This window comes from Panthera tigris, chromosome A2, assembly GCF_018350195.1.
Source record: "Panthera tigris isolate Pti1 chromosome A2, P.tigris_Pti1_mat1.1, whole genome shotgun sequence".
NCBI lineage: Eukaryota > Metazoa > Chordata > Mammalia > Carnivora > Felidae > Panthera > Panthera tigris.
Genome location: NC_056661.1, coordinates 83,952,587 through 84,096,765, shown reverse-complemented (window position 1 = coordinate 84,096,765; position 144,179 = coordinate 83,952,587). Strand labels below are relative to the sequence as shown.

General features: G+C 35.7%; 1 protein-coding gene across 1 annotated transcript; it reads left to right on the top strand.

Annotated features, from left to right (window-relative positions):
- The first annotated feature begins 54,452 nt into the window (after nt 1-54,452).
- Nucleotides 54,453-113,728, top strand: GNAT3 (G protein subunit alpha transducin 3). Its single transcript, XM_007076783.3, has 8 exons — nt 54,453-54,570; nt 78,320-78,362; nt 84,325-84,466; nt 92,607-92,764; nt 97,880-98,008; nt 110,010-110,139; nt 110,349-110,502; nt 113,538-113,728. Exons 1-8 carry the CDS (start codon nt 54,453-54,455, stop codon nt 113,726-113,728), a joined length of 1,065 nt encoding a protein of 354 aa, XP_007076845.1.
- Nucleotides 113,729-144,179: the final 30,451 nt, after the last annotated feature.

Genomic DNA, 144,179 nt, shown 5'->3' with positions numbered 1-144,179 from the left:
GTCTCATTTATCTTAATCACCGAGAAACACTTAGATATCCTCTTAACCCGTACGACACAGTTAGATAGCGCACATAAGAGCCAGGAAAGATATTTATATCCCTACATTCTGTGAGATACCTCTGATACCTTTGAATAGGTTCATTGGATTAATGAACATTATAGTCCTCTAACTTTCTGAGAATAATTGTATGAATTCACAAACTTCCTTTTGAAGTCCTTTGAATAATGACCTGAAAAACAGCATGCCACATATGCTTTTCTATCAGTTTCTCTCAGAAAGGGGTATTTAGGTTAACTATTTTGGTGGCTCCATGAAAATGTATTTCACATTTATAATCATGCTATAGAAACTTCTGGTAATTTTGCACCATGCTTTAAAAATACATGTTTTTAAAAGACATAAATTAACTATGTTTGGAGACCATTGCTAATGTCTCTGTTTAAATTTGTTGCTGTTTCCAGTCATGTTATAAAATAGAAATAAAGAATAAGTTGTACATGGCAATAATCAAGCCAAAAGGATTCACTATAAACACCAGCTGGTTCTCCTTGGAGAAGAATGTAAATTTAGTTGAATGTTTGGTTTCACATGAAAGATGGACAGATTAATGTCAGGGAGCAAAGAGGCTTTATGAGCCTCTCTGTTGAGAAAGATGGTTTCCTGGAGAATTTACTGTCAATGACACTCATTTGAAAATTAACAAATGCTGCCTTGTGTTATTAACTATCATTATCCACTAAATTGGAAGCTCACGGAGGGAAGTGATTTGCAGTCATCACTGTGTCTAGAACATAGTGGGTAGTCAATACTTTTTAATGCATGGATTCATCAAAGCATTGTATAATGTAATAATTATCAATCAAAAGTTTGATGGAATTCTGATCATCTGTAGTATCAGAATCATGAACAGTGAGCCTCCATCATGCACAGGGATTTGCTATTTCACAATCAAACAATTTTGAAGCTTAGCTTTCAAGTCAAGTTAACCTATCTTTCCCCTTGGGTCTCAGAATTCTCTCCAATATCAGGCCATCCTTAAGGACCTCTATGTTTGCATTCTCTCAAGCAAGGCTGACTTTTGAGAGCAACTATTCCGATGACTTGTAATTATAAAAACCAGACGAGCTGACACATACACATGAACTAATTTATTCAAAATGAATTCAAACCGTAAGTGCTAACTCAAGTCACACAGATGGCAGATGAGAAAAGGTAAATGCCTTCTTCCGGGTGCAATTCTATACTGCTATTAGTGGATAACTCCACTGCAAACTCCTCATCTTTACACTACACTGAATTTATGTCTCCGAGGGGTAACTCAGGGTTTATGTTCCCTCAAGGTATAGCTTATACGTACTCTTTGACTACTCTGGTTCCTGCTATGACACCCCACCTTACAGTTATTTACCTTACCCGTTTCAGTTAAGCCTTATGAGTGCCTCATGTAAAGAACACTATAGTGCGGATAAACTACTAGAAAAAGAAACTGTCATTTATCAGCCAGGCTTTATTATTTATCCTTGCTGTTAGAATCACTCCTTATCAAGTGTCAAAATGTAGTTTGATTGTAACATCCTTTCTTATCCTCGTAATCAGTTGTCATGTTTTTACTCTTACAACTATAGTTCTTAATAGGAAATGGATATCTAATGGATTACCCATAACTCTGTATTTTCCAAACACCTGGATGATTTCCCAATACTCAGCTGCCTCAACTAAGACTGCCTTTTGAAAGACTGAGGACTTAATAAAACCTAAATAAAACCTTTTTTCAGCTATGAACAAGAGATATCAGAATCCTGGGCCTTTGAAAGTTAGATTATGGGTTATATGGATTCTAAAATTCTCCTTGATTTATCACTATATAAATTTGAAATTGAAATATACAAAGGCTATTTGGACTCTTTCTACATTTGACTCTTGTTGATAGTGCTGCTATAAACATTGGGGTGCATGTGCCCCTTCAAATCAATATTTTTGTACCCTTTGGGCAAATACCTAGTAGTGCCATTGCTGGGTCATAGGTTAAAACTCGAATGAGTTTTAGCTTTTTGAGGAAACTCCATAGTGTTCTCCAGAGTGACTGTGCCAGTTTGCATTCCCAACAATACAGTAAGAGGATTTCCCTTTTCACCTATCCTCGCCAGCATCTTTTGTTTCCTGTGTTGTTCATTTCAGCCATTCTTACAGGTGGGAGGTGGTATCTAATTGTGGTTTTGATTTAGTTTCCCTGATGATGAGTGATGTTGAGCATCTTTTCATGTGTCTGTTAGCCATTTGTATGTCTTTGTGGAGAAATATCTGTTCATGTCTTCTTCCCATTTGTTAACCAGATTATTTATTTTTTGGGTGTTGAGTTTGTTAAGTTCTTTATAGATTTTTGGATACTAGCCCTTTATCCAATATGCTGTTTGCAAGTATCTTCTCCCATGCTGTAGGCTGCCTTTCAGCTTTGTTGATTGTTTACTTTGTTGTGCAGAAGCTTTTTATCTTGATGAGGCCCCAGTAGTTCATTTTTGCTTTGGTTTCTCTTTTCTCTGGACACATGTCTAGTAAGAAGTTGCTGAGGCCAAGGTCAATGTTGCTGCCTGTGTTCTCATCTAGGATTTTGATGGTTTCCTGTCTCACATTTAGGTGTTTCATCCATTTTGAATTTATTTTTGTGTCTGGTGTAAGAAAGTGGTCCAGTTTCTAACAGCCTCTTATGCTTTGGCTCTCTCCCACTCTAACCGCTTTTTTTTTTTTTTTTTCCTTCCCCTCCCCCATGGGTTTCTGTTAAGTTTCTCAGGATCCACATAAGAATGAAACCATATGGTATCTGTCTTTCTCTGTATGGCTTATTTCACTTAGCATCACACTCTCTAGTTCCATCCACGTTGCTACAAAGGGCCATATTTCATTCTTTCTCATTGCCACGTAGTATTCCATTGTGTATATAAACCACAATTTCTTTATCCATTCATCAGTTGATGGACATTTAGGCTCTTTCCATAATTTGGCTATTGTTGAGAGTGCTGCTATAAACATTGGGGTACAAGTGCCCCTATGCATCAGTAGTCCTGTATCCCTTGAGTTAATTCCTAGCAGTGCTATTGCTGGGTCATAGGGTAGGTCTATTTTTAATTTTCTGAGGAACCTCCACACTGCTTTCCAGAGCAGCTGCACCAATTTGCATTCCCACCAACAGTGCAAGAGGGTTCCCGTTTCTCCACATCCTCTCCAGCATCTATAGTCTCCTGATTTGTTCATTGTGGCCACTCTGACTGGCGTGAGGTGATATCTGAGTGTAGTTTTGATTTGTATTTCCCTGATAAGGAGCGACGTTGAACATCTTTTCATGTGCCTGTTGGCCATCCGGATGTCTTCTTTAGAGAAGTGTCTATTCATGTTTTCTGCCCATTTCTTCACTGGGTTATTTGTTTCTCGGCTGTTAAAAACTGAGAACAAACTGAGGGTTGATGGGGGGTGGGAGGGAGGGGAGGGTGGGTGATGGGTATTGAGGAGGGCACCTTTTGGGATGAGCACTGGGTGTTGTATGGAAACCAATTTGACAATAAATTTCATATATTAAAAAAAAAAAAAAAAGAAAGTGGTCCAGTTTCATTCTTCTGCATGTCACTGTACAATTTTCCCAACACTATTTACTGAAGAGACTGTCTGTGGATAAAGAAGATTGTGGTGTGTGTGTGTGTGTGTGTGTGTGTGCGTGCGTATTACTCAGCCATCAAAAAGAATAAAATTTTGACATTTGCAATGATGTGGATACAACTAGAGTGTATTATTCTTAACGAAATAAGTCAGTCAGAAAAAGATAAATACTTTGTGATTTCATTCATATTTGAAATTTAAGAAACAAAACAGATGAACATAGGAGAATGGAAGGGAAAATAAAATAAGATAAAACAGAGAGGGAGGCAAACCCTGAGAGACTCTTAACTATAGAGAGCACACTGAGAGTTGTTGGAGGGGATATGGGGTGGATGTTTTAAATGGGTGATGGGCATTAAGGAGGGTACTGAGTGTTGTATATAAGTGATGAATCACTAAATTCTACTCCTGAAACCAATACTACACTATATGTTAATGAACTTGAATTTAAATAAAATCTTAGAAGAAAAAAAAAGATAATTAAACATATGTCTTGACTTTAAAAGACATAAAAAATGCACAAAAAAGCTTGCCATCATAATCAAAGTTATTTGTCTTTTTACTATGCTCTGTAGATATCTGTTGTCATAATATCTAGGAATAATAGTCAAATGAACTATAATAAGATGTATTTAGAACATCAGAAAAATATCCCAACCAAAAAAAAATACATATATATAAATAGTGGAAAAGCCTAAACGAATGAGAACTAAGTTGTCATGATGAATGTAATATGTCCATCTTAGTTCTAATCATTCCTTTTAAGTCCTAATTAATGACATTGAATTTCTTAATATTTTGATGTTATACAACAGTCAGTCTTGAATCACTCTTAGGCAATTAGAAATAGGGTTTTCAAAACAAAAAAAGAAAAGAGAAGAAAAGAAATAGCATTTTCATTGGAAGAAAATAAATGAAACCTTTAAAGTGCTCACATTTACTTAGTGGAATAAATAATATATATATATATATATATATATATATATATATATATATATATATTTCATTTTTAAGTATTTCTCTATTTACATTTGAAGAACATTCTCATCTTTAAGCAGAAAAAAATCAATTAAAAAATTAAAAATTATATCAAGAAAGACAATATGAAAACCATGGTTTGAATAGTTTTCCAAGGAAATATTAGTTTGTGCAGCCTGCCAGTTATACTTATATTTTTAACATAAGAGTATAAGAAATAAAATATGTTCATTTTCTTATAGTAGAATAGGAAATAGAACTAGCATTGCCTTATAAACAATATACTTGCTATTGTTTTTTACAACTGCTTTATGATGTTAATTCAATTTAAAAGTGGTATTCATTCAGTTGGGAGGAGTTGATCACATAGTTGAAGATTCCTTAAGGACTTACAAGAAATAGCATGTCAACCCACTGCCTTCATAGCTTGTACTTCTTTTTTTCCATCTTGTACCTTCTCTAAAATCATCCTGCCAACACCAAGACTTATATAGCCTTGAAGAAAAATCAATCTCAAGCCCAAGACCTTTGATTGAAAAGACAAACAGGAGGACTTAAGAACAATTGTCTTCCACGTAGGAGATCCTGTAAGTGAAAAGGGAGTACATTTCCTCCCAAGAGAATCCAAGCTGTAAATAAACAGAATGAGCTCATATCCTAAATTCTCTGACATCCAGATATCTCTTGTATACCCACTCCCAGAACATTTCTTTTTGTAATATCCAGACATCTCTTATACACTCACTCCCAGAATGTTTCTAAAAACTATTTAGAAAATCTTGGATACTGATAAGTGGTGACATCAAGGTGTGTGACAGCAGGAGTTGAATAAGCTGATTTGAAAAACTATCGTCTCTAGACTTTTCTATAAGGGAAAGGTAGAGATGTTAACACCTTCCCCAGGCATCCTTACCGGAGTTGTTTTCCAACCTTTGCTAAAGTTAGAGTGTACAGATCACCCATTTTTTTGCTAAACATGCAAAGATAGTACAAAACAATCATTTGAGGGTGAGCAGAAAATGGTTCCTAAAATGAGAAAATACCATGTGAAGTGAATACCTTTCCTTTACATTTTGAAAACATGGCATTTCAGAGACTGCATAAAAGAATATTCTAAGACTTTCCCCAATTCTATGATCTTTTGTAAAAAACTGCAACACACTTCAGAGAGAAAAAAAAAACAAACAAACTACAAACAACATTAGTGAGCAAATCAGACATCCATGTCGCTTTGTATATCCCAGCACCCATAGGGAGATCACATACTCTGTGCTGCAGGGGAAATGTCTACTTCTTGTCTTTGATCATGGATCAAGTGGCCTAATAACTTTTCATGTAATTAGATTCTGGATTTTATTTAGACTTCCTTCTGTCAGTAAACTCTCCAACAGTGTGGTTACAGAAGAATCCTAGCCTATTCTGCTTCTAGTACATTGTAGTAACAGTCCGGTGGTTTTCTCCCCTTTGCTTTTATTCCGCCTTATTCTTTGTTTCCCTTGGTCACTTTGTCCGTGTCACACTATCCGATTACATGTTCATGGCACTTATGCAATGTATTGACACACTTCCTGCCTCCCTCGCACCTTGACCAATGTGCTTACAGCAGAGATTATCATGTGAATCTTTGACTGGGTCTATTTAAGATAATGGAGCAATGCATACAATCTCAAGGCCAAAGTGCAAAACGTTCTTGGGAAATAGAGGAAAAGACAGAGAAAAATGGAGAATGATACTCCAATAAGTGAAGAACAGATGGGTGCAGGAAGTAAGAAACTGTGACAAGGTTTATTAGAATCCTGTATCTAAAGTCTGATTTGTAGTTCTGGTCTACTAAGAACAATGAGGAGACTCGAGTTCTTGATGCAGTTCTTTGACTGTCTCCAAGAACCTCAGGAAAATCACTCAGTCAAGTTCTCTGGGCCTCAGTTTTATTGTCTGTTAAATTGAAATAAAAGTATTTGCTTTGCTAATCCGGTAGCCTTGTTGTTTACTGCAGAATGGTCCAGTGTCTACAGCAAAGCCTGGTGACAAGCAGGGGCTCAGTACAGCTGTGTCTACCCAGATAGGAACTCTTGCAAGACAGAAACTCCTAGAGCTCCTTTTTAGGCAAAAATCTGGAGTAGAAGTTTTATTTTGATTCCTTGGATTCCCATCCTTGTGAAACTCTTCTATTTTAGATTTGGTATTTCCCTTCTCCCATCAAAAACTCTTGTGTTGAGGCATCGGGGTGGCTCAGTCCGGTAAGCAACTGGCTCTTGACTTCAGCTCAAGTCATGATCTCATGGTTCGTGAGTTCAAGCCCCGCATTGGGCTCTGTGCACTGTTTCTCAAAATAAATAAATTATTTTTTAAACAATGCTCTTGTGTCATTTTTACTTGTATCCTCTTTTGAAAATTTACACTTATACTGCTTAATATTTAAAATAGGCAGGGCACCTGGGTGACTCAGTTGGTTAAGGGTCTGACTCTTGATTTAGGCTCAGGTCATTATCTCACAGTTTGTGAAATCAAGCTCTGCATCTGACAGTCAGAGCCTACTTGGGATTCTCTCTCCCTCTCTCTCTGTCCCTTTCCCATTCTCTCTCTCTCCTCCTCTCTCAAAATAAATTAATAAACTTTAAAAAGTAAAATAGGCAAATCGTAATCATGTGTCTTCAGGATATTAGTATCTTAAGACTTGGTTTTAACTGCAGAATGGGCTCTTTTTATTTCATAAGTAGACCCATGTTTTATCACTATGCTGCTCAATTCAAAATAAGGTAAAAGGACAGATAGAAGTGTAATCTCAGCTCAGCTATTGATAGCCAAGGAAAGTGGTCAGAGAGGACTGTGTGAAGAGATGATGGGAACATAAGATATGCAAGTAGGAAGGTCTGCAGAGCTGAGATTATAGCACAGAGAAGGGAAATACAGAAGATAAAATGCTACTATATACTCTGTCTGCAGTCAGGTTTTCTTGGGTTGCTCAATGTTCAAAACTGGGAGCATCCCAGGCTTAAAATCAGTAAACTTTTTTAAAGGTATGTATGAGTAGGAATGGAGGAAGAAGTCAAACTCTCACTATATTCAGATGATATGGTATTACATATAGAAGACCCTAAAAACTTCATCAAAAATCTGTTAGGACTAATAAACAAATACAGTAAAGTTGCAGGATATGCAATCAATACACAAAAATCTGTTGTATTTCTATACATTGATAACAAAATATTGAAAAGAAATATTTAAAATTGGGGGGGGTGGCACCTGGGTGGCTTAGTCGGTTGAGCGTCTGACTTTGGCTCAGGTCATGATCCCACGGTTTGTGGGTTCGAGCCCCTTGTCAGGCTTTGAGCTGACAGCTTGGAGCCTGGACCCTGCTTCAGATTCCTTGTCTCCCTTTCTCTCTCTGCCCCTCCCCTGCTCATGCTCTGTCTGTCTCTCTCTCTCAAAAATAAATAAACATTAAAAAAAAGAAAGAAATAAAGAACAAAACTGGAGGCATCATGCTCACTCACTCAGACGATATTACAAAGCTATAGTAATTAAATAGTATGGTATTGGCATTAAAACAGAAGCACAGATCAATGGAACAGAATGAAAAGCCCATAAATAAACTCTTGTACTCACGGTCAATTAATTCACAACAAAGGAGCCAAGATTATACAATGGGGAAAGGACAGACTCTCAATAAATTGTGTTGGAAAAACTGTACAGCTGCATGCAAAAGAATGAAACTCAACCCCTACTTATCCCATACACAAAATATTAACCTCAAATGGACTAAAGATTTGAACATAAGACCTGGAACCATAAAACTCCTAGAAGAAACATAGGTGGTAAGCTCTTTGACATTGGTCTTAGTGATGAGTTTGTTTGTTTTTTTTTAATTTTTTAAAGTTTATTTATTTTGAGAGAGAGTGAGTGAGCAGAAGTGGGGTAGGGGTACAGGGGGAGGGAGAAAGAACTCCAAGCCGGCTCCTCACTGTCAGTGCAGAGCCCAACATGAGGCTCAAACTCACAAACTGTGAGATCATGACTGTAGCCGAGATGGAGTCAGACGCCTAACTCATGAGCTACCCAGGTGCCCCAGTGGTGAGTTTTTGAATCTTATATCAAAAGCACAAGCGGAGCACCTAGGTGGCTCAGTCAGTTGAGCATCCAACTTCATCTCAGGTCATGATCTCGAGGTTTGTGAGTTGGAGCCCCGCGTCGGGCTCTAGCTCGGAGCCTGAAGCCTGCTTCAGATTCTATGTCTCCTTCTTTCCCTCTGCCCCTCCTCCACTTGTGCTCTGTCTCTGTCTCTCAAAAATGAATAAGTGTAAAAAATTTTAAAAAAGCACAAGCAACAAAAGCAAAAATAAACAAGTGGAACTATATCAAGCTACAAAGATTCTGCACAGCAAAGGAAACAATCAACAAGTTGACAAGGCAAACTATTTGCAAAAATATTTGCAAATCCTGTATCTGATAAGGGGATAATATTCATAATAATTGAAGAACATAAGACTCAATGGCCATTAAAACCCCAAATAATCCAATTCAGAAATGGACAAGAGGACCTGAATGGACAATTATCTAAAAAAAAATACATGCACATGATAGACACATGAAAATATGTTCAACACCATTAATCATCAGGGAAATGTAAGTAAAAACCACAATGAGAAATGAATCAAAACCACACCTGTTATAATGGTTATTATCACAAAGACAAGAAATAAGAAGTCTTGACAAGGATGTGGAAAAAAGGGAACACTTTGCACATTTAGAATGCAAATTGGTGGATCTACTATGGAAAACAGTATGGCAGTTCCTTAAACAATTAAAAATGGAACAACCATATGATCCAGCAATTCCACTTTGAATATTTACCTGAATAAAACAAAAACACAACTTGAAAAGGTTGTATGCATTATTTATAATAGCTGAGATATGGAAGCAACCTGAGAGACTATTGATTGATGAACAGATAAAAATTTGTTATATATATACAGATTTATTAGAGTATATATTATATATAGAGAGTGTATGTGTCTATATTACTGTATATCTAGTATACATATTACAGTATGCACACACACAATGGGATATTATTCAGCATAAAAAAGAACGAAATCTTGCCATTTGCAACAAGGGCATTATGCTAAGTGAAATCAGACAGACAGAGAAAAACAAATACCATATAATGTCTCTTGTATGTAGACACTTAAAAACAAAATAATAACTCACAGATACAAAGAAAAGACTGGTGGTTGCCAGAAGTGGGAGAAATGGTGGAAGTCTAAAGGTAAAAGGACAATAATAGCATCAGAATGAAAAAAAAAAAAAAAAGAGAGAGAGAGAGAAGGAAAAATAAGAGAACCAGTGGGTTTTAAGGAGAAATGATAAGATCAGCTTTGGCGATTTTGAGTCTGGGGTGCCAGTGGTACATAGAGACATCTGATAGGTACTAGAATATATACCTCTGGCCTTAGGGGATGTGTTTGAATTATAAGTAGATTGAGAAGCATCAGCATATAACTGAAGCCAAAGGAGAAGGTGAGATGTGCCAGGGAAAATGGAGAGCAAGAGGAAGTACAAGGCCAGAGCTCTTGGGTATATTAATACCTAGTACATTTAATGTCTTGGCAAAGAAGGAGGGACCTGCAGAGGAGACTGAGATGGAACATCCTCAGGGGGAGGAAGAAGAAAAAAAAATGGATGCTGAGGTCACAAAAGCTGATGGAAGTGTATTTCTCAACAAAGGGAGAGCAAGTACAGTAAGAATTGAGAAATGTGAGATTAGCAAGTAGGACGATGGCTGACCTCAATCAGAGGCATTTATGGGGGTGGAAGTCAGACTGGAGAGGGATAAGAATTGGAAAGGGATGGCCAAGCACAAGGAACTTTCCTAGGAAATTTGGCTGCCAGAGGGAGATCAAGCAGTGGAGAAGAACATAAGGATTTGAGGAAATGAAGTAGAGGGCTGGCGAGACAGTATGGTGAACTGCTACTGGGAAGGAGTCCATAGAAAGGCAGAGACTGAAGCTACAGGAGTATAAGGAAAATAACCCATTCAACAATTAGTTGAGAGCCTCCTATGTGCCAGATCAATCCAGCCACCCTCTATTGAGAACACAGGTGCAGACTACACATATGATATTATATGAATTATTCTCCATAAATTCCCATTCTTCTCTTGCCCTTGAAAACCTGGACCTTTGGAAAAAAAAAAAAAAAAAAGGGGGCGCCTGGGTGGCGCAGTCGGTTAAGCGTCCGACTTCAGCCAGGTCACGATCTCGCGGTCCGTGAGTTCGAGCCCCGCGTCAGGCTCTGGGCTGATGGCTCGGAGCCTGGAGCCTGTTTCCGATTCTGTGTCTCCCTCTCTCTCTGCCCCTCCCCCGTTCATGCTATGTCTCTCTCTGTCCCAAAAATAAGTTAAAAAAAAAAAAAAACAACGTTGGAAAAAAAAGAAAACCTGGACCTCATACAGGTCAGATAAAAATACCCAGCTGGCTTAATCTAGGAAGATATCATCAGGAGGTCTTGATATAGGTGTGGTAAAAGTAAGGAAATGGTTAGGAAGATGATACAGTATTGATGGAGAATAGGATTCAGTGGCTGCTGTAATTACCAGTAGCAAATAGAAACTTTATACAGCTGCCGTTAGGTCAGCCTTGCTCATGTTTAGTTCACCTATCTCTGAGGACAAGTGGGGCCCCGGAGCCTAAGACTGAGAACCTGGGTAGGGTAAAGTTACTTTGGAAGGAAAATTAAGAAAAATGGGCTCCTAAAAGGGGTTGTCAAACATTATCTTGGTGCTCAAGCTCATCATTTTAGTTCTTGAGGTGTTGACAGGCACCACTTTGCACATGTGTCACACTATGCTGGGGGTAACATCCCCCTATGGGATAAGATGCACATGTTTCAGCTTTCTAGTGGTGGTGGAGATGTTGACTGTGGTGATAGTACGTGGCCACACAGGAATGGGAAACATATGTTGTTTGAAAAGACATAGAGGTTTACTAGTGGGGGGAAGTAACTAGATAAAATATTGAGGTATATATATGTCACTGATCTCCATTTTTCCTTCCCTTATTTCTAAACATTTTGCTATGCCATTTGAATGCTCTTACCATGAATATTCTTGCAGAGCATCAAATAGAGGTCCTTTGAAGTTGACTCCACATTAGGACTTTTTAAAGGGGTAGGATCTCAATGGCTGTGAGCTGTGCCTAGCGAAGTATCTCCAAGAATCTCCAGGACTTTTACCTTCTACAAAGGTTTTGGTATCCAAAATTTCAAAAAGAAGCCTAGAAACTCAGGGCACTATGAGACTTGGTCATTAGATATTTTAGTGATAATCAGAACAGGAGAAAAGCGCAGCCTATGGGGCTTTAGTATAGATTAAGCCTCTAGGACTTAACCATGACTTGGACAAGAAGGAGGGGAACATAATAACAGAGATTGAATTACTTCCCAGTGGACTGGATACTCAGAATCTGAGTTGATAAAAAGAACCATATTAATATGACATACTTCTCACTCTTTGATTTATGGCTATAAAGCCATATCCACTGCAAGACATACCTACAAATGCTGAAGGTCACTACCATGAACCCTATTTCTGCTAACTCCTACCAAGTGATAAGGTGATAAGGACACAGTAAGTGAACTTCCCAGTGAGTAATGAAATGTTCATCCGTTACTCCTAACTCAAGGGCTTCTGCTATATTACCCCTTTGAACTCAATATTCTTTCCTCAGTGAAATAAAGACTCCCCATCACATATGATCATTGGTCCTGTCTCTTGATTATCGGGTCTCAGCTCCTCAATTTCATGTTTCTAATGTCTACTCCCGTCTTTATGCTTTCCTGAATTTTACTATTTTCTTAAGTCTTTATGCTTTTCTGTCTTTGTAGTCTAAGCTAATCTTCCAGGATTTCACTTCCATATTTTACTTTATATCTACCAAGAGTACTAATCCTGATCTGCAATTTCTCTAGCCTTTTCTGTTGTTTTGCTCTTGATTTAGTCTTACCTTGATATTGATACAGCACAATGCCTGTCTAGTACTCAAAACCTTGAAACTAAAACTAAATACCCATTTTTCCTAACATTCAAATACTCCATAATTTAATACAAGGATGTTTTTAACTTAAAGGTAACTTTATAAAACCAAAACACTTTAAAGTTATAAAGGAAACAGTAATGGTGGCATAGATTTTTTAGTTGATTTTTTTCCTTTTTTTTTTTTTTTGGTTTATTTTACTTGTTTTGAAGCAAAGTGCATTCCCGTAATCATTATGTGTAGCCTACCACATCTATTTCTGCCTACTAATAGGCTCTTGGTAAAGCTCTAATTTGTATCACCAATGTTTGGGCATTTCTAAAAAAATAGGATAATATTGAAATGTTAGTGAGCCTTGAAAATTAATGCCTTGTAAAGGAGTTCCTTTATGGTCTCTATTAACCATATTTGTTGCCCTATCTTTGTAGTTTGGGTTCTACATTAAATAAAATTTTAAGAACTTTAGATCAAGAAAAAGAACCAAAACGTGACTAACAAGCAGAATATAGTGGCATTTAGAGAAGTAAACAAAATTTCTTGTTTACTTCTCTAAATGCCACTATTCTGCTTGCAAGTCATGTTTTAGTTCTTTCTCTTGATCTACTCTCAAGTTCATCAAAAATAAAGAATGTGTACATAGTAAATAATATATTTGAGTGGAAGCCATCACTGGACATGTGATTTGTTAATCTAAAGAATAAATTTGTTTTACCTGTAAACATTGCGAAACAATAAAGCACTGAACATGGTTTTTACATCTTTTTTTAATTCAAAGAAAGTCATCTGCCTTCATAAGACATGATAATCCAACAGGGAAATAGATTCAAGGGTCAGAAATCTTGCCTAACTGAACTGAAGAGGCTCTGTTTATATTTTCCATGCAGACAGCACAGCAGATGCTAATGTACTCAGCTCATGAGTAGTTCACTATTGCCCACATGCCAGAACAATGTTCCTGAAACAGTTATGCAGAACTAAGCCCATCTCCAAGTAGTACTCAAGTGTGCCTGTATGATTAATGATGACTCACTACTTTTTTATAAAAAGCCAATATTATTATGACATAGCACATGTGGTATGACAAGAATAACAGCATTTTGCATGTCATGTATAGGATTCTTTTCAACTTACAAATGAAGCAAATGGGATACCCTGGGATTCAGGGACTTGCCCAAATTCGTATGGTTATTTAAAATGTCCTCATTTCTAATACAGTGTGTCCAATTGCAATGTAGGACATTGATAAATGCAAGATACTTGTATATAATAGAAAACCACAGATATTTGAAAAGTGATCATCACAAAATCTGAATGGATTTTGAATTTCAAAAGTTGACTGTCATTTTTTAAAAAATTATTCAAAAAGTGCTCATAAGCCTAGAAATTTTATGAAGCCAGTGATTTATTATAATTTTTAGAATGCTTCATATAAATGTCATAATAGGTGGTTTCCAAATAAGACTCATTGTTGAATTCAGAACTTTTATTCCTTCTGTCTTTAACACAGTGTTATTTTTGCCAAGCACTCTAGTCAGTATTAGGAATCAAATGGTAAGATAGACATGGTTCCTACTTTGTAATTGCTTCCAGACTAGCAATTTAGAAGCAATTAAATAGCCAGTGAGAATTCAATATAAAAATATTTTAAATGCTTAGTATTTTTCAGGCACTATCCTAGGTGCTATAAGCAGCAGTACAGCAGAGAAGGAGGCTGACCACACACCTACCTTACCCTTCCTTGGGTTGGGAGAAGTAGAAAGAGAAAGAGAAAAATACAGAGACAGAAAGATAGACAAAGAGATGAAGAGACAGAAAGACAGAGACAGAAGTAAAATGTAGATAAATGTGTATCTATAAGTATCAATAGTTATATATGATGTCACAAAATGGTAAGTGCTTATCCTAAGTTATCATAAGCTAGGATAAAGGGAACAGAAGAGCATGGCTGCTTTGGAAGGCTGCTCTGAGGTGTTGCATTGAAGCAAAGATCTGGGAGACCATTCCAGATGGTCCACATTCCAGAGCTACCACAAGCATAAAGGCCCAAAGGATGGAAAGGGTTTGGTGTATTAGAGGAAAAACAAAGCCAATGTTGTGGGAATGGAGTAAAGGAAAAGGAGAGAATTGATAGAAGAGAAGGTAGGAGGAGGCCAGGTCAGATTAAGCAAGGTTTATAGGTTATGGTAGGAGTTTTGATTGTATTCTATGTGTGTTGGGAAGCCATTTCAAAATAGGGAAATATAGGGAAAAGAGTAGAAGCAAAGGGATTAGTTAGGAGACCAGTGTAGGAGGCACTGGGTATAGGGTTGACCTGACAGAAGGTGGTCTTAGTGAAGTTGTTGAGAAAAGGCTGGATTTTATATATATATATATATATATATATATATATATATACACACACACACGTGATTACACACATACAATAATACACATACATACATACAATATGGGTTTGACCTACACGGGTCCACTCACACGTGGATTTTTTTCAATAAATACAATATAGTATAAATATAGTAAATGTTTTTCCCTATGACCTTACTAATAACACTTTTTCTCTAACTTATTTATTGTAAGAATACAGTATATAACACATACAACATGCAAAATATATGTTAATTGACCAGTTATGTTATCAGTAAGGCCTCTGGTCAATAGTAGGCTATTAGTAATTATGTTCTTGGGAAGCCAAAAGGTATCCATGCATTTTCAATTGGGCAAGGGTTTGTGCCCTTAACCCTGCATTGTTCAAGGGTCAACTTCTTACACGTGTATATGAGGTAAAGCGTAGTTGCTGATGATCTGACTGGATGTAGGATGTGAAGAAACAGGAAAAATCATGATGAATCCTGGATATTTGTCTTTGAAGGGCTATTTAACTCAACCTTGGTGAACAAGCTTTCTTGAAGAGAGTCATGTTCTACCAGCTTTATTAGGTCAAAACATGCAGAAGCCTCTAATAGATATATCCCCCAAACACATAACTAAATACTGCCCAATTACACTAAAATGGCTTTTTGAGCTTATTTCTTCAACAGCAATCGGAAAAAAAGCTTATAAAGTATTTCTGTTGATTTACTAATCTTGAAAGAAGTTGATTATTTATGAAGGGTGGCAGAATGTTTCTGTGTTATCTTTCAAATTTCATGTATAGACATGAACATAGTTAGGAAACAAAGGAGAAGGGCAGTTTGTGTAGATTACATTTCATTGAAACTAACTAGGCCAGAATAGTTAAGTGTGAAGGAGGGTAGAGATTTATAACAGAGAGGGGGGGAAAAAAAACAAACAAATATAATAATAAAATGTTCAAGTTGAAAGGAACTTAGAAGTCATTTTGCTCACTTTATTTCACAGATGAGAAATTAAGTATCAGAAATACTAGGTAACATAAAGTAATTTTGTAAGAAATTTTTTATCTTCCCTGTTCACATACAAGTATATATCATTTTGCCTTCTATCTCACTCTTGATTTTTAAAGAAAATACACCATGAAACTCATATTTTTTACCTCCTTTCCTCCCAAACTTCACTCAAATAACAGTAAGAACCTAACAAATATATAAACCTAGTAAGATGAATGGGAGAAGAACTTTCAGGGTACAGGATTCCAACAGTTTTCTGGAAAAGGGTAAAGGGATCAGAAATTACTAAAAAGATAAAGTAAAAACCCAGAAGCCATGGCCTAAAATACATACAGAAATGGCCGCAGTGGACCAGACAGATGAGCCAATATATGTGAGTTAAATCTTCATCTCATCAATAGAAAATATTTTAAATTGATAATTTAAAAAGTAGCAGTATAGCGATTAGCTAGTTAATATTTAGAAATTTGGAGTTCCTAAGAATGGCTAACATTCTACATGTCAAACAGTATTCTAAAATATTTTACTGTAGGGGCGCCTGGGTGGCTCAGTCGGTTAAGCGGCTGACTTCGGCTCAGGTCATGATCTCGCGGTCCGTGAGTTCGAGCCCCGCGTCAGGCTCTGTGCTGACAGCTCAGAGCCTGGAGCCTGTTTCAGATTCTGTGTCTCCCTCTCTCTGACCCTCCCCGTTCATGCTCTGTCTCTCTCTGTCTCAAAAATAAATAAACGTTAAAAAAAATGTAAAAAAAAAAGATACTTTACTGTATTGCAACTTATAAACCTCATACCTGCATCTCCATTTTATAGATAAGAAAATGGAGGCACAGAAAGTCAAGCCCAAGGTTGTCCAGCTAGTAAGCGGTAAAGCCAGAATTTGAACCCAGTAGTCTAGCTCCAGCCTCCACACTTGAAGCCACTATGTTATGCTAACCGTACATACAACTGCAGAAGGAACTACTACAAGAATTAAAACTAGAAATAGTTAAAACAGGTTATTTCAGAGAAATGGGCCTGGGGGTAGGCAGAAATGGGGCACAGATTGTACCTTTTCTTTTTAGAGGTTCTATATTGTCTATTTTTAAAAAAATTTTCAAATATTATTTAAAATTAAACCAACAAATACAGTTTTGAAAAAGATAAAAACAAAAGGGTTGAATGGTATTGCATGATATCAGTTGATGACAGTGAATAATGTGAATATATTTGGATTAGCCTAACAGACCACATGAAGCATTTCTTCTGTTCTTCAGTTTCTATGCTAGAATTAAAAACAAAACTAAGCAAAACAAAAAGACCAAAAAACTTTTACATAAATATAAAATGATTCTTCATGTATCAAGAGACTCATTTTCGAACTTCAAGTACTTCCATGACCACCCTCTGTAATACTTAGAATTGTGCTTAGAAGGAAAAGCCTGGAGCTAAAGAACCATAACTTAAAAATCACAGAATACAGTTCAAGCCCTCAGTAACATTTATCTCTTTTCCCATATGGACTTAAATTCTAAGAAAGAAATTTAGGAAGAAGTCCATTATATAAGAAAACCAATGCCAGGAATTGAGGATTTTACTGTGTGAAGGCCACAGAGTCCTGTAAAGAGAGACCATAATTACATAATAATAAGAGTAATTAATTGAGATGTATATTATTAGTCTGTAGGCTATTATCTCAAATTGTTATCTCATGATGGTTAATAAACTGGGAAAATAAAATCAAAACAGAAATTTTTTATTTTAAACATTTTTTAATTTATATTTATTTTTGCGAAAGAGAGAGACAAGTTGGGGAGGGGCAGAGAGAGAGGGAGACACAGAATCTGAAGCAGGCTCCAGGCTCTGAGCTCTCAGCACAGAGCCTAACACGAGGCTCAATCCCACAAACCATGAGATCATGACCAGGAACCCGAAAGCAGAACTTTGAAAGTGATCATTTAAAACAAAGAGAAGCTGGGGTTCCTGGGTGGCTTAGTCAGTTCAGCGTCCAACTTTGGCTTAGGTCATGATCTCACAGCTCTTGAGTTTGAGCATCGTGTCGGGCTCTGTGCTGACAGCTCAGAGCCTGTAGCCTGCTTCAGATTCTGTGTCTATCTCTCTCTCTGCCTCACCCCTGCTTGTGCTCTGTCTCTCTCTGTCTTTCAAAAATGAACAAACGTTAAAAAAAAAAAGAATTTAAAATAAAGAGAAGCTTAATTGACGCTAGCAGTTTTTAACCCAATAGAGCAAAAGTCAGCTGTGGAGTTTGTTAAAAATTCAGATGGTTGGACATACTGCATGGAAATTCTGTTTACTTGGCTAAATATGTAGCAGAGATATTGGCAAAAAATAAACAAACAAATAAACAAAAGCAACAATTGAACACGTGTCCACAACCAGATTTTAAAAAACACTGACCTAGTTAAGAGTATCTATGTTTAGGATAGATTATTTCCATTTGAAATAATCTGGTGATTCAGCTGGAAGTAATCTATCCTAAACATAGGAAAAATGCAATATCTAGCCAAAGAATGTTAAGGATAGTCAGGGTCAGGAAGTCATTTTGTTTTTGTGGTTCCCATCAATTTTAAGAGAAATAAAGCACCAAACAGGATAAATGGATTATAGATTAAGGAGTATTTTAGGAATATTTTCTGAAACAAAATGTAGTTAACATGGGCTCACTACCATCACAATGTAGCCAGATTAAAATATCCTCACAAAGTATTTGATACTCTTCATTTCAAGAAATAAATATATATGAAATCTGACATTGATATCAGGGCCATGAAAGCAAGCATGGCTTCCCAATTAAAGTGTGGGTTAAAATAGACCATGTAATGAAAAGGGTCTAGGGCCTAAACCAAAGACCCACTCTGTGGTTATTTCCTTAACACCCCAGTGCCTAACTGGGATAGATACATTTTATAGAGGGAAAAACCCTATACTGATTGATTCCTTGACTTGAGAGTAAGAGTCATTAATGTAGTGTAAAAAAAACAAAAAACAAAAAACAAAAAACAAACTAAGTGAAAGCCATTGAAATTTCTTATTCATGTAACATCAAAAGTAATACCATATTCTGGGTAGAATTTCAAGGATTGGTGCCATCCTTAAAGATTTAAGGATATAGGTATAGTGGTTCCCATTATATTTCCATTTATTTCTTTTTTTTAAAAAATTTTAACGTTTATTTTTGAGACAGAGAGAGACAGAATATGAAGGGGGGAGGGACAGAGAGAGAGGGAGACACAGAATGGGAAGCAGGCTCCAGGCTCTGAGCCATCAGCCCAGAGCCTGACGCGGGGCTCAAACTCACGGACCGCGAGATCGTGACCTGAGCTGAAGTTGGATGCTTAACCGACAGAGCCACCCAGGCGCCCCCATTTATTTCTTTTGAATGGCTCTTGCAAAAACTATACAGCTGGCAATAGAATACCATAAACTTAACCAAGTGGCTCTAATTGCAGCTGCAGTGTAGGTGTGTATTCTTATTTGAACATATCAATATATCAACACAACAATATGTATCTATTGATCTGGTGATGTGTCTGTTGATCTGGAAAACATATTTTTCAATTCCATCAATAAAGATAATTGAAAAAAAAATTCAGCTTGCCTTTACACAGGAAGGACAACAATGAACTTTTACAGTCACGGTCCAAAGTCATGTTAAATCTGTCTGCTGTCTCTGTCATAATAGTACACAGGATGCTTGTTCATCTTCATAGGCTGCAGAATGTCACTCTTGTTTCATAGAGAAAGAATATGCAAATTGGAACTGGTGTATAAAGCACAAGTACTCTGTGTGGCCTAGTTAGACACATTTGAGTTAGAGAATGGAAGATAAACCCACAAAGATAAATGGGTTCATCAGAGAGGGTCTTAGGAGTCTAGTGGTATTGATTTTTAGGATATCTCCTTTAAGGTAAAGAGCAGGTTATTAGACCTTGAACTTGCTACCTCTAAGAAAGAGGTACCCAATTTGGTTAGTCTATTTGGATTTTGGAAGCAGCCTACATGACATTTGAGAATACTGCCTTAACGAATTTATCAGGTGACTCACAGGCTGCCACTTTTGAGTAGAGTCCAGAACATGAGAGAACTCTGGAGGATGTCCAGGCTACGAGCTGGGAAACCTGTTAAGAGTTTTCACAGACTAAGGACTTAACTGGAGGTCAATTCTATGACTCCAAACCAACAAAACAGTGGTCAAAATAATTCCGATTTCATATTTCATAAATGATACATTTTTATTCTACATAATACTTGGTTTTGTCCTTGTATAGGTGTTGGTAATAAAATACCACTAGGGATCAAATTCCTGCTTTACTCAAAAAAAAAAGTTATAATTTACTCTGAACACATTCAAAGTGAACTACTTCATTGGTGCACTCTCTACCACTTTTAGAGCAACATGCTTAAGACAGGAGATGATATAACTGTGATAGGGAGAAAGACACATCATTTTCTTTATTCTGTGCATGTATATGTGGCTGAATACAGAAGTAAAACATTTTTAAACATTTTATTATACATGAACCATACTTTGGTTCATGAAAAAAAGGCAGTACATTATAGTTGTTCATTTCATCTTTTAGACATCCTTATAAAGATGTCGTTTACATATATATGAACTCTCGCTCATTGTTTTTATTAACATATATGTAAAACTGAAAAGGAGATATTTTAGCATAATGTGGGATGACCATTTAAATTCACCATTTGTACTTTTATTCATTTAATAAATAATTGCATAATATACCTACATGCTAAATTCTAGTCTAAGCCTAAGAATAAATGAAACCTGATTTCTAACTAGAGGGATCCTACATTGCCATTTAGAGCAAGAACAAGGTCTATATCTACAAACATCCTCATATTTTCCTTTCTAAGTCCTTTTACTTTCCTCTCTTAAAGGATACTAGGAATGAATATAAAACCTAGATGCAGCAGTTTGAGGTTAGTTACCAAGAATTCAATCATCTTTTTCTGCCTGGCTCCAGAGTTCGTGCGTCTAATACAACAACAATGCATGTCTCTATATTGTTTCAGATGCGTATTTGAGCAAAAGAATTCACTAGTCTCAGTATTGCTTTACATATAGTTAAAATCGACTTTTATTAGGAAATAATAATTGAATACCTTTCCATGGTTAAAACCACCATGCAACTTAAATAAAATGCCAAGCAGTACCTAGCCCACCAAGTGTTCAGTGCCACATTCAAGTGAACATATTCCAGTAAATAAAATAATTTAAAGCATTGTCAATCTTAACTGCCCTCCCAAGACATCAAGAGAAGATTGTGTTCCTGGAACTGAGGTGACATTCCTTAGTAAGTCATTTTCCTTTTTGTTTATGCTCTTCTTCCTTCCATATCAAAATTCTTCCCAACATCCAACATCTAATACTAGCTCAAATTTAGCTCAAAATGTCCACTGTCTTTTAAATCTGATAGAGTATTACAAATTTATAGGAGCAGTCCAATGGAGTTCAACTAAGAATCAGAATTGAGATATTATATAAGAGTCAAGTGTTTATGTTACTTTGTATTATCCAAAAGTATACTCTATAAATTTTGAGGAATTTACATAGGAATTTAAGTCCTTTACCCAGGAGCTGATTTTTCTGTGCAGCCTTTTCATTCATAAAAACTTAAATCAAAAGATACATAAAGCATTTAGTTATAGCCAAGTCTTAGAAAAAAGAATGGTGAAGGCTCTTCAGCCTCTCTTGACCAGAGTTTTCACAATATGGTCTTGAGTTTAATTCTTGAACTCCATTTATTTTGGGGTTCCAATCTGTAGAACTGGAGTTCACTCAACAAATACCACATTTTGTGTTCCAGGCACTGTTCATGAGCTAGAAGATAACTAAAATTTATTTAGTATTTTCTACACTTACTCTATATTTACTCCCTATTTGCTTATTTACTCTACACAACAATTTTTGAGGCAGATATTCATGTCTTTTTTCATAGATGAGAAAAATGATTTTCAGAGAGATGGGGGAATTTTCCATGGATATACAGCTAGGTATATGACAAATGGATTAAATTCTTTTTTTTTTTTTAATTTTTTATTTTTCATTTTTTTAAATTTATTTATTTTTTCAATATATGAAGTTTATTGTCAAATTGGTTTCCATACAACACCCAGTGCTCATCCCAAAAGGTGCCCCCCTCAATACCCATCACCCACCCTCCCCTCCCTCCCACCCCCCATCAACCCTCAGTTTGTTCTCAGTTTTTAAGAGTCTCTTATGCTTTGGCTCTCTCCCACTCTAACCGCTTTTTTTTTTCCTTCCCCTTCCCCATGGGTTTCTGTTAAGTTTCTCAGGATCCACATAAGAGTGAAACCATATGGTATCTGTCTTTCTCTGTATGGCTTATTTCACTTAGCATCACACTCTCCAGTTCCATCCACGTTGCTACAAAAGGCCATATTTCATTCTTTCTCATTGCCACGTAGTATTCCATTGTGTATATAAACCACAATTTCTTTATCCATTCATCAGTTGATGGACATTTAGGCTCTTTCCATAATTTGGCTATTGTTGAGAGTGCTGCTATAAACATTGGGCTACAAGTGCCCCTATGCATCAGTACTCCTGTATCCCTTGGGTCAATTCCTAGCAGTGCTATTGCTGGGTCATAGGGTAGGTCTATTTTTAATTTTCTGAGGAACCTCCACACTGCTTTCCAGAGCGGCTGCACCAATTTGCATTCCCACCAACAGTGCAAGAGGGTTCCCGTTTCTCCACCTCCTCTCCAGCATCTATAGTCTCCTGATTTGTTCATTGTGCCACTCTGACTGGCGTGAGGTGATATCTGAGTGTGGTTTTGATTTGTATTTCCCTGATAAGGAGCGACGTTGAACATCTTTTCATGTGCCTGTTGGCCAGACAGATGGATTAAATTCTAAATTACCTCTGATTTTCAAGCTTTTCTCAAGTACACAAAATACTTTCACAGAAGGACAGAATGTTAACAATAACCATATGTCTAAAAATAATAATTCAACATATCTAAGATGTTGAATAGCAGGTAAAGTACAGGTGTTTGCACATTGACGGTACTTATTACTTTTATACAGTAGGAAAAAGGAATGAGGAAGCAATATAAGAAGAATCATAATCAGTATGTTAATATGTGGTAGGACAGGACTAGGCTCTACATGGCAGAAATTCTAGAGTAATCATAATTTAAACACGTTTATTCTCTCTTTCACTTCACAATGGCAGGGATCCAAGCTGCTTCTCTCACTATTCTCTGTTGTGGCTTCCGGTCTCACGGCCCAAAAGATAAATCTTCCAGAATTCCTGATGAGGCCACAGCCTCTGCATTCCCTCTATGAGGCAGAAGGTATAGAAGTAGAGCCTAACTTTGTTCCTTAATAGCATTCCCTGGACACCGAATTTAGCATTTCGCCTACTTCCTACTGGCCAGATTTTGTCACATGTCAGTGCCTGTTTGCAAGAGAAGCTGGAAAAATGTACTCTTCCTTCTAGACAGCCAGGTACCAGTTAAAAATTGGAAAGTAATTTATTATGGAAGGAGAGTGGGTATGACAACCAGAGTTTCTGCTACAGTATCCAAGCCAAACTCATTATTTTTCTCCGTGGCTACTTTTTCCTCTTGTCATCATTAATAGTGTCATTTTTTTCTTTCACTAAGACTCAAAATGTTTCACTGTTAAATGCAGTTTAGGGAAGTAATGTAGAAAAAGGAGAGACTGTGAAATCAAATAGGACTGGAGTTGTAACATAGTCTTCTACTTGTAAGTTCTATTTATTAATAAAAATGTTCTAATGTCTTTGTGTCTCAACTTCCTCTTTTTAAAAATAGGAAACCCAATAGCATTGGGTCTTGAGGTTCACAAACATTGTATGCAAGCAAACATCTAAAACATTAAGCAACACACTTTACAGAGATTATTATTCTCTTCATTTTGCCTCTTCCTTTCTCTTCAGGATCCAAAGTCAGTTGCCATGTCTTGAAAGTTAACCCAAAAATGTATTTGTAACTTCTTTTCCTTCTCCACAGAAGGAAAAGCCCTATGGAAAGCCCTGTGCTCAGCTTTATTTTATCAGCACTCACACAGGTATCATACCTAGCCTCCTAAAAGGACCTCTATGCTTTCATTCTTTCTTTCATGAAAACGTTCAACCCAGAATGCTAGAATTTCTTTCCAAGTAGAAACTCTAAAGGAAAAGATCTCTGTTACCTATAGAAAAAGTTCGGAATGTCTTATATAAAATGTGTAGTACAGATGACAGCATGCAGAGTAATTCTGTGCCCACCTAGATAGAAGATGCCTTCTATCCCCACCATCCCTTTACATACACGTGTTCTTGAACTTAGTCTTCATATGATCCAAACATCCCTTATAAGATAAACTTAGTTTCCTTCTTGTCCCTATGCCCTATCTCTAAACAACCCCTGAATGACTTTACCCAATGCCTTTCCCTATCAAGTTTAACTAAAAAGTACACTCCAGCTTTTCCACCATCAATTTCTAAATCTTTGAAGCAAACTTGACAAAATGTTAAAAATAGTCGAATATAAAGGATTGGATCTATGCGTTTCACTGTACTGTTCTTGCTGATTTCTGTATTTTTGAAATTTTGATTATAAATATTTAAAAAAAAACTTTTAAAGAAATCCAACTGGTTTTCCTGAAGAATTAAACAAGCCTCCAAGCTGGAAATATATTTTCTTTCTTTTTTTTTTCTTTTCTTTTTACACAGCAGGTGGGATGTGGCTGTCATGCTACCTTTTAATTTTTAGCTTGTATTGTAGGCAAATGGAATATATATATGATTTCTGCTTAATAGATTGTAAGCTCCATGGGGGCTTAGAGCGTGCCTCACTCATCTATGCATATAATATAAACAATTCAAAAACAGGACACTCAGACAGTAAATCCTAATATCACAGTCAGTTCAGAACACTATAACAAAAATGTCATAAGCTGGGTGGCTTAAACAACACACATTTATTTCTCACATTTCTGGAGGCTAGAAGTCTGATATCATGGTGCCAGCCTGGTCAAGTTCCTGGTGTAGCCCTATCTTCCTGGTTTATAGATGGTTCCCTTTTTGCAGAGAGCAAGCTCTAGTCTCTGCATCTTCTCATAGGTGCACTAATCCCATCATGGGGCCTATGCCCCTATGACCTCATCTAAACCTAATTACCTCCTCCAGGTTTCATCTCCAAATACTATCATATTGGAAATTAAGGCTTCAACATACCAATTTTGGGAGGACACAAACATTCAGTCCATAACACCTCATATCTGGAATATTTAATTAAGTTAAAAAGAGAGATACCTACTTACAGCACATGTTGTCTGTGAGTTGAACTGGCATCATTAAGAATTAGCGAAGGAAAGTAAAACATAGACAACAGCAAAAGCAAACATAAGACACTATAAAGATATACTTCTCAAAATGAGAAGCTAGTGAAACATTTAGAAAATTTAAAATTTCCCACACATTATTGACAATTTTTTAGACAATTGAAGACATTCCGGAGATTAGCATCATTCCCTGATACATCATTTTTTACATTTCAAAAGTATCTATTGAGACTTGAATCAGAGTTTTCAGCCACGTAAAATCAGAACCAATTTTCCCCCAAACTCTAGAGCCACACATATCACATATTCAAACATGTGCATGTCTTAAAACTCTGAGTCATGAGAGCAGAATTAAAGAGCATAAAATTTGGTAAGTTGAGCAAAACTAAAAAAAAATGTTTATTAGAGAAGTAGAAATTGGCTAAAATGAGGAGACATAGATGCATAGAAAAATGACTTAATTTTCTAAATATGTAAGAATATATTTGGTCTCATAAATAAAAGTATCACTGAGAGATGAGCACCTGGAAGGTGAATCAGAACCTTCGACATAGTTTTTCAGTGTGCATAAAAAAGTCTTCCTAAGTCACTTCTATAAATGTACACTAAATATTTAGTCATTCTCAACAGTCTTAGCTCCTTCAGTTATTCCCAAATTAGATATGCTGGGTCAGCTAACTGATCAATCCACTGAAGGATTTGTGGCCCAAAGCAAGAACAAAAGAAACCTTACTGTATATGGAGAAGTGTCAATTTTTGGAAATCTCATAAATTATAAATGTAAGTTCTATGTCCCAATAGATTATTTAGCACATTTAAAGCATGAAATTATTCAATGTAGTCATTTTAGAGCAGTATCTTTAGAAATGTTAGTATAGGTAGCCCCTGTTTCCACAGAAACTCTGAAGGAAAAATTATAGTTGATTTATTCTTGCTGGTAAATTTTATTATCAGGAAAGGTTACCTCTGGGTCATTAGAATGAAGGCTAATGTTGAGAGACAGGAAGAGTCACGGAAGGTCTGCCTATATTCCTGATTGAAAAGCAGGAAGTAGCCAGGGGACTTTTCCTCTTGATTTTTATCCCAGTAATTACATGTTTACAAGTTGTTAATTAAAGAGGCAGAAGTGTCTCTTCACCTAGCTAAGTAGCTATATCTATACTATCAAAGATGAAAATTAATTCTCAAATTGCCCTTCCCCAATTTCTTCCCAATTTGTGGGTCTGGCCTAAAACATTTACTTCTTTCTGTCTGGTTTTACTTTTATGAAGATCGTGTGATGCATTAAGTGAAATAAAATACTTTTCTGTCAGTCGTTTTATGGAAGGATAAACTTTTCCTCCTCACAGCAATCATGTTGTTTGATTCTGAGTACCACGTTCACCCAAAATGCATCGGTGTTTCATTTCTCCAACGTAAATTCACACCGTTGCTTAAGGGAACCTATCTCAACCTTTTGAGAGTCACCCGAGGTATTCCTAACCACTTTTAAAAATTGCAAACTAAAATTAAAAAAAAAAAAAAAAGGTTTTGGGGCAACTGAGGCAAGTGTTGTGCCGTGCCTACCAGTGACTGAGATGCTGTGGGAGAGAAACTTTTTGGTTTGCACTGTGAGACATTGGATAGGATAGCCTTCCTCCTCTGAGCTTAGAGATGGAATAGGAGGAGAATGAGCAGGAGAGCCAGGAAGCAACAAGACTTGAAGAAAGGAGTAGCATTTAATAAATGCAAAATGGAAAGAAGGATCTCGTGTGTGGAGCACATCTCAGGCAAGTGCTTCTCCCGTAAGTGGGACAGGCACCTCCATAACTGAGCACGTGCCTGCGCTGCAGTCTTCCCTCATATTTACGTTGTATGTTCTGGGAGACCGGGTGTGGGGTGGGGGGGTACTGGAGCCACACGAGAGGCAGCTTACAAACCTGGGCGTTGGATTTGAGACTTTGACTTCTCTACTTAATGAACTTGGGCCAGTTACTTAACCTCGTAACCTTTAATTTTCTCAACATTTAAATACTAACCTCACGGGACAATTCTATTAAGTAATTTGGTAATACAAATGTATTAGGTATTATATTATGTAAACCTAATGCACACAGAGTTACTATCTGGCCAGCACTGTCCTAAGTGCTTTCATTCATGAGTCTTTATTCTGCACACCACCACAAGAGGTAATACTCCCTTTTATACATAAGAAAGCTTTAATAAGTTATAGTGTGTGCAAAGGTCTTGCCATGGTCCCTCATATACAAGCAGAGCTCAGAAAACAAGATCATGGCTACTTAAAATATTGTCTGTGTATTTTCTACTGTTGAAAAAAGTTTTTAAATGATGAACTGATCTAGTTGCTAAACTATTTAATAAGAGAATGTAGCACAAAAATATTTAGATAGAAAATATCTTAACAAATAATTAGGGAAAACCCTAATGATATTTACTTGATTATTCTTATTGAACTAGAAGGTGATAAAATTTGTCAAGTATTTATTTTTTTTAAAGACACTCAATTATTCATCAAAATAGTGTAATCATTGAAACAAAAACTTGCTTCTCTTAGATTTAGAATATTTTTTCCCTTCTAAGGTTTAAGGATGAGAATTTTGGTTTTTAAATCTGATATTAATGAACTGCATTACCACCATTAAATCTGAACACTATAGAGAATAAATATCTATCTAGAAAATTCCATTTCATGCATAACCAGAATGAAGCAATTAATATTTAATGAATTTTGGTTTTCCTTTTATAAAAAACAAAAATGTGTAAAAATTTTAAGATCTATGGATTTTTACAACTTTCTGCCCCTTCCCTCTGTCCCTACCCCAGGAAGCAGAAGATATGGCTCAGAAAAAGCAGTGAGTTTTCGATAATTCTGTTTGTTTCCCTTTTAAATTTTACATCTCACTTATTGTTCAAAAGATAATCTGTAGTACAAGTCCCAGTTTTTTTGACAGCTACATAATGCTCTGTGAATCCTGACTTCTTCTCTTTATTACTTTTCCTTTTAGGTCTCAGGTGAAAGGTAAAATAGTTCTTCAACACATGCTACCCTATTACAAAATTGAATTGTAAGTCCTGTGAATAGTTTTGGACTAGTATTTAGCCCTTTGGCACCATTTAAGAAACAAACAGTTGGCTTCCACTTGGCAAAAATACTGGCCAAGTTGCTCTTAGGAGTCAACCTGATTTAAAATGTGCAGTTTAAGGCAGCTATCTGGAACCTGACTATCACTGGGGAAATGGAGGAGGATGTCACTCCCATTGTACAATGGGGGCAAAAAGTGTTTATTTCCTCTCATGCTGATTAAATATTAAAGGGAAAGGTTAAAATGGAGAATATGAAAACCAGAGCTTTGGTCCCATATGTCCTCAATGCTTTCTCATGTAAATTTGAAAGCATTATGGGAACTGGCTTCTAGACCTGCCAAGAGCAGGAACTGAAACAATCTAAAATTAGATGTTGATGGGGAAAGTCTCTAGGGACATCCAAAAACGTTCTTTTGTTTGTTTTCTTTTGTGTTATTAAGTAAATGCTGTAAATCATAGGTCACAGATTCTAGAATGCTTCCAAAAGCCAACTCCCTTTTATACTGTGCATAAATACCAAGAGAATTAGAAAGAGCCAATAGAAATTTACTATAAAAGAGAAAAATACTCATCATATAATAAAATGGTTATATTAAACAAATATATAAAAGGCATAACTACCAATTAAGGTAACTATGAGCTATCAAACTCTGATAGGGGGTAGATAGTAACTGTTGAGAAATTAATTTAAAAAAAACCTGTATTTATGAAATTTTTCCTGTTGAGAGAGAGAAAGAATTATAGCAGGAGCTAGAGACAGAGAGAAAGAGAGAGAGAGAGAGAACTAAAACTAAGAATCTTGGTTAGTCCTTGCCCATAGAGAATCCCTAGCCTTCGATTATGAACTCAACTTTGACTTGGCGCCAATTAATGGAGCTTTTCTTAATAGCCACTCTCTACCCCAGGGGAACTAATAGACCCACCCTGTGCAGTTCTACTGCATAAAATCTGCATTTGTATTTCATATTTATGTAATTATGCTTCATACCATAGTCAAGTAGGCACACGTCATTTAATTATGGATATCATGGGTATTTATTGATCACATTTTATTTACCAGAAAAATTTACTAGGATCATGGAAAATGTTGGTGAATGGTCTTGCCACTGGGAAATTTTACTACCTACTGAGGATATAGATAATAAACAATTAAATAAATCTGTAAAGAAGTGACTTGGAAATTATTTAATTTGACAAACTGGTACAGAATTTGAGTTAGAGATAGCAAAGACAGGGAGACTTAAGGATATATAATGAATAATTGGGAGTGAAAGGGGTAGAATGAGACTGGTGATGGTGCCATACCAAAGCTATAACCTGGTACCACAAAGGGCCTTGAATGCCAGGACAAGGAGGTTAGATTCGATTTTCTAGTCCATAATTGTAGCTGGCAAGGATTTAGAATTGTACATTTTATCAGGCTTCTGGGATGATTCTAATGTTTAATCACCCAGCTTAATAAGATAAAATAACCTTTTTGAAATTGGCAGAGATCACCAGCAGAGGTGATATGTTATTTTCCAACATTATATCGCATTATTATTTTTTCATATTCTTGGAATTATACATGATTGAATTTATGTCAGTGATTTCTCAACTGAAACATGGAATTGGCCATTTTTATAGGTCAAAATGTTCAAATATCAGTAGTTACATATAATCTAACTCTACTAAAAATTCATAAGTATTTAAAATAATTTCAAATATTTTAGGGCTTTCATATCTTGGGCATTATCATTTTACATAGAAACTTTGTTGCAAGCCCTTCAAAAGTTAAGTCTTAATGAATCAATATATTGATTCAGTACATATTTACATATCCCATAAATATCCCATAAATAGTAGTTGAGTGCCTAATATGGTCAGGCATTGTTTTAGACACTAGGGGTACCACAGTGGAGAAGGCAAAAATCCTCCGTCTCAGAGAGCATGTATTAATAATATGAACAATCTTTTATTTTTTATTTTTATTTTTACTTGAGAGAAAGAGTATGTGTGCATGCACATAAGCAGGGGAGGGTCAGAGGCAGAAGGAGAGGGAGAGTCTTAAGCAGGCTCCATGACCAACATGGGAGCCCAGCACTGCCATCACACGACCTTGATATCACGTCCTGACCTGAAATCAAGAGTCTTGGCTTAACCTACTGAGCCACCCAGGAACCCCAACATGAACAATATTTTAAAAGTCCCCCTAGAACTAGGATTAATGTAGGAAAACCTGGATTTTATTTCTGTTTTGGCTCTGAACTTACTGAATTACATTGAAAAACAAACAAAACAAAACAAAACACCTCAGGTCTCTAATCTATGACATAAAACCTTTCATTATGTAATCTCTCATATCATCTAGCCATAAAATTCCAAGCTCCTGTTTTCCTCCAGATTTCATAAACTTGCCAGCTTGTCTCATATTTTTATGTCAACAATTTATTAATATCTTCCTGCATAGTACTCTATTTGCATTTTGCTCATTTGCTCATTCCATTCAGAGTAAAAGTTCCATTTTTTATTGCATTCTTTTTATTTGCAACCCCAATAGGAGAGTTTTCACACCTTTAAAAAACATTTTTTCTAAAGTTTATTTATTTTTGAGAGAGAGAGAGAGAGAGGGAGAAAAAGAGAGAAAGACACAGCACCAGCGGGGGAGGGGCAGAGAGAGAGAGAGAGAGAAAGAGAGAGAGAGATAGACGCAGAATCCAAAGCAGGCTCTAAACTGTCAGCACAGAGGCTGAAGGGGCTTGAACTCGGAACCCCAAGATCATGACCTGAACTGAAGTCAGAGGCTTAACAGAGCCACCCAGGTGCCCCAAGTTTTCACTTTCTAAACTTCGTTTTATTACCTACAGAGCCATAGACCTGGTATGAGACAACAGGTAAAAATAAAGCATCGCCCAATTGCCTTTAAGGATAACAGATTCTGGACATTACTTCCTGAAAGACTTATAGGAAAGGATAAAGAACCACAAGAAAGCAGACTATATTCCCTCTGAGAAATGCCTCCTTCACCTGAAGAAGTTGGGCTTTCTTTGGGCGTACTGTTTCTGAAATACAAAGGAAAGCAAAGAAAACAAGAGAAAGAAAATAATGCTAGTATCAAATATTTATAAGGGCATACTAGTCTTCAATGTTTACTCTTAAAATTGAGGCGTTCAAAATAACTAGTAGTAGGTTATAAACCATAATGATATTAAGAATTATTATATTTCAAAATATAATGAATAATAAGCTAATTACATTGACTTGTCTTAAAAGAACTTGAAAGAATAAGGGGAGAGGGAAAATAGGAGATTATCTATAATAAAAACTATGATTACTCATTTATTTACTCTCTTATTTATGTGGACACCTAGCAGTAAAGCAGTCAGAAAAATCAATAAGTACATTTTAAAGGTTTTCTATACCTCAGGGACTCTAAGGGAGACAAAATAAAAAAAGATACATAATCATGCTTCCTGCTTAGAAGGATCTTCCAGTTCCCAACTTCCACAGTTGATTCTCCAGGAAATTGAGGATGAAGCAGTAAAGAAGCTACTGGGGTCTGATGGGAAAGGTAGGTGGAGGTGAGGGAGAAGGTGTTTCAAATAAAGATTAGAGCCTCAGGATGACATACAAGTTTTCAAAAGTTTCAAACCCCAAACCCCAAATTTTCTACTCCATAAGTTTTGACAGATGGGACTTTTAACTAAAAGAAATGAAGAATAGCTTTGTGATCAGGAGTGAAGAAAAAGCTGAATGCGCCTTTTCACTGTGTTTGCCTTTAAATTCCTTTTGGCTGGTTGTCAAGAGGAGTCAATAGGAAGAAAGCCTTAAGGAAATCAGGTTATAGGCAAATAGCAGATGTAGTCAAGGAAAACAAAAATAGAGATTCTTATTGGTCCAGTGGTGTCCCAGTATCCTTCTCTGTACTTACAATGCCTCTAAGAGAGTAAAACCCAAGAAAGTTTATTTCAAGGTGTACATTAAAGGATATAAATGAACTACGTAGGATTTCTTTGCCAAACTTTTAAAACTACTTATATTATTATAGAATAGCACAGCATACAAATGATAGCAAAACCAAAAACGTTTTAATTCTCATCTGTCTATGACAGTTTGGAGAGTAATGAGAGCATGAGTGATTAAAAATAAATTAGCATAAGGTATTACATTCCTTTGATTTCCTAAATTCTAATTTCATATTCTCTTTCATGTGATTCCTTTGCATTTCTCTCAGATGGGTCTGATAGTAATCCACACAGTAAGAATTTTTTAGTCTTCTTTTGAATTTGCACAGAAATGGTTATTCTTTTGAAGAAAGTATATCCAACAATTTATTTATTCATTCATTCCTCTAAACAAGATTTATTGAAGGCCTTGATGTTCCAGGTACTATGGAAATTAAAAGAAAAAAAATGGAAGTATTCTACCCAGGAAGTTCTCAGTCCACTTCAGGAGACATAATCCCACCTATGCAAGATTAGGTGGAAATAATTATAGTGGAACTGAGTCCCTTCCACTGTCATTTACCTTTTGGATTAGAGAAATACTGTATTGGAAGATATTGAAATAAGTGAATAAATATATATAAGATTAAGAAATGCATGCATACACGTACACACACACACACACACACACACACACATATATCCTCCTTCATAGATGAAAAGATGTATTCCAAAGGCATGCAACAAGGATAGCTTTCCTTGACCCTTTCTAATCTTCCCTTGATCAGTGTTTTTATAGAACAAGAAAGAGAGTGGTTGACTTGATCTGTGCTTTTTGGCCTATAACTAAAGCTTCTCTCTTCCTTTCCTTTTTATGTATAGTTCTAACATAACTCAACAATTTACCATTGCTCTTTAATATTCTGGGAAATAAAATGTGACAACAGAGCAACAACACAGAGAAAACAGATAAAAACATTTGTGTGAGTTCACATTATATATGTGCCAAAATAACTGTTCTTTAAAAGCCTGGCCTGTGGGAACATGAGACATTGGAACTGGTTGGTGGAGAAATTCAGAACTACTCAAATGATATGGTATGTTTATCTATTTACTTATTCTACTCATGAGCAGAGTGGATCCTTTCTTGTGAATATTGGCGACAGAAAGAAGCAATAAGCTACTAGAAATTGAGCAAGAATAGGAGGGAACGCATACTTTCATTTAACAGAAGTGTTATAATCTGCCTTCTCAGTAGTAATAGACATAAAAAATAAAATTCCTGAAGTATGACATTCTCTCCACTTCTGGGAAACAAGTCAGAGAATGTTAGCACACCAATTAGAAAACCAACAATCATGGGGCGCCTGGATGGCTCAGTTGGTTAGGTGTCCGACTTTGGCCTAGGTCATGATCTTGTTCCCAAATTCAAGCCTTGTGTCAGGCTCTATGCTAACAGCTCAGAGCCTAGAGCCTGTTTCAGATTCTGTGTCTCTCTCTCTTTCTGCCCCTCCCCCACTCATGGTGTCTCTCTCTCTCTCTCTCTCTCTCTCTCTCTCTCTCTCTCTTTTCTCTCAAAAATAAAATATTTTAAAATTTAAAAAAACCAACAATCCTTTCAATAACTGGAATAATTGCTACAACCAAATACTTTAAACAAAAAACTTTAAAAATAATAAGATCTTAGAATTTGATTAGTACTAATCTAAAACATAAAACCTGGAAAAATATGCATATAATTCACAAACTATCACTAAAGTCTTCTGTGAGAAAGTTTCATTCTTGCTAATTCATGTGAAAAGAAAACACCCTTCAGGTATGTTCATTCTGGAATATTATTAGGAAAAAAAACTAGATAATCACTCTTTTAGAGTGATTTAGAGAAAATAGTCATATAACTCAAAATACAAATGTCTCACTCTAGAAAAATGTAATTAATGACTGGCTATTAAATATCTAAATATTCTTAAACATTCCATTATAAGCTTTATTTATATGTATGAGTTTATTCATAAACCCATATAGGTGAATATAAATGTATTTCTGTGCAGTAGAAAATAATAGAAATAGTTATCTTCATGTAATTATACTAGAATAGAGAAAAAGTTTCATCTTTATTTTACTTGCTAAACATTCCCCAGTACCCTGTACTTAGAATTCTAGTCTTTTCATTCCATGAATGTTGTCTCCATGTAATGACTATGAAATTATTGTTGTTTCAAGTACGTGAAACTTTGTAATTTTTTGTTAATGCATTATTTCTTGTTCTATTTTGATTGATGCAGAGTCCTAAAATTATATCAATAACTTTAAGAGAAAAAAAAACTTTCTAAATGATTTGATTATATCAAGTTAGCAACCCCCCACCAAAGTACTCATTTCAACATAGAAATCACTTATTTTTTCCAAGTTTTTATTTAAATTCCTGTTAGTTAACATACAGTGTAATATTAGTTTCAGGTGTAGAATTTAGTGATTCATCACATGCAATACCCAGTGCACATGATAACAAGTACCCTCCTTAATACCCATCACTCATTTAACCCATCCCCCTGTCCACCGCCCCTCCAGCAACCCTCAGTTTGTTCTCTATAGTTAAGAGTCTCTTTTCTGGTTTGCCTCTCTTTATTTTCCTCCTCTGTTCATCTGTTTTGTTTCTTAAATAACATAGATGAGTGAAATCATATGGTATTTCTCTTTTTGTGACTCACTCATTTCACTTAGTATAATACCGTCTAGCTCCATCCATGTCATTTTAAATGGAAAAATCACTTTAAATTTTTTTAATGTTTATTTATTTTTGAGAGAGAGAAAGAGAGAGAGAGAGACTGAGTGTGAGCGGGGGAGGGGCAGAGAGAGAGGGAGACACAATCTGAAGTGGGCTCCAGGCTATGCCAAGCTGTCAGCACAGAGCTGAATGTGGGGCTCGAACCCATGAATGGTGAGATCATGACCTGAGCTGACACTTAACTGACTGACCTACCCAGGTGCCCTGAGAAATCCCTTATTAAAAAAAAAAAAAAATGAATGTATATCATGTCAGGCATTACGTCAAGATTAGAGACTAAAATAGTAAATAATACTTAGAATCTTCCCTAGTTATTTTGGAACTTAATTGAATGAATTAAAAACTATGCAATTTCATGTATTGGTGAATAATATTAGCAAGATAAGGCAAGACACAGGGGGCAGTTTGTGCAAAACATCTGGAGTTCAGAGAAAGAATATCATGCCTTTAAGGCTAAGCTGCTAAGTATGACTATAGTGGGGGTGCCGTGTAATAAGAAATGTGACTGGGGAATTAAGGAAGAGCTGGATCATGAAGATCTGCTTTTTACTGAACTGCTGCTTATTGAACTGAGTAATAATCAGGCAAGCTCTCTAAAAGGGAGGGAGAATTTCTGAGCTTGAGGACATCTTGGTAGAAGTCTCCAAAAACTGAAAAATAATAAGAAAAAAGAATGATAAAAACCAGAACATAATTCAAGAACTGTGGGACAAGTACAAAAGGTATAATATATGTGTGATGGGGAATGCCTGAAGGAGAAGAAAGAAAGGATCAAAATAAATATTTGAAATAATAATGACTGAAAATTTCCCCCAAATTAATATTTGACACCAAACCACAAATCCAGAAAGCTCAGAGAACACCAGGAAGGATAAATGACAAAACAAACAAAGAAGCAAACAAAAACTACACCTGGACCTGTTCTAGTCAAACTACAGAAAATCAAAGGTAAGGGATAAATCCTGATAAAAGTCAGTGGAGGGGGCAGAAAACACCTGACCTATAAAGGAGCAAAAATAAGAATTACATACAACTTCTCAGAAACCATGTAAACAAGAAGGGAGTGGGGTGAAACATTTAAAGTGTAATTTCTGTACTCTGAGATATCATTATTAAAAATTGAAGGAGAAATAATAATAAAGAGGGTCATTACATAGTGGTAAAGGGGTCAATTCTCTAAGAAGACAAAATAATCCTTAAGGTATGTGCCTAGCAATAAAACAAGGCAAAAATAGAACTGCAAGGACAAACAGATGAATCCACTATCATAGTTAGAGACTTCAACACCCTTCATCAGAAATGGACAGATCCGGCAGAGAGAAAGTTAATAAGAGCATAGTTGAAAACAATACCATCAATCAATTGGGTATAATAGGCATTTATAGACCAAGTCTTCCAACAACAGCAGAATACATAATCTCCTCAAGCTTATGTGGAACATTCATCAAGATAGACCACAGTCTGCACCATAAAACACATTTCACCAAATTTAAAAGAGTAGAAATCATACAATGACTGCTGTAAGACCACAATGAAGTTAAATGAGAAATCAATAACAAAAAGGTATAAATTATACCAAATTGGGAATCAAACAGCACACTTTTAAATAGTACATGGGTCAAAGAAGAAATTTTAAGAGAAATTTAAAAATATTTTAACTAAATGAAAATGAATACACACTGTATCAAAATTTGGAGAACAGTGAAGTCATAGTTAGAGGACAATTTATAACATTAAATGCATATATTACCAAATAATAAGGATCTAAAATTAGTCATCTAGCCTTCCATTTTAGGAAACGAGAAAAAAAGAGCAAAATAAATACAAAGTAAGCAATATAAGATAAATAATAAAAATTGCCACAGAAATTGATGAAATTGGAAACAGGAAATTAATAGAGAAAAATCACTAAACCAAAAACTGGAAAAAAGAAATGCTAGTTCTTTGAAAAGATCAATAAAATGAATAAGCCTGTATACAGACTAACAGAAGAAGAGAGTGGACACAAATGACTAATGTTAGAAATGAAAGAAAGTACATCATTACAGATCCAATTAACATTAGAAGGAACAGTTGTATGCCTACAAATTTGACAACTTCAGTGAATTTGAAAGGGTAGGCCAATTCCTTAAAAGACACAAAGAAGATATATACATGGCAACAGGCATATAAATAGATGTTCTACATTGTGTGTCATCAAGGAAATGCAAATTAAAAAATGAGACAGTGCTTGTGGAGCGATAGGAACTCTCATCCACTGCGTGTAGGAATGTAAAATGGTAAAGCCATTTTGGAGACATTTTGGTGGTTTTCTACAAAAGTAAACATACTCTTACTATAAAACCTAGCAATTTGACTCTCTCCTTGGTATTTTTCCAAAGGACTTCAAAACTTATGTCCATACAAAAATCTGCACATGGATGTATAACAATTTTATTTATAATTGCCAAAATTTGGAAGCAGTCAAAATGTTGCTCAGTGAGTGATGAAAAATTAAACTGTGGTGTATCCAGACAATGGAATATTATTCATTGCTAAAAAGAAACGGACTTTCAAGTCATGAAAAGACATGAAGAAAACTTAAATACGTATTGCTAAGTGAAAGAAGCCAATCGGAAAAGGCTGCGTACTATATGATTCCAACTATATGACATTCTGGAATAGGCAAAACTATGCAGACAGTAAAAAAAAAAATCAGTAGTTGTCAAGGGTTAGAGGGAAGGAGGGATATATAGGTAGAACATAAAGGATTTGTAGCTCAGTGATACTACTCTCTACTCTGTATACTATAATGATAGATAATGCCATTGTATATTTGTCCAAACCCAAAGAATGTAGCATACCAAGAGTCAACCCTAATTTAAGCTATAGACTTAGGGCGATAATGTTGTATCAGTGTAGGCTCATTAATGGTAACAAATGTACCATTTTGATGGGGATGTTAATAATGGGAGAGGCTATGCACATAGGGACAGAGGTACATGAGAAATCTCTGTATTTTCTGCTCCGTTTTGCTATAAGCCTAAAATTGTTTTAACAAATAAAGTCTATTAAAAATTGAGTAGATTCTTTGTTTCCTTGGCTGTGGGAATACAGTGAGAATAAGTGGCAAAAATACCTTGGTTTATTGAGCTTCAGTGTGCTGTTGAGCACACAAAATGCCATGTGAACTACAGGTTTACTACAAGTTGTGCTGTTGTTATTGGTGGTCGTCCATTTTGGTGTGGAGCATGTTATTTGGTGTGGTTCCCTGGGAAGCCAACTCTGGAACAGATAATTGTACAGGAATCTTATTAAGAAGGGCTCCCAGGATCAACATTTTGGGGGGAAGTAAAAGTATCAGAATCAGGTAGGAGGAGATGTTGGGGTGCTGGGCAGTAATAATGTTTCAGCAAAGTTGGCAGGGAGCTCTTAAGCTGAGATGGTTCTTCAGATTTGTCTTGACTGGAGACCCCAATCATTGGATGCACATCCCCTTTAGGATGTGTGACCTTGGGTGAGGTAGATATTTTTGGCTGAGGGAAATTTCTGGAGAAAAGTGACAAGCTCCCAGCTATCATTAGGCGGAAACATTCTAGCAAGTAGGAGAGTAAACTTCAATCCTCAATAAGGGTGTGGGTGACTAGGCACAGGGTCCACCCAAGGATATCTATGCAAAATCCTAGTAAACATGTCCATTAGGCCACCCCCGCAGGATAAAGAATTGTTCTGGAGATATTATCATCCCTGGTTACTTAGGTAAGTCCTATCAGAACATTTCTTTTTGGAGCAAGACCAGGAAGAATATCATTAAAAAAAATACTGCCAGAGGCAAGACACTGTTTTAATATCCTCTCATGTGTTAGTTCACTTGTGACTATAGATTTTATTATTGTTATTTTTAGGGAAGATGACTTAAGCTCAGTGAGATCTGCTTGACTTTCCATTCCCCTGTATTGCTTACTAAGACAGATTCAATAGCTTGATCTTTAGATGGTAGAATAGGTCTGAATTACAAGGTTCTGTTTAGTGGGATGGTTTGAAGGAAGTGTGTCATTTAGAAAATGGGAAGTTTTGTGGGTCTCTGAGCTTGAAGGAAGAATGCACCAAGAGATAGGAAAGGAAAGAAACTCTCAAAGGGGAGGTAGGTTGGGGTAAATAATAATGTCACTCATTTCATATCAGGGTAACTCTCTTTAAAGGGATTGGTCTCAGGTCAAACAGAATTTAGGGCAATGATTATTTAGCAATGTTGGCTCCCCATTCTAGGTAGACACTATGACGGATAATAAAGACTTTTCTGCATTCTGCCAATGACCCATTATGGCCCTTGATGGGAAATGTTTCAGTTTGTATTATTTTTTAAAGCTGAGAGAGGAAAGTCTGACTAACTTTTTTGCATCTGACACAAATTGTTTGAGTGAACGCAACCACAATATAAATCCACTGCCCTGACTGCTAGATCTGCACTTCCCTAAAACAAATTTTCAAATTTACGTACTCCATATTTTCAACTTTTAAATGAATGTTGCATAACCCTGATATCCTGGACACATTTGGGATTCATAATGACATCCCACATAGAAATTACATCTGGGTAGGGAAGGAGCTGGGTGGCTTAGTCGGTTAAGCATCCAACTCTTAATTTCCGCTCAGGTCACGATCTCATACAGTTTGTGAGATCGGACACCCATTGGGCTCTGTACTGACAGTATGGAGCCTGCTTGGGATTCTCTCTCTCCCTCTCTCTCTCTGCCTCTCTTCCTCACGCTCTCTCTCTCTCTCTCTCTCAGCATTAATAAATAAACTTTAAAAAAGAAGTAACTCCAGGAAACAGAAAGCTAAAGCAAAGAAGGGTTGGTTTTGAGGAAGACTGCAAAGTCCTGGGAAATTTTGCCATGAACAGCAAATAACTTATGGAAATGTGATAATGTCTGAGACTAAATGGGAATATTGGAGCTGTTTAGCAGAGAGGCGAGAATGCCACATCTCAAAATCAATGGAGATTTTCAAATGAGGCTTAGACAACCATATTTAGCCATATTGTAGAGACTCAGTGGGAAAGGTAAGAGCAACAGGCTAGGAAATCTATTCCCATGCTCTAAATCAGATTTCATCATGAACTACACACAGGGATACAGAGTTGTAGGTTCGGAAACCTTACAATTCTGACACCTCAGGCCTAGATTTCTACCCCATATTTCTAAAACATCCTCTGTTTTCAAAATTAAATAACGGTCCCTCTCTTGAGTACTAGTCATGAATTTTCAAATGCCTATTATATGTTACCTCAAGGAGGTCCTTCAATTCATATCAAATAAATGTTAGTCTTATTATTTCCTGTTTCATATATTTTGTTCTTTTTTCCAAATCCTGCTCATTTATACCATCATCATTCCAATTCAGAACAAAAAATACATTACTATTACACCATATTATAATTGCACAGCAAATTCACTGCTATCATTAGTTTTATTTTACAAAGGAGGTAACGGAGGCTCAGGGAAATTGAGTATATGATTAAGTTCTTGCAAAAAGTGAAGGCAGGATTTTGAGCTCAAGACTAACTCTAAAAAATTCTTTTTGCTACACCAAATTTTCATTCCATGTTCCTCTTTTGATCAAGCATCTATTACCTTTATATAGGTATTATTTTTCCAATTTGTATGTCACTTTTATTTTCCCACTTTTGATACCTTAATTCTAATCCTTATTTTCTGATGTTTCAATTACCGTGCCAGACTCCTGACTTGATGCTCTATATCTACTCCATTTTCCAAGTATGTACATAAGTTTCTATTCTTAAAACACCGCATCTACTTGGCTACCATGTTACTGAAGAACATTTATTGGCTCCTTCCAATCTATATGATAAACTCCTTACCTTGGAACAAAATGCCTTTCACAATCTTGTTTCAGTATATTTTTCTATATATGTCTCATATTGCTCCCAAATATACAAAGTCCTTGAGCCAAACTGATCTGTTCATGGTATCTCACCACACTGTCTCTTAAACTCTCTTGTGTCTGTGGGAATTCTCACCTCTGGTTCTCAGAACATGCAGTTTCCTTCATCTGGAAAAATCATAAATGCTACTCTGTATTAAAAAGCTGTGATCCTCTAAGCACCATGCTAGGGGTTTTAAGGACATTGTTTCTAATCTTCAAATTAAAAAATGGATGTAGTAAGTCTCTCATTTTACAAGGGAAGAAAATCAGTTTTTAAATATTAAGAAATTAGCACAGGATGACACAACTACAAACACAGTAGTGCTCTGGCATGCTTTTTATTTTATCCATGTGCAATTTTACTTATAATTCAAAATATAGCTAGAATCCTAACTTTTTTATATAAGATTCCTTATATATGAAAGCATATAAAAGCAATAGGTCTCTTCTCTGAACTCCTTGAGTCTTTGTGTGCCTGTGTATCTATTCAATTCTTCTGACATTAACCATAAACCTCTTACACCACAGTTCTTTTTTCATGTGCACTTGGATTATTGTCCTGACCATTTATTTTAATATTCTTTAAGAATATCATTCTGTGGTACGACTGTACCTCAAAATTTCAGGAGAGATATAAAGTGTGTTGAATAGGCAGATAAACAATTTGAGGCTTTTCTAGGGAAAAGATAATTCAAGGGAGACATGAAATTATTCTTTTGCTAGTACGACAAAAGATGAGAAAAATGCACAGTCATTGAAACACATTAACTTTTCTTCCTGCTACCATCAAGCATCCAGTAATGTCTCTGGCTCATATGTGCGTAACAAATAGAAACCGCAACAAATAAGAATGAAAATACTGGATCATGGGTTCATTTTCAGAGAGTAACGGCTTTGTGACTGTTTTTAGGCTTTCATGTGTTTTGGGAAGTGTGGGGATAAAGAGGGAAACAGATTAGGATTATGCAGCATGAGTCATAGAGAGAAGGCCCAAGTTGGTATGCACAGTGCAGTTTGGCAATGGCTAGATGAGATGTGATTTTTTTTAACTTCCTTTATGTTTATTTTAGAGAGAGAAAGAGAGAGAGAGACAGAGTACAAGTGGGGAAGAGACAGAGAAAGACAGGGAGACACAATGTGAAGCAGGCTCCAGGCTCTGAGCTGTCAGCACAGAGCCAGACGCGGGGCTTGAACTCATGAACTGCAAGATATGGACATGAGCCGAAGTCAGACGCTCAGCTGACTGAGCCACCCAGGTGCCCCAGATATGCATCTTATAGCAGCATTCACAGCAAGGGTTTACATGTGGTGAGATGAAGGATTTTGCAGATGACATTTACACAAGAAATCTCAGTGTATACACCTGCAGGCTGAACATGTAGTAACTAAAGCCAGTAGCTACTTGTACCTATCTAAGTTTAAACCCAAAATAATTAAAATTTTTAAAAATTTAAAATGTAGTTTTTATTTGCACTAGACACACTTCAAGTGCTCAGTGGACACATGCAGCGAATGCATAGTTTTAGACTGTGCAGATACAGAATATTCCCATCATTGCAGAAGACTGTCACATAGTTCTGACTAAAGTACAAATAACATGCGGTATTTTTTTGCAGATTTCTCTGTCTCTGGAGCCTATGGTTTTTCAGTTAGTACGAGTAATTGTTGGGTGTGGGTCATCAAGAAGACCTAATTGCTGTGAGCTGGACCTAGCAATTGGAGGTTCCTTACCCACTCCCCATGTCCTTGGATTATGGGGTCCACTTGCCTTCCCTGATCCCAGAGGCTGCTCCAAGGACATAGCCTTGAGATAGTGATAAATGGTTGAGACCATCTGGCCTGAATATGTGACTGAACCTAGTTAAAACCTCTATGCACACTTTTAAGATTTCATGGGCAGGTGCAGAAAGCTACTCGTCTTGCAGCCACCCAGGACAAGCCTTGAATGTAAGTTTCTTTGCTTCTTAAAACTTCCATCTACCAATCTGGAGTGACTTCTTTCTTCAGTCTCTCCCCGCCTTCCACGTTGTGGGGCCAGTTTCAGATTATACTTGGAAAGCCCCCGAGGTGCTTGCAAACCAACAATAAACCAGATATATAAATTATTTAAATGAATTGCAATATGTTCAGTTACTTACTGTAAAAGTGGTCCTGGTAGGGGCACCCCAGTGGCTCAGTTGGTTAAGCCTCTGACACTTTATTTCAGCTCAGGTCATGATCTCATTGTTCGTGGGATCAAGCCTCTCACCGGGCACTGCACTGAGAGTGCTGAGGTTGCTTGTGATTCTCTCTCCTTCTCTCTCTGCTCCTCTTCCACTCGCTCTTTCTCTCTCTCTCTCAAAATAAACATTTTTTTAAAAAAATGGGTCACAGTAAAATTTTATAATTTCAGAGAATATGTAAAGAGCTTTCAAGTGTTGTTAGAGTTGAGTGTAGTGGATGCGGTGACACTGAATTGGGCATTAAACCTTTTTGAGATGAGAAAGGGCATTGAGGCAACAAGAACAGCACAAGGTTAATGATGAAAGACATGATGAGCTAGCGAAAAAAGGTATGAAAAGCAAAAAATTCAACTAGGATTTAGAATATAGGAGACAAATGTAAAATTCAGGAGAAAGGTGGATTAACTAGTATAGACTTAAAAGTTTTACAAGACATTTTATTTTCTGAGACATTCCTTCAAGCTGGAAACACAAAGTAAATATTTACAGAGAAATATTTGGAAGTGGAGGGTCTTGTACAGTGGATTATTTCTGTAGGCTTATAGCTCCCTGGTCTTGGTAAGTGTTTGGTGTAGGGCGAACTTCAGTTTTATTTGAACTTGTAACTCAACAATTATTCTGGGAAAGTGTGGTCAGAAGTGGGGGGTGGAAATTGTGTAATTTCCAGAAAGAGCATTTGTTCAGTATTTCACGTTTTTAGGATAATAGTTTTTCAAATCCTACTGTTTAGATTACTAAAAAAAATAAATAAAAATAAAAAACCTATTTTATGTCCTTTGGGTCTTCTAAACGTTTTTACTTTAAACAATGGACATGTTATAAAGGACAGAGTCATTTGTCCCTTGGGAAGATAACTCTTACATCCGTGTGATATCAGATTGAGCAAGAGTTTGGTAGAAAGAAAAGAGGAAGTAAATTCTTTAGGAGTCTGCCCCAATAATCAGGGAGAGAGGGTGAAGTATGTACCTGGATAAGAAACAGTAATCCTTAAGTCCTGAAGAGGAAATGAGGCTGTCTGAAGAAGGAGCATCGGATTTAAAGACAGAAATGTGAAAGAATCCTGCTTTAGAAAAAGAAACAGTGAAAGAATTCAGTGAAGACAGAAGACCAGGTGTGAAGGCATAAAAGGTTATTAGCCAGAACATGAAAGTCCATGTGAGACAGGTTTCAGAGAAATGAGCTGTTAGCAATCTCCAAATTCCTGAGGAATTTAAAGACAACCCCTAAAGGAAAAGATTTGGGGATTTGTACAACACAATGACTGCTGAGGCATCTTTGGTTTTATGGCTGATATAAAGCGTTATTTAGGTTGAACTGGTAACAAATTAGATGACTATTTCACTCTCTTTTAGTATCTCCAATACATGCTCCCTCTCTTGCTTCCTATTTAAATAAAAAAGAAGCCATCCGAAGAGACATTTATTTTTATTATCTTTTTATTCAAGAATAACATTTAGTGTTATATTAATTTCAGGTGTAAAACATAATGATTCAACAATTCATTTTTTTATTTTTTTTATGTTTATTTATTTTTGAGAGAGAGACATAGCATGGGGATGGGGGTGGAGAGGGCGGCGGGCAGAGAGAGAGGGAGACACAGAATTGGAAGCAGGCTCCAGGCTCTGAGCTGTCAGCACAGAGCCTGATGTGGGGCTTGAGCTCACAGACCATAAGATCATGACCTGAGTTGAAGTCAGGTGCTTACCAATGATTCATCAATTCTATACAACTTCTCAGTGATCATCAAGGTAAGCATACTTTTAACACCCTTTATTTATTTCACCCATAATCTCCCACCCCATCTCCTCACCTAGCAACCACCATTTTGTTCCCCGTGTTTAAGAGTCAGGTTGTTTTGTCTTTTTTCCCTTTGTTTCTTAAATTACACATATGAGTGGAATCATATGGTATTTGTCTTTTTCTGACTGACTTATTTCCTTTAGCATAAGACTCTCTAGGCCCATCCATGTTATTGTAAATGGCAAGGTATCATTCTTTTTTATGGCTGAGTAATATTCCATTCTGTATAAATACCACATTTTCTTTATCCATTCATCTATGGATGGACACTTGGGTTGCTTCCATATCTTGGCTACTGTAAATAATGCTGCAATAAACACAGAAGTGCACATATCTTTTAGAATTGGTGGAGATAGCGTGGACTATCTCTCCTGATCAGGAGATATGTTCTCCTGATACTTCTTCCACGTTAGCAACAACTTCCCAGACTTCTTTAAATTACCTTGGATACAACCTCTGAACCTCTTTTCTATCTTTACATATGCCCTTCATTATATCATCTACTTTTGAATGTTTTGAATGCCATCATCTGCTGATGAGTCTCAAATTATATTCTAGCCAGAATTATATTCTAGCCAGTCCTACACTCATAGACTCATGTATGATGGCCTGCTTGAACACTTAATATGGCTAATAGCTATCTCAATATATGATATTCAAAAATTGAGTTCCTGGTCTTTCTAAATTTGTTTGTTTCACAGTCTTTCCCATCTCAGCACATTACAATTATTCAGGCTCCTCTATTTCTCACAAACCCTTCATCTCTCAAACCTTGTCAGTTCTACCTGTAACCTGTATCCAGAATCTGACCATTTGCTACCGTGGTGATAATCTAGCCTTAAATCATGTTGCCTTTCACCTGATTTATTGTGAAATTTTCTTAATTAATTTTCAACATGCTATCCAGAATTCTGTTAGCCCTGTAATGTTTTTCCAGTATCTGAGAGTAACTCCTGAGCTAAACTAGGAGCCTCTCAATAATCTGGACCACCCACCCCATTCCTATTAATTCTGCTTTATTCTTCTACCCACCCATAAATAGCATGTACTTACTCTATTCAGCCATTCGGGTTCTCTTACAGTTCTTCAGTTACATTAGACAAGTGTCTGCCTCGTGGCTTTCACACTTACCATTCTCTTTGCTCAGATTTGTCTTTCTCCAGATGTCTTTGCTTTTTATTCCTCATCTCTTTGATGTCCTTGCCTAAATGTTACTGAAGTGAACGCTTCTGCTGCACCACTTAGAATTCCTTTCATGACTGTGACACTTGTTCTTTCAGCTACCGGGAGTGTTGGCAGCCAAGTCCCTCCTCAGGAATTGTCCTTGACCAAAAGGAGCTGTATTTCCCAAGGCTTTATTTAAACTGTACTTGAGTACAATTCAGGGGTTTCCACATCCAGTGATTGGAAAACTTGGGAATGTAAGGGTTCAGCTCCCTTCTCAGTTATGAGTTGAAGAGTCATTCTAGCTAAAGACTTCTTACAGGATCAGCTAAATCCCCTCTTGTAAATGCACTGTAGTTCAACCATTCCTCTTGCTAAGTTTTTACTCTTACTCCATATCGGCATATCTGCCAAGGGTATTGCCTGCTGCACTTTGTCATGTAAATCTGTCTGATTCCATTTCCAGGAAACTTAATCTGAGAGAGTTGGTACCAGGGGTGTTCCTAAGAAGCACACTCTAAAATGGCATACTGGAGAAAGATTACCTACCCCACACCCTCAACCTCTAGCCAGCTGAACAATTGGACCTCCCTTTGTTGGTGGTAAGCATATCACTGATAGCCCTTGGCTTTAGTAGCAGTTTGCTTTATAAAGCTTTTCACCTGGGATGGCATACCAGTGATAGACAATGTATAGGTGAGCAAAATCTTAGTGTTTGAGCTAAGAAAAATAGATATTGTAAGGACTATAGCTGTGGACTATCTATTCACTGGAGAAAGACAATGAAAGGCCAAGAGCAATTAATCACCAATGTAATGCAAAGTGCAAAAGCCAACAGATGCCTTGTGCTGGATAAAAAGAGTCTCTCATATCATGCAGTAGAGAAAAGCGTGGAAAAAGTGATGATCAGGTGTAGGACTTAATTATAAGAATAGGAGAGTTCCAAAGAAGATTGAATTTTCAACCTTGGCAAGACTACTCCACCAAAATCAGAGTTGTCATTGGAAAGAAGTGAAACTCAGAGACTTAGAATAGCAATGCCTGGTCTGATGCATTAGAAAATCTTGAATCCTTAGATCTGGACCCTCTGGGCTAGCAAAAGTGGTATACTCTTCCTTTTAAAAGGCTAGTACTCCCTCTTGCATGGCAATAATGCAGAGGCCTTTGTCTTATAACATAACGTTCAACCTATTGAAGATCTATACCCACTTCTCCTAAAGACCGATAACTATAAATCTGCTTATGACATAACCTGGCCAGGGAAGCTCTGGACCTGCATCAGAAGAAAGAGCCCACATACTGAAAGAGCTATAGAAATTAACCAACATATATACACACTAACCAACATGTATATGGAATACCTATACATATGACTGGTTTCTAATGATACTAGATCAAAGGAAGGGAGGACATAAAGTTTGATAAAGGAAAGGTATCATACAAAAGCTTGTTCCTATGATACAGGGTGCCGCACCCTGGGAGATGGTATTAACATGTTTTCTAGGATGGCTCTTAGCAGACCAGATATAGTGTTGTCCCATGATAATGGTAGAGAAGGGCAATAGGAGGCTTAGAGAAGTTGGTGTCCTACACTGGATAACCAGTCAGACTTTAAGAAGTGACCAAAAAAACTTTATATGTATTAAAATAATGAGAAAAGCTCTAGTGAAGATTTCAGCATTATTGAGATAGTTCTTTATAGGCAGGGGTTGATGATTAAAAAATCAATTACAGACCTAGGCTTCCTCAAATCAATGGGAGTAATAAGATCCCAAAAAAAGAGAGACCAGGTTTTAGCACTTAATTATGAGAACCAAAATAAATGTAATACTGTAATGAAAGTCAAAGTCAGAGTGGCAGCCAGGAGACCTTTACAGGCAGAGGCCTATGAAAATAGTTAATAAAACAGAATGTTCTTAAAGCCCAAATAAATGAGCAGGAAATATGAGTATTGCTCAGGTTAAACAACCAGAAAAATCAAGGGTATTCATTAGGAGGATAAGAGTGACTGCTCTCAAAAAATGTTGTGAACCCTTATTCTATTTCTATGCTTGAGCTACTTCTCAGAGCCGGTACCCAAATATTGAAAGATCCCCATGAGTGAGAAAACTTCAACACCATGCTATGTTATAGAATGAATATAATATGGGGTCTGAGTGGATCTTGATACTCGGGGACCAGCAGTAGCATAATGGCCATCATGCTAGAATGGAGACGTATGGAAACCAGGTAATAGATGGTATCCTGGACCATATCAAGGTGGATCCACTGGATTCACAGACTCAGCCAGTAGTCATTTCTCAAGCCCCTAAATGTATAATTAGAATGAATATACATGGCAGTTGGCAAAATCCTCATATCATGTTTTTGGTTTATACAGTAAGGGTTAACACAGTGAATATCAAACGGAAGCCTGTGGTACTGCCCCACTCAGTCCCTAGCTGCTATGGTCCTTAAAGAAGGCATACTAGTCCAGTCTTTGTGCTTCATTTCAATATAAACCTGAAGGACCATGTCAGCCTTTGAGCTCTCCGAGCTGAGTTCTCTGCTGCAATTGCATTGCAATATAATTTCTCCTTCTGACAATATTGCTTCCTTTACTCACTTACACGGATTGTTCCAAAAAACACTTTCTAGTAAGCTTTTTGCATGTGTTTTTCATATTAAAGTCAGATTTTAAGAAACAAACAGTTGGACATATGGGGAGGGGAAAGAAGAGAGAGGGAAACAAACCATAAGAGACTCGTAAAGATTGAGAACAAACTGAGGGTTGGTGGAGGGGGGTGAGCTGGGGATGGGCCAGATGGGTGATGGGTACTAAGGAGGTCACTTGTTATAATGAGCACTGGTGTTGTATGTAAGTGATGAATCACTGAATTCTGCTCCTGAAAGCAATATTGCATTGTATGTTAACTAACTAGAATTTAAAGTAAAATTTGAAAAGAAAAAAAAAGTCAGATGTTAGCAAACGATATAAAATTATTACCTTTTCGTTAGATCTTCCCTGGAAAAGTTATATAAAATTCTAATCTCTCATCCTCACCACGACTCCTATACCCCTTGTGTTCATTCTGTTTTATTTAACACTTGTAACCATCTGTAAATCTATGTACTTTAAATATTTATCATGTTCATTGTCTGTGTGAGCCCCCATAGATACTCACACAGTAGAATTTAAGCCCTGTGAGGTGTTATCTAACTTGTTTATTGCTGAATCTCCCATGCCTGGTACATAACAATTGTTGAATATATCAATTGTTAAGTAAGTTCCTGCAATTCCAGAGGTAGTATTTCATACATGCCATCATGTGAAAAGGAAAATCATGCATTTCCAATATGGAGCAAAGAGCTGTCAAACACTATGCATATATCTGTCAATTACTCACTATTCACCAATTATTTCAATAAGGAAGATTTTTTTCAATGTACTCTTAGTTAGGATCTTGCAAACAGAAAAGATGCAGAGGGCGAGGTCACGGAGAGTATCTTTCCTAGTTTGAGGAAGAACAAACTGACCAGTAGCAGCTTCCTCTTAGGAATTTGGAGAGTAAAGGATCACCTCGTGGGTGATAGTAGTTGTGAAGTATAATGGAGAATATACATACACATAGTAGGTTATTTTTTAATGTTCATTTTATTGAGAAAGAAAGAAAACAGGCACATGAGCAGGGTAGGAGCAGAGAGAGAAGGGGACAGAGGATCTGCTGCTGACAGCCCAATGTAGGACTTGAACTCAAAAACCGTGAGATCATGACCTGAGCTAAAGTCAGATGCTTAACCAACTGAGCCTCCCAGGAGCCCCTATATATTAGTTTCTAAAAGAAGAAGTACTATGGAAAAGTCATCTGTGGAAGAGCAAGATATTCCTAGTGATGAAATAAAGCATGTGTGAAAGCTAAGTTGGGACATCTAATTAGGAAAAATGTAAAATCCCAGCTATAATAGAGAACGTGTTATGAGAAGTAATGGGAGATATATTTGGATAGTTGGCTAGTGCTAAGTAGATTACTGAGTATATGGTGGCAGGATAGAATAACAATTAAGGAGTTCTTGGATTTTGTATCAAGAGGAGTATGATAATGAAATTTGGGCTTGAGGAAATGTAACCTGGCACAATCAGACAAGTTACAGTGGAATAAGGCAGAGACTAGAATCAGGAAACCTAAGTAAAAAGTGGTTGTAATAATCAGAACTGAAGTGACTGAGAAATAAGATGAAGGAAGGAAGTAGTAGAAATGTTACATTAAAGAGACAGTAAAAAACATCTTAAACAAGATCAGAATTTAGGACAGGAAGTGGCCCCTTAGGAAATAATTATGAATCTCATCTTTGTCAGTTAAGCTTATATCTTTTTTTATTTCCAATAATCGTTATATATAATCATGTTCTAATATAAAAAGAAGAACATGTAGAATAATTAAAGGTAGAAGTCATTTCCAATGAATAAAAATACCTACTTGTATTACCTCTGAAGACATAAGAGCTGCTTAATGCTGGTATTGTAAACTTATTGTACTGCATGAATGCACTAACTTGAAACAGTAAGTTTTGTCCTATTCCCTCAAGATCACAAGACTCCTCTCAGGAAGTCCCCAAAGATGTGAACTCTCTGTTGGAGATACCATGCATAGAGCTCCCAGAAGTGCACATTTGAGTACCATTAGCAAAGAGAGATGGTTTGCCTCAAATTTCATGGGAGTATACTAGGATAAAGGTCATTGCTAAGGCAGCCAGGACTCAAACCACCCAGGGACTCAAAGCCTAAAGTCAACACCTCCAATAACGTGTGGAAACAAAATAAGGAATAATACAGATTTGTATTTACAATTGTATTCACAACTTCCAGAAGGAGCTGAGCCACTGAAGTCAGCCACATATCACATTCTCAAAGGAACTCCAGCTAGAAGCCCAGGAAATACTGGCAAAAGAGACATCTACAGAAACATTGTTTGAAATCTCATCATGAAAAGCAGGTGGGGGATAATTGCATGTCATCCCAAGCTAGATGTTGAATTATAAATGTAAAATAGTGATTACTCAGCCTTTTTAAAGACTCATATCCTCTTCTGAAGATTACACAGAGATCATGACCAAAAATACCAAAAAAAATTATTCACCCCCTACAAGCTTGTGATATTTCAGGGAGCTTTTAGAGCTGAGGACTCTCTCTGTACTTTACCTCAAGTCAATTTTCTTTTTCACAACCTGGTTCCAAAAGAAGATATTCCCAGTCAGGTTGATGCTGTGATACAAAAAAATCAAAAAGCAACAAGGTTCTTAGAAGTCATTCTCAATGATTATTCTAAAAGACCATGATATTTCAATACAATGTCTCTCGCTTCCGGGGTGTGTGGGTATATGTACACAGAGCAATCTCTCTCTTTCAGCTGACTAGTACATAGAACTCTAACATTATAGTGTTTTGGATAGCTTTAGGTTTGTTTTCAAGAACAAAATTTTTAGCTGCATTTTTTTCCCTGAATAAAAAGCATCTCATTTAGTTACCTTTTCCCATTGTCAACTTTTATCAATTTTCTCTCACTATGAGATGAAGTTTAACCACCGAAAGGGAGTATACTAATGTTATTTTTAAGGCTTACAAAAAAAAGGTAAATGTGCTAACAGTTGTAATTGTATATACTGACACTATTTCAGACCAAAAGTGAGCTTTTTCATTCATTTTTTTTAGGCACTCTAAAATTTCTAAGGTGTTGAGATAGACCCACATTGAACCTCGAAAAGGAGCCCTAATCGTACAGTCACCTTAGCAGAGTGAAAGAAATAGAAAGGACTCCAGGCCTCAATTCGTTAGCAAGAAATAATTTTTGATCATTTCCTATGGCTAACACTCTGCCAAATACTGTGGAATACATCAAAGCTCGTAAGCTCTTGGCCCCACTCTAGTGGAATTCGCTATTTTATTTTCAACATTTTCTTAGGTCCAGAAAGCGATAATCTGAAGTGCAACAACAGGGCTAATAGCTGTATTAACAACCCCAGCTCATTAGTGAAGCTGTTTCCCAGGTCCCCAGGGGAGAAGACAGAGAACGTTTCTCTTCTCCCGGACTCTTCCCAGCCTGCCTCCCCTAAATATAGACACGCCTTGAATTTTATATCAAGCTTGTTTTAGTCACTGATGAAAAATTTACATAATAATCTCAACGTTAACGACTAAACATTCTGGGTTACAGAAAAGTAGATGTTTATCATTTCATACAGTGCAGAAAGTTGTATACAGTCCTGAAAGAGCTGCTCAGTTTAAGTTAATAACCTAGATAGTCTTAGTAAAATGTACACTTTTTCAAACCCAGGTGTGTCCCCACCAAAAAGTTGTGGGGTATATATACTTGAATGCAAATTATATGATCTTAGTTCATAATTGTTATAAAACATACAAGAATCTTGTGTATTCAAGGTACTAAATGTATTTGATTTTGATATAAAAACAATAGGCAAAAACAAATTTATTTTAATATTTGTTATTTTGTATTGCTGTCAGAGTGAATTCTGTGTTCATTGGTGAGTATAAATAAACTGAGGGGTGCAAATCTTGTTCCTTTGGGGTAGGCTCTTTGCATTGTAAAAGCAATACCACGTGATTTGCACAAACCCTTGCATACCTACCTTTCCACATCTTTATACTATCATAACACGGCTTTGGAGAGATGAAAGCCATGAGTTTTGACTATGCTTATGTACCTTCAGCCTGATATTTTATGTGAAAAACTAAACAAATGAGGAGTATGTATGTAATTTGGAAGCCTAAAATTTCCTTGTGTTATGAATATGCAAAACCCCACCTGTTCAAACTTTGCACAAGAACTCGAAAGAAGACTAGCGCTGACATGTTGATGGATTGACTGTCTTCTACCATTTCCTGGTTAGGGCACATTCACAAATCCCAAAGTATTCATGGAAAGATTTGCCTGCTGTCACAGGGGGCCAACTCTATTTATAATGTAGATAGATAGATAGATAGATAGATACATAGATACATAGATACATAGATAGATAGATATAGACATTGCTGTTAAAACCAATTAGCCAGTCTCTCTCTCTCTCTCTCTCTCTCTCTCTCTCTGTATACACACACACACACACACACACACACACACTACCTAACAAGTGCTTTATGCTTCATATAAATAAAAAGTTGTACAACATAATCTAATCTTTGTCCCCAACCTTGCAGATCTCAAGTGCATGACATCTAGTGGGGTAGTTAAAAGGCATGGGACATATTTAAATGTATTTACTGTTCTTACTTTTCAGGAAGAACCAAATTACCTTATGTTTCAAAGAACATTGTTTTTTATTTCCTTGGTACCAAATCAATAAAAGTCTTTCCAGAACAACAGCTGTTGCTTAATGGCCCCAAAGACTTAATGTGCTGCCTAAATTGTCTACACCAAGTGGGCCCTCAAGTAATGTTGATGGATTGGTCTTCTCACAAGCAGTAAAAGCTCCTTTTATAGAGATGGATTCAATGAGGTTAAAGTCAATAATTTAAGAGCAACGTGTGTTGAATTCTATGTGGCAATACAACAGTCTGTATAAATATAAGAACTACATTTAAAAAATTTAATTTAAATTAAAAAAAGGATGTCTTCTAGTTAATACTAGAAGATTCCCAACAATTTTGGGTGATAATCTAAGCATACAAGAGTATAAATTTGGATGATTCAGTATAAATATTTGGAGAGTGATATTGGAATGATTATCTAGAATTTGAAGACTCAAATATATGAAGATACATGCTTGTTGGTTAGTAATAATAACTTTAAATCACAGTAATAAATATTGCCTGTTAGTGAGAAACATCCACTTGAACTGTTCACACTGCACACTAACTTTAGTGTATAGATTTCGACCATGTTCTACATTATTATACACTATTCTTTAAGGAAGATGACCAAGTTTTTGAAGATGTGCCATAAGTGGTCATTTAATTTGAAAGCATAATGAATTTCCTCCTCTGGTTCCAGCCGTACAACCATAGCGATGTATGGGTTTACCCTTAGATCAGGTGATAGTTCATAAAGTATCTCCTTAGTCAAAGCAGAATCTCAGAGAGTGAGGGGATGGGCTGTTAGGAGCCTCAGCAGAGCACTCCTTCTGCAGCCTCTGTCCAAGCCAGAGCTGTGCTGTCCGTTTGAAAAAGTTTGGGCAAATAAACTACCCAAATGGGAAGCGGAATTAGTTCAGAGAGCAAGGAGTCAGCCAAAAGATCAAAAGAACTGGAGAAAAAGCTTCAAGAAGATGCGGAGCGAGATGCAAGAACTGTAAAGTTGCTGTTATTAGGTAATTTTTTTTCTTCTTTCTTTCAAAACCCTGATGTTTTCAATTATGCTATATTTACTTTCCTCAACTTTTAATTTTAGGTATATTACCACATGGGGGCTTTATTATGAATACATGTTTGGAAACTTAAATAGGCTTTAAATGTACTCTATAAATGTTTACTTTTTTCTTTAGGATTTACTTTTTTTTTTGGTTAAGCAGAGACAAATATTTCTGAGATAATTAAATTCTTCTTTGTCAATAATACAATTTACTATTAGCAAAATAAAACTCATATGAATTTATTATTTTATCATACCCTAATCATTTTCTGAATATCAGTTATTTAATATTGAAAACAATCTTTTAATTATAAGTTATAAAGAGTTAGGTTATTTTGTTTGAACAGAAATATGTTGTTTGATATCAAATTTAACATGTTATTTAATTACTTTTGCTGTTAAAACCAATTAGTCTCAATTTATTTATACAGTTAATGGTAAGGTACTTTAAGTTATATTAATAGCATTGTTCAGGTTTCTGAATATTGGCTGTGATATTGTCTGTATATTTGTAAAATACTCCATTTAAAGCCTTTTAGGATATTTATATATTGATTCAGCTCAGGAATTATGTTCCTTCTATCTTTTTATCTTCTTAAAACTCAGAACAATGTTTTACCAGAACTATAAAGAAAATGTTGGATGAACTGAATGAAAATCTGTATGCTGCATATTTTTTTAGACAAAAAAATCTAACATGTAGTGGTCGCCACAAGATAAATATGTTTTTGAAATAAAAATAAATAAGACCTATATAAAGAAACCAAAACAAGAAATGTAATCAGTGTATTCCTCCTGCTTAAGCACAAAAAGACTTCATTTTATTCAGAATTGTGTATCTTTCACACAAAATATCTTTATCTTAAGTGCCCCGTTACTGTGTCTCATTTGCTCCCAGTGGCAAGAGTGTCTCAGAAACCAAACGTGGGATTCCCAGCAATTGCTCCTCAAAGAAAAGAGAATGTTCTCTCCCCTTATGCACAAGTTCTGTGGCCACAACACTTGCAAGGAACCACTGAGGGGTTGGTAACAAGGATGTTGGGGCCAGTTCTTATGAAAGCAGCAAATATACTTTCCCTCACACTGCAGAGCATTCTCTGAGGCTTTGATCAAGACTAAAAGTAATGTGGACATAGAAAAAGCAAATAAAGGTTGAGGGGGAAAGCCAAGCATTCCTACAAATGTATTCAGTGTCCCTCTTGTACTAAGAACAGTGGTATAAGACTAATGATAAAATATATTTAAAATCCCTATGTTTGAATAAAATTTCAAAAGAATAGACATATTCTCAATATGCCAATTAATTTTTTTGTCTATAAGAATATTTATTTATTTTTAATATGATTTATTGTCAAATTGGCTAACGTACAGTGTGTAAAGTGTGCTCTTGGTTTTTGGGGTAGATTCCTGTGTTTCATCGCTTACATACAACACTCAGTGCTCATCCCAGGTAGTGCCCTCCTCAATGCCCATCACCCATTTTCCCTCCTCCCCCAACCCTCCATCAACCCTCAGTTTGTTCTGTATATTTAAGAGTCTCATGGTTTGCCTCCCTCCCTCTCTGTTTGTAACTATTTTTTTCCCTCCCCTTCCCACTATACTAATTAATTTTAGATTGAATTGGTTGGGTTAGATCAAGAAGAGAGGTTGACTCTCTTGAGGCATGAACACCATTTCATCTTCTACTTTCCCAAGACAATCATAACTTCATAAATTCAGTTCCAAAGTTACCATATACTATGTATGGATTTACTGGGTTCAAATGATATGTGCACTGAACTTCTTATTTACACAAGATGAATCAGATTTTCAAGGCTTCCTCTTCCACTTTACTCCAAACATTTAAGTTTTTTGTTTTTTGTTTTTTGTTTTTTCTGGACTCTGAGTTCTGCGTATGATCATTCAATTGTCAAGTTCAAAATAACAAAGTTTTGTAACAACTCTGCTTCAATTCTTATTTTTGACTTGAACTCAAATTCTCTAAACTATAATTTTTTATACAAAATGTGCCTCATTAAGACATAAAAGTATTCAGTGGAACTAACCTAAACCTTCCTACCCTCCTACCCTCAAATCCCCTCATGAATGAAATCTGTTTAATTTCTCCCATCTTTGAAACAAGATTCCCATTCATCGAAGCAGTCCAAACAACAGCTTTTAAGTTTACCAATGAGTGTATATCATGTGGGACTAAACAGTTAAGCTTTGGTAATGATCAGATCCTGATCTAACCCAATTTTTGTAAAAAATACAAGTTGAAAAATATTTTTGACAGAATCTATGTGTTATACTGATCCTCTTATTATCCAATAAATTCTAGGTGCTTAAGGACATAACACAACTTACCAAATTTAACATGTGCTGTTAAGTAGATGTACCATTTGGAATTACTGGACCCAAGATTTCACTGAATTTAGAGCTATCTAATAGCTATTTTACAAATAAAGGATCACCTTGCAGACAGATTCCCTCTTTATTATGCCTTTCAGACATTTAGTAAAATTACAGAAGAGATGCCACATCTTTTTCCTTAGCAAAAACTAGGCTTCTAGAAAACAGTGGGGATGACTCAAACACTCATGGATGGCACACTTGAGAATTACTATCAGAATAATAATGTCATGTGCTTTAAAAAAAAATCAGCCTTTAAACAAGCCCCAGAAAGAGTACATTTTAATAAGAAGAACAAATTCTAACAAAGAATATGTTCTCTTTTGGAGAATTCCTTAATTTTTAGAGACAATTTACAAATGTTTGATTAAACTTCATTTCTATTCAAAAGAGGTACCTGCCATTTAATTGTAGAATCATTGTGGATTGTTCCCATTTTTTCTATGTCCCTCTCTTTATATTTTACATTAATTTCTTTTGTACTTTTTTAGATTCAGAGCTCAGTGGGAAGTATAAGGAAAATTGGCTTTGCTTTTTTTTTTTTTTCATATTTGAAACACTGTCACATTCATTCTACAATTTTCAGTTTTGATATTAAAATTAGCTTTTAACCAGTGATTTTGCACTATCATGGACTATTCATTAGTTTTCTTTTAGATCTAACCTGCTTATTCTTTATTCTTCTATGTGCTGTGTTACAAACATCACATTAATTTTTTAATGGTGGTGTTGGGTTTTATTGTTTAAAATATTAATACAATCATCTGACTCTTAAAAACATAAACTTGAAAAGGGTCCAAAGATAAAAGAGTATCTATTTTAAATGTGCTTATGTTTACTTAGCTAATCAACATTTTCAAATTTTCCAAAACGTCCCACTTATTCAACAAATGGATATTTCAGAAGGCGTGTCATTTTCCTAGTTTGACAGTGGAAGAATTATAATGCTGACACTGTCTAAAAGCTTGTTACAAAATAATTGGTAAAATAAAATCTGCATAGCAGAATTGGCTAAATCATCTGGCAGAATGGAGAGAATATAATTCCAAATGAATAGAATGTGTTTTGCAGCCATTTGCGATAAAAAATTGATTTAATATTTTCATCATATGTTATGCTTTTTCCACATCTCTGAGTGACCTCAGGCTAGTCACATAACTTCAGAGAAATGGAGGGTGTCAAAATATTTTATAAATTGTAAAAATCCAGACAAATGTGATTTTTGTTATGTAACAGATTTCCAAAGCTGAAATAAATTGAATGTCAATAAATGTATACAATTTCTCTTTCTTTTGGTTTCCTTTTATGTATGTTAAATCAAAGTTCTTATTTTTATTCTTTTTTTCAAGCAGGTCTTTATTTTTATTTAAGTATCTCTAAATATGAGAGGGAGAGTATGCAGGAAACTGGAGGCATTCCCAAGTCACTGGCTAGATTACAAATTCATCAAGTGTAAGAAATTCTATTCTGAATTTCCATTACACCAATAGCGTCAATGCCTATCCATGGATGTGATCAGACAAACAGATCCCCTGGGATCATTACTTTAAGATCAACCAATAAATTTCTTTCTGATCACTAGAGATAAGTGAACAAGAGGTAGGACACATTCCTAAATCATGTTTTCAATTTTTGCTTATTCAAATTACAGCCATCCTTTCCTTGCTCTAATAATGTATTTTTGTCTCAAAATATTATAAAATAATTTATTTTATGTCTAAGTATATTCAATCTTGTGGACGCACAAATATTTTCAAGACAAATGTTTAAAATTATTTTTCAGTAGAGAGAAAATAGGCAGAAAAAGTCTATTTGGGGAATTTCAAATTTTCTCCAAAATGCAGTGGACTGTTTGCACCATAACAATTTCAAAGGCAAGGCCTTTGTTGTATTTGTTTACAAAAATGGCAAATGGCAGTATCAAACAGCTTTGTGTAATGTCCATTCATCCAGCAGGCAAAGAGAACTTCCACAAATGTTTTGCATATATTTGTTTTAGGTTCATTTATCTCACATAATCAGCAAATCTTATACATAGACTCAAGTTTCCCACATAAGAGATGCAAACCATTTATTAAGGCACTCTATATTAGTCAAATGATGGTTATTTGTTAATGAGATTAAATAATCTGAAAAGGACTCCTGTTAACTCTAATTTTGCAGAACCTCTCTAATAATATTGCAGAACAGTTTTATATTCACTTTTTTCATTCAAACTGAATTATTGATTCAAGAGCAAGCAATACTGTATCTTTAAAATCATTTATATAAGCACTATGAACAGCTAACAAAAAGTTATTAACCCCTGCATAATCTTTGAGAGAAAGGAAGGTCATGAACATCTGATGGGACAATGACCCCATGATACATTTCACATGCAATATACCTCCCGTTAAGATTTCAGACTCAAGCTCAGAATCCATCTGCTTATCTGTTTCCAAGTACTTATCTCCAAGTACTAATGTCTAAATACATCAGTGTAGATCTGAACCTACAGAAATAGGATTCAAGGTGAAACTGAGGAAGAGACCCATCAAGACGTAAAAACACCCATTTTGTTTATTAGATCCCAACGCTTTAAAGCACATTCCACAGCTTTCATTCCTGCCTCAGTATTTTACACTCAAATAGAATAAATTTGCTACTTAGAATTGTTTTTTTTAAGATATCTGAAGATTTCCATCTCTGACCAGCATTCTATGTTCTATTGTATCTCATTCATTTAGACACTTGCTGAGTTAGTTCTTCGATTTCGTATACTTCCCTGCCCCCTTCAGTTAGAATCAGCCATTTTAGCTGTGTTCCTCTGACAATTCTGAAATACCCTGTCCCTTTAATCCTCTGCCTTAATTGACATTCACAACTTCAACTTCAGAAAATCCCTCAAAATTCCCCATTTACCATTGTCTAATACGCTGGAGTCAACCCTTAGGGCTTATCTAATCCTGACCCCCATGCATACTCCCAATTTTCGTCATTTCCACATGTAGAATAAAATGGTATCTCCTTTTCTGTTTCCTGGCTGACAAATTTCTATTTTGGACTTTAGCTGGGCCAACAATTATTCTACTTATTCTTAGTTTTTTCCTATAATCCTCCAAGGACATCTGTTTCTGGATTCCCATTATCACTTTGACCTAGAACTGTTCCCGGCTCCCCCACCTCACCTGAGATGAACACCCACATGCCAGTGATAGAACGTTGTCTCCAAATCTCACTGAACTTTTGCTTTTCATTTTAAAGCTGGGGCACCTGGGTGGCCCAGTTGGTTGAGCGACCTACTCTTGATTTCAGCTAAGGTCATGATCTGATTGTTCATGAGTTGAACCCTGGCGTCTGGCGCTGCACTGACAGTGTGGAGCCTGCCTGAGGAAGGTCATGAACATCTGATGGGATAATGACCCCATGATACATTTCACATGCAATACACCTCCGTTAAGATTTCAGACTCAAGCTCAGAATCCATCTGCTTATCTGCTCTATCACTCTGCCCCTCCCTTGCTTCTTCTCTCTCTCTGTCCCTCTCTCCCTCTCAAAGCAAATAAATAAATAATTTAAAGCTAATTTTGGCCTCTGTGTGGTAAATTTTATCCTTTCCCATATCCTAAGAATTTTGCTTTATGATTTATTGTTTCTGTTCCGTTTTCAAAATTCTTCTCTTACTGCCTTCTTCCTCTTGACATATGTATTTCTATTAGCCTGAAAAACATTGAGTCCATAATCTACCTGAATTTACCGTACATAAGTATATTAAAAAAAAATATTTTTATACTGGAGCACCTGGGTGGCTCAGTGGCATCTGCCTTCAGCTCAGATCATGATCTCACAGTTCCTGGGTTTGAGTCCTGCATTGGGCTCTCTGCTGTCAGCACAGAGCCTGCTCAGGGGCCTCAGTCTCCCTCTCTCTCTGCCCCTCCCCCACACAAGTGCTCATGCACTCTCTCTCAAAAATAAACATTTAAAAATTTAAAAAATGTTTTTGTATTGAAGCGCTTCTCAAAGTAGTGTATGCTCTGGCTTCTATTTTCTTACACTCCATATTCTCTTCAGTTAATTATAATCTCACCTGTGTATCTTCCTCTCTACTAAAACATTATTTCCCAAAGAGCCCTGATAACCTGAGACCTCAGTCACTCTGCATCTCTCTTCTTTCTTCATCCTGTAACTTTGCAATACCCTCAAGTGTTTTATATCCCTTCCTTCCTCACTTATTGAGGCTTGCTTCTTCTCCTCATTCTTTTTTTTTTTTTTTTTTTTTTTAATTTTTGAGACAGAGAGAGACAGAGCATGAATGGGGGAGGGTCAGAGAGAAAGGAAGACACAGAATCTGAAGCAGGCTCCAGGCTCTGAGCTGTCAGCACAGAGCCCAACGCGGGGCTTGAACTCAGGGACCGCGAGACCATGACCTGAGCTGAAGTCGGACGCTCAACCGACTGAACCACCCAGGCGCCCCTTTCTCTCCCCATTCTTAAGTGCCTTCACTTATCAAGGTTTGTCTTGGGCCTTTGTGTTTTGCAATGTCTACTGTCTCTTAAGGACCTTGCTTCAGAAATTAATTATCTCCTCCGGAAGAATGACATTAATATATTTCCTTTTGCCCATGTCTTGATCAATATTTGAAAATTTCTTTTATTTATCAGCAAACTGAGTGCATCTTGGGAGACCTTAAAATTATTTTTCATGTTTATCTTGCTGCCTATTTATCCCTAGGCTTTGAATTTTATGAGGTTCCCCATTATATTCTTTCCCATTTTATCAACTCTGTATTTCAATCTTCTTTAACTCCTTTGTGATCATTCTCTGCCCGTTGCCCTAAGGCAGTTTTGTCACAAAGTTGAGTTTTATCTCTATCTCATAGAATGTGTCTCATATTTCTCTTGTTCAACTGTTTATTGTTTTCAGTCTATAAAATCACCTCTATGAGATAGATATTTTCATTATATAGATAAGAAAATAAGAACTTAAGAAGGTAATTCAGTTTTTAAGATCACAAATTAGTTTACAAGAAAACAAAGCCTTTTATTCTTATCTGTGTCAGTTGTAAATTATCTGTGTTCTAAGATCTATGAAAACAAACAACATGTCAGGTTTTATTCTTCATTGAATTCCTTTGGCTTAGCATAGGAATGCATGCATGCGTGCATGATGTGAGTATGGAAGAATGACAGAATCAGGATCTAAAATATTTCTGTATATTGTTCATAGTGTCTAAAACATAGACATACATTCGATACGTGAAAAAAAGCCACATCATTCCATAAAGAGCTTGTTTCTTTAAGTCAATAGGAAGATACTGGTAGGTTTTCAGAATGTAAATGAGAATGATAAATACTTGGATTTCTTTTTTTTTTTTTTTTTTTTTTTTTTGGTCAAAAACCATCCTGACTATACTATGAGACAAACATTTTATGAGAATGGTTGAGGTAGGTAGGCCAATATTAGTACTATGCAAATATTTGATGAGATTGTAAATTAAGGTGGAAATTACAAGTTTGGAAGTATGATTTGAGGGACATTAGGCAACAAGGTGAAGAGAACATGGTGGCTGACTGCATGTGGGTTTTAAGTGGGAGGAATGATTAAAGGTGGAATTGAATATAATGATCATTTTATTCATCACTATGGGAAATACAAGAAAAAAGATTAGATTGGAGAAGATATGAAAGGAGTAATAATTTAGGACATTCAAATGTATGATATTTGTAACACAATCAAGTGGAGATATTTATTAAATGAATATATGGGTCTGGAAATTAGGACAACTCAAGTGAGTACTAGAGATTTGATATATTCAGTCCTCTGTTTTCCTTTGCTCAATTATCAACTATGTATAAAATAACCATGTAATTAACTAACGCCTTAAAAAAAACTCTGTTATACAAAAATGTGTGTGCATGCCTATTCCACAATTAATGAAAGTTTAGACAGTTTAGGCCTGCTTGGGGAAAACTACATAATTCTGCATTTTAGTTTCTTCCTTTTTTAGCCTAAAATGTATATTAATAAGAAAGATGAAATACTTTTTAAATACTTCTCAAAATCCAAGAAGGCTCATGTAATCTTTTAAATATTATGTTTTAAAACAAGTATAAAGTTGGAAATATTTAAATAAAATTTCATTAGAAAAGATAGTACATAGCCACAATATTTCTCACAAGTGAAAATGCTCAGTTTGCCTGCTAACGTATTTAGGAATTTTATGGATTTGTGATGCTTATTAGTATTCTATCACAGAAATAGTTTTTCAGACACACTAATAGTCATAGAAATATATCTGACACCATATGCTTACTGACGTGATACACCAAAAAAACCCAGTATTGTTTATGCTAAAACATTAACATTGAATATAATCAGATAAATACAGAATATTGAACTATATAAGAAATTATCCTGGACTTTAGAAAAATGCCAGTATCATGAAAGCAAAATAGAAACAATATAAAAATGGAAATGTTCTAAATTAAAAGAATTTGAATGGCATAATAACCAAAGGCAACATGTAAACTTTGGATCTGGGAGCCAAGAAATATATGATATGAAAACATTTTTTGGAACAATCAGATAAACTTGAATATAGAGTGTATATTAAATAACACTTTGGATTAATATAAATTTTGTCAAGCATGAAACTAGTATTGTGATTTTATAGAAAACAATGATCTTATTCTTATAACATGCATTCTGAAGTATTTATGGGTGAGGTGTCTGCTTTCAAAAGGTTCATCAAAACAAAGGATATTATATGCATCTGAATGCATATAATATATATATTTTATATCTAAATATAATTTTATATATATAAAACATTATTTCCTATACATTCACACATATATATACATACACATACACATACACAAAAGAAAGGAAACATGACAAAACATTAATAATTGCTAAAGGTGAAGGGTATAAAAGATAGGTTTTCAGGGGAATATATGGAAGATGGTAGAGTAGGAGGGTGTTCAGTCCCCCTTGCCCCTTGGACACACTGAGATAATAGCTATATGTATACAACAAATTCTGACAATGAGCTGAAGACTGGAAGAACAGACCTTCCACAGTTATTTGTAGAAGGGAGTCCACATCGAAAAGGGCAGGAGGGATAGAGACACAGTTATGAACAAAACCCCCAGCAAGACTAACCACAAACAGGAGGGATGCCAAAAGCACAGTGAAGCAAGAGGGTTAATTCTATACCAGGCACCCCAGACACTGGGGACCTGCACTGGAAGGACAAGTTTCTGGAAGGTCTGACTTTGAAAAACAGTGGGGCTTCAATTTGAGAGGTTTTACAATCAGCAGGGTTTAACTCCAGTTACTTTACAGTGGCCTTAACTCCAGGAGAGGCACGAAGGCAATAGGAAACTAAGCCCCCCACCACATCTTGCAATCTGCCACAGCAGAGATCAGCCCCACTCCAAACTGATTCCTGTCTTGGGGAGAAGGGAAGGTAATTTCATGCACCAGAGCACCCACAGTTCCTGCATCTAAGCTTCTTAACTTGCTGCATAGGGAGCAGACCCTGGCATTGAGTGTGTCTGCACCCAATGCATTATAGCTGGGCTGGGCAGAAAACAAGTGCAACTCAGTGACAACAGTAGGACACATGAAGTCACACAAGAGACAACCCTAGAGCACCTGGTTCTGACCAGGGGACCATTGCAATACAGGGTACCACAGGACCTCTTGTATACAAGGCCACTATTTTGAAGAGATGTAGCTGACCTTCTTAATGCATAGAAACAAAGAGTTAGACAAAAGTAGGAGACAGAGGAATATGTCTCAAATGAAATATTAAGACAAAAATGACAGAAAAAAGCTAAATGAAACAAAGATAAACAATATGCCTGATAGAGAATTCAAAGTAATTGTAATAAAGATACTGGACTTGAAAAGAGTGAATGAACTCAGTGAGAACTTTCACAAAGATAAAGGATAAAAAAGAACCAGTCAGAGATGATGTATACAATAGCTGAAATAAAATATATATATATATATATATATATATATATATATATATATATATATATATATATCAGAGGGAATAAATAACATATTGGAGGATATAGAAGAACAAATCAGCAATCTGGAAAAGGGAAATGGAAAGCAACCAAGCTGAAGAGCAAAAAGAAAAAAGAATAAAAAATGAACATTGGTTAAGGGAACTCAGTGACATCATCAAAAGTAATAACATCTGGGGAAAAAACAGACATCCAGGTCCAGGAAGCACAGAAAATCCCTAACAAGATTAACCCAAGGAGGTCCACACCAAGACACATAATAATTAAAATAGCAAAAAGTAATGATAAAAAGAGAATTTTAAAAGCAGCTAAAGAAAACTGTTATATACAAGGGAAACCCCATGAAGGTGATTAGCTGATTTTTCAGTAGAAACATAGGAGACCAGAAGGGAGTCCATGATATAGTTAAAGTACTAAAAGGTAAAAACCTTCAACCAAGGATACTATACCCAGCAAAGTTATCATTTAGAAGAGAAGGAGAGATAAAGAGTTTCCCAGACAAAAAAAAAAAAAAAAAAAAAGTTAGAGTTGTTCATCACCACTAAATCAGCCTTACAAATAATGTTAAAGGAAATTATTTGAGTGGAAAGAAAAGGCCATTATAAGAAGAAAATTATGAAAGGAAAATATTTTACAGGTAAAAGTAAACATATACTAAAGGCAGTGGATTAATCACTAATAAAGCCAGTGTGAAGGTTAAAACACAAAAGCAGTAAAATCTATTATGTCTACAAAACTTACTCAAGGGATATAGAAAATAAAAGATAAAATATGACAATATATACATATATATGCATATATATATATGCATATATATATATATGCATATATATATATATGACATCAAAGGGGGAGTAAATATTTTGTGTTTTTGGAATATGTTTGAACTTAATGACCATTAACTTAATATAGACTACTCTACATGTAAGATATTATATATGAACCTACAGGTAATCACAAATCAAGAACATAGATACACAAAAAATAAAGAAAAAAGAATTCAAACATAACATTAAAGAAAGCCATAAAATAACTTGAGAAGAGGGTAAGAGAAGAAGAAAGGAACAGAGAAAAACTACAAAAACAACCATAAAGCCATTGACAAAATGGCCATAAATACATACCTTACCAATAATAACTTTAAATGTAAATGGACTAAATGCTACAATCAAAAGAAAAGCATGACTGAATGGATTAACAAACAAAAACAAAAACAAGACCTATCTATATACTTCCCATAAGAGACTCATTTCAGACCTACAGACACAGAGACTGAAAATAAAGTGATACATAATGCAAATGGAAGTGAAAATAAAAAGCCAGGGTCGCAATATTTATATCAGAAAAAAATAGACTTTAAAACAAAGACTATAGCAAAAGACAAAGACAGAAACTACATAATGATAAAGGAATAAACCCAACAAAAGATACAATATATTAAATATCTATACCCCAACACAGAGGCACCTAACTGCAAAGCAAGTATTAACAGATATAAAAGGAGAAGTTGATGGTAATACAATAGTAGAGGACATTAACAGCACTTTACATAAACGGATAGAACATTTAGACAGAAAATAAAAAAGGAAAAAGTGGCTTTGAATGACACAGTAAACCAGATAGATGTAACAGATATATACAGATCATTATATCAAAAAAACTCCAGCAGAATATACATTATTTTCAAATGCATGTAGAACATTTTCCATGATAGATCAATCACATATTAGGTACAAAACAACTATCAATAAATTTGAGAAGACTAAAACCATATCAAGCATCTGTTTTTTGGGGTTTTTTCCCCCACAATGGCATGAAACTAGAAATAAATTACAAGATAAAAGATCTGGTAAAAACAAATGGAAATTTAAAAAAATACATGAAAATGAATGAAAATGGAAACACAATGACCTCAGATCTTTGGGGTACAGTAAAAACTGTTCTGAGAGGGAAGTGTATAGTGATACAGGCCTACCTCAAGAAACAAGTAAAATATCAAATAAAACCATCGAAACTTACGTCTAAAGGAGCTAGGAAAAGAACAAACAAAACCCAAAGGTAATACAAGAAAGAAGATAATAAAGATTAGAGAAGAAATAAGTGAAATAGACATACATACACACACACAAAGAAAAAACAATGGAAAAGATTAATGAAACCAAGAACTGGTTCTTTGAGAAGATAAACAAAATTAATAAAACTTTAGCCAGATTCTTCAGGAAAAAAAGAGATAACTCAAACAAAATCAGAAAAGAAGGAAGAGAGGGGCGCCTGGGTGGCTCAGTCGGTTAAGCGTCCGACTTCAGCTCAGGTCATGATCTTGCGGTCCGTGAGTTCGAGCCCCGCGTCGGGCTCTGTGCTGACAGCTCAGAGCCTGGAGCCCGTTTCAGATTCTGTGTCTCCCTCTCTCTCTGCCCCTCCCCTGTTCATGCTCTGTCTCTCTCTGTTTCAAAAATAAATAAACGTTAAAAAAAATAAAAAAAAAAAAGAAAAGAAGGAAGAGAAATAACCAACACCAAAGAAATGTAAGAAATTATGAAAAAATATCATTTAAAATATTAAAACAAATAGAAGGACCACTAAAACTAGATAACTTCATAGAGCTTACAATCTTCCAAAACTGAATCAGGAAGAAATAAAAATTTGAAGAGACCAATTACTATTAATGAAATTGAATCAGTAAACCAAACTCCCAGCAAACAAAATTCTGGGACCAGACACCTTCAAAAGTAAATTATACCAAATATTTAAAGAGTTAATAACTATTCTTCTCAAACTAATAGAAGAGGAAGGAAATAGAAGAGGAAGGAAAACTTCCAAATACATTCTGTGAGGCCAGCATAACCTGCTACCAAAACCAGACACCATACACACATACACACAAAACCACCCCCAACACACACACTCACACACACACACACACACACACACACACACACACACACACAAAACCACTACAGGCCAGTATCTCCGATGAACATAAATGCAAAAATCCTCAAAAAATATGAACCTGAACTTGACAATATATTAAAAAAATCATTCATCACAATCAAGTAGAATTTATTCCAGTGATGCAAGGGTGGTTCAATATTCACAAATCAATCAATGTGATACATCACATTAATAAAGGAAAGGATAAAAAGTTAATGACAATCTGAAAAAGCTTTTGGCAAAATACCACATCCATCCATGTTAAGAGTTTTCAACAAAGTGGAATTAAAGGGAACATACCTCAACATAATAAAGGCCATATATGAAAAACTAATAGCTAACATTATACTCAAGAGTGAATAACTAAAAACTTTTCCTTTAAAACCAAGAACAAGACAAAGATTCCACTTTCACTACTTTTATTCAACACAGCACTGGAAGTTTTGGCTATAGCAATCAGAAAAAAAGAAAGAAAAGACATCCAAATTGTTAATGATGAAGTAAAACTCACTATTTGCAGATGACATGTTATTGTATGTAGAAAACCCCAAAGGCTCCACCAAAAAATTACAACTGATAAATGAATTTAGTAAATAGCAGGATACAAAATTAATATACAAAAATCAGTTGCATTTTTATACACTAATAACGAGGTAGCAGAAAAAGAACGTAAGAAAACAATCCCATTTATAATTTCATCAAAAAGAATAAAATACCTACAAATAAATTCCACCAAGGAGGGGAAAGATCTATATTCCCCTCCTTGGGGAGGGGAAACTATACAATTTTGATGAAAGAAATTGAAGACAACACAACCAATGGAAAGGTGTACCATGCTCATGCATTGGAATAATTAATGCCATTGAAATGCCCGTACTACCCAAAGCAATCTACAGATTCAGTGCAATTCCTATCAAAATACAATAGTATTTTTCACAGAACAAGAACATATTATCCCCAAGTTTGTATGAAATCACAAAGACTCAGAATAGGGAAAGCAATCTTGAGAAAGAACAAAGCTGGAGGTATGATCCCAGATTTTATGATATACTATTGAGCTTTAGTAGTCAAAACAGTATGGTACTGGCACAAAAATAGACACATAGATCAATGGAACAGGATAGAAAGCCAAGAAATAAACCCACATCTATATGATCAATTAATCTAGGACCAAAGAGGCAAGAATATACAATGGGGAAATTATTCTTTTTTTAAAGAAATTTTCTTTTTTTAGAATATTTATTTATTTGAGAGAGAGAGAGAGAGAGAGGGAGCACGCACATGCACACACAGGTGAGGGGCAGAGAAAGAGTGAGACAGAGGATCTCCATGTTATCAATGCAGAGCCTGATGCGGGGCTTGAACCCACGAACTGTGAGATCATGACCTGAGCTGAAGTTGGATGTTTAACAGACTGAGCCACTCAGGTGTCCCAAGACAGCTTTTTCAATAAATGGTGCTGGGAAAACCAGACCGCTACATACAAAAGAATGAAATCAGACCACTTTCTTACACCATACACAAAAATAAACTCAAAATGGATGAAAGACCTAACCTAACTGTAAGACCTGAAATCATAAAACTCCTAAAAAAACATAGGCAGTAATCTCTTGGCCTTTACTTTTAGCAATTTATTTATGGAGATGTCTCCTCAGGCAAGGGAAACAAAAGCAAAAATGAACTATTGGGACTATACCAAAATAAAATAAAAATTGCACAGCAAAGGAAATAATCAACAAAACCAAAAGGCAATGTATTGAGTGAGAATAAATATTTGCAGATGTTATCTCTAATAAGAGGTTAATATCCAAAATGTATAAAGACCTTATATAACTCAACACCAAATCTTCATCATCATCATCATCATCATCATCATCATCATCCAATTAAAAAATGGACAGAGAACCTGAGTAGACATTTTTCCAAAGAAGTGTACAGATGGTCGACACATAAAAAGATGCTCAACATCACTAATCATCAGGGAGATACAAATCAAAACCATGGTGACATATCACCTCACACAAGTCAGAACGGTTAGTATGAAAAAGACAAGAAATAAGTGTTGGTGAGGATGTAGAGAAGGGAACACACATGCACTGTTGGTGAGAATGTAAACTGGTGCAGCCACTGTGGAAGACAGCAAGGAGCTTCTTCAAAAAATTAAAAATACACCATGAACCAACAGCTCAAGGACCTGGATGAGAACAGGGATGCCAAGATGAACTTCAGCAAATTTATTGTGTTTGTGACCACCCACACAGCAGCCTGCCGCAAGTACTCCAGTGATGCTCTGCAGACCCAGATCTCTGGAGGGGGCTCAGGTGGGCTCAAGGAGTCAGCTGCTGACTTCCCGAACCCTGTGTGTGATCGCTTCCCTGGGCTGGGTCTGCTGATGACCCTCTGATTAGTAAAATGCTTATGAAATACAAAAACAAACAAAACAAAAACAAAACAACAACAACAAAAGCTGTATGATCCAGTCATTTCACCACAGGATATTTACCCAAAGAAAATGAAAACACTAATTTAAAAAGACATATGCACCCCTGTATTTATTGCAGCGTTGTTTACGATAGGAAATATATGGAATCACCCCAAGTGTCTATCAGTAGATAAATGGATAAAGAAGGTATTGTGTATATATTGGAATATTACTCAGCCACAAAAAAGAATGAAATCTTGCCATGTGCAACATGAGTGGACCCAGAGGTATCGTGCTAAGTAAAACAAGTCAGATAGAGAAAGATGTATACCATATGATTTCACTTATATGTGAAATTGAAAAAACAAAAAAATGAACAAACAAAAACTAAACAGACTCTTAAATACAGAGAATTGGGGTTGTCAGAGGAGCAGCAGGTTGGGAGGAGATGAAGAGGATAACAAACTTCCAATTATAAAATAAATAAGTCACAGAGATGAAAAGTACAGCATAGGAAATATAGTCAATACTATTGTAATAACATTGTATGGTGACAGATGGTGACTATATCTATTTTGGTGAGCATTTATTATATATTCAATATATACAATTGACGAATGTATAGAATTGTTGAATCAATATATCGTATACCTGGAACTAATATAACATTGTATGTTAATTATGCTTTAATTTAAAAACTAAAATATGGACTCCTAATGTACTATTTTCTCAAACTTCCGCAGGTTTCAAGATTATTAGAATAAAATATTCAGGAAAAGCAAGTGTACATTGAGATATTATTTATTATCTGTACAAATTTATCTGCAAATTCAATATGACTTTACAAGTAGATCGTACCAATTATCTCATGAACAAATCATTTTAAAATTATATAAACCTTCTTTAGGAAATACCTCTTAATGCATTATTTGATAACCTTGACAACAAAACTTAACAAAGACTGTGACAGGCCAATCCTCCTCCTCACAAACATAAATATGAGATCCAAAGCCAATATTAGCAAGCTGATTCTAATAATGTGTAAAATATTTTTTAAGTGTATGTGAGTGTGTGTATGTGGGGGGAACTTATCCCAGGAATTCATGGTTAAAATAGTGTTAGGACATTAATTCCTATTATCCACTACATTATCACATTAACAGAAAAAATCATTTTAATTCTGTTAGGAGCTGAAGCAAAAATAAATAATAAACTTCTTTCATCTATTCCTGATAAAACCTCTTATCAAACAAAGTATAAAGGCAATTCCCTTAACCAGATAAACAGCATGTACAACAACCTTCAGAGGTTGTGATAGCTAACTACTGTTGACCACAAATAGTGAACAAGGACTTAAGATGCTTCATGGACTTGACAGTTTCCTGCCCCTGCCCCTTTCCTATAAAATGCTCTTACCAGGGATTTGGGTGAAGGTGGATAAGCAGCATTCAGGGTTTGGCAGGAAACAGTGACAAACAATGTCAAAATGGCAACTGACTTCCACTAGCAGAAACAATTGGTCCAAATGAGCAAAATGGAATTTAAAAGATATCTTCGACTAATGTTAAAAACAAAAAACAAAACAAGACAAAACAAAAAAAACAAAACAAGACAAAACAAAAAAAACACCAGCAAAGTATGTGAAGGAATCTGTTTGCTAAGAGGTGACATGGAAAAAAAAAAAAAAAAAAAAAAGAACACATAGAAAAACATTAACTACTACAAACTCAATATAGGTAAATAATATGATAAAAGTACAAAGAAAAAAAGAAGAAAGCAAATGATTCATGGTCCATATTAAGTGTTCTATTTAAAAACAAGTACCAAGAGCAAGGCCAGCCTAGGTTGCATTCCCATCCTACCACATCAGAATATCAGTGTTGTTGATAAATCTCCTGATATCTATGGCCCCATTTTAAGTACCAGTGTGTCAGGACTCTGACTTTCAAGTGGGGTATAGCTACCCGTGTAAGGGGTCTAAATATCATGCTCCACAAGAAAGGACTGAAGGAATATAATAAACTTCAAAATTCTCTTAGAAAAGAGATAGAGCATGCTTCAATTAAGAGAAAATGTTGAGAACTCACTGTATGTTAGAGTACACCCTAGGTATTTCATATCTGTAATTTAACCTACCCAAACCCTAAGAGGGAAGTATTAATAGCCCCATTCTATGAAAGAAAAAACTGACACTGATTAAATTTGATCAAGATACCCAAAGTCTGAAACAACCGCAAGCCCACATTTGTTTAATTATAAAATGTGACTATGCTTATTACATTTTCCCACCCTCAGTCTAGATTATTTGAAGGGTTTTCCTGTGAAAGAGAGAGATGATTTTGTTGGTGCTCTATAATGGAAGAGGAAAAGTGAGGGCAGTGAAATTAAGTTGGTTCAAAAGGGCTAACCTAAATGTCTTCCATGCCTACAGTCTATAAATGAATGATGAGCAGACACTGCATTCCAGTATCTATGTAAAGTACACTGCTTTCATGTTAATTTAAAATGAGGGAGTTTAAAATAATTTATGTGAAATAATTTTGATATTGACATTACCAGTACATATTTAAAAAGAAAGCAACACTAAGGCATTAATATGAGTCAGAGGACACAGTTTCTCTGTTTTAAGGTAGATGTGGAACTTTAGATGAGTATCATAATTTCTACTCATTCATAAAAGAGATCTGCATAGTTGGTTGATTTGTAAGGTTTGATTCCACTGTACAATTATGTGATTTTTAAAACTACCCATAAAAAATCTTATGCATGACCATAAGTTGAAGTGTTTATTCTCGTTTTGCCTCTTTTAACAAGTTGTACAAATGAACAAGCAAGCCTGGAATGTGTTCAGCTGAAGTTCAGTTACAAGTATAGATACTGTGTAGCTTTAATTTTTTTTTAATATTTGCAAATAAAAATGTGGAATAAAATCTCTAATTCTTAATAATTTGAGTGTCAAAATATGAATCATAAACCTAAATATTTAATTATTTGAGACATTATCTACTCCCAAGAAGTAAAATTCCCTCTGTACCCCTTGACCCAGAAAATAATTTTAGTGATGAGCAGTTTGGAAGGAAGAGATTATTTCAGGACGCTCTATGTGAACATGCCGTTTTGATGCTATATTTGACTCTGTAACATGATCTAATCGTACAAGAATGGAATGGCTATTGTGAACTAACGCCCAGAATCATTGTGAGAATGGGATTTGATAACTTCTTTCTGAAATGACTTTATAATAGAGTTTCAAAAAATAAGATTTTAGAGAGATTGACTTCTCTTCAGGAATTTTCCTGTTAATGCTGTAGCTAACTATCCTGAACCTTCTCATAGAAGACCGAAGTCACTATGTAGAGCAAGGAATGATCCAGATATCTTTTGTAAAGTCTTCCAAAGAAAATACTATTTCATTTGAAGTTTCATAAAAAACTACGTACTATGTTTTTTAATGTGATTATTCTGCTTACCTAAGAAAGGTCATGAATGACCAGCTAAACTATAAAGAATATATAATAAGGTACACTATAGCCTCAGAAATAATTTTGGAAACTGGCAGGTCATAGTGTTATCAGTATGATTACCAATTAAATTAATAGAGGTGAGTTTTCTTTCTCAAGAGTCTCAGATTTTCTCTGAAGTTTTTCCCCCCAGTATCTCCATTCTGATTGAACAAAATACAACACTAAATACACCTGCATGAACAAGCAATGGAGTTTCTGTTGGGCCCATTGGCTTTGCTCCCATGTCCCTGTAAGTCTATATTTTTCCATATAACAACAACAAAATGTGTGTGTATATATATATATATATATATATATATATACACACACATATATATATGTATATATATGTTTATATATGTTTTCCATATATATATGTGTGTATTATATACAATATTTGGAAAAGTGAGATATTCTCCAAATCTGTGACCTGTGTACGAAGATGCTATAATTTCTACTGTCCACAACTACTATTAGAGAGTTTAAAACAAAAACTACCAAGAATAGATTTTTTTGGGGGGGGGTTTCCATCGAGGCATTTTATTTGCATGAATGTATTACATCCCTAGAAAAAGAAACCTTGGATTTTCCCTCCTGTGTGTTTTTTTTGTCTTGCTTCTTCATGGTCTGTAATGCCAGCTGTGGTTGTCAGAACAATTAAAGCAAACTAGTGGGATGGGGGCAGATTATTCTGCCATTTTTCTAAATCTTTGCATTGTACATCCAATATCGGGCTGCCAATAACACTTTTATAATCTTGCTTGATAATTTTTTTTTTCAAAATGATTCACAGCCTGGAATGAAATAGCAAATTTTCCGAAGCCAGCGAACCAAGATAGTGTACAAAGCTCATTGATTTGTTCTTACAGCTCTTGCAAACAACGCTCAGCCATGCAAAATAATATAGCCAGTTGTCTTCTGAAAATTGGTGGGGTGATATTTCAATGTGATTTTTATTTTATCTTCAAAGGTTTTACTCTTGGACATAGCAATCTCTATTCAATGAGATGGCTATGCCCCATCTGTCAGTTCATGTTTGATTATATTTTTAAAAGTCTATGAAGAACAATTAGCCAATTGCTGTGGTTGATTTTGCATTTGTCAAATTTTACACTGTGTGGTGTAGACCACACTTGCATAAAACCACACAAAGAAGTATGCTGGAGGCTTACCCAAGAGGAGGAATCCATACATCACCATCAGGCAATGAAATTTTATTTCCTGTAGCTTTTCCTCTAGATATCCTTGGTATATAAGGTGGGCAGGTATTTCAGAGAACTACGGAAACTAGATACATGGAGATAGGCCTGAGATAAAACAAATTTGCTGTAAAGTAGAATTAAACCTGGGTGTAGTGATATCTGTTTATCACAGCTTAAGAAAACAGTGCCAGTCAGGCAGAAATGTTTCAATGTGAAAAATATAATATACAACAGAGAGGGCAAAATTTTGAAATATGAGTTTAAAGAATCCATTTGTTGCATGGAGAGTCTACTATTAGGCACTGTTCTAGGTGTTTCAGATACATCAGAGAACAAAACAAAGACCTCTGCCCTTGTGCAGTTTGCCTCTCAGTGTTGGAAGACAGAAAAGAAAAATTTAAAACAGCATGTGAATAATTTGTAAATCTGTAGAATAAGGTAAGTGCTAGGAAAATGTGAAGTAGGGAAAGAAAAATAAAGTGGGTGACATTAAAGTTGAAATTTTAAACAGAGTAGTCAGGGTCTTCTGGTTCAATATGTATTTTGATATAAATTTAAATATAATTCTGAGATTCAGGGTTACCAAAAGCCATATTCCTTTTGCTTATATAAAAACAAAGGTAAGACAAGGCAGTTGGCTACCATGCTGGCAAGAGACATAGGTCTATGAGTTTTCCTGACTTTGGATTTTTCCTGGGACATTTTAAAGCTGCCTTAGCCGTGCTACTTTGAAATCTGTCCAAAATTAACAGGCACACTGAGACTTCGAACATGTTTTGTGACCCAATTTCTGGAGCTGCAGGGATATACCAAGCCCTTTGCCTCTCTTAGATATACAGAAATTAGGAAGATAAAGCTAAAAATCTACTCTTGGTATTTTAATTGAGGTCTTTGATCAATACCATATTTCAATGTCATATATCTTTGGATAAGGGTTAGTCGTAACCTGAGGATATATTCTAAAAGATATGATTTCATATCAATTATAAAATACTTAATTTCCCAATACTTTCAAGATTTGTTGGTGATTGTATCTAAAAATTTTATGAACAACTCTGCATTATCAGGCTTTACCAACTCTTGCTTACTCCGCTTTTCTCCTGTCTATGAAGTCAGAACATACAAAGTTCAAGTATGGAGCCTGATTTGCTCCTTCCCCACCTCGTCCTTCACATGTCCAGGACTCATAGATAAATACACTAAAAAGTGTGTTTTTATACTCCATTTTATACTCTATACAATATGTTCTACATATGGTAGTAATTTTTTTTTTTTTGAGAGAGAGAGAGAATGCATGCACGTGAGCGAGGGAAAGGCAGAAAGAGGGAGAGAGAGAATCCCAAGCAGGCTCTGTGCTGTCAGTGCAGAGCCTGACATGGGGCTTGATTCCATGAACCATGAGATAATGACCAGAGCTAAAATCAAGAGTCAGATGCTTAACCGACTGAGCCACCCAGGCACCGCTATATTGTAGTAATTTTAACCAAATTTTCTCATCATTTTCACTCTCAAGAGTCATATCCGTTTTAGAATCTAAACATGGTAGTCATCCTTTCATTGTCCATCATTATAATACACACTCTTATTTGAATACTCCTGAGTCCCATTGCATTTATCCTGTTTAAAATATAACTATATATATCATATAATAACCATATATATGTAATATCCTACTTGATAAAACACCCATATATTAATGATATCATGGTGCTATTAGATCTTAAAAATTTTTGATCAAGTCCAATTTATCAATTTTTGACTTCTTGTTGTTTGGGATTTTTTTTTAAACTTATGTAAGAACATTTTGGCTACTTCAAGTTTGCAAAGATTTCTCATCTACGTATTGCCCCAGAACTTTTATAGTTTTAGTATATACACAAACACATATATGTTTATGAATCAATTCAAATTAATTTTTGCTTCGTTGTCATATAAGAATCAGTGTTCTTTTCCAACATGAACATCCAGTTGCTTCAGCATCACTTATTTAATACATGTAGGGTATCTTCACACTGTTCTCTTTACAAAACACTGCAAAATTTCTTACATCCTTGGATTCTTAAGTACAAGCTTTATGCTTTATTTTGCATTGTAGTTTGCAAATAATTTCATGCTTAATTATACTCTTCTGATAATCTTGGGAGGTCAGTATTCTCAGTTTGTAAATAAGGAAATTAAGGAGCTAAAGAAATTACCAAAGATATCTCACCCATACTCAAACACACAAGTGCACACATGTGCATGCACACACACAGAGACAGAGCCAATCCCACAAACCTAGGTCACTTCATGTCAGTACTTCTTGAGTTTCATTTCCCAAGTAAATACCCATTAATGGCAAGGCAGACTCAAGAAATATACCCAAAAGGCCTTGAGACATAGCTGGAAACAATCACAGATTTTTTTCATCAAAGGTTCATGTTTTATATTTTAAAAATTATGTGAATTTTATATCCCTCTATATTATCTTTGCTGAACATACCAAAATAAACTTGCATATTGTATATCATTAACTAAAACAAATGTTCCAGATAAATCCAACTGGCTCTCTATATTATTGCCACTCCCTGCTCCTTTCCCTGGAACATGAAACCCATTTTCGGATATTCCCACATCATTGTTATCTGTAGTCTCTTTTGGTTTGCTTAGTGTTGTTAGTGTTATTAACTTACTTTATTTAAAGAGAAAACACCTGTGCACCAAGGTAAACATAATGATAAAGATAAGAGCCCATTCTTCAATTAGAATAGCTTCAAACAGTTCTGGAAATAAAAGACTATTGTCTCATGTTCTTTTTTTACTGCCACTTAATCAAATAGGATATATGAGGCAATATGGAGTGTATATCTAGAGATACATAGTTGATCTAGAGCCTATCAAGATGGGACCACTTTCCTTGGGGTGCAAACCCAGGAGATATGGACTTTCCAAACTATGTTCAAACTCAATAATATTTTTTTTTTCTGAAAGTATACATTTCTTGTTTCAGAAGATACCCTTCATCTTAGAGCCAGACCTATATCTGGATTAACAACTATATAGGAGGATTTTATTTTCATCAGCTATCCTAGAAAGTAGACAGCTAATGCCTTTCAAGACCTGACAGAGATGATTGTCCTTCTTTATATAGGAGGGTTGTCTGTTAAAGATTTACTCATCAGAAAATGATAATCACAGGTTTTATTATCTATATAGATTTGGGGTAGCAATTGATAACACTCCCACCTTTCTGTTTCAGGAGCAGGAGAATCTGGAAAAAGTACAATTGTTAAACAAATGAAGTAAGTACACACTATTTTAAATGTTTGATATTTGATGTCTGTCTGTGTAGTTGACCAGTCTTAAAAGAAATATTTTTCATTGATTGAAAAATATTGAAATCAGATTGAAATCTGATTGATGGTCCATATATCCAGGTAGCAGCAGAGCAGTCATGATTCCTGTGAAAATTTCCCTCCAACCCTTTACCAGAGAGCATAACTGATGAGTTATATTGTCATTTCCATTTTTTTTTTTAATTTTGCCTCTCAACAAGATGCCTACTAGAAGCAGTTATGTTTTAAATATATTAATCTGGGTATAATCTAGGGTTTCAATATGGTGGGCATAAGCCATAAACATTTCAAAATATGTCAAAGATTCATTTGAATTTAGGAGGGAATTATAATTTCAACCCAATTGGCATTTAACCTACCTGGGAATAAAATGTTTATGTAAAGTTATTACTATCATGGATTTCATTTTTTTTTTGCATTTTTCTTTCCTCTTTATAATGAAATAAGTAGGCATGAATTTCTTGATGAGACAACAAATATAAAGGTTCTAAAATCCAAGAATATAATGTCTGAACAAATAAAATTTCAATTGATAAGTGGAGATGATTATGTAATATCTCATGACTGTCACTGCTGGAGAATTCTAAAGGACAACTATTGCTATAGGAGAAAATGATCATTTTTTTAGCTTATTTTTAATTACCTTTTGGAGGATCTTGCTCTTTGGAATAGGTCACATGAGGAAATCATCCCAGTTAATGATACAATTATCTATTTAGAATGTAAAACACTGTTTTTTTTCCCTTTCTTTTTAGGTACTAATGTCATGCAAGTTCCATATCAGCAATTATATAAGTCCCACTTTTCAAATTCCCTGATATCGGTACTTGCAACCAATTTTTTTATACCTTTTCTCCCATCTTTGAAGAACAGGACACGCCTCTATCCTGACCAGTGCTCGTACTGCTTTTGTGTTCTCAGTTCCATCCTTGCATCCCAAATCATCTTGCACACCCTGTAACACTACCACTGAATTCACCTGTTATTTTATTTCTGGTTAAAATCATGCTTGAGTTCCCCCTATCCTTTTTACCTGTCCATTCTCTGTGAAGTTAAATGCAGTAAAACAAGAAATAATCAATTATTTGGCTATCTAAAAATTAAAACTTTTAAATATGTTAAACCATAAATAAAATTAAACAAAAATAGAAAACTAGCAAAAAATCTATAATAAATATAATAGATAACTGACTATAATAATATGTACATACAGATATATAGATATATAGAGAGATATATGATATACAGATTGGTAAGAAAATATAGATTGGTAAGAAAAAAAATAAGCTGCCCAATAAATACAAATGGTAAGACACTATGAACAGACAATTCACAAAGACAAAATTAATGTCTGTTTACATCTATAATGAGCTATTCTTCATCTTAGTAAATTAGCAAACAATAATTTTAAATAATATTACTCAATAAGGGTGAGGTTTGACAAGTTAATATTTTTCATTACTAATCGTAAAATTATTTGTTAAAGCAGATTTATAGAAATAACTCTTGCAATCTACACCACAACCTGGGAAAATAATAACTATATTTCTGAGAATTTTAATAAAATAATTTAAATTTTTAAAAGTACAAAAATAAAATAATATAAACATGAAAATATGAACAGTTATGCACCGAGAGATTTGGACTAGTCTTATTTAAAATAATGATATATGAAGTAAAACAAAATACTCTAAATTAAAATAAAACATAGGGAAATGGATTGTGAAAGTATGGGACTATCCACTTTTCAACTGTAATATTTTACACCCATTTACAAGTTGTATGCAAATGAGAAAGTTTTAATAGCAGAAAATACTTATATTCACTGCACCACAAAGATACAAGATTCCATAAACATCTTTACCTCAACTGTAACAAAATAGATAATTTTTTTAAATGGAAGAAAATATTCCAATGTTCAAAGATATTTGCTTCTCAATACTGGGATTTAAAGTTAAACTGAACCTTCATTTTGAACACTGCTGGGTTTTTCACATTTTCTACAATGAGCGAATATTGCTTCTATTATTAACAGAGTCTCCTGATGCTACTTCTTCCTCCTTTCCTCAGCAGACTCTATAAGGAATAGTCAACATTAGCTCTCTTTACTCTTCCACCTTCCATTTACTCTTTTTTTTTTTTTTTTTTAATTTTTTTTAACGTTTATTTATTTTTGAGACAGAGAGACAGAGCATGAACGGGGGAGGGTCAGAGAGAGGGAGACACAGAATCTGAAACAGGCTCCAGGCTCTGAGCTGTGAGCACAGAGCCCGACGCGGGGCTCGAACTCACAGACCGCGAGATCATGACCTGAGCCGAAGTCGGCCGCTTAACCGACTGAGCCACCCAGGCGCCCCTATTTACTCTTAAACCATTTCCATCATGCCTGCCTCCAGCATGCCAAAAAAATTGCCCCTATAAATGTCAATTATTATTTCCCAATTGCCATGTTGTATGGAATGCTCATGAGTCCTTATTTTAATTGTTTGACTGCACTGGGCTTTTCTCTTCTCAAACTTTACTCTGGCTTCTAAAATAACTCTTTCCCAGTTTACCTCCTAACCACCTGCTTTACTCCCAGATTCTTTGACTACATCTTAACTGCTGGCGCCTCTAATGTACTAGGTCCCCTTCTCTGCTTACTCTATACCTTCAGATGAAAACTGCTAAGGTCCAGTGATTTTTGCTATCATCTGTCCCAGACTGTCCTAGAATATTTCTTTCAAATTCACTTTGTCTAAACTAGGGAAGCAGGTATATCTATGTCCATATTCTGTGGATAGGTCCAGTTCAAAAAACAACACTAACTTATCTCTCCATCTGGCCTGTTTCCCTACATTTAATTATAGCAGCAACAGCAGCAGCGGCGGCAGCCTCTAAAGCAATAAATGTAGATATGTAGTGTAGATATGAAGACGCTCACCTTCTCACCAAGTTTTGTCACATCTACACAAGTTACATCTTCAAGGGTGTTATTTATCCCTATTGTCACTGCCTTAGTTTAAAAACCTCACATTTCTGAAGTGGATTAATGCAATATCCTGCTAAGAACTTTCTACCTCCCTCTTCTTTCCTCCACTGCAGTATCCACAGTAACACCAACTGATCGCTTTTTAAAAAGAGTGTATGTCTCTCCTGAATCGTACTGTTCACAAACTATCAAGATCAAACTGCTTGGCATGATACGTAAGACACTTGAGAATCCAGCTCTTATCTACCTCGTCATTCTGATGTCCTATGTCCTATGACTTCCCTCCCCCTTCATGCTTTCTACATGAGATGCTGAACTTGCATAATGCTTTGGACTAATGTGTGACAGAAGGCATACAGCTTAGCAGCTAAGATCAGGGGCTCCAAAATCAGACTGCGTTTATTGCTCAACTGTACCATGTACTAAGTTAGGGGTGGTGGTTCATTTATCTATGCCTACATTTCTTTCCTGTAAAATGTATGTAATAATTTTACCTACCTTAAACTACTTATTGCAAGAAATGAGAAGACATATAAAGCACTTAAAACAGTGCTTGGCACACACTGAAAGTTTGGTAATTGTAACCATCTGTTCGGTCGTACTGATTGTTCTTCCTAGAATGTTCTTCCTTTTCGCTATCTGGAAATAACTACTCCTCCTTGAATAATGAACCGATCATCAATCACTGCCCCAGGCAGTCTCCCCCCAGTCTCTTAGACTTCCTCCCAATAAAGTCTATGGCTTCTTCTTTTCTAGTTTATTGTACCACATTCAGACATTGTTGTAATACACTCTCACGCTGTACAAAAGTGAAATTTTATGCCCTACCTTCCTATATAATCCAGTACTCTGCAATAGAACTTTCTGTGATGACAGGAAGATTCTATCTGCATTTTCCAATATGGAAGCTCCTAGTCACATGTGGCTATTAAGCATTTGAAATTTGGCTAATGTAAAGGAGGAATTAATTTACTCTTATTGTTTTAATGTTTTTACTTAATGTTTTTATTTTTTTATTTATTATTTTTTTAACATTTATTTATTTTTGAGACAGAGAGAGACAGAGCATGAACGGGGGAGGGTCAGAGAGAGAGAGGGAGACACAGAATCAGAAGTAGGCTCCAGGCTCTGAGCTCTCAGCACAGAGCCCAATGCAGGGCTTGAACTCACAAACTGCGAGATCATGACCTGAGCTGAAGTCGGACGCTTAACCTACTGAGCCACCCAGGGGCCCCTGTTTTTATTTATTTTTGAGAGAGACAGAGACAGAATGCTAATGGGTTAGGGGAAGAGAGAGAAGGAGACACAGAATCAGAAGTAGGCTCCAGGCTCTGAGCTTCTGAGCCACCCAGGTGCCCCAGAATTAATTTGCTTTTAAATAATGTCTAGTAGCTACTATATTAGACAGTGGAGCTCTAGTCTATATGTTTTGGGGGAGGAGAGAAAGTGTCATTCATTAATTCTTTTCAGTACACAATGCAGTATGTTACAGAAAATTTCCAGTAGAAGCTCACTAACTTGAACAGGTTTAGGAATCAACTGGCAGATAGAAAGCTCTATGTCACAGAAATGTATTTGTGCATTCCCTGGAAAAACAGTGTTACTTAAAGTCCCACTACAGCTGGATTTTTTAAAGTATACATTCACCATTTTGCTTTGTGATGTTTCCTTATCCTGTGATGAAAGGATAGGAATAAGAACTTATTCCAGAAAGAAAAACCTAACTGCCATTTTAATTTAATAATTAAATAATTTTCCAATTTCATTTTTTTTACAAAGAACTGAGATTTCTTTAATGAACTTATTATTGAGCTATCTATAAAGACATTTTATTGCATGTTTTCCACAACCTTTAGTGGTCTACTTTTTTTACTTATTAAAGTTGTTTGTTTAATATAGCAAGATAAACATGGCCATGTTGAAAATAGAAACACAGCAATTATTGGCAATCAAACATTAAAAACAACAAATAATGGATATAGGTTCTGCCTCTACTCTTTTCACTTCAGAAATTGTTATATTTGAAGGTTTTAATATCTTTAAGGGCCTTAGTGTTCTTTTCCTCCTCATGCTAACATCTCTCTGTGTATAGATAAAACACAAATCCTTCATAATATGACATCCAAAATGATGGCTAATGAATATAAGACACTTCAAAAACAAACAAAACCAAACAAACCTAGAAAGGAACAAGAACATATTATAAAATAGACAATAAAGTAATAAGCATATGCAGAGATTTTAGCTTTTAGAAGGTAAATCTATTTTAATCTATTATTCCGAAAGGATAAGTAAAACTGAGTTCTGATTGAATGAGTGGAAGGAAAAGAAGAGTTCAGCCAAATAAATGTCTGAGCATTTCCACTATAAGAGCTAATGGCACGTACACAGATGGAAAAATAAGGAATTTAGCAGCAGGTAATTACCTACATTAAAAAAAAAAAAAAAAGATGCCTTTGTTAATGCTATGAATAGAAAACAGGCACTCCTATTTTCCAGTGTGTCTTAAGTGATAGGAAAAGAAATGAATGTTCTACTAAAGTACTTTACTTCCTCTAGACATCATGTTATAAAGACTAATTTGAGAACTCTGTATCTTTGTCCTGGGAATCTGGAAATTTTTCTTTTGAAAATAAACAAGTGTTCTAAGTAACATGCTCATGATTTACCAATTTTAAATAGTGGTTTATCTAGAGCAAATTTTAATTCCTCTTTATATTTGGCATGGGGAGCTCAAAAAAATAGTGCATTAGACCCCAATGATAATAAAAATCCATAGTCATAAAACTGTTCAGATTTAACATACATATATGGACAATATTTTTGTAACAAATATATACTGTAATTTTATTCAAGCAAATTATTATTGATGTGTTTTAATATTATAAAAAATATCAATTGCTCAACTCACAAAAGCTCTTCATGTTTAAATTGTAGGATCATCCATAAGAACGGTTACAGTGAACAAGAATGCATGGAGTTCAAAGCAGTAATTTACAGTAACATATTGCAATCCATCCTAGCTATTGTGAAAGCCATGACTACCCTTGGGATTGATTATGTGAATCCCAGAAGTGCAGTAAGTATGCAAATAATGACCGTTGCAGTCCTACAATGGAGTTTGAGCCATAAAATGGTAGAACTAAATTTCTAGTATTAATCTACACCAAAAATTTAAGAATATGAATTATGAATTTTGGAAACTTTAATTCTGTTTAGTGTGAGATTTCCTTTTTTTCTTTACATGAAACTTTTATTTTTGAGTGTGTGCTATAATCTTATTCAATATTAACTGGTTTCCTAGGAATCAAATCTAATATCAAATAATATACTGTATTAGAGAAAAATATTGGTTATGTTTCCTAAATACAAAAGAATTTATTCCATAAAATCAAACTACAATATCTCTACATTTATTTCCCAAGTTGAATTATGAGTCATTTCATGCAGACTTTTAGTAATAACATTACTAAAAATTACAATTTTCATTATTGTTCAATAATTACAAAGGCAATGTGGGGCAGGGAAATTTTTATTTTATAATGTCAATTTTTTAAAAAAGAATTCAAAGCGTGTGATTAAGTAAGCTGTATAATAAATATACTCAGATAGGCTGAGTTGTTTATAAGGTAGCATCTAAATAGTTTCATTTCATTCTATTTTATATTTTGTAATATAATTCTATAACTATATAGTATTCTCCAAAGAACAATAATTACCCACACCCAAAAGAGGAGTAATAGTGTACAATCAACAGGAAAAACTCACTTATTTTTACATGTCCCGTCCAAGAGCAGCTGGTTGCCTCCAGAAGATATCAATTGAACTGTTGCCAGTGCAACTCTTAGATACCTTGTTATACTACAATAAAAAAGAGAAGAACAGCATTTTAAGTATAGAGAAGAATGTGACATTTGTACTTTCCTCTCCCTATACTCCTCTTGGAGTTTAGGGCTCGACCATGTAAATTACCATTGGAAGCCAGGATGACAAGAAAAATACTTTCATGCTGTTAATTTTAAAGGAAAGGGTAAATCCTCTTCTTGTTCTGCTATTTTCCAACAAAGAGCACAGAAATGCTAAGTATGTTCTTAGGGCAGATCATTTGTAAGGCAGAGTCAGGAGTTCCGCTAGGCTCTCCTTCCATTTTTAGCTTTCCTCAAACTTGGCTCCAGTAAGTCACCTACTTCTTTAAGTTACAGTTTCCTTCTCACATGTAAAAGGGGAACTTGCAGGAGGAACTCAACTCTAATATCTTTGCATTCTTTACCATTCCATGAGTTGATGATCCTTTTTTTTTTTTTTTTTTTTTTTTTATGTAAGGGTAGTTTGGTTACAGCTCTGACGCTGGCTGTTCCTAAGAATCTGAGACTTTAAATTAGCCCTTCAGAAGCAACCTGATATAAGTCTCATACTTAAAGATGTGAAAAATCAGGGTCAAAAGGATGAGCAATGTGGCCAGCATTGTATAGCTAATGTTTGGGGGCAAAACCCACTTCTTCTGGCTTCCATTAGAGTGCTTTTGCCTATGCAAGGACTTTTGCATAAATACTGTTAATGGTCAGAAGTGATTGCTAATTTGCAACTGGTTAGAGTCTTAATGACCTTGCATGCAGGTGGAGTAAAAATAATAGACTCTGTAGATTGCTGCCAGTAGGCTGAGAATTAAAAAGAATGCAATTTATTCAAAGCGTACATTAAATGGTAAACACAGAGTGATTTATGCAGCACTGAACAACCGACATGACTTCTCAGGAGGACCTTTGTCCTCAAGTGTCAAACATCACAGCTGGCAGATACTACATAACTCAAATTTCGATTTCAATTGTTGAAAACTACAGTAGTTTTGGTGACAATTCTACAGTATTTGATTTTAAGATCAATATACTCTATACCTGCCTTAAACTTTTTAACAGATTAATTGCTAAGCATCTCACCTATGTGTGTGGCTTTCAGAGTTCTGTTGTCCTATGGCTTTCAATTTAACTGTCTATTTATATAATTTCTATATTTTTATATTACCATTCATACATCATGCAGATTACCATTCGGAGAGAGAAGGAACCCTAAAAAAAGTTTCCATGAGCTTTATTGATTATAGCTCTGTAAATTTGGACAAGTTAATCTTTGTACATTTTGGTTTCTTCATCCATGAAATGTTAGTGTTTTTTTCACTGAGTTTCAAAGACTATTACAGAAGGAAACAGAAATATAGGAAATCCACTTAAAAACAAAATCTTGTGGGGCAACTGTGTGGCTCAGTCAGTTAAGTATCTGGCTCTTGATTTCAGCTCAGGTCATGATCTCACAGTTCGTGAGGTCAAGCCCCACATCAAGCTCTGTACTGACTGTGGGGAGCCTGCTGGGGTTGTCCCTCCCCTGCTTGTTGCCCCCTCCTCCCCTTGTTTCTCATTCTCTCTCAAAATAAATAAACAACCCCCCCAAATATTGTAAGATCCTAGTAAATATTGAGTATTTACTCTCTGATAATCACTTTGAATATAAAGCTCATTAAAATTTATGTATTGAAGTCTACACATCCAACATCATTTGAAAAAAATTGTATTTCATTAAACTTTATTTATACAGCAGACATTGGACTGGACACTGGGAATATACTGAGGAATCAGCAGTAAATGAAATGGAAATAGTATTTGCCCTAAAGAGAGGGAAGACTGATGCTGAACAAGTAATTGCAAAGCATCAGCTATTGCAAAAGGGTAGTACAGCTCAATGGGGAGCTAAATCCTCATTTGTGGAAAGAATTACCAAGAAAGGAAGTACTATCACCAGTGGGGATGGGGAATAATAAATTAATAATAATAATAAAGTTTCTTTTAAGAAATGTTGAGTTTATAAGTTCTGTAACACGTCCACATGTGTAAGTGGTTGAACTGTGCATTTAAAGTTCAAAGGAGATAATTTGATGAGAGATCTAAATCTCAGTATCATTGGAATTATACTACAGCATATAATTTATATTAAGGAAATGGGTGGGATGGAAAAGTTCAAATGCTTCGACTGAGAAGATAAGCGTGTAAAGAAGAGTAGTGACTTAGATTCCCGTGCTGAAAAACTAACATTTTCTGGTCATTTGAGAGGAATAAGAAAGTTGGAGGAGATGGCTGGATAGTAAGAGGAAAACCAAGTTATATGGAGTCACAGAATTCAATATTCCAAAGGGTACTTATCTAAGCTGAAAGGTCTTGAGGTCAAAAAGAAGTATATTTAAAACCTACAGGGGCACCTGGGTGGCTCAGTTGGTTAAGTGTCAGACTTCGGCTTAGGTCATGAGCTTATGGTTTGTGAGTTCAAGCAAGCCCTGCAACAGGCTCTGTGCTTACAGTTCAGAGCCTGGAGCCTGCTTTGGATTCAGTGTCTCCTTCTCTCTCTGCCCTTTCCCCACTCATGCACTGTCCCTCTCAGAATTAAACAAACATTTAAAAAATAATAAAAAATAAAACCTACAGGATTTAATAATACAAAGATCACTGGGGGTATCATGAGACAGGTTTTAGAAAAGTTGTGGATGCAGAATCCAATGAAGTATGTTGAGATATGAGAAGATATGGGAACAGTTTAAAGACATTTTAGCAACTATAGCTGAGGAATATAAAGAGAAATAGTATCTGAAGCTGAAGGGGAATGCATCTAAGAGAGGGCTCGTTTTTACTTATATTAATATTTGACAGACGAATTTCATAAATATAGAACTTGTAAAGGGTAAAGTTGAAGAAACAAGAAGGGGACATAATACAGGCATTTAGTAAATTTCTACTTGTTCTCTCTGAATATTATCATATTCCATTTTAGAGCATCTAGAACATCCTCTAGACCAACATTAAATGAATGTTGAATGTTTTAGTACTTTATCTCATGATTTGGGTATTGTGACCATCTGTGAGATAGTATCCTACAAAGTGAACCCTATAATATGAACCAAAGAACAGTGATTTCTCATAATTTTCCAGGATAAAGTTCTGTGATCAACTAAGTTTAAAATACATATATGCATATATATGTATATATATACATATATTCCCAAGATGATAAGGTTGTGATATCTCTTCTTTCCTTGATATATTTTTTTCTGCAATCTTTGGAAATATGACTCAAGGGTTTAGAATGAGTTCCACAAGACTCTAGGAACACCTAAGGTCCCTAACATTTATGAAGAAATTATGGGTAACTTGTAGAGACAGTATATATTTTTCTTTCTTTGCAACATAGTTCCAGAGCTATGCAAACTTGAGAGAATGAGCCATTCCAGAACCATCATAGTTCCCAAGCTTTTCCAAATATATCACAAGGAAATAAAATTTCTTCAGGATGCCACTCAAACCTCTTCAGAGCTATTTGAAAAATGTGAGATATTATTGGAGAACCTTTAAAGCTTCCTTAGAACATGAGGTCTGAGTTAATTCACACATTTCATTTTATTGATTCATTTGTTCTACAATATTTCTGGGACAAATACTATGCATTAGGTTCTGGTGTAAGTCTTAAGGATGTAGAAATGAACAGAAAAAAAATATCACCACCTTCATGTGGTGATAGTCTAACATAAAAGATACAAAATACAGAAATATGCAGCATGTAAGTAGTAACAAGTGCTATGAAGGAAAACGGAGGAGGGCAGGGGGCTAGAGAATAAGGAAAGAACGGAAGAAAGGGTGGCTCTGGAAGGCATTTTTGAGGGGCTGGTATTTGGGAAGAAACCTAAATGAAACAGGGAAGACATGGAGGAACAGCCATTCAAATGCTCTCAAATGGGGGGGCTGTTGAGTTTGAGAAACAGTAATAAGTCTGGTGCATCTTGAGGAAAGAGAGACAAATTGTGGGGGAAGGAAGAGATTGAGAGACAGAGCGGGGGTGGGGGGGGAGAGGGAGGGAGGGAAGGAGAAATAAAATTGAAAAAAAATACATGGGTCAAAACTTGTGAAACACTACGAGCCATGACATGGGATTTGGGTTTTGAGTGTGCTGGGAAATACTGGAGGTTTTAAAATATGGGAGTAAGATAATAAGTTGGAGTTCAATTTTCCATCACTTTGGCAGTTATGTAGAAGACAACTGTTCAAAAAAAAGACAACTTTTCATAATACTTGTTAATTTTGATATTATGTATATTTAAAAAATTCAAACGTTATTGGTGGGTCCAATTCCTTAGCCATATGAATTTTGATTCTTTGAATTACTATGTCAGCCCTTCAATAACTGCAGAAGAACTTCCAGAATTAAAATACAGTATGTCCTATAACATATTATTTATGGGTAAAGAAAACTATGTATTGCCAGGGATTCTCAAATCAGGCTGCTCATTTGAGTCACCCAGAAGATTTTTGAAAATACCGTTGTAGAACCTGACACCCAGAGTTCCTGCCTCATTTCTTTGGGTTGAATTCCTTGTAGCAGTATTTTTAAAGAGTGCCTCACATGCTTATAATGCACAGCCCTGTTTGAAAATCACCATCATTGCCTTTTCTATGCAAGCAATAAACTAAAAAAATAAAAGGTCTTGAAAGACAAAACCAAACTGGTAGGACGGCCTGCCCTTGAGGGAAGTACTAGGATTGAAATGGTGGCCGAGGGCGCCTGGGTGGTGCAGTCGGTTGAACGTCCGACTTCAGCCAGGTCACGATCTCGCGGTCCGTGAGTTCGGGCCCCGCGTCGGGCTCTGGACTGATGGCTGGGAGCCTGGAGCCTGTTTCCGATTCTGTGTCTCCTTCTCTCTCTGCCCCTCCCCCGTTCATGCTCTGTCTCTCTCTGTCCCAAAAATAAATAAAAAACGTTGGAAAAAAAAAAAAAAGAAAGAAATGGTGGCCGAAGAACACTTTATGACATTTACATGTTCAAGGTGAGACGATTTTCATGATGGTTATCTATTCAAATAAAGTGTATTTAGGTTGAAATTGGAAAAAAATTTTAAATGAAAGAGTATATTAGAAATTAGCTTGGTTCGTAAAGATATGTTAATAAGGCATGTCATTTTTTTCCCTTTAAGGACAAACTGGTTCGAACAGCTGTTTCATTGCATCATTGGTCCTGAATGACACCTTAATAGTGAAGGAGGCACATGGGATGATGCCAGCTAAACTGGCTGGGTCATATTTCGCTGGATTTGCAGTGCTCTCTCACATCTAACTAATTGGGAAGAAGGATTTAAAACTTTACACTATGCCAATATAGGAAAATGGGTTCAATCTTTAGATTTTGTCCATTTTACAATTTTTGGTTAATGCTCATCTATGTAATCTGTTTGGATTAGCAGTAAAATCTGAATATGAAGAAAGATGTAGTAAGATTTTTAGTCTTAACAGAACCTCTCTTTAAGAAGGAGAGACATAACTTTAGTTTTTAATGCAAAGAACAGATTTTTTTAAAAAAAATTTTAATGTTTATTTATATTTGAGAGAGAGACAGAGCATGAGCAGAGGAAGGGCAGAGAGAAGGAGACAGAGAATCCAAAGCAGGCTCCAGGCTCTGAGCTGTCAGCACAGAGCCCGATGCAGGGCTTGAACTCACAAACTGCGAGATCATGACCTGAGCCGAAGTCAGACGGTTAACCGACTGAGCCACCCAGGCGCCCCACAAAGAACAGATTTTTAATAAAATGGTGAAATAAGCCATTTTTACTATTTTAAAATAATAAATTGACTTGTATCAGAAAAGCAGCAAGTTCCCATTGATAATTCTTCACTGGTAGCCACCTGACATTGTACAAAGTAGTTTGGGTTTGACTCTTCTGAAGCTCATTGTCCTTATTGGTTTGGCAAATCAACCTTCTAGTTTTAGATTCATTTGTAAAATGGAGAAAAATGCTGTCTATGCGACTAGTGCTGTGAGGATTTTGTGAGATATTATAGGCGCTGTCTTATAACTTGTTATAATACTATGTGCTAGAAAGAGTATGAGCTTTGGAGTCTGACAACAAGGATTTGAACCCAGACTTCATTTGCCTGGTCCAGTATCATGGTCAATAACTTAATTCCTTTGGAACTTAAATTCTTAACCTTAATTTTTTTTTGTCATAAAATGGCTTTATTAGTTTAGATAAACTGTTGACTATTTTATTTAGTTGATAAAGTTTGATTTTCTTCTGTCCTTCTCACCTTCAAATATCCCATCAGGACTAACACAATATCTGCTTTTTTTCCCCCCTTTATTTCATTTTTTTCTTCTTTTCCTTCTCTTCTATTTTCTTTTTCTTTTTTTTTTCCTTCTCTTCTATTTTCTTAATGAAATATTCACCTCTATCCTATTGATTCGCCTCAAAGTCATGCAAACAACACCTGTACAGATGTCCAAAAACCATGTGTATATCAAAATACTTATCGCAGCTTTATTTATATGATTGCAAACAATACTTGTTGGTAAATTATACTGAGTTTTATTTTCCATGTTATCTCTAATTCCTTCATGGTATTTTTATTTCCTGGAAAATACATGGCAATGATCAAAATGAGAAGTGCCAGATTATATCAGAATTGTTACCCTTTTATCCTTGCATTTTGACTCTGAAAACTCAATCGGTTTACATTATCCCCTCTGACACTACATTCAGAAGTTAATGACATATCCTAAAATATCCTAAATTTACCAAATCAGGTTACATAGATTTTATAATAGAGGACTCTTCACCCAGCCATTATAAGGAAACTCAGGGGAGCCTGGATGGCTCAGTCTGTTAAGCATCTGACTCTGGAATTTGGCTCAGATCATGACCTCACAGTTTGTGAGATTGGGCCCCACATCTGGCTCTGAGTTGACAGTGCAGACCCTGCTTGGGATTCTCTCTCTCCCTCTCTCTCTGACCCGCCCCCATTTATGTGTACTCTCTCTCTCAAAATAAATAAACACTTTTAAAAATAAGGAAATTTAAGATTGCATTAACAGAATTATTACCTCAAGGAATAAGATGAAAATAATAAAATTTAGGGTGCCTGGGTGGCTCCGTTGATTAAGCATCCAACTTCAGCTCAGGTTGTGATCTCACGGTTGGTGAGTTCAAGCCCCACATCGGGCTTGCTGCTGTCACCACTGAGCCTGCTTTGGATCCTCTATCCCCCCTCTCTCTCTGCTCCTCACCTGCTTGTGCTCTCCCTCAAAAATAAACATGCAAAGAACCAATAAGAATAAAATTGAAATGCCCTATTAAAAGGATATGTGATTCCACATAACAACACATTTTTATCATTCTTTTAAAAACATTGCTATAGGAAGACCAACGACAACTTTGTGTGATGGCGAACACTCTGCAAGATGGTGGCATGACACCTGAACTGGCTGAGGTGATAAAAAGACTCTGGAGAGACCCAGGAGTTCAGACCTGCTTTGAAAGGGCATCTGAATATCACCTCAATGACTCAGCAGCTTAGTAAGTGAATGCATTTAACAGGAATTATAGTTGAAACATTTAAGTTAAGAATTACAATTCTTCAGGGGCGCCTGGGTAGCTCAGTCAGTTAAGTGGATGACTTCAGCTCAGGTCATGATCTCACAGTCGTGAGTTCGAACCCCATGTTGGGCTCTGTGCTGACAGCTCAGATCCTGGAGCCCACTTTGGATTGTGTGTGTGTCTCTCTCTCTGCCCCTTCCCTGCTCACACTGTCTCTCTCAAAAATAAATAAATGTTAAACATTTTTAAAAAAATATTTAAATAAATAAATAAACTATAATTCTTCAGACTCTACATTTGTCATCACAAATGAGGAAAGTAAATAGCTTTACGTCTTGTTACACTAAAATAAAAAGAAGTTGAAGAGAAATATAGATCAAGGTGACATCATGAAATGTAAAACTATAAGCAAAGGAGCTTTTAAAATAATTTTGAAAGTATTTGCCTGAAAATACCCACATTTTGCAACTATTTTCTCCCAAATGAAAAGGATTCATCTGTGTGCACTGTTCTCAATGTAAACGCAGATTGGTGGCATACACACTGATGTTTTGGGCTATTCATTCGTCTCTCATCATATTACTTAAATATTCTTCTAAAATAATTTTATTGATGACACATTCTTTGACTCAATTGGTTTGATGAACATGATACAGAATTCTAGAAGAAAGTAATGATTTTCAAAACATTTGTATTTTGTGGGATACTGTTTGAGTCTCAAGAAAGATTATATAATTTTCACAGCTAATATCATCCAGTAGGCAATTATCAGCCACAATAAAATTAGGTTATGATACCATTTATAATTTCATTATCAAAATTATTTTAAATTTCTATTTTAGTAAGCAGTTCTTAACCTATACTCTGGTTATAAGCCTTCACGCATGTGTGTACATGTATGCAAATTAATATAATTACTTATTCTATGTATCTGTCCATGCATACTCATATATAAAAAGGTATAAATACAGTTCTTTTGATGAACTCACAACAGAACATGTTAGTACTACTTAAAAGGTGATGTAAAAGTGAAGCAAATGAAAGATTATTTGAGGATAGAACAATGAAACTTGCATGATACTTCAGCTTTCTAATCGTGATGGTCAGAAGGATTATGGAGAGAAAACAAACTATATAAATTTTAGGAAAAGCTAACAACAACAGTCTTCTGTGATTAGTCACTCATGTTCATTTTAAATTCCAAAGCCCTTGGAGGAAAGTCTTGCTCTCATCTCTTTGATGAAGTAGAGAAGGAATATCATCATGTGATTATTAAACTCATTTAATTGTTTTATGTGTCCCAGTGCCTAGCCATATTTTAATACTAAGACAACTCTGTGCAGTATAGAAAACTCTATTTTTCTTTATGAATCGTTGATAAGGGCAGTCACAATAAGAAATTTAATTGTGGAATATTCTCATAAAATTTTGCTTAACAAAACGCTAGAGAAGGAAGGAGAGACAGTGTTGGGGGGCAAGAATTCCTATCCCCTCAAAGGTCCCTCTAGCTGAACTCAGAATCAAATTGACACAAGACAGATTAACAGGAAAAAATGAAATGTAATTGGTATACATACAGGGAACCACATAGACACGGAAATTCCAAAGACAGGTAAAATGAGGTCTATATGTCATCCTGAACTAAGGAGAAGAGGGTGGGGCCTGGGACTTCAGAGGGAAGGAATCAACTTCAAAGGGGGATAACAGCAGATGTTTGGTAATTAGAGGTTTGCCCTGCCATATAGATGGGTCACTCATAAAATTTATCTCTCCTAATAACACTTATTCTGGGAAAGACCCCCAGTTTTGATTCTTCTATACAGTTAAGGGAGGGGCAAGATTTCTCTTCAGCCTGCAGGGTCTCAAGTGCCTTCAGCTCAAAATAATCCACATACCAAAGTGACACATTCTGGGGAACTGGGGTGTTGTCCTGAACCCCTTCAATAGCTGTAATTAATATATTTGGTTTTGGATATACATTATCAATTAAGCATGACTTCTCCATTCAAATATTGTAAGAAGTGTATTTGCAATTATATTAATCATTATGTTTACCAAATACTTTACTCTTTAATAACAGAAAAAATTATATATTGTGTTGTCAAAGTGGGAAGATGAAATGACCCTGTATTGTATTTTTCTAGACCTTCTAGCCTTTAGTTTCAGATTTTTTGTTTTGACACACAAAATAAATATTTTACAGAACTATCATGTTATAGATTCATATTAAAAGTATTTATCTGTTCACGTTAAACATCATTACACAGTATCTATTTGCACCTATTTTGTGAATATTGCCCATATAATAATGGTTTTAAATACCGTGATTGATTTAGAGAGTAGTAAAACACCTCTCCACCTTCACTCCCAACCTCTGTTTCAGAAAATTTTCATTTGAAAACCACCCAAAATTTAAATTGTTAATACTCCCTGCCCTCAAAGATCCTTAAAAGGAAGATTAAAGAAAACACTTAAGAAAAATAGTTGAATGGCCATTGCTTTCTTCCAAAAATTAACAGAGTTTTTTCAAATACTGAATTGCATTCACATTTTGAAACTAAATATCATATTAGATCAGTCCCACACTCATGTCTATTTCATACTTATTTTATAGAGCAATGGCCTCTTTCCTTCTCTCCCTTCCCTTTTCCTTTCTCTTCCTCTTCTCCCTTTCCCCCTCTCGCTCTTTTCCCCATTGTTCCTTTTTTGTTTTGTTTTGTTTTGGTCAAAATAGGATACTTATATTTTCTCAAACCTAGAGCCCCTTCAAGTTTAGGCTAACAAAGTAGTGAATCTTAATCAGAGTAGGGAAGGGCATGTTGTTGGCAACATAACACCTCCCTGCTCGCACCTGTACCACTAGGAAGCTGAAGGAAAAAGGGCATGACAGTGACAAAGAGGGGAAAGAGTTTTATTAATACTTCATGGCTTACTGATTGAGGCCATCTAGTGTGCTGTTTAAATTCCAGAAGCTTTAATATTTAACAAAGACTTTACCAGAAAAAAAAATTATTTTTACATGATTAGAAAAAGTATCAGGTATTTTTTTTAAACTGATTTGAGCTATATGTATTTAGGGCCTCTGGTTTCAGTTCTAGACCACAGGCCTGAGCATTCAAATCTCATATTCATTAAAAGCAGGCCTCTTAAATGCAAATTTGTCACTCTGCTAATGCTTCTGCTTTGCTTGAAATCATTTACACATGCAAATGAAAGTACATTAAAAGTGTCTTTACCAAAGTATTCATTTAGCTATCATTAAAATGAATTGAATCTCTATGTTGACAGGTATGTTTTTGTTGTTCTTGCATGAATCAACTGACCAGCCGTATGTGCAGACTTAGTCAACAGAGAATTCACAAAGGGTCTTGCTTCACAAAACAGAAAATAGATAAACTGGAAAAAGCTTCCAATATTTTCTGCTGATATATCTGTTTCTTGATTTGTCCCTTGCTTTTAAGAAAAATTAAGCTTTATTAGAATAAAGCACAGTAATAAATTTTCCTATCATACATAAATGTGTTTCTGAACTATGATCACCTATTTGTCATTTAGCCAAAATCCCTTTGAGGCGTTCACTCAATTTGTTTCAGCTCAAAAGCAGAAAGATCCTCCGAGAATAAATTACCCATATTGCTGTTGAATTTATTTTTTAAAAAAGGATAAAATAGTTTTGCTTTTCAAGGCATGATGTGAGGTGCTAACACATAACAACTCTTCAACTTAGACCCTGAAAAATTCAACTTTTGAATGATAACTAATATTTAGCTGGATTCTACCTCTCAAATTCTTTCTGGATAGATGTATGCCCATCATAATCTTCCTATTTAGCTATACATGTAAACTTAGTTTTAATATAATGACCAATTTTGTCATAAAAACCTTATCAGGCTTTTATTGTCACTATTAAACATTTTCACAGAAATAGCCATATTGCTAAACTACTAAAGCCTTATATTCAAAGTCTAGAATTGTGGTTTTCAACTGTTTTTAAAGCAATGGGATACTTTGTTTTAGTTTAAAGACATGATCTGATTTCAAGAAGGAGGCAAAGAGCAGCTTCTTTCCTCTAATCTAACAGACTCTTGTGGAGCACACGGCTTACTCAGATCTATTTCTGCTTCTCAGCACCTCTAGATCCTGTGGGCAAAACCAGGGCAGTACTCAGCTTGCTAACAGTAGGGTTTTTAAATATGTGGTCCAGGAAAGAGGTAAGGATACTGACACATTGGTGGAAGAGAAGAGAGATAGGAGTGGGTGCAATGTCTAAGTTCAGCCTTCTGTCCCCTGAATGGCTCAGCAATGACATGAGTTAGTTCCATCGTGAACCAGCAAGAAAATCAAAATATTTTCTTTTATTGTGCTAACTGTATATAATCATGGCACTTCATACAAATGGTCCAGAGTCCTAAGCTAGACAATCCATGGAGAACAACAGGACAAACTTCAAGTTATGAAAACCAATAACTCCCTTAAAATTCAAAATGCCTAAATTCAAATTACAGCATTTTGAAGATAATCTAGTGACTACCATTACAAGATAGGACGTTTTGGGGGATGATCAAAACCTGGAAACAGAACTTTTCTCTGAAATATATCTGTATAACATCAATTCTGTTACATACACCTCATAAAATGCAGGCTAAGGTACTATTGATCTAGTTTTTGTTTTTGTTTTTTTTTAGAGAGAGAGGGTACACAAGCAGGGGAGAGGGGCAGAGGGAAAGAGAAAAAGGATCTTAAGAAGGCTCCATGACTTAGCAAGGAGCCTGACACGGGTCTCCAGGTCAGGCTCAATCCCATGACCCCGGGATCATGACCAGAGCTGAAATCAAAACTCAGATGCTTAACCAACTGAGCCACCCAGGCACCCAGACCTAGATGTCTTTACAAGAGGCCTCCATTGGTCATGTGTGTGCCACACTTAGTATTCTGCAGCATCTGTCCATCAAGCTCTGATGAGCAGGGTTAGAGAGAACCAGTCTGGAGTTTAATAATTTTAATGGACCCTGAAGTAAAAATTCATTTGTACTGAATCCTGGTATCTTCAAATGCAAATTTTAAAAATATATGCTATTTTTGTTGTTGTATTAGCTACCTTAATGATGTAGATAGAATCACAGCTCCTGGATATGTCCCAAATGAGCAAGATGTTTTACATTCTCGAGTGAAAACAACTGGAATCATTGAAACTCAATTCTCCTTCAAAGATTTGCATTTCAGGTATGAACAATGTCTTTTCTAATCATCAACTGAAATATTCAATATGTATATATATATTTTTTAATTTTTCATATATATGAATATATATATGTATATGTGTATGTATATATATATATATATATATATATATATATATATTTTTTTTTTTTTTTTTTTAACAGAGAAAGGTCTAACCCATATTCAAGCCCAGTGAACCTTAGGCATACTTTCTAGGCCTTCCTAGCTCACTGTCGGTGCTACTTTCCCTTATTGCCTTCCTATAGCCCTGCACCCTACCCCCCACCCTAAGTCCCAATACTTCCTCCAAGAAAAATGCCTCTGTATTGACCAGGTGGTAGCTAGATTTTATTTTCCTCTTACTTGAAACTGATATCCTACTTAAAAAAAAGAAAAGAAAAGAAAAGAAAATGTATTTAAATTAAATTTAAGTAACAGGTGCCATGGATACTATTTCCTTTGCCTTCCTACTCTCTCATTTGCCTGAAATACTCTTATTAATTCATTTCCTTAATTTAAAATGATGCAAATAATTGAGAGGAGAACTATTTGAATGTGATGCCATTTACTGAAATAACAAGGCCTGTTTTATAAGCATGGTTTGGGTATGAAAATGAGTCCAGTATTTTTATTGCTGTCACATTATCAAGACCTTTCTAGAAATGCTAGTGCAAAATCACTCATTTTCTAAAAAAATGTTTTTAATGTTTGTTTATTTTTGAGAGAGAGACAGAGCACAACCAGGAGAGGGGCAGCAAGAGAGGAAGACACAGAATCCAAAGCAGGCTCCAGTCTCTGAGCTATCAGCACAGAGCCTGACGCAGGCTCAAACCCACAAATCATGAGATCATGACTTGAGCCAAAGTCAGATACTTATTTAACCAACTGAGCCACCCAGGCACCCCAAAACCACTCATTTTTTGAACCAAGAATTGGAAATCCAAACCATAGTGCTATAAAACATCATCATATTTAACTGCCTCTCCCTATGGATTGTTGATGAGATGGACTATTAAACATTAAAACCAGGTTCCAGATGTACCACTAAATAATGAAAAATTAATAAAAATACAATTAGTAAACCCATTCATGTACACAAAATGGGAATACTTTTAAAAAGTAGAAAAACGACGAAAGTGACATGAATTATCTGTATCCACTTGTGAGGCAAAATTCACTTCAGTGGGATAAAAGCTTTAAATTTTTTTTAGTATTAGAAGTGGTGAGACGTAATATCTAATTAGAATAGATATTACAGAGATGGCCAGGATATTTTCAAGTGAATATCAAATAAAGCCCTTCAAAATTTACACCCAAATCTCAGGTCCACCAATAGTTAATTTTCTGAAAGATGACCCAAAGATCAAACCAGGATAAAGTGGCCACAAAGATTTGGATCCACATCCACTCTTGGCAAACATAAGCAGTTTGTTTTCGGTCCTGTCATCGCTGTTCCTCTTTGGCAACTACGTTCTCCAGGCTTCTGGTTTTTGATCCAGTTTCTAAGGTTTTCCCATGGGAGTCCAAGTCCAATTGCTTGGTCCCTCTGCCCCTCCTAACCCTGTCAAAGCATTACACAAGCTAATGGAATTTTCTGGATTTTAGATCGCTTGGACCATAAACCAGTTATGAAAATTAGTATCACATAATGAATACCTAGAAGCTTATAACTCAGTCATTCTCTGCAACACCAACTTAGTATCTTCTCAGAAATAGTCACTTTCACAAATTATCTGCCATATATATAGATATAGATATATGCCATATATCTATATCTATATCTATATCTATATCTATATCTATATCTATATCTATATCTATATCTATATCTATACCTATATCTATATATCTATATATATCTGTTCCTTGAACATTCCAAACCTTAGGACCTTGCTCTTCTCTTTGCTTAAAATGCTCTGACGCTGGATGAGAAGGACCGGCTCCTTCTTATCATTAGGTTCCCAAATCAGAAACTATCACCTCATGGAGACTTATTCATTCTGTTACCCATCGCCTCACATCCCTGTCACTACTACACCCAGTAGCGTACTGGTAAACATATCAATAGGATCTCTGGGACACAGGGAGAGGGAAAGCCTGATGTATGGCTCTTGAGGATTCCCTTGCTATAAATACCCTAACAATGGTTAATTGCAACCTAGCAAAGTGAGGTCACTGAATGAGCACTGGGAAGAAATGTAAACAGCTCTCACTAGCCATACCAGTGGGAGCCAATGCCCTTATAACACTGAAATATCAGACTATTTTGTTACTTAAAAAAACACCAAAAACAAAAACTTACTAATGTGTGAAGTTTCCTTGTTTCTTTATTTGTTTCCTCCTTTGTTTCTGTTTCTGTCTCCTATGCTCTGAGCTCCTGGAGGCCAGAGTCATGTCTGTTTACAGTGCCGTCTCCTGTGATTATCACAGTGGCCAGCACAGAGTAGGCGTACTGTCAGTTCTTGCTGGATGAATAAATGTGTGATGCCAAGCACTATATATACCCTATTTTTACATGCTCATTATAACATGTTGACCTGAGTATTGCTGTCCTTATTTTGGATAAAGAAAAAAATTAAAGCTAAAATGAGGTGAAAGATTTCCTCAATATCATACATAGAAGTGTTAGAAATGTGATTAGAACATACATCTTTCTAACTTCAAAAACCACACTTCTTGCACTGCATGTCATTGTGGGCTGTTAGGTAAATTGGGACAGAAACCATTCTTTTTTAGGGGCACCTGGATGGCTCAGTCGGTTAAGCATCTGACTTTGGCTCAGGTCATGATTTCACGAGTTCGAGCCCCGCGTTAGGCTCTGTGCTGACAGCTTGGAGGCTGGAGCCTGCTTCGGATTCTGTGTCTCCCTCTCTCTCTGCCCCAACCCCACTCATTCACTCTCTCTCTCCCTCAAAAATAAATAAACGTTAAAAAACAAATTAGAAAAAAAAAAAGAAACCATTCTTTTTTTCTGTAGAGTAAGTGCTTCTTCAAATGTTTTTGGTCATTCATAACTCCCTACAGAGAGAGAAGAGGACCTGTTTGTGAGATATCTCTGAGTTGGCAAGCCTCAGTACCTTTGCACATCTGTGCTTCTGAAACCAGGGACATGACAATTGCCAATGAACACATAAACCTCAGAAAGTCATGTCCATTATTTGGAACATCTATTTCACTCAGTAGCAAATAATACTCACAGAATTTTAAAAAATTATATCCTGAATAGAATACAGCATTTGCATTAATATTTAAAAAAATGATTTTAGGGGTACTTGGCTGGCTCAGTCAGTTGAGCACACTACTCTTGATCAGGTCATGATCCCATGGTCGTGGGATCAAGCGCTGTGTCAGGCTCTGTGCTGAGCATGGAGCCTGCTTAAGGTTCTCTCTCTCCCCCTGCCGCTCTCCCCTGCTCATGCTCCCTATTTCTCTAAAAATTAAAAAAGGCAATTAATAAATAAAACATTATTTTAAAGATATATTACCTCATAATAGACCTCTTCAGAGTATACCTTTAAACCCCTATTGGTGTACCATTTTCCCATTCTTTTGTAGTTCTGTGTTTTGTGAGGCATTGTCGTAAGTCATATAGACATGTGATTGCCTATGCTGCTTTCATATATTGTCGGTGCTTATGAAGGAATAAGAAAAGGACTTGCTAATTCTCTATAACAGCATCAATGCTGAAATGGAAGGTGTTTGTGAATTGGATTGTGAAACCAAGTTAGGATTTCTTTTGACAGTTTCTATACCACACAAATACAACCTCTTTGCATTCATTCAAACAGGTTTGCAGCTCTTTTGTTTTAATGTTTTGTTTTTCTTCTTCCTGAAGAGGGTGTATTATTAAAGGCATCTTCTGTTAGGAAATGGAGAAGGATAATAACTCAAATGCAGGAAATTTCTTTAAAAACAAGTATTTAAACAATGAAGTGTTGAAAGTATTTAAATTTTACTACAAAATATAAAAAAGGCAACTATACTTTTTTCTTAAGGAACTATTTAAAATCATTTAATTACGTTTTTAAGCTTAGTCACCGCAACTGAGATATATTAATCCCTTAATAATTTCCACAGTTAAATCACTTGGTTTTTTTTTGAAGTGCTGAATAGGATTATCTAAAAGTACACAGACTTTTATAGTATAAAATTTGGTAGTGCTTCAAAATAGAAAGTCTAAAAATAAGATACCTTCCAACTTCATTTCAGTAAGTGCCCAGGTATTAAAATATATTGCATTAGCATTGATTTGAATTCACATAGCATAAATCATCCTATGACTATTTAAAACTAAAGATTTAATTTGCATACTAAACTAGAGAACTCTAGAATTTTAAACAGGAACATCAAAATGAAAAATTCTGTCTGTTAAGATACTGTATCATCTTCCTGTATCACCTAATTTAATGGAAATTACCTTAGAGTTCTTATCAAACCAGAATTCCAACAGTCAAATGTAAAATAAATTATCTTTACAAATGTTAAAGTACTATGTAAATGGAAAACACAAGTGTGAGCTCTTTTATTGTTATAAAATAATCCCTCAGGACGAAGAACTTACAGATTTATAATGATTTATCCAACAATGATAGAGAAGCCACTTTCTCCCTAATTGTTCCACAATTAAACAATAGAATTAAGAGGACATAAAACTATATGGAAGTCGAGGAAGAGAGGTCAGCAATTATTACAACATAGAGTTTTAGGTTTTATAAATTCAACATAACTATTCTCAACAATGTTTGAGTGGATCTATGAGATACATTATAATTTTCTTAAATTTCAAATTGATCATATGCACTCTGTTTATTTCTGTGGGGGCATAAGTCAGTTTAGGAGTGAGTCTGATTGTCTACTCAGCTGCTAGATCTCAAATTAGCTTTGTCCTTCTCTATTAGATCTCACAGAGCAATCACTCATGTATAGCTATATATTTGTTTCAAGTATGTTCATGGTTAGTATTATCAAGACAATAAGCTATGTAACATGTCTAATTTATTCTAGTGATATATTTTAATGACTTTGTGAATTATACTATTCAATAATTAGAGAATTATCTAGTGGGCATATCAAGTTCCAAACAAACACGCACACATTTTGTAGCAAGTATATAATGTTATTAACAATTATGAGCATTTAGAGACCCTGACTGTTTTATGGTTATAACTCCTTTTGATTCTGTTTTTTATATACAAGCAGTGAAGGGATTTAGAATGATCTCTGTGCATATCTTTTTTGTCTGCAAATATCTGTCCTAATCTATTTTGAGAACTTGGCACCAGAGAAAGACTTGGTTAGGCTATTTTGTGATGGCTGTGTGGTGGTGACACAGATCTATCCTGGCCCTTTAATATGTTGCCATCTTAAGATGGTTTAATATTATATGGTCAAATATCTTAAAAAAGCTCCACCAACAGAATAATTTAAAATAAATTCCAAATCAGGTTAGATTTTCGTTTTTTTTTTAGCGTAGATTATGCAATAATTTTTAATTGCTATGAAGTACAGATTATTTCATTATAATCTATCTAATATGAACTGTGAATAATCTTGTGTGGTTAAATATTTAGCCAACTGTTTGACACAAACCCATAAAATTCAATAGCTTTCCGAACTGTTTAAAATAGATTATAAAACACAACTGTTTAATGTAAAGCCAACTATTTAATATAAAACTCTGGCAGTTTGCCCTATATTAATACCATGGGTAGTTTAACAAATAATCAATGTTCAGCTATCACCTAAAAGCCTTGCCTGTGGATTTTTAGTTGTATCATACAACTCAGGCATTTAAAAACTTTTTTTTAATTTAAGAATTCTGACTTAAATATCAGAATTAATAAGAAAATATGTATTACCAAAATATACATTAAAAAACTTCATGCAAAATGCAAAATGAGAACTGCATATTCTATTCAATATCATTAAGGCTCTGGTTACCTTAACTGCTCAAGGAATTAAGGATACTCAATCTGTATCACATGTACATTTACCTCATTAATTGTTATGTAGATTTGACAAATCCAAGTGTTCAGTCAGGAGAAATGAATGTTTTTCTCTGATTTCTACTTTTGTTTTTCACAGAATGGTCATGATGGAATATATATGTATCCATACTCCCATATACTTATATATTTATATATACTCATATACATTCTTAAATATATTTTTATATAGAAGAATACTTATTCAATGAAATATATAAGTAAATGCTTCTACTTTGGGAATCTTGAAAATGTTTCAATAGATTGTAATGCTTTATACCTCTAAAATAAGCCCCAAATTAAAACTTAGAGAAAGAGTTAAAAGTGAAGAGAGATGTATGACAAGAAAGGACTACAATAGCAGGAAAACAAAATGTAACTTCTTAGAGCTAACATTATATCCAGTACACTCAATATGAAAACAAAACTCCAGATGTTGGTCTGATCTGCTAATGAACATTTCAATTCTGTAATGGCAGATGACAGAGCAATGGCCAATGCTTCCTGGACCTTTGTCTCTAATGTCAACCTGCTCCCATGCATATATACACACACACCACTTTTTATCAAGTGAGTCATAACATGAGTAGGTTATTGGCATGCAATCTAAGACTTTCAAAAGTCATTTTTATCAACATAACGAAACACTCAGAGGGCAGATCTTTGTCCTCCCTTCCTTGGGAGAAAGCTAAGCCTATTAAAATGTGTTTAGTGGAGGCTGCATGATAGGTTAAAAGAACTGTTGGCTAAGGGTCATACTACATTTTATACCCCTCGCTGATTTTATACATTTACCTGAAGAGAAGAGCTACCCTTACACAAAGATGTTAATATCAACAGTAGGCTTTGAAGAAGCTGAATGATCAGAGAAAGTCAGCAGAGAGCCAGTGAGATTGCTGGGCTTGCTTTGACTCTCATCTCAAAGGTTTTGCAAACATTCTATTTTTGGGGAAAGCCATTTGGTATCATTACATCGTAGAAAAGAAATACATGGGAAGTATATGAAATTTCTGTTTTTCCCTTTTCCTGGGGAGTTTATATTCCCCTAGGAGTCCATAAATTGGTAATACTCATACCTTGATCATTCTTATTACCGTTTTCATTGCAAGGGATTCCCTGCAATTTTTTTTCTTATTCAAAACTATTAATATGAGATTACCCTCTTTGAGGTAAAATATATGACCACCATGCTAGGAATCTGAGCAGTTATACTAAGTCACCCTGTCAGATTTGTGACTTTTGAATATAATCTAATTGAAAATATAAAAGTGATTTTAAAAAAGAAATTATCAGGTGTGGGTGGCTCAGTTCGTTAAGGGTCCAACTCTTGATTTCGGCTCAGGTCATGATTTCACGGTTCATGAGTTTGAGCCCTGCATTAGGCTCTGCACTAATGGAGTGGAGTCTGCTTGGGATTCCCTCTCTCCCCTCTCTCTGTTCCCACCCTGCTTGTTCCCTCTCTTTCTCTTTAAATAAATAAACTTGAAAAAATAAAAATAAAAAAGAAATTATCAGACAGATAGCTTACTTAGTTGGCCATAAAAACAGAGATAAAGAAGCTCAAAAACAAATGCTAATTAACTCATCCAAGTCCTATTTAGTGGGGAAAACTTAATCAAGGTGTCCTGGAATTTGGTTCCTGCAGCAGTATCATTTCTACTGTGGAAACTGAAGATTGGGCTGTCTTAGCACAAACATTCTATTCATCTAGCAACTTTTGCCCTCATTCCATGATTGGTTAGTTCTCCATTACAGGATGTCCAGTATGGAAGCAAACCCTGGAGAGAGGACTAGAACACAAGAGAAAACAAGAATTATGGAGATATTTACATGTTAAAATCTAGTGGGTGGAGATACAAGGAGTTGTTTTAGTTTGAAAAGCCTACAAGGAATTTAAAACTCTGATGTATATTCAGTCCTCTGTGCACCAAAACCCACAACTTGATGCATCTTTGTTCAGTCACAGTATCACAGTTCTTTACCAGATATGATCCATCATATACTCATGTGATCAAGTGGAGAATATACACAATAGCTAGATCCCCGGAGGTCTATACCATCGCCATTAAAATAATGGAACAAAACACCTGGTAAGGGGAGAGTTTTACATTTTTGCCCAGTTTGACAATACATAGAGCTATTGTTTGGCTTAGGGGAAGGATAGACTGTACAGTGAAGGTAATTCTGGCCCACTGGTGAGAGCTTAAGAGTTTTAAAGCTAACTGTGGACAGTATGTACTAGTTGGGGACCTCTGGTCTAAGCAAATAGACTGACACATGATGAGGTTCACTATCATACCCACAGAACCTATCATGGTGCCTGGTACATAATAGCCTCTACAGATATTAGTTGAATTACTAAGCCTTGGGCAAGTTGCTTTAATGTCTCATCTGAAAAAGAGAAACAATAGTTGTACATAAACTATATGTATATTTACATGTATATGTATAAACTATAAGTTTATATTTTAAAATTTGAGTAAATTGTTATAGATTGCTTACATGCCTGGCAAATAAACTCTTATTAGGTATGTTACATTAAAATTAAGATATTACTGGGGTGCCTGGGTGGCTCAGTCAGTTGAGCATCTGACTTCGGCTCAGGTCATGATCTCACGGTCTGTGAATTCGAGCCCTGCGTGGGGCTCTGTGACGACAGCTCGGAGCCTGGAGCCTGTTTCGGATTCTGTGTCTCCCTCTCTCTCTGACCCTCCCCCATTCATGCTCTGTCTCTCTCTGTCTCAAAAAAACAAATAAACATTAAAAAATTTTAAGAAATAAATAAAAAAATAAAATTAAGATATTACAATTGGTGATATGAGCATTTATGGAGGAAATCAAAGTCACGATCCCAACTATTTCCATTTGTACTACATGTTATAATTTCAATAGATAAAACTACTTTTCAAAGTCTGAAAAAAAGACTAAGATTACTTTATAGATCAAAAAAAAACTACAGATTTAAATGTCTGAATGCGTATTTATTATCCTTACTTCCATAAGAGTGTTGAGTGGTTTTTAACAATTAAGTTTGTTGATTGATTTACTCATAATATAACCTTGAAGTCAAAATGCTGTCCTCTTCCTCCATTTATACTGCAAGTCTGAAACTGCAGAGGGCTTGGTATTACCAGCACCTGTAACAGTCTTTATTGACACTGGATTTAAATTTCCAAATCACATAACCACTGAACTCCTAAGCACTATCATGAATATTGTGAGCATCTTCTCTTTCAATCTACTACTGAACTCTTTTTGTACTGGGGTGTGTGTGTGTGTGTGTGTGTGTGTGTGTGTGTGTGTGTGTATTTGAGGACTTTCAGTTCCATATGTTTGTTCCCTACCTGGTTCATATATGAAGTGTGCAGTAGTAAAGAAGGGCAATGTATTATACTTTTATCTTCAGTAATGTCAGCTGATTGACATTTATTATCCCAAGTATAGTTATTGCCTTTGTAATCTTTGTGCAGCTTGGATGTTTCTTAGTAATTAATGTCTTGCGGTTAAGCTATTACAAAAGCCCCATAACTCCTTTCTCTGCCTCTAGTCTCTTTCTCATCAAATCTATCTTCTGGACTCAGATCAAAGTGACCGAATATAACAACAAACAAACAAACAAACAAACAATTTTAATTCCCTGCCCCCAAATCTCACATCATTCCCCACTGATTCTAATATAAATATCTTCTCATGTGATATAAAAGGCCTCATTCATCTATTTCTGGCCTGACTCATCAGCCTTACTCCTGCCTGCTCAGATCCTTTGCTCTTGCTGTTTTCTCTGCTGCCTTTACATGGAATGTTTTCCCCAGACATCCACTTGCCTCCACCCCCCATCCTAAAATTTTAATGACTGCAGTTTCTGATTACTTCAGTTCCAATTACCCCTACACTCTCTATCTGTATATCCTATGTCTGTTCACAGACACACAACATGCACTACTGCCTTCTCTGCCACCAGCAAATTAGAAGCTTCTTGAGGTTGAATCTCTAATGCCTGGCATGATCAATAAATATTTATTGAATAAATGAATAATGAGCAGGCCATATATCTCAATGGCTTTATCTAAGTTTTCATGTTCCCCAAAATATAAATTACGTGCTTACCCTAAACATGCCATGTCCTCTCATTCCTTAATGACTTTTGCACCTGCACTTGATATCGAAATCCACCCTCCATCCCATTAACATGCAATATATTCATTTGTTCGGCAAATATTTATTGCATGTCTACTGTAGGTCAGACATAGTGCCTGATACTGGGAATATAGTTGTCACTAATATAGTTAAGTTCCTGCCCTGAGGTTGGTATTCTATTAAGAAGATGGTAGATATTAAACCCATAAAAAATAAACAAACTAATTAATTACTGATTATGACAATCACTACGAAGCAAAGAAAGTGATGCGATAGAAATTAAATGGGGATAGGAAGAGAGACCATTTACATAGATGACCAAGGAGGCTTCCTTGTGAAGGAGACACTGACTGTAAGACCTTCAAGTTGCGAAAAAGGCAGAGTTATGTGAGGAAAAAAGTGACTGTGCAGTAGTCCTGAAGCAGCAAAAAGTAGGTTTATACTAAAGTCACTTAAAGAATAGCCTTGTGATTGGACTGGATTAAAGAGGAAAGTGGTATGAACTAAGCTGGAAAAAGTAAGCAGGAACCAAAATAGCCAGAGCCTTAAGGGTCATCAAACCAGTCTGTGTTTTGTTCCATGGCTAAGAAGCCTGTGGCAAATCACAGAGTTTTGCAGTGGCTATGGTGAGCATGGCGAGCTTGCGGAATTTGGGGAACTTGGGCAAGTTGGGGAGGTTGGGGAGCTTGGTGGCTTGGGGCACCTGGGTGGCTCAGACAATTAAGCATCTAACTCTTGATTTTGGCTCATGTCATAATCTCATGGTGGTAGGATTGAGCCCCGCATCAAGCTCTGCACTGAAAGCATGGAGCCTGCTTGGGATTCTTTCTGTGGCCCTCCCCTGTGTACTTGCTCTCTCTCTGTCTCTCTCTCAAAATAAATAAATAAACTTAAAAGAAAAAAAAAAAAGAAATGTTGGTGGCTTGCAAAAGACAAGGGGACTTGGAAAGAAGAGGATGAGTTGGGAACTGCATTTTGTATGTGTATTATATGGAGGGTAAGGGAAAGGGAGGTCTTAAGAATAGAAACTCCTAGTTTCTTTACCAAGTTGCTATGTCCACAATGATGTCTTTTGCCGAAATACTAACACAGGGGGAGGGCCAAATTCTAAAACACTTCCTGTGAGTAGGTTCCATGATGACTCTGGCTGACTTAAGTTTTCCTCTGGGCTCACATTTTACCTTGCATATTAGAGTATTTATTATATAATACTATAATAGCATATTGGTTTTCTCTCTGCATGACAGAGAGCTCTTTGAAGCTAGTGACTGTATCTATTCATCTCTGTGTTTGTAGTCCTCGCACAGTGTGTAGCACATAAAATGCAAACAGTCATTGTTTGAATGAACAAATGAATGTAGCAAGAGGTAAGAGAAGAAACAGGGATTGTAGTATCAGAACTATGGTGGCTTCCAACCTTTTTGTAGGTTCTGTTCATTTAAGATTATGCAGAGACTTTTTTTTTTAAATTATTGTTCTGGTACAGTTAACATGCAGCATTCTGTTAGTTTCGGGTGTACAATATAGTGCTTCAACACTTCCACACTATGCATAGCCTTTGATCGAAGTTTCTCGACTCTAATAGATTTCTTACTAAAACCATAAGCTGCTTAAAATTCCTCAGTCCCCCAAAGCCAGTATGTGAGTTATTGTATCTTTTATCTAGTTTTCATGAATACAAAAAAATGAAAGAAAAAAAGATAAACTTTCTCTTTTTCCATAGTCCTTGAGCTGCAAATTGACCAATTAAAATATCTTATAATCAATAAAAATAAAATCTTTTAAAGATAGGAGAGCATTCATTTACAACTAGAAATGTTAATATTAATGTAACTTTTGATAGGTATCTCTAAGGTTTGCTATTCTTTTTTTTTTTTTTAAAGAATGTTCGACGTAGGAGGACAGAGATCTGAGAGAAAGAAATGGATTCACTGCTTTGAAGGCGTTACATGCATTATATTTTGTGCCGCGCTCAGTGCCTATGACATGGTCCTAGTGGAAGATGAGGAAGTGGTAAGTCTAAAAGGAAAGCAAGGCCAGGGTAAAACAAACAAACAAACAAACACCTAAGCATTTGTGCTTTCCGACATTACTACCACACTCCCCAACTCAGTGAATTCCTTCCAAACATAGATGTTATTTCTAGAGCTTTGCTTATAATACCCGATGTTAATATTTTGCAAATAATAATCCTACACATTCTCATCTTTTATACCTAACAGAACAGAATGCATGAAAGCCTTCACCTATTCAACAGTATCTGTAATCACAAGTACTTTGCAACCACCTCCATTGTCCTGTTTCTCAATAAAAAGGATCTCTTTCAAGAAAAAGTAACCAAAGTGCATCTTAGTATCTGCTTTCCAGAATACACTGGTAAGATCTTCTTTCTTTAATGCCATACTAAATTCTTTTTAAAATGTTTTTTAATGTTTATTCATTTTTTGACAGTGAGAAAGAGAGTGCAAGCGGGGGAAGGGCAGAGAGAAAGGGAGACACGGAATCTGAAGCAGGCTCCTGGCTCTGAGCTGTCAGCACAGAACCTGACTTGGGGCTAGCACTCACAAACCGTGAGATCATGACCTGAGTCGAAGTCAGTTGCTTAACCGACTGAGCCACCCAGGTGCCCCACTAAATTCTTACATAGACCTATATTTTCCTATCTGCATCTTGACAGGTAGCATCTATGAAGTTGAGGCTTATGATAATTGCTTGAGTCACGTGTATGATCCAAACTGGAAGAATCCAAACTGTTTGCAGATAAACAGAAAACCTTCTACATTAAAGCAAAGCTCTAGTCAATAAACAGGAGGTTAGGTAGATCAGGGTTGCTACTCTATGTATTAAACAACATTGAAAATTATATTATCTTAAACATTATAAACAATATATTCCAAATTGACATTTTTTTACGTATTCCCCAATGAAACCTTATAATGCAGTGGTTTCTCAAAGTCAGAATTAAGTTTTCCGAAGGACAGTTTGAATGATTTTGAGAATAGTGACATTTTCTCTTTCCAGTTTTCCTAGACCCTAGAATTTTAGTGCTGATTCTGTTAATCAGTGACTATAAATGTCAGGTCTATATGTGGGTTGTTTTTCCCTCAGAGACAACTTTTTTTTTTTCGTATATAGTTAAATGTTCTGTTGTTAATGATATTATGTAAGATGGAAATTTTCATGATTTAAACACAAATAGAAGCCCAATTCCACCACTGAGATACTTGGGTAACCCAAATGTTACTAGGCATGGTATTCGGTCGCAGTAACTATGCTAATCTAAAACAGTTGCTTATATCTTTCCTCTAGCTTTGTGAATATTATCATTTCTGTGTTAACACATTTATCATGTGATTAAATATAGTCACGATTCCATGTTGAATACTACAAACTAAATATAGACTAAGTAAAGCTCTTTATGTTTTCTTCTAACTAATCGACTATTTCTTAGAGCAGTCTTTAGTTTACAGGAAAAATGAACAGAAAATACAGAGTTTCCATATACTCCCTCTGTGGTCACATTCTGGTTTCCCTTATTATTAACATTTTGCCTTGATGTGGTGTATTTGTTACAACTGACTGATAGATATTGATACACTATAACTAAAGTCTATAGTTTTCAGTGGGGGCTCTCTGTGTTACTCAGTTCTGTATGCTCTCCCAAATCCATGTCATGTATCCACCATGACAGTAACACACAGAATCGTTTCACTGCCATAAAAAAATTTATGTTTTTCCCCTCCCTTCTCTCTCGTGGCAACCTCTGATCTTTTTATCTATAGCTGTGCCCTTTCCAGAACGCATATAGCTGCAATCATACAATATATGGCATTTTCTGACAGACTATTTTCGCTTTCATTTTTAAACGCAATATACATTTAAATTCCCTCCACCACTTTTCATGGGTTGATAGTCCATTTCCTTTTATTGTTGAATAGTATTCCATTCCATAAAGAAACTAGTTTCTTTAACCTTTCGCCTATAGAAGGACACCTGAATTACTTCCAATTTCTGGCAATTCTAAATAAAGCTGCTATAAACATCTATCTTCATGATTCTGTGCACACATAAGTTTTTGTGTAAATACCTAGAAGCATATTTGCTGGACTGTATGCTAATACCATGTTTAGCTTTATAAGAAACTGCCCAACTGCCTTCCCAAGTGGCTGTACCATTTCTCATCCCTACCAGCAACGAATTAGAGTTCCTATGGCTCAACATCTTTGCCAGCATTTGGTGTTGTTAGTGTTTTGGATTTTAGCCATGTTACATGGTTATAACAATTGTCCCTCATGGCATTTTTCTCCTAGATACAATAAAGTGGGGAACAAAATCTCATCTCCTTGGAAAATCTTTATGCTACTGCCCTATCGTGTGTTAGGTTCCCACCAAGTATATTCTGTTATAAAGCCCACCAACAGATCACTTTTGGCTACCTTGTGTTTATTACCATTTGTATTTTTATTGATCCATTGTGTCTTCTGCTTCCAGCCTAAACATTCCCAAGCCCACCTTTCATCGACTCTCCATTTAGTTCTACTAAAGCATCAGTCAAGAATAGCTGTCTTGGGGTGCCTGGGTGGCTCAGTCAGTGAAGCAAGGATCCAGCTTTGGCTCAAATCATGATCTCACGGTTTGTGTGTTAGAGACCTGCGTCAGGCTCTGTGCTGACAGCTCAAAGGCCAGAGCCTGCTTCGGATTTTATTTCCCTCACTCTCTGCCCCTGCCGCTTGTATATTCTCTCTCTCAAATAAATAAGCTTCAAAAAAAGAACAGCTGTCTCTACTTGTACATATGTCATTTCAAGCCCTTTGTTTAATTAGCAACATAGTCTCTAATCTGACCCATGCCATCCTTTCTACTTGATTTGCTACAATTCCAACTAGATTCTGCAAAGTGCACACTTGCTGCTCAACCCTACTTTCGAGTCTAGTGACACAGGCCATTCTCCTGCTTTTGGCCTTCACTCATGCTATTTCCTTCTCTCTTCTAGCTACCCCTCAAGATCCAGCTCAAATACCACCCTCATTTTGTAGACTACTCATCTCCAATTTCTATTCTTTTAGTTCATATTAAAGCACATACACACACCCACATACACAGAGACATGCACAGCCTTTGTCATGTATATAAGCTTCATTACTAGCTTATTTATGTATGTATGTTTGTATTCTTACTGTATTGTGAGCATTTCAGCCAAATGAAGTCCCTACCCAGCTGGGTAAGCATAGTTCCCAGCAACGTAACATTGCATAAATCCCTGATAAGTGACCATTGCCATCTTGATTTTTCAATAGTGAGTATATCAAATAGTAGCACACAAAGTAAAATGCTAAAACCTACTGATATTATTTCTAACTTCATTCATTTTTAAATGTAATTAACATTTCTTTATTTCTTTTTGTAACAAGGACCAAATACATTTGAAGATGCAGGGAACTACATCAAAAACCAGTTTCTAGACCTGAATTTAAAAAAAGAAGATAAGGAAATTTATTCCCACATGACCTGTGCTACAGATACCCAAAATGTCAAGTTCGTGTTTGATGCAGTTACAGACATAATTATCAAAGAGAATCTAAAAGACTGTGGGCTTTTCTAATCAGCCCTTTTTTCTTCCACTCTTGTTCTTGTACACTTTTCAAGATATAAAAGGAAAGGTGCTGTGTGATGTGTTTAGTTTTAATAATATTAACTTATCTAGAAATATAACTAGTGTTATAAAACAAAAAGTTTTCATATAAAAATTTTAACATATTGTCAGCTCTCTGGATGTTTCAGTTTCTTTGGCACAGTGAGGATGGGGGTGTCTTTGATGTCTGATGTCCTTAGGTCTGAAAATATACATTTTGGTAAAGCTCTATCAGTACATATCACTGACACTGAATTTTCTTGGTAGTAAATTTCTGTATTGTGGTCTATTTTTAATCATAGAACAATGAAAAAATGCAAAGTATCCCATATTATTTTCATCGGCTAGAATTTGAGAGGCATTTGTTTTCACTGATATGTAATTGTGCCTGTACTATAAAGACTATTTATTATTGGCCCATTACTCCTATTCAGTAAGCTGCTAATGAAATGTTCACTCTACATGTACTTGTTGGTAGGAAATTTTATATGCAAAAGAAATGCACGTAATTTTATCTGTCATGTTTTCCTTTGAAAAAAGTGATCAGTGCTGAATTTTACCTTAGAATTGAAGATTTTAACACAATATCATTTTGTATCAGCCTAGTTAAAAATGGGACCGTGTATGGTCAAATATATAGCATAAGGCTGTTCAGGCTGAACAACAGTCCTTAATGGAGTACTTATTCTCACATTTTGCTCCAGAGTGGCATGGAGCATTATTACAATTGATTACAATTTTAAGCCACAGAGAGGAAAATAATTCAGTTTCTTAACACTAGTATGTTTTGCTTTTATGAACAAGAAGTAGGAAGTAAGAGTGAGTAATTAGGAGATTTTTGTGGAAGAGAAACATTGAGCTTTTCAGTACTGTAAGGTCCATTCTAAATGCTATACAGTATGCTAATGGTCAAGCCTGTTTTTTTAAAACCTAATCTGGTGCGTTACAAACCAAATCATATGATTTGCAAAAAAAGATGACTTCTTCCTTTCTTAAAGTGTGTAACATTTATAACATATACTTTTCAAGCAGGTCTTAACACTGTTTGCCTTCTACCATGGGAAAAAGATGATACATTGGTCAGAATAGTAGGTCAATGCATGAGATTTCTAACTACCCTGAAAAGAGAGCTAATTAGGTTTTTACAAGCTAGATGAGGAAAAGGTAAATTAACCCATTTGCCAATCTGATGAATTCAGGTAGTTTTGTCTCAATGTCACTTCTTCACTTCACGGTTCTGTAACATTTCCATTCTAAACACTTAAGAATTATCACTATTCCATAAGTAGCCTTGACTGGAGTGTCTGTGGCTTTATTTTCAAAACCATAAAGGAATTTTCAACAAATACATTCCTACAAAAATTTCATAGTAAGAAAAATTAATTGGAAATTTCTTTGCAGAATATAAATTTTTAAGGAGCCTAAGATAGCAAGGACAAAAAAAAAGAGCAAACATTTAGCGTGAGAATTTAATAAATTTTTCTGGCTGAACCAATATCTATATGACTAAAACCAATAATGTGCTAGGAGATATTCAATGTTAAGAGATTTTACATTAAGATTGCAAATGCTATCATTTCATCTATTGCTTTATCTTTTTATTTTCTCCCATTCTCCTTTAGCCTGCTTTTCTCTACCAGTGTGAAGAGAATTTCCAGTAAATGAGCAAGATGTTTTGTGAAATGTTACTATTATTATTTGGATTTTGACTCTGTCTTACCCTTAGGATTTCTCTTTTTGGTGTAAAGCATGGGGTCAGAAATGGTTCATTTTATCTTTTACAAATACATAACTCATTTCATAGATGTTTGCATTATTTCTTAAATGATCACCCTCCTTAAAATTGCGTCTATTTGTGATTTTACTTTTTAAGTTTTTAATTAAAAAGGTTGGCATAGAAGCACAGTATTTTGAACTAATTAGAGTAACAAATGGAAAATCTGGGAAATCTGGAAAAATCTTCTGGCTTTACCCAGAAGAAACTCGTACTGAGACCAGCAATGTTAAAGTTGGTTAGAATTCAATATTCCAACTGCACAGTTAGTGTTGTTGCTTTGCTAGTGTCTCAAAGAGGCAGTCTTAGCCTTTGTCAAAGTTCAAATGTTATTATACTGATATTTTCCTTTTCTGTTATTTGAGGTCTCTCTTCCTCACTCAGAATGTTCTCAAATCTTCATGCCTTAGATTTGTAACACTCCCAACTCTTTCACTTCTAAAATGTGCCCAACTGTGGACACACTACAGTACCTCAGAGATCTGGGGCAGGCTTCCATCTAATGGGGTCACCAACAATTAATCCTTGCAGAGTTTTTCCAGAAGCATGAACTGGTGAACAGATAAGTCTTTGCACCTTGGGACTAGTGACTACAGAGTTAATTCAAGAAGAGTATTAATTGGTAATACCCTTGAATCAAATATTAAAGTTGGTGACTCTAAAAAGAAGCTCTATAGAAAAGGGTTTTCAAATTCTAGGAAATCTACCACATACATTATAGATATCCCATATCCTATTGATTAACAGAATTTATAAACCAACACCAGTCTTCAAGTGTATCCTACAAATTGGCAAACTAATTCTTCAGGCCGTGGGCCTGTCCTAACACGGGTTTTTTTGTTTTTGTTTTTGTTTTTTACTTGATCCATTATCTTATTTAATCACGAAATATATTTTCAAATATTTGCACAGAATCATTCAGGCTTGACTTAATCAAACAATATGTGAGGAAAAATAAATTTTGTGTGTGGACATAGGTTTTTCCTCTCTGACATCACTTCAGAATCAGCAGTGGATGAGCTGGTTAACATGAGTCAACTACTAAAAATAAGATATTTGTAAGAACTATAGGAGCAACTGTGAATCCTCTCACTTAGAATAACTTTAAAAATAGGAGAGGCGACCCTCCATCTTGTTGCAGTAAGTATTCAATTAATTGATAATCTAACCAGCTGGGGCCTTCTTTCTTTTTAGGCCTTTCCTGACAATCTTACCTACTAGTCTCCAGCCACATGAGGGCATACTAACATCATGTGTTTTTCTACCCAAATGTTGCACAAATAATAAATTTAGATGGCCAACAGCTTTAATGAGACAGATAATAAAATCCTACTAAGAAATATAACTCTGTTGCCCTTCCCAGGTCAGTAGGATCTGATCATCTTCTGATAATCATAATGTGCACTATTTGAGCCAAATCTGTGAATAACAAATCTATCGAAATAGGTCCAAATTTGTTTCGTGATATACAGATACTTAGTCTTTTCTCATGCTCTGATTTCTTTTTTTTTTTTGACATTTTGAACCTGTTGTTTAAATCTAAGTTATCATTAGTTTTGTACAGTGTGCTTTTCCATATTGTTTCTAAAATATTGTGTCTAAAATCTTGATTAGCTTACAGAGAAATGTAGGAGAAAAATAATTTGATGTTTAACCACTAGGTTTCATGAATAGTAATTAAATGGCTGCTTATTAATGTGTTTCTTTTCAATAAATCAAAGTAAAATTCCACCCGGCTATCACATTAAGCATCCCATTATTGTGTTTATTACAACTTTTTCCCTAATCGCCGCTCCACCAAATCAACAAGAAAATAAGTGCCCTGTGACATTTTGTTGTTACCAGCCCTGTTGCTGCCAAACACGTGTTTCATTAGTAATAGCACAATTTTTATTTTAAGCCACGTTTGTCACACTAGTTAAGAAATAAATACAGTCACATGAAAGAAAAAGGAAATAAAAAAGGCCCTAATTTAATTCCCGGGACACTCAGGGCCCTCTAACTTTGACACCCTTCAGGAAACAAAGAATAAATGAGACCTATAAGCAAAGTGATTATTTGAGAGACATTCATCTTTTCTAAATTCATCAGATTGGAACTAAACCTTGCACATATATGTGATTGAAAACATTCTTTTCAGTGGATATTGCTGTGTTTTCTTTTTTGAAAAAGAAAAATGGCCACATGTGACATGCCATTATAATATCAGAACCAGGGGTGACTGTTTCTACTTCAACATATTAAAAGGCTTACACTGGAGAACATACTAGGTGACTGGACTTGCATAAGAAAGTTAGGCATGAAAAGCACCGCATGCAGAATGCCAAAGATAAAGATGACCTATGCTGTGATTATGTATCCTATCCAATTAGAATCTGAATATTTTATTACATTACAAATATTGATGTACATTTATATGCAGGCACATCTTGTCTCCCTGCACTTTACTTTACTGTGCTTTGTAGTGTCCTTTGTCTATAAATTGAAGGCCTGTCAAGGTTTGACCCCCCTCTCAAGCAAGTCTTTCGGGGCCATTTCTCCAACAGCGTCTGCCACTTCATGTCTCTGTCACATTTTGGTAATTCTGGCAATATTTCAAACATTTTCATTACTATATTTGTTGCGATGACCTGTGATCAGTGACCTTTGATGTTACTGTTGTAATCATTTGGGGTGCCACGAATTGTCACCATATAACACAGCAAGCTTAATCAATAAATTCTGTTGTGACCACACAGAAACCAAAAGTCCAATGCTCAACTGACTGAGCCATCCGGGCACCCCTACTTTTCAGTTTTCAGTTGAGGGCATAGAATTGCTATTTGTTGCCGTGGTAGACGAATCAAGCATCTAACATTGGCCCTAAAAGGCTTCACAAGGGCACCATTTCACTGTTTGGCCTGATAAGAGTCCTTTGCCATACTGGGAGGAAAATTGTATTAATATATAAAAATTTGATTAAAGATAATGTGACAACTTGGCAAAATAGCAAATTTTTGAATTATGCACTTAAAATGGGTAACTATATAAATTATCCCTCAAATTATAATGATAAAGATGATTTTTAAAAATATAACACTCACTCCTCCCCATAGTATCTCACACATATTACAGGTAATGGGATAATTAATAAATTAATAAATAAGTTCATATTTCCCATAAGTACCTCTCAGTCTAAAATGGAAATGTACCAAACTCCAACATCCCTGTCCTATCTAGGACCACCTTCCCTGCATGGTTGATAGCTTAAAAGTAATAATTATTTTTTTTAAAAAAACTCCTGGAAGCTGAGATTGTTCTCATGCTAAAATAAAGCTTCAGGTTAACTTGTAGGGCTCTGGGTACATGGCCAAGTCCCTCACATACTAGGTCCGTAACATTTGCTGTTTCATTGTCAGAACTGACCCCTCCTGCTTCGTGCCTTACTAGCTTCTACATTATTCCTTAAATCTCAAATCAAGAGTTTACCTCTTCAGATAGGGGTTCCCAGACCTCAGAAGTACACCTACTTTGTATTTTTATAGCTCCTTATAATACAATTACTCTTTATGACATATTGAAATATACAATTAAATATTTGTGTGATTATTTCATTTACATTTGTTTTCCCATCTTTCTGTAAGTTCCCTAAAGGTAGAGCCCATATAGGGGTTTTCCATACCTGTGCTTGATGCAAAGTAAGAACTTCATGAGTATTTGTGCATAACTGAATGAATCAATGGTCGTTTACCAATTTTTCCTGGAAAGCTTCTATTCTTTGGCCTATGGAGTACAATATTTTCCTCATTTTCCTCCTATCTTGTTCCTTCTCCTCCAATTCTTCTGAACAGCTTGTCAATATTAGTATTACTAAAAATACGTATCTACATCCTCTTTTACTACTCTACATATACTCTATTAGGAATCTTAAGTACTTTTATGACTTCATTCTTTTCTAGGTAAGATCAGTCTTCTGGTCTCTAGATATGTATCTTAACTGCCTCTTGGGACATATACAAATAAAACTCAACACTTTTAAAATTAAACTCATGATTAAATGAGTTTAATTAAATTTAAAATCACCGGATCTATTTCTCCTCAGAACACTTTAGGCTTTACCTTTCTGTTTTCTCTTATCTAATTCCCTTCACACATTACTCACAAGTTTTACTCATTCTGCATGCTATGTATTTCTTTAATTGCCTGCTTTTTTCCATCATCACTATCCCTTGTGGAGTCCAAGTCTCTCTCTTGCAGAGATATCTGGGACCGCTACTTAAACTGTCTGTCATGAGCACACTATGAAGGCGCACACACGAGATGTGTCCTTCCACAGCATCAGCTTTATTCACTCATAAAGCAAAGTTAATCACAATTATAAAGCAGGTTCAGGATTCCGAACTCAATGACACTTCACCATGTGATTAAACTCGGCTTCTTACCTGGCACACAGAGCAGGACAGTAGACCAACCGCCCAGCAAACAAGATGACAGAAGGATGCAGGAAGTTAACGAACCAAACACCAAGTCAGTCTGTGGGTGCACAGTTGAGATAAGGCCTCTGTCTGGGCCGGGTCAGCTCTCTGCGCTTACTGCTTATTTTGTTCAAGCAGTGAAGGCTCTCATTTGCATTCAGAAATGAGTCAAGCAGAGATTTCAGCGCAGTTGTCTTTTTTAAGTGGTCAGACACAGAGGGGTCAGGTCTAAGGAGTCTGGCAGTTTGCTGCAAAAGTCCTCCCCCTTTGAAAGGGATTTCATCTGTCTTGGGTCCCTGCAGACCTCCTCTGGTTCTTCCTGTTACCAGTTCTGGGGTGTCAGCTGATGCTGGTCCCGGCGATATCTCCTAGTGCAGTACCTTTAACTGCTTGTGTCATTGCTGGACACAGGCCCCTGCTTGACCTGAGAGACTCCATTTTGCTCTCTATTCTCCATGACCAGGTACGTTTTTACCTGTCAAGACCCATCTTACCATTCTTCAATCTAAATCCACTCACAAATGTGCTCCTTCCTAGAATATCCCTCCTTCTCTCCATTTGTAATCCACGTTGAGATAAACACAGTTGTATTATGTTCTGTTTACACCTTGTGCATGTATTTCTGTTTGTTTTGAAGTTCACAGTGTTGGGGTGCCTGGGTGGTTTAGTTCGTTAAGTCTGGCTCTTGGTTTCAGCTCAGGTCATGGTCTCATGTTTTATGGGTTCGAGCCCCACGTGGGGCTGTGCACTAATGATGTGGAGCCTGCTTGGGATTCTCTCTCTCCCTCCCTCTCTGCCCCTCCACCACTTGCTCTGTCTCTCTTGAAATGAATAAACTTAACAAATTTTTTTTAAGTTCACAGCTCTGTCTTAACATTCTTGGTGTGGTAGCAAGGAATATTAAAAAAAAGGCTAAACACAATGATGCATCGAAACTAAAAAAACATCATTTATTTTCTACCTAATTCAGACCTAAAAAATTCTTGAATGCATTTGCTAAAGTTTCCAGTCAGTAAATCTTTACCTATTTATTTTATATTCCAAATGAGGCTGTTATGTGTAACAAATGAATATGTTAGCAATCTCTATTTTCTCAAAGCTATTTACCATGTCTTATTGGTATCAATAGGAATGATACAAACTTCTAGACTCATACCCATCACTATTCTAAGAAATAATAGTACCATCCTAAAGACATTTGAAAAGAAAGCAACATCACTCTTGCCTTTGTTGTCACACTGATGCCTTAGTAAAAAGAAACCTATGTATGGGGAGCCTGGTTGGCATAGTCCGTTAAGACTCTTGATTTTGGCTCAGGTCATGCTCTCATGGCTCATGAGTTCGAGGCCTGAATTGGGCTCCACACTGCCTGCTTGGGATTTTCTCTCTCCCTGCTTCTCTGTGTGTATGTATATATACATATATATGTATATGTGTATATATGTATTTATATATATGTATATATATGTATATATGTATTTATGTGTACATATGTACATATATATATGTATATATATGTGTGTTTCTCCCTCTCTCCCTGTTTCTCTGTGTGTATGGATATATATATATATATATATATATATATATATATATATATATATGATTTATATTTATTCTTTTAGAATATATATAAAAGAAACCTGTCTAGATTATCTCAGAAGGCTTAAAACAAGACTGGTGATCCGGAGCAGACATGTAAGTCAAATATATTTTTTGAGGCTTTGGATAATGAATAGTAACATTATCGCAAAGGCTTGTAACAACACATTCATTCCAAAACAAACCTTAAAATGTGAACATTTCTCTGGTGTACCAGCTTGTACAGATAGAATTATGTCCTATGAAGTGCTGTCCTTAGAACAGTAATAAAGGAACAACACAGTAATAAAAGAACCAATCTTCAGAATCTTTAGACATTTCATTTCAAAACTTTTTATGCTATCTTTATACTAATTAGAGGGTAACCTGCTTAGATTTACTACTAATGTCTTTATATTCTTAAAAAAAAAACTATCTTTAAGCTTTGTAAAAGAAACTCTGTCACCTTAAAAATGGGACAGACTCCAGGCACGTGGGTGACTTAGTTCGGTTAAGCATTCAACTCTTGATTTTGGCCCAGATCATGATCTCATGGTTCGTGAGTTCGAGTCCCAAGTTGGGCTCTGTGCTGACAGTGCAAAACTTGTTTGGGATTCTCTCTCTGCCCCTCCCCAACTCATGCTGTCTCTCTATTTCTAAGTAAATAAACTTAAAAAAAAATAAAAAGAAAATGGGATCATTAAAAAAAGGGGGTGGCTCTGAAACTGCATATGTACATAATCACTTTACAAACATAAATCCTATTTCACCAAGTATCAATAACTTTTAAAGCTAATACCATCTTCACTAAAAATGACCCTATCTGTAACATTTTGAAAGAGTACAAATCATGTGCCCAAAGTTCTATCATAGAGCTTTGGAAAATGTTTATATCTTAAAATTTACAATATAACTTGCAGAGTTCATGAATAAATTACCCTTTAATGGCTATAAATCCAAGTAGATAATAGTGACACTCTTATTTGTATGTTTTCTATAACTTGAACTTATTTTTTCTTTTAAATTTCTCACATTTTAACATATCTTTATGTAAAAAATATTTCCTTCACTGAGGTGTTTATAAGTATATTTAGTTGTTTGAGATAGATGTCAGTCAAAAATCCATAAAGCCTTATTCTCCATTAAGTTTAGCAATTGTGGTCTTTGATATAGATTTAGGAATTACATCATTTCCATTAATCGTGTGTGGGGGGTGTATAATCACAAAATTTTTAGGTTTCTTTTATTGTCCTTTCTTAAGTTTATAAACTCATCAAATCTAGCAAATTTCAATAATTTTATCTTCTTGATATAAAACATGGAGGCAAGTTGCTGACTATAATTGCCTATATCATCTCATGCTTCATGAAAACCTAAAACACCTTTGCTAAACACAGTTTAAAAAGTGTTTTTTAAACTAATGAAACCTGCCAGTTACTTAGTCGTTCTTTCAATTATGAGTCAAAGTCCAACCAGTTAGGGGTGTAAATTTTCTTATACAATTCACAGGGCTTTTTAAAAAATATTTTTTAACATTTATTTATTTTTGAGAGACAAAGAGACAGAGCACAAGCAGGGGAGGAGGAGAGAGAGGGAGACAAGAATCCAAAGCAGGCTCCAGGCTCTGAGTTGTCAGCACAGAGCCTGATGCGGGACTCAAACTCACAAATGATGAGATCATGACCTGAGCCGAAGTCATACGCTTGACTGACTGAGCTACCCAGGCACTCTTCACAGGCCTTTTCTTGATTAAAAAATTCGATAAAAAACTTGTAAAAAAGATTCAGTGGACTTACTGTGCATGTACTCTCTGCTATCTCTCAATTGTGTTTCAATTCTAAAAATATAACTAGCCTAAGTTTCAATTTTTAGACATTTGAAGGGGCAGATCTTCTCTCGTGCATAATGGACAGACCGTGTTACGACCAGCTTTGCAATCTATTAGACTCACACCGTGTGAATGGTGAATGCACACAATTTGACTTTCTGAAGATCATATAATAGTCTATAAAAGGTGTTATTTACCTTCTGAAGAAAATATTTTCACTTTGGAAGTCTTTTTTCGCTTTTAAGTTAAATGGAGTCTTACTTCAGGAGAGGCCTATCTTGAAACCCCTTCTCAGCAGAGGCTCAGCAGGTGTCTGTTTATATTACCTTTGTGAGGTATGACAACACAATGCCCAGCTGAGCCCAGAGCATTTTACAAGTTCTCCAAACCCAGGAGATTGGCATATCAAACATCCACATACTGATTGTGACATTCATCTACAACCATCAGCTGAATAGGGGTGTTAGAACTATATTGAAAACATGTTGTAGTTTTAAACTGCTCCATCAAGTAACTCATACAGGGCCATATTTTATTATTATTCCAACAAGGAGAGCAGGAATAGTATAACTGAGTATGAATTTTGAACGGAAAAAGCTCTGTTTTGATACACAAGTTGTATAAGCAGAATATGATAAAACTGTGCCATCTGGAATGTAAAGGACATTATCATCTGTCTATATGGGAGATTTCTTACTAAATAGGGTGTTTTCAAATCACTAGAGTATTTGGTCCTTTCAAACCCAGGTATCTTAAATCATAATGAGTTATTTAACTGCACTATAGACTATTCTGTCTTTTGAGATAGAATATATTCAACATATTTTATTCTTTTCCTAATATCCCATCATTGTTATGATGAACAATAATTACTATATTGTAATGCAACAATAGCCTTAGTTTCATTTAGGCATGTGGTTTTTATTTCATTCATTGTCACAGGTCACAGGGACTGATACATGTGAGAGGCTAAGATAAGTAACCTGGCAAAAATACCTTTGGCTTTAAAGAGAAACACACAAGAGAAACCTCTCTAGTGGGAAGAGGATATAAATTGAAAAGAGCAGTACCAAGTAAGGGTCATACAGTTAGGTGTCTGGGCTGATATCTCCACTCTCTCACTGATTAATTGTATACCCTGGAGCAAGGTCATTAACTCCTCAGTTTCTATACCCATAAAATGAGAATAACAGTAGCAACAGGCAAGAACCTAGGAATAAATGAGACAGTACATGTGGAGTGTATAGAAAAAAAGCTTGATCCATGTTAGAGATAATTGATTATTAATCAAAGGAGCAGAAAATTTAACCTGCAATTGTAATGTTGTATACAGAAATATGAAGAGGGTTCATAGTGTAACAGAGAACCTAGTTGGGTAGGAGGAAGGGACTGAAGGAAAGTGGAGGTAAAAGAGGAAGAGATTTGGAAGAAAGGCCCTCTAAAAGGGTACTGCATTGATTAAAAGGATATTAGAGGATTTTTCTCTATATATGTATATTTTGCAAATATTGGTTCATCTTGCTGGTAGCATCTGACTTTTAGCAACCTTTATTTCATCTTTACTATATCTATGTTACATTCATTATGCTAGGGCCAAGAGTTTTTATTAATTTATTTACTTGCTTATCCTTCCATCCATCTATATCCACCGACACATTCATTTATTAAATTTTGAACAAAGAACTACTGTAAATTGGCACTTTGAAAGCTTCTGTGAAATCATTAAAGTTTAATATGAGGTCTCTGATACCAAGATACTTTCAAATTAATAGAACAGTTCCCTACATGGGAAAACATCAGTAAAAGCAAGGATTGAAGGGTGAACTTTGTCAGACAAATCTTTAACATACAAGGTTAAATCAAGTTAAACATTTCTTTAATGCCGTATATTTTTGAGGAAGCACAGTGTAAGGATTCCCTTTTGGAATCCTTATTTTTGCAGCTAGTGTTGGATACAACACTACAATACAACACTACAATACAGTCTGGGCAATATTAGATAATAAATTAACAGCAGTAACATTATTGGATGGATTTTGTGACAGGTTTTTGAGGCAAAGTTCTCTTCTACACTTCCCAGTTTTCACTTTTGTTTAGCATAAGGTGATGTGGTCAGAAACTAAATTTCAATGAAATAAGGGTACTATTTATGTTCCCTTAGACCACGTACATGGGGAACTGACTTCAGTACAGTAAAAAGCAGGACTGATAATTGACCAAGTCCAAGTAGCAGGACAGGGAGCCATGTTGTGCACATTGAGAAGCCATCTTGTAGATAATGCTTTTGGGCTGGGAGTCAACACTGCTTTTTTTTCTGAACGTAGCATAGATACTAGTTTGTGTAGCATTTTCTTTAAAAAACAAAAAGCCCTGAATAAGGAGAGGCTCCTGGAATTTTGCAGAGCCTTGACTGTCATTCTGACATTTTGAAGTATATTTAATAGCAATCTTTAAGTTATGAAACCCTAATTCTGAAACCCTGATCCGACCCTAGCAGAAATCTTGACTGTTCCAAAACTGAAACCATTAGAATGTCATTGATCTGATTTATTATCATTTTAAAATGCTGAGCCAAAGACAAGATCCTTTCTCTCTTTCCCTAGGAAACCACTTGTCCCTTTGTTTAAAATCAATATGAGGTCACTCATCTGAGTACAACTCTTCCTTGACACTCTAATTTTTCACTAAAGTGCTACTGTAATAATCTTAACATGGCCTTCTCAGCCTAGCTATTTTCCAGACAATTTAACCCACACAGTTGAACTTAGAAAAATGTTAGCACTTAGATTGAGATTTCCCAAAAGAATATACAGTAAAATGTATGAGACATAATTGCACCATTAAGGATTACAATAAATTACACATTAAGTACAACCATGCTATCAGCATCCAATCTTAAGTAGTGTATCCCCAACCTGAATACATAAGTAACAATTCCTTTATCATTTAGGAGGACAAATGTGTTCCTGCCTTTAGCAAAAAACTGATACATGAAATCTCAAGTATACTTATAATTCAGGAAAAATAAGGCACAATTTGCAAGTCTATTATAAATAAATATTGATTTTGGACTACAGCAATATGAATGTATAGATGGGGAAAAGAAAAGGTAGGAAAAATAGAAGAATGTGGTTTTTTTCTTAAGACGTGTGAATAAGGGGTGCCTGGGTGGCTCAGTTTGTTGAACTTCCAACTCTTGATTTCAGCTCAGGTCATGATCTCATGGTTCAAGGGTTTGAGCCTCATGTTGGGCTCTGCACTGACAGTGTGGAGCCTGGTTGGGATTCTCTCTCTCCCCCTCTCTGCCCTTCCCCTACTCATGCTGTCTCTCTCAAAATAAATAAACTTAAAAAAAAGACATGTGAATGATGTCATTGTTTTTTTTCTCATTACTACATCTATTATCAATATAAATATATTAACAATGTTAAATTGATATTTCTCAAACTTGCCTTCTAATATCAGAGATAACTACTTAAAAATGTATATTCAGAGGTTCCCGTTTGGATTCTGTTCCTTTGAAGAACACCCATGAATTTCTGATTCTTATCAAGGAGTAGGAGGAATATTGCTTAAAACGTCAAAAAGAAAACATTGATTTGAATTTTGATTTCCACTTATATATTTTCTTTCAGTTTAAATGTTAACAAAACACTTAAACTGTGTTCCAGCTTAGATATTTAAGGGAAATATGAGTGGGTTAGATTAGTGTCTACTTTCAAAGCCAAGTCTTCTAGTAAGGGAGATAAGTGAGGTATCTCAAGGGGAATTCTATAACAAAGGTATGATCTCCAATCTTACATTTACCAAATCATTTACTTATTTATTTACTCAGTAAATATGTATTCCTCATCTGTTACAGCACAGGCATTATGTCAAATTAGGGGCCTACAATAGTGAGCAAAAATAAGCACATGTTCTACATAGAGGGAGAAAGCCATCACACAAATTAATAAGATAATAAGTATAAATGCAATATATGTTATGAAAACAGTGAATATGATCTCATTAGCACATATCGCATAAACAGTGATATAGTCAGATGCGCCCATCTCTTTTCTGAATAAATAAACTTGAGCTGGGAATGAGGATGCAGTAAGAAGATGAAGGGAGGAAGGGAACTGTTCTGGGCCTAAGGATGTGCATGTGCAAATGTCCTAAGATAAGAAAAACCATGGTGCATGTAATACCATGTAAATATATGGTTGCTGGAACTCTAAGAGAAAGAGAGAACAGAGCGAGTTAAGTTGAAAAGATTGGACTATGCAGGGTCTTTTAATATACATTAAGGTATTTTATCTTTATTTGAAAAATGATTGTTCAGAAATGGGATGTTATGATAAGAGTAACAATTTGAAAAATTCACCTTGGCTGTGATGTGGAAAAGTGACTAAAAAAAGGAAGACTGCATTTGCACACATGAGTGGGAAGCTATTCAAATTGCTCCCACAGGAGAGAATAACCCACCCTACGACAACAGAGGTGGAGAATAAAATGGCAGACAGACTTATAATGTATTCTGGAGGTCAAAGCAATAGACCTTGATCATTAATTCAGCACTATGAGATGTGGTAGGGCTAGTGGACAATTGCACAGAGAAAATATTAGGGAGAGTGGTGAGTTCCCAATGTAGGGAATGGTCAAGAAGACCGTTTGTGAGGAAGGAAGAGGGAGTATGTGAAAAGGTGTTGAACATGATGAATTTGAGGAACAGTCTGGACCAGAAAGAGGTATCTTTGTGAAGTATCAAGAAATAGTAACAGAAACTGTGGGTACAAATGACGTTGTCCAAGGATACAGAATAGAAATAAAAAACAGCTGGGGTACCGTTAACCGTTATTTGGCAAAGAGGAGCAGATTGTAGAACAGAGTGAAAAGGGAAGAAAAATAAAAGTAGGATTCAGACCAGGGAGAGTGCAGGGACAGGACAACCTGGGAGAATTTTTCTAAAATGGAGAAGAGCTATCAATAGTTTTACATATGAAAAACGGTTAACAAAGATGAAGCCTAAAAAAATATCTATTGGACTTAGGGATACTGATGTCACTGACGACATGTCAGCAAAGTGCTGTGGCTGAAAGTCAGGTAACCCATGAGTAATAAGAGGATAATGGTGACGATGAGCACAGACGATTTTTTTTTAAGTCTGACTATAAAGAGGAGAGATAAGGCAATGCTAATTCCAAATGCCAATCAATATCTCAATTAATTTCCCAAAACATCATCTTTACTTTCTTACTTACTCCTTCTTTTACGTTCCTCTTCTAGTAAATGTACAATGAGCCTTTGTCAAGGAAACTAGTAATCTTGCTCCAACTCATCTTCTCTACAAAGGCTTTGGTGGTTCCATCCCCCCCTCCCCCACCGAGATAGGCTGAAATGATCTCTAATACCTTGAGCTCTCTTTCCTCTCTACCCAAATGAGCATAGGACTTAATTTCACTCGACGTTCCAACCTAGTTCTATTATTTAGTTACTTAAATTATGTACTTAACTTTCAGTACATAATTTAACTTCTCTTAAACACTTTGCTCAACTATAAGGGAAGAGTTGTACTTAAGTCCAAATTTCCATGAAATTTGAACAAGATAATAAATCCTGGGGGTTCATTACATTTCCAGATCACTGGAGTTCTCAATCATTATCAGTTGAATTTGAATTTGACTCACCTGTGCCTGGTGTTTTTATCTAGTGTTAAAATGAAACAACGGGCCCAAAATGGAGTTCACTATGGTAAGCCTTCTGTCACCAAACTGAGACTTAGAAGATTTAGTTACAGTATTGGCTTCTTCAAGAAATGGAATCTTAAATCAGTCTATCAGGAGACACCCAATCAGCACTAATTAGGTAATCTTCCTGATAGACCCCTGCCATCCCTTAAAGTAACTTTACAATAACCAACTTGCCTTTTTGCCCAGTGCAACTTCCTTGTTCCTATTCCTTTTTCCCCATAAAAGTCATCTTGTACTGCTCCTCCAAGCTCCTTACATCTACTAAATTGGATGTTGTTTGATTCCTAAATCATTGAATACAGCCAGTAAGATCTTTAAAAAATTTACTCAGTTCATTTTTTTAACACCAGTTTCCACTAACTACATGTATAAATGAGTAACAATGACCTAAATGAAGGTGAGAAAATTAACCCTTAAGTAGCAATTCAGATTAAGTTGAATCACAAAAATATTCCTCTAACTTTTATGATAATCACATTACTTTAAAATAGATAATATGCTATTTTAATCTAAGTATTTTGGGAGCTGTTATAATAAACATTTTATTCATTTGGCATGTGGATCTCATGTCCTTATTTCCAGGAAAATTTTAATGCTAACATTTGAGTATGAAGTTTTTCCTATCTTCTCAACTCCCACCCATCACATTAATTAGTAACAACTATAAATCTGTAGGATAGGAAGTGAAGCAAGGTCAATTTCCTAGACTCAGCTAATTCGATCCAAGTATTCTTAAAACAACAACAAAAAACCGAGGTTAGATTCATTCAAGTCATATACATCATCCCTATCATTATTTACTGAAAGATTAAGAGGCTAACTTTAAAATAATTTGTTAATTTATACTTTTTCACTTAAGGATAATTTTAAAAATAAATTTGCAAACAGTGATATAACAAAAGTTAAAGTTTATAGTTTGCTTTTATCACTTTTATTTTCAGGAGTAGGGATGGGCAAAAATATTCTATTCAGAGGAGTAGAGATGTAATTTCCACTCACTCCCTTGGGTTTGCAGATTAAAAAGGAAAAACAAGGCTGTATATGGAGAAGTAGAAGAATGGCAGAAGAGGAAAATTGAGGGCCATTTTACCAAAGGATGGTGGAAAATCATGAATTAATTTTTTAAAGGTTATTTATTTATTTAGAGAAAGATGGAGAGAGTGGGATAGAGAATCACATGCAGGCTCTGCACTGTCAGCACAGAGCCCAATGTGGGGCTTGAACTTACAAAACCATGAGATCATGACCTGAACAGAAATCAAGAGTCTGTGGCTTAACCAACTGAGCCACCCAGGTGCCCCATGAATTATATTTTTTAATGTATGCATTTTCCTTTGTGTGAATGATAGTTCTTTGAGATCTCCAACAGAAATGAACTAGTAACAGGTGATCTAACAAAGTGAAATAGAATAAAAAGAATGTCTCTTTATACACTCATTAATTTTTGATATAAATTTGGAAATTTTCCAAGATAGGGGCAATGATTCCAGAAGAAAAAAAATTGAAGTAGTAATAATTAAGGTAGGTGTTTTCAATACACTATTGAATAATATAACATGAAATAAATGAGAAAAGGAGAAAACATTTATGAGATTATAGCTTAGAGGGTAAATCATAACTTTTTGTAGGAGAGGCCTGTACACTCAGTGGGACCCTGGCAGGGATCATAGACTATTAGGTGAAAGAAATCCTGCTATTCACTTCCTCCTTGCTCTCCTAGATTGCTGTCTTTGAAGGAAATGACAGTGTGTAATCAGAGTCAACTAAGCCCACTGCCAAGAAATGTAAGATCTAGAATGCCAATGTAGGATGCAGTCTCCTTGAGTTCAAACCCCAGCTCTACCACTTGCTAACTGTGTGACCTCACTTCTCAGCTTCAGTGTCTTCATCCTTAATGTGTATGCTTTAGTCTGTTGGAGCTGCTATCCAGAATACCATAAATTGGGTGGTTTATAAACAACAGAAATTTGCTTCTCACATTTCTGGAGGCTGTAGGTCTGAGATCAGGATGCCAACAGATTCAGCATCTGTTGAGAGCTTGCTTCCTGGTTCACTTCTCACTATGTCCTCACATATAGGATTGTGAGGACACAATTTCACTCATGAGTGCTCTACCCTCACACCCTAATATTTTTCTTTTCTCATTTCCCTCCAGCTTTTATAATGTTGCTATTATGTCTATAGCTTAAATTGTATTTTTTTTAAATGATTACCTGGACCAACAGGTCTATAATCAATATGGTTTTCCATGACTTGAAAATGGATGGCTCTTTGGCAACTTTTAACATCAAGATATTTCAATCCATGTGAAAAATAAGGCAATTATCCTTAAACACCATGTAACTGAAGTTAAAATGTTTACGTATTTCTTGTATGATTATGTTTGTCTTCCATTTCATCTTAATCTACTGAGCTGTTCAATATATAATTTTCTATCTGTTCAATACAGGATTTTAGTTCTATGTTTAGCTCAATGTAGTAGGCAGGAATCTAAGATGGCCTCAAGATTTCCACCCTCTGGTATACACATCTGGTAGAATACCCTCCTCTTTGGTGTGGGCGGGACTGTGAATAAGAGGAGATACCATTTCTGTGATAAGCTGGTAATCAGTTGATGTGGAGGTAATCAAAAGGGCTTCTCTGGTGCCCATTCTCACTTTTACCCTCCATCCCTGCTCACCAGGATCACTTCCCAAATAAGTGACCTGTAAGGAATTTTTTTCTCTTAACGCTTGCTCTCTGGAAAACTCAGGTTAGGACTAAATGTATGTAAGACATATTTATATTTCTTAATTTTTAGTACATTTAATTTGATTTAAGGTATTTAAAAACCTAATTATTCTATTTTTGAACTCTAAATTACAACCTTGTGATATCATGTTTAAACAGAAGTTAATAGTCTCAATCAGATTAAAATGTTTATTGTATTAAAAAGAATGAAAATATAATGCTCCTCCCATTAGTTGTAAACTGTGTGGAGCTCTTTATTTTCTCTATACTTTTTGTTTAAGTAGTCTTCATGCCCAGGGTGGAATGTAATTCAGGGTTTGAACTAATGACCCTGAGATCAAGACCTGAGCTGAGATCAAGAGTTGGACACCCAATCACCTAACCGCCTAACCAACTGAGCCACCCAGGTGTCTCCCCCCTCTACATTTACTGCTTTACGATAACTAACATGCTTTCCATCTTGTGTTAAGTGCATGCTGATCAAGCCTTTCCAAATCATCTGCCATCTCTAAGCTTGGATGAAGATTCTGGTCCTGTCATCATCCAGGAGGTTTTGCCTATCATAAGTTGGCTGAACTGATACAAGCAGAAGATTGCTTTTAATTGATATCATGGGGTGGTCTTTTGTAGGAGAGAGAATGAGGGCAATTATAAAACATCTGGACAAAACAAAAATGGAGAAACACACAGGGTGCCTGCAGATGTGGAGGATTGCTTTCAGGGGAAGTGACCCTGTCCTGGGTCATGTATACAGATGTGGGATTCACTGAATACGTGCCATTTTATCTGCTTGAGAAATATGCATTTGGTTTATTGGAACAAAGTAAGATGAAATTGAGTAAAAAAAGTTAAAGTTTTTTAATTGGTCTAGTTGAAAACCTTAGAGAAGACTGGGAATTGCTCTTTATGAGAAAAATAAAGGTCATAATACTTATGAACTACTTGGAAACCTCTAGACAAACAGACCATATCAAAATGCATAATCAGGGATTTTTTGTAATAGGAAGAACAATCACTTGGTTTAGTATGAATAACACAGAGATATGGCTGAATATACAGCAAGCGGATATCAAATTCGAAGAGCTTTATGAAAAGGATGACCAATTCTAAAAGAAATGAGGCTGTGGGAGAGAGTCTCCATTAAAGGAATAGAGTGGTTTTACTTCTCAAATAGTTCCTATTTTGCTTTAATTCAAGATGTGCTTCTTAAAAGTATAATGAATTTGAAATAATATTACCCAAATAAAATGTACCCGGGCTCTCAGGATTTTGCTGGGTCTTTACTTGGACCTTGGGAACTCAAGTAGGTAGAGTACCTACCGCTTAAGTAGGTAGCTTATAGGCAGATCTATAAGCTTCAGAGTTTCCTTAGGTGTCTGTTATTCCTTGGAGACCTATGCTTTTTTGGCAAAGACTTTAAAATGATAATTTCATGTCGTTACTATCTAGAATTAGCTCTGCCTGAGAAGATCTGAGACTATGTAGTTTGACTCAAGACATGCCAGGAAAGTTCAATACTACTTTCATGACTGAAATTGACCTGGAGGAAGGGAGACAGAAAAGACAGAAAAAAGGGCACCTAACATGTCAAATTTTCTCTGCGTATCACTCCCCACATCTGATATACACCAGGGAAGCCATCTTGTGTATATACTGGGAGAAAAAAATCTTCAAATGGTTACAATAAAGCCATATCTCTCTTCTCCCTTTATTACCTCTTCCCATCACTGAAAACCCCTTAAAGGCAGACAGTAGCTTTAAAAACATAAAGCCCTTGTATAGATTTTTCACCTCTTTGGTTAGATTTATTTCTAGGTATTTTATGGTTTTTGGTGCAATTGTAAATGGGATTGATTCCTTGATTTCTCTTTCTGTTGCTTCATTGTATATAAGAATGCAACTGATTTCTATGCATTGATTTTATATCTTGAAATTTTGAAAACAATAGAAAGCTTATGAAAGAAATTGAAGAAGATACAAAAAATGGAAAAATATTCCATGTTCCTGGATAGGAAGAACAAATATTATTAAAATGTCAATATTACCCAAAGCAATCTACATATTCAATGCAATCCCTAACAAAATAATACCAGCATTCTTCACAGAGAGAGAACAAACAATCCTAAAATTTGTATGGAACCAGAAAAGACCCCGAATAGCCAAGGCAATCTTGAAAAAGAAAACCAAAGCAGGAGGCATCACAATCCCAGAATTCAAGCTGTATTACAAAGCTGTAATCACCAAGACAGTATGGTACTGGCACAAGAACAGACACTCAGACCAATGGAACAGAATAGAGAACCCAGAATGGACCCACAAACGTATGGCCAACTAATCTTTGACAAAGCAGGGAAGAATATTCAGTGGAAAAAAGATGGTCTCTTCAGCAAGTGGTGCTGGGAAAACTGGACAGCAACATGCAGAAAAATGAACCTGAAACACTTTCTTACACCATACACAAAAATAAACTCAAAATGGATGAAAGACCTAAATGTAAAACAGGGAGCCATCAAAATCCTCAAGAAGAAAGCAGGCAAAAACCTCTTTGATCTTGGCCGCAGCAACTTCTTACTCAACACATCTCCAGAGACAAGGGAAACAAAAATAAAAATGAACTATTGAAACCTCATCAAAATAAAAAGCTTCTGCACAGTGAAGGAAACAATCAGCAAAACTAAAAGGCAACTGACAGAATGGGAGAGATATTTGCAAACGACATATCAGATAAAGGGTTAGTATCCAAAATCTATAAAGAACTTATCAAACTCAACACCCAAAAACAAATAATCCAGTGAAGAAATGGGCAAAAGACATGAATAGACACTTCTCCAAAGAAGACATCCAGATGGCCAACTTACACATGAAAAAATGCTCAACATCACTCATCATCAGGGAAATACAAATCAAAACCACAATGAGATACCACTTCACCCCTGTCAGAATGCTTAACATCAACAACTCAGGCAACAACAGATGTTGGGGAGGATGTGGAGAAAGAGGATCTCTTCTCCACTGCTGGTGGGAATGCAAACTAGTGCAGCCACTCTGGAAAACAGTATGGAGGTTCTTCAAAAAATTGAAAATAAAACTACCCTATGACCCAGCAATTGTACTACTAGGTATTTATCCAAGGGATACAGGTATGCTGTTTCGAAGGGGCACATGCACCCCAATGTTTATAGCAGTGCTATCGACAATAGCCAAAGTATGGAAAGAGCCCAAATGTCCATCGATGGATGAATGGATAAAGAAGATGTGGTGTATATATACAATGGGGTATTACTTGGGAATCAAAAAGAATGAAATCTTGCCATTTGCAACTATATGGATGGAACTAGAGGGCATTATGCTAAGCAAAATTAGTCAGAGAAAGACAAATATCATATGACTTTGCCCATATGAGGACTTTAAGACACAGAACAGATGAACATAAGGGAAGGGAAGCAAAAATAATATAAAAACAGGGAGGGGGACAAAACATATGGAGAACAATGAGAGGGCTACTAGAGGGGTTGTGGGAGGGGGGATGGGCCAAATGGGTAAGGGGCATTAAGGAATCTACCCCTAAAATCATTGTTGCACTATAAGGTAACTAACTTAGATGTAAATTAAATAAATAAAAATATTAAAAAAAATAATAAAATAAAATAAAATAAAAACATAAAGCCCTTAAGATTCAGCCATGTTGTTGAATGTATCAATAGTTTATCCTTTTTTCTTGCTTTTAATTTTACATTGTATCAATATACCATAATTATCTTTTTACATATGGATGAACATTTGTTTTTCAAGTTTGAGGCTATTACAAATACAGCCGTTATGAATATCCACATACAAGTCTTGGTGTGGACATAGGCTTTCACTTCTCTTGGATGAATTCCTTAAAGTAGAATGGGTGGATAATATGGTAGGTGACATTTAACTTTTTAACAAATTGTCCAACTACTTTTTCAAAGTGGTTGTACCATTTTCCATCCCCATAGCAGTGTATATATGTATGTATGTATGTATATATATATATATATATATATATATATATATATATATATGAGAGCCCTAGTTCCTTTACATCATTGTCAACACTTGAAGAAGTCCAACTTTGTAATTTTAGCTAATCAAATCAGTATGTATCAGTATCTCACTATAGTTGTAATTTACTTTTTGCTGATGACTAAAACTATTGAGCATCTTTTCGTTGTGTTTGTTGACCATTCACACACTATCTACATATTGCATGACTCTATTTATATAAATTCAAGATCTTGTAAACAAATCTATGATGACCAAAAACAGAGCAATGGCTGGCTGTGGACAGGAATGGAGTTAACAGATGGGTTGCAAAGGTACAAAGGAAAATTTCTGTGTTCTGTAGACTTACTACTTCATTACTACTCTCAATATTTTATTTGACACCAGATATATTGAGTTCAGGTTTTCCTTTTTTTTTTCTTTTGCCATACCAAGCAATTCTGATTCTCCAGACACCAGCTCAGTGTCCTTTAACTCAATTCTGACAATATCTCTCTAGAGACAGCATCAGATCTCACAGGTTAAGGGCTCAGTCCCACAGGACTTCCTCCCACATCAGACGACGATAAAAAAGTCTAGGTTGTTATCTGTGCTTCTCACCAACCCATTATAAATGAGAAACTCTTCATCCCCTCTTCCAGCTCCATCATTTGTTAGAATGGCTCACAGAACTCAGGAACACAGTTTACTTATTGGAATATCGACTTATTCTAAAAGGATACAACTCAGGAACAGCCTTATGGAAGAGAGGCATCAGCGAAGTAGGTGGGAAAGAGTGAGTGGCATTCATATCCTCTCCAAGCATGACACTCTGGTAGCACTTCCTCGTGCTCACCACCCCAAAGTTCTTGGAACCTATCCTTTTGGGTTTTGACAAAGGCTTTATTGTGTAGGCACAACTGATTGAATCATTGACCCTAGATGATTAATTCAACCTTCCGCTCTCTGTACCAGAAAGTGTGGGATAGGACTAAAAGTTTCAAGCATCTAATTACATCATTGGTTCCTTTGGTAACCAAACCCCATTCTGTGGTCATCTAGGGGCTTTCCAAAAGTCACCTCATGGACATGAGCTCAGGTGGCTGAAAGGGCTTGTTGTGAATAACAAAAGACACCTTTATTGCTTTTATAGCTTAGAAAATTCCCAGGGTTTTAGAAGATCTGTGCCAGAGGTGGGGACAAAAGCCAAATATTTATTATAAATCAGAACATCACAAAAGGGATAAGGAAACTTTTTGGAGTTATGGCCATAGGTGTTACCCTCATTAAGGTGATGGTGTTAGAGATATATGCAAATGTGAAATAACCCAAATGCATACCTTAAATATGTATAGTTGACTGTATTTCAATTATGCCTTGATTAGTTTGTAAAATATGCGAAAACTTTATTACAAAGTGCAGCCATTATTGAAGGTACTTCACAGATCGGTTACTAGTCCTCATGGTAAAGCCTTGACATTTTTTGGTACAGAGTTTGTCTGAAAGGTTGGAATAAAAGGTTGTCTAAAAGATTGTCTGAAAGTCAGAGAAGGAAGCCCAGCCCAGCACATCAAAGGGAATGATCCAGGAGAAGATGGAAGGAAACTGGCTTTCTGAATAGGAGAATGTTCCAGGGAAGAGAGGCACAGGGGCCCTAGAAGGAGGTTGTTCTTTCAGGGCCTGGCTCTTCCATTGTTTTTGTAGATGACAGATCCTGTCTGTATCTAGAGTTCTTCCTCTTACTTAGGGAATGGCTTCTGATGTATACTAACAGAAAAGTGGAAAAGGAAACTTTGGGAAGATAACTTTGTTACTGGTTCTGGTTCTTCTGAGCCTTCTTGGCTTCAGTCCTTAGGATTCTTAACTCATGAGAAATCATTCTATATGGTAGATCCAAATACTTACAGTAGGATCATGAGAATGATGTGGTGTGGTTTTTAGAAAGATCATGAGATCTGGAGTTAGGCGTATGTTTGAATCCTGTCTTTGCCAGCTATATGACACTAGGTAAAGTACAATACCCACTTAAGCCTTTATTTTTTAGCTATAAAGTATTGTCTATTAACTAATATACATATAATGAGATCACTCAGCACATCTTAGCTTGTTTTCTACAGGTAACTGAACACCCTGGAGCTAGAATTAATGTATTTTTAAATTGTGTTTATTAAGGAAAGTGTCTAAGGTTGCCTTGAAACATGATGTTTCTCTTTAAGCAAAAAGCTATCACTAGCTGGGTTATAGCTTTCTTTTATTTCTAAAATTCCTAGTCTGTGTCCTCCACAATCTACCATAATTTTATTTTTTGGTCTGTGAATTAATTGCACCAAGCTTAAAGAATTTTTCAAAACAATGTATCTGATGAAATAATGGTGATTTGAACACCAATAAAATAGCAAACAGGGGGTGTAGCATATTCTTAACAAAAGCCTAAAATAGGCGAGTGGCCTTCTAAATACAAAAACAAATTCCATCTTGTAGTATTATTATATTGTCTTTCATATAGCCAATAGCTAATACATTGTTATTCATACCCCACAGTTTTAAATGCTGGCAGATCTTAAAAGCATCAATTCCCAAGCACTGATTCTGTGAAATTCGTCTCACTATTCTGAGTTTTAAGAATTACGTTTTTGATATTAAATTTATTTGATAGAGATTAATTTATAATCAGTTCAATTTCTAAGTATCTCCATTATGACTCTCATACAGAATTGACAACATAGCTCTTAAACTAACGAATAGACAATACAGATCAAAACTGTAATCTCTATAGTTCACAAAATGCTTTCTCAAGGCAGGACCCTATTAGTATAGGATCAGGTTTTTCAGTACCTTTTTACAGTGGGCTTTTTTTTTTTAAACATACATATATTTTCATTAAATACATTTTATTTTTATTTATTTTTATTTTTTTCAATATATGAAATTTATTGTCAGATTGGTTTCCATACAACACCCAGTGCTCATCCCAAAAGGTACCCTCTTCAATACCCATCACCCACCCTCCGCTCCCTCCCACCCCCCATCAACCCTCAGTTTGTTCTCAGTTTTTGAGTCTCTTATGCTTTGGCTCTCTCCCACTCTAATCTCTTTTTTTTTTCCTTCCCCTCCCCCATGGGTTTCTGTTAAGTTTCTCAGGATCCACGTAAGAGTGAACACATATGGTATCTGTCTTTCTTCCTATGGTTTATTTCACTTAGCATCACACTCTCCAGTTCCATACAGTGGACTCTTCAAAGGTCTCTCTGTATTCTTTGCACGGTCTGCAGACACAGTGAATGGCTGCATGTTGGTGTGTGCTGCCCCCTACTGGAGAGGGCACAGAGCTATGTTTTCATGAGTAGGACGTGGCCTCAAGACATTCACATCACTGTCTTCACCTCTTGTGTTAAAGACAGACATTTAGAAATCAGAAACAGCCTCAGCTTTCATATTCGTATCTACTCTAGATTTATATTCCTACACATTAAAACAGTCACAGATCTAGTCAAACATAGATCCTACCCTCCAAATGTCAGAAATTGAAATCTTCTAATTCACAGAAAACATTGAGGCCAACATAATAAAAAGGCTAATATACTGGTTAAAAGCTAAGTTATACAGGCCTGAGTTTAAATCATACTTTCATTTTTCTGTGATCTTTTAAGTTGCCTAAACATTAAACCTCAGTTTTATCATCTGTAAATTGTGATTAACAATGGTACACCATAAAATTGCTGTGAGAATCAGATTTCATGCCTAAAGCACTTAACAGTTTCTGGAACAAAATACAGGCTTAAGGAATGTCGAATAATCATCCGATGAACTACTTAACATTTTCTAGAACTAAAATAAAAATCCCTCAGAAAACAGCTTTCCCTCCCTTCATCAATGTAGACTTATTAGAATGGTATTTCCTGATTTCAAAGGCTGCACTTGTGTTCTTTGTCTGACACTCTCCCACCTCACTTGGTATTTTTCTCAGTGAACAGTTCCCTCTCAGAGCTCCTTTCTTTGTAATGACTTCTCTTCTCCGATTACAAACATGCTTACCTACTTTGAACGGCAGCCCTATCACAGTCTTTCCTTTCAAAATCAAAATTGCTAACTATTTCCCCACATTGACCAGGTCCCTGCCCCTGACTCCAGAAACCTTTGTTATGCAGTACGCCTTTCTTCATTCTACAAACACTGTTCCCTCCAAGGTCACCAATGCTTGATCTCCTTTATGCCACATTTAGTATCCATGTCTCTATTCTTGATCTTCATGAACTATTTGTAGCACTGACATGGCTTTCTTCTTCAGTTTCTGAACAGCTCTGTTTTACTTCTTCTTCAATTTCACCTTTCCATCGACTGCTTAAATATGGACATACCCTTGAACCAGCATTTGCCTCTCTTGCTCTGTAGTGTTACTGGTCTTTATTTTCATATTATCTTACTCTTATCATTCTTCTCCGAATGAGTCTCAAATCCACCATCCCCAGCAATATTCATCACCTATGCCATAGAACCCAGCAATTCCACCCCTACTTATATACCCATGAGAAAAAAAATGCATCAACACAAAAACAGATATAAATGTTCCGAGAAGCATTATTCATGATAACCAAAAAGTGGAAACAACCCGAACATCCAAATGATGTATGGGTAAATAAAATCTGATGTATCTATAGAACGGAATATTATTTCACAGTAAATATAAAGTATTGGCACATATGACAACAATGGTAATCCTTGAAAACATTATGCCAAGAGAAAGAAGCCAATCACAGAATGCCACATATTATACGATTCCTTATAAATGAAATATTTAGGTAAATCTCTGGAGACAGAATTTAGATTAAGCATTCATCAGAGTTAGAGGATGGAAGAAGGTGGGAATGGAAACTGATTGCTCATGAGTACATAGTTTCTTTTAGGAGAGAAGAAAATGTGCTAAAATTAGATTGTGGCAATGGTTGCACAATCATGTGAATACACTAAAATATTGAATTGTACACTTTAAATGGGTGAATTGTATGATGTGTGAATTATATCTCAAGGCCACTGCAATTAAAGTCAGTACATACACAAATAAAACACTAGTAACCATCAAGTAGCCTTTTACAAAATCACTTTCCCTCAAAGAATTTTCATTTCGTAAGTATTTCTGGATTAACCCCATTTTTATTTCTAAAGCTTAACTTATGACTTTCACATCTTCCTGTGTTTTATATAAATATCTGTTTCAATCTAGTTAGGCAATCTTTGAACCTAGAGAACGTCGAGAAGTCTACCTTTCTTTACTTTCTTCTAAAAAAAGCACATACTTAGGAAGCAGATTCATTTCATATTTAATGTGAAAACACTGCATACTACATTTTTAATCTGCAGTGACAATGCAAAGCCTGTGACTTTTAGTTTTCTTTATTGCAAATTTTCTATCCTTCTAATTTTCAATGGAAAATATGAAGTTTGGGATGTCCATGACTAAATACGTATGACAAGGTACCCATATATCTTCTGACAAGGTGATGTATCTATTGAGGACAAGAAGATACCAAGGACAGACGTATTTTTAGCCTTGGGTGCCAGCTATTCCATAGAAAACTTGTCCTTTTTCTTTTTTTAATGTTTATTTTTTTGAGAGACTGAGAGAGAGACAGAGCATGAGTTGGGGAAGGGCAGAGAGAGAGAGGGAAACACAGAATCTGAAGCAGGCTCCAGGCTCTAAGCTGTCAGCACAGAGCCCAATGCAGGGCTTGAACTCATGAACCACGAGATCATGACCCCAGCCAAAATCAAATGCTCAGCCAACTGAGCCACTCAGGCACTCCAAAAACTTGTCCTTTAAGGAAGCAATGTCATGGTATTTACTTTGTTTTGGTTTTTAATTAATTCCATATGTGACCTTTATTTCATCAAGCTTTTTACTCCTACAGTAAAATGAAGGTAAGTCACAGGAAAATGGTACTATATTTTTCAGAGTGAATGATCTGTCAAATACACAGCAAAGCTGTTCAACATCAGCCTTAGCTTGCTTTTTTAATACCTTACTGTACACAGTGCTAAAGTTAATTAAGCATCAATTAAGATACAAAAGACAGGTTTGGGGTTTTCTTTAATGGCATGTATCACTTTTCTTAAGAAAATCCAGAATATTGTTTTCTGTCAAAAGGTCCTATTGAACTATTCAAAGTGATAAGGAGCCACAGATCTTGATTAATCTAGTCTGATCAGAACTAAGAATATGAACTATTTTCTGAAGTACACCAAGATTGAAATGCAGAGATATTGAAAAGAAGAATGGCAAATGAGATTAGCAGACAGAGAAGACCTGTATAATGCTTTGAAAAAGATAAGAATATACCACTGGAAATAAGTGACATCAAAGAATAATAGAAAAGTGCTCTTTGTTCCCAGACAGGGTTGGTGAAGTTAACAATTTCAATCTTCATTCCCTTTTATACGGTTGAATAACTTTTTAAAAGCATCTTTGTGTGCTGAGTCTTAAAGTTCTCATGCCTAAATATTGTTCCCTCCTTCTTTCTTATTCAGAAATAGGTTTTCTTAATATATGTAGTGACAAAGTTATTTATGATATACTGTACATAGGAAAAATACTTTTATGGTTTCTAAAAATTTTCTCGTGTTTTATCTCAGTTTTCCCCCTACTAAATCCCAGGATCTTGGGGAGGGCTAACACTGTTCTACAAAATTTACAAATGAAGGGACTGAGGCTTAGAAAGCTCTAGCAAGTTGCCTAAGGTATGTACGCTGTTAACATGATCAAGAATAGTTTCACTCTTTTTTACTTTAAACTCGAGAATTCTCTCTAAAATTTCAATTGAGATTTACTTTTTTAAGTAAATGTACCTTTTTTCTCTTTTCTAATCAGAAGGATAATGCACACACATTAGAAAATGTTTATATCTTGTAAAAATGTATAGAGAAAAAAGTGAGAAACACTGAATGTTAAATCTCACTGCTAACCACTGTAAAGTGTTTGGTGTCTCTTCTTCTGCTTTATCACCTTAATTTACACATATTAGGGTTTTTAACTAAATAAGTTTATGCAACTATCTTAGCTCGGGCCGCCATAACAAATATCACAGACTGTGTGGCTCAAGCAACAGTAATTTATCTCTGGGTATGTGTTATGATCTCTTTGAATGCCCATAGAGAAAAAGAAAGCAAGTTCTCTGGTATCTTGTCTTGTAAGGGCACTAATCCCATCATGAGGGCACTTCCCTTAAGACCCCATCTAACCCTAATCACCTCCCAAAAGTTCTCTTTCCAAATAACATCACATTGAGGGTTAGGGCTTCAATGTATGAATGTGGGAGGGATACGGACACTCAATCCTTAACATTAATATACATATTTCTTCGAACAGTTTTTATAAACTATATTTGTAAAATACTCCCTATTAGTACAAATATAGTACACCAACAATTGAATGGCCATATATTAATCTACCACATAGATCCAGTAAAACATTATCAAATTATTGCTAAAATGAATATTCTTTATGTATCATTGTATGCTTGACTTGGCATTCCCTATGGATAGAAATAACTATCGGTAAGGCTGAGCGCTTATCAGTTAAAATAATGTGCTGTTAACATTTGTTTCTTGAGAGAAATTCTATGAAGGAATGACAACCTTGTGCTTAAATAAGTTAATAGCATAAAGAAGTTCGCGCCAATAATTCTATTTGGTTCTTCCAAGGCCTATGTAAAATACAGTAAACACATCTAACCCTAATTTCATACATGAGGAAATCAGGGGATTAATTTCATACATGAGGAAATCAGGGGATAGAGAGGTAAAAATTACTCCTCCAAATTCACATCTGAGTAATACCCGGAATTAGAATTCAGGCCCAGGTCTGTAGGAGTCCATGGTTAATATTTCTCATGTTTTCCGATGCACTCAGAAATAAGAAGAGGCCATGCGGCAAATGTGTACTGTTCACTTTAAAACTAGGAGTTCTCTGGGGCGCCTGGGTGGCTCAGTCGGTTGGGCAGCCGACTTCGGCTCAGGTTGTGATCTCGCGGTCAGTGAGTTCGGGCCCCGCGTCGGGCTCTGTGCTGACGGCTCAGAGCCTGGAGCCTGTTTCGGATTCTGTGTCTCCCTCTCTCTGACCCTCCCCCGTTCATGCTCTATCTCTCCCTGTCTCAAAGATGAATAAAACGTTAAAAAAAAAAATTAAAACAAAAACAAAACTAGAAGTTCTCCTGCTTCTGAAGTTCTCTTCAGATTATTTATGTACCTGTTTTCTCAGTCTCATCTTTTTGCCATATTTTATTTCTCCCCCCCCCCCCCGCCAGGTTCACATCATATTCAGATA

Excerpts from the sequence above, each read along its gene's own strand:
- GNAT3 (XM_007076783.3), top strand. The coding sequence starts at position 54,453 with ATGGGAAGCGGAATTAGTTCAGAGAGCAAGGAGTCAGCCAAAAGATCA. Across the intron at positions 84,467-92,606 it reads ATGTGAATCCCAGAAGTGCA|GAAGACCAACGACAACTTTG; the intron begins GTAAGTATGCAA and ends ACATTGCTATAG. Across the intron at positions 110,503-113,537 it reads CTGCTTTCCAGAATACACTG|GACCAAATACATTTGAAGAT; the intron begins GTAAGATCTTCT and ends TTTTGTAACAAG.